Here is a 144,179-nt window from a genome sequence, read left to right as displayed (position 1 = left end):
TTGCAGTCCAATGGTGTGAAAAGCTCAAGGTTTAATGCAAGTCTGTGACTCCAGAGGTAATATATGTATATTTTACACCCACTCTGATCAGCATATTTCGTTTCTATGACTTATTTTTACTTTTGGGAAACAACTAAAAATAAAGTCTCCATGACTAACACTCTGGATCACAAACAGCTCTCACAAAACAGCTTTCCACAAACAGCAGACTCTGACATATTTAAAGATGCAATACACAGAGCAAAATCGTAAGTGTTATATAGGCTTCTATCCACACTGAGAATGCTCTTTGGTTTAATATAGTGGTCCCCAACCTTTCAGGGCTGCCAGGCACCTGGGGGTGGGGCTGCTCACGCGCTGGGCATCCGCGGGCAGTGCTGCGCATGTGCCGCACGCTCAGGGCAGGGGCGGTCCATGTGCTGTGGGCTGGGGCCGGCACCACATGAGCTGTGCGCCTGGGACCAGCACCGCGCATGTGCCACATGCCGGGGCAGGGCAGCCCATGGGCCATGTGCCCGGGGCCGGCACCACGCATGCGTCGCGCACCAGGGGCAGGGCCAGCCCAGATCATTTGGCAGGCACACATATATGCCCCGGTGGGCGCCTTGGCACCTGTGGGCACCACATTGGGGACCACTGGTTTAATATGTTCCTTCATTGGATGTTACATTCCTTGGAGGGGTGCATTTTATTAAATTATCTGCATATCTATACAATACAAACCATATAATACAACTTATAGGAATTACCATATATCTTCTGATTTATGCACCAAATATTTTAAATCAGTAAGGGTATGTCTACACAGCAAAGTTATTTCAAAATAACAGCCCTTATTTTGAAATAACTTTCCTAGAGTCTACACAGCCAAACGGCTATTTTAAAATAAATAAATAAATAAATAAATTTGAAATTGCGGAATGCTTATTTAGAATTTGGTAAACCTCATTCCATTAGGAATAACGCCAAATTCGAAATAGCTATTTCGAAATAAGTTCTGTGTAGACACATATCAAAATAGGAGGCCTCCGGCCTTCCCAGGGTGCTCTGGTTGCCACTCCAGCCTCAACCAAGAACACTCCTCTCCCTCCCTCCGCACCTGGAGCCCTTAAAGGGGTTGACTCTGGACACAGTGCCTGTGCCAGCTCCAAGCCTGCCAGCTCAGAGTCAGTAGTCACTGCCCCTGACCCAGTGGCCCCAAAACATGAGCCAGCAAGCCACTGGCAGCCAGCCCTACACCGCTCCCTAGGAGCAGTCTGCCAGCTCCCAGGAGCCTGCCAGGGCCCGGAGAAGGCGGGTGTCTTCCTGGTTCAGGGTGGAGACCATGGACCTTATTTAGGTTTGTGGGGGATGCCCCCTATGTCCATGATCTCCGCACGAGATGGAGAAATATGGCTGTCTATGGCAGGATAGCTGCCAGCCTGGCCACCAAAGGCCACATGCGAACCCAGGAGCAGGTTTGCATGACAATCAAGTTGGTCTGGTGAGACCCCCACCCCTGAGCCCTGAGCTTCCCTTCTGCCTTCTTCCCCTTGCTGCCCCCTTCCAGCTCTCTCCTCCTAGGTTTCTCCCTCCCCTCTCCCACCCTCTCTTATCCCCTCTCCTGCCTCCTTTCCCCAGTCTCACCAGAGTTTCATTCCCCCCCACAATTTTGTTAAATAAAGAGAGTTTGTGTTCATGAAAATACATGTATTTTATTTGACATCAGGAAGGGGGGCTAGGGAGGGGTACATGAAAGGACATGAGAGAGAAATGAGGCACAAGCTTCCAGTGGGGCAGACCAGAGAGACTGTTAATGCTCCTCAGGGTGGAAGCTCTCCTGCAGGGCCTCCTGGATACTGACAGTTCCCCGATGGACCTCCTGGATGGCAGCCTGCAGAAAGTGTAGCCAGGCTCGCAGCAACGCATCCAAGAGAAGCACCAAAGTGCCATGGGGCAGCTCTGGCTCCATGTTGCAGAGTGCTGTGGTGTCCCAAGTGAAGGCAACTAGAGCACGCAGAGAGAAGATGCATTGCTGTCCCTCATTGAGGTAGGCAAGCAAGCAGGGAAACCTGAGAACCGGCTGTCCAGGGGGGTCCCTTTAAGCACAGGCCTCAGATAACCTCAAATAGCAGCCACACAAAGTAACTCCTGACCTGATGCCCTGCCGGATCTGTATCCGGATGGCCTTCAATGCGATTCAGCTTCCACTCAGTGTGGATGCGCTATTTCAAAATAGCAAAATGCTATTTCGAAATATATTTTGTGTGTAGACGTGTTATTTTGAAATTAGCTATTTCGAATTAAAACTGTAGTGTAGACATACCCTAAGAGTTTTTTCTAGTAACTTTCTTCTAACGCATTTAGGAAAGTTTCAATTTCTACATCAGTGGTTCTCAAACCTTTTTTCATTTTTCTTTACATGGACCACTTGAACATTGCTCAGGGTCTCAGAGGACTACTTAATGATTTTTCCAAATGCTCTTTGTACATTAGCTAACTATTGTAAAGTGCTTTGGATAAAAGCACTATATTAAAATATTAATATTTTTGTTCTACAAATAAAAGCACAATAACTTATATTTTTATATCAGTAGTCTTACTTTTCTAATGTGATGGATGTGCTTTTTTTCATGAGCAAAGTTTAGGGAAGTTGAGTATAATGTTTGTTAGCTTTAGCCTTAGGTCAGATTCAGCATTCTGCTTCTGTATTTGGACTTGAGGGCAATAAATGATGAAAATCCTGTCTCACACAGGTACATAGTAGCATCAGAAAATGCATTTGATTTCCAAGTTACAGGTACTTTCCAGTTCTTTGAATCCAAAACTCAATTAGGAAACATTCTGACCTTAATGTTTCATTGTCAGAAAGATATAACAAGATTGATGTGCCTTATTGGACAAACCAGAGAGCAGCTCACTAATTTCAATTCTAAAAGGATTATGTATCCAGTTGTTGGCTCAGCTCTGCTGGAAAGTAATCTTCAAACTGTTGCTTAAGAGCAACAAGCTGTTTTTCAATTACGTTTTTTTCAAGAAACAGTTCATTTTCAGAACCAGCTTATTAGTAACCCTTCCAGTGTTGGAACCTTATCATGTACTAGCCATGGACACGGGAGTGGAGTTCACAGACCACAACTAGAGGAGCTCTACTCTACATCAGCAACAGTTCTTCCGCTTTTGGGGACCTCATATATCATTGCAATTAAGGCAGAATTTGGCCCTCATGTTCTGCAGTGAGAGATGAAATACACAGGATGCCTTTTAGCCTGCATTCATTTTTTTAAAGTGTTGACTTATGTTTGTTTCTTGATTCAGTCTTGCTCCATCTTTTTTCCTGAAAAAATAAACCCTTGATTCTTGTGGGACAAAAAAGCCCAGATATAACTCTCCTTTGTTCCCTGTGCTATGAATGACAAGAAATTGTTCTCACCACTGGATTATGACGCTATTAAGAAAGTCACTTTCAAATCAACAAAGAGTAAGAAACAGACAAGCTATATAGACATAGCTGAAAAAAGAAAAAAAATTACAGAAGAAAGGTGAACTTCTACAAACTTGTCTCCTAATTACCAGATACTGCATTTCTAAACATGACATCCACCTACTTTTCTTACAGCAATTAAACTTTGTAACCTTTTCTAAGTCAACCATGTTTGATTTAGAAACATTTTTCATGGATTTTGCACTCTGATGCGTGCTTATTTGGAGTGTTCCATTCTATTAGAAGTGATTATATTATACTACCCAGATGTGTTCCCCAGTCCTTTTCACAGACACCCTGGAAGGCAGTATTAGCTTCAACAAAGTGATGTTAGAAGTAGGATCTGAGCTTCAGTCTTAATTCTGCATTCCCTAGCTACCCATGTCATTCAAACAGAAGGAAAAGAGCGTGGGAGGAAACCAAACAGGAGAAGGAAATTGCAGCTTCCTGTGCTTATCTGAAGGATAAAGGCATCCCAAGGGAACCAGCACATGAAATGAAAGTGGTATAAAGAATGTGCTTAATAGGCCTAGTAAAGCTTCTAGGAAAAAAAAGGGATAATAAGTAATGAATGGTACGGACAGATGAAACTTGCTAGAAGCAGCCCTTTTTGAACTGAGTACACTGTTCACTCAGTGCTGAGACCTGCAGAACCCTATACATGTCTCAGTTTGAAGTTCAGTATAGATATTTACTCAGAGTACACCTCTCCCATTGTGCAAGCTGTGCTTGCACTGACTACCAAGGAAATAGAAAACAAAGCACAGCACACCTTTTCAGCATGCATTCTGAGACACTGCATTAGTTCAGAACAGAACCATTTTTAGTCTTTCTACCTGTATTGAATTAGAATATCTGCAGTCTGCATGTTAAAGCAAAAGTTTTTATTTTCTGTTATTTTCCTTTTCCAATTACCCAGATAAGTCTATAAAGGAGGTTGCTTTTTGTGTGTTAAAAAGAAAGAGAAACAAATCATATCAGAATACCTATACTTTATACCCAGTTTGCATGTACAGGCAGTCCCCGGGTTACGTACAAGATAGGGACTGTAGGTTTGTTCTTAAGTTGAATCTGTATGTAAGTCGGAACTGGCGTCCAGATTCAGCCACTGCTGAAACTGATCAGTTTCAACAGAGGCTGAATCTGGACGCCAGTTCTGACTTACATACAGATTCAACTTAAGAACCCCAGGCATCCCCAAGTCAGCTGCTGCTGAAACTGATCAGCGGCTGATTCCAGGAAGCCCAGGGCAGGGGCTTCCTGTAGTCAGCCACTGGTCAGTTTCAGCAGCGGCTGACTTGGGGACACCTGGGGCAGAGCAGCTGGGGTGCTGCTGGGTTGGTCCAGTAGCGCCGCCGCTCCTTGGCGCTACTGGACCAACCCAGCAGCACCCAAGCTGCTCTGCCCCAGGCGTCCTGATTCAGCCGCTGCTGAAACTGACCAGCAGTGGCTGAAACAGGACGCCTGGGGCAGAGCAGCTGGGGTGCTGCCCGGTTGGTCCAGTAGCGCCCAGAGCGGCGCTACGGGACCAACTGGCAGCGCCCCAGCTGCTGTACCACAGGTGTCCAGAGCAAAGCCGCGGAGCACGGGGGCAGCGGGACAGCCCAGACGCGCCGTGGCTGTCCTACTGCCCTCGGGCTCCGTGGCTTTGCTCTGCTTTCCTCTGCTTTGCCCCCCCGTCCCCCCGTCCCCCTGGTCTACAGACCAGGGGGACGGGGGGGCCAAAGCAGAGCCAAGCCGTGGAGCACGTGGGCAGCGGACAGCCCTGTCCGCTGCCCGCGTGTTCCGCCGCTTTGCTTCCTCTCCCTGGTCTGCTGGAGACCAGGGAGAGGAAGGGCCCCGTTCGTAACTGCGGATCCAACGTAAGTCGGATCCGCGTAACTCGGGGACTGCCTGTATACATGACTGCGGAAGATGCAAGATAGTTGAGCGTCATGCCAGAGATCAGCAAGTCAAGTCTAAAATTTCATCTTAGTTATCTGAATACAATATATATGATTGGAACAAATTGGGATGAAGGAAATTTGTTCTACATGCTGCTAATTTATAAATTGGTGATCTGATTTTGCTCAAATTACCACAACAATTGCCCCCTTTGTAGTCCCAATGGGATTTGACAAAGTTATGAAAAACATGGGGAGGAGGGGGAGTTAGAGAGTAGAAAGGAAGTTGGAGCTCAACTTAATTATAGCACGTCTTCAGTTGTGCTACTATATATATATAATGGAAATATATATATATATATATAGTGCACAGCAGTCTCATGCACACAATCTACATGCACTGGCTATATAACTCATGTCTCATATTATGCATGTATGTATGTAGACTTTAAAGGAAAGGTCTGTAGGTACTGAAGAAGTTCCTTTGATCTCTACAAAGCTTTTAAATTGTAGATGAGTGCTGTTCACTTGAATGGTACTTATGTTTTCAAATATTTTCAGGTAATCCATATTTAGTTTCAAAGATGCAAGCCTGCACAAGCAAGTGATTTGCATTTTAAGTGGCCATTTTTAATTTGTTAGTGTAATCAGATAAATCTTATAAATGACAGCAGATGGCTATTATTAGCATATTTGAGTTAGTAAAACAGTACTGGGGCCCCCAGTTCATCTGTATGAACAAAAATGTGACAAGCAATCAGGGACTTTGAGTGAAATTCACCCTAAAAGTGAGAGCCTGAACAAGGCTTTCTATACCCTCCAGTGTTTTGTTAAGGATTTAAGAAGGGTGTAAGAGGCACAGAGGTCCCTCTGCACTGGGCAAAGTGAAAGTTACCTATATATTTTCGTATGTGTAATGAAAAACCACAAATAACTGTTCTTGTAATAATTCAGTGATGGCATTTATTTTTACAGGATTTCTCAAATGGCCACAGAGATAGCTGAAATGCCTGATTAGCAAAGGAACTACCCCCAATAAATAAGAAAGAAAGAAAGAAAGAAAGAAAGAAAGAAAGAAAGAAAGAAAGAAAGAAAGAAAGAAAGAAAGAAAGAAAGAAAGAAAGAAAGAAAGAAAGAAAATAAATTAATGTTCATTACTGAATTTATATTCTATAGTGTTTTCTGATTTTATCATTTAGGTGATTTTGCTTACAATCAAAGTCTTAAACACTGATAGTATAGATTTTCCCCCCTCTAGTAATGTGCTCTGAAAGATGAATGTGCTGGTAGGCTTGATAGGCTTCTTCCATCTCTACAGTCTATGATTCTCATTTTAGATATGAATACGCTTGAAGCACAAACCCCCACCAGCTTCACTTGCAATTGCAAATCTTGGTAACAAATGATCGGCATAAACCCCCAGTAAAAGCATTAGATATATTCCTCCAATATTTCCCTCAACCTGCTGGCATAGCCTCAATCTTGTTTAGCTTGACCTTCCCCCAGTTAACTCTCCTCAGTGCTCCAACTTTGTCCAAACACTAGACTAAGCTTGCAACTCTACCTTGATTGGATGAGACAAAATTCAAGGTTATGCTGTGTGTGTTAGGACAGCTGCAGTCTATTTCCTAAGCCTCGATTCACTCTATCACTATTCTCCATTTCTAGTTTCTCAGGCTATGTCTAGACTTCAGGCTTCTTTTGGAAACTTCTTCCAAAAAAGAGCATCCACACGGCAAAAATGCATCGAAAATGCGATCTGCTTTTTCTAATGATTAGATAGCGTCCACACTGAATGACACTATCTTGCATTTCAGCTGTGATTACTGTGGATGGAGGGGCCACCAGGGCACCTGTGCTTTTTTGTCTTTCCTCTTTTTTGTCTTTCCCTCTTTCCCATCCACACATGCCTTTTCCCAAAAGAGCTCTTTGGGAAAAAGGCTTCTTCCTTGTAGAATGAGGATTACCAATGTCGGATAAACCCCTCTGTTCTTTCGATTTTCTTTCGGAAGAACGCAATTGCAGTGTGGACTGCAAAACTCTGTAGTGTAGACATACCCTCAGTTTCTCCCTATATTCTCCTCCCGTATAAGGGCTAAAGAATGGAGCTGGATAATGACCAATAAAAACCCAACACAAAGCTCTCTCCCTTATGTTTCAAAGATATTTATGTGATCTGCAAAGATCTTTGCATGTCTGCAGATCCTTATAACACCAACCACCTTGCTAACTTTTGGAAACCCCTAACTTAAGCAGGATTTTCTATAACTTATTGCTATAATTAGTTTGAACCTTTCTAGTCTGGAACTCTCTGGTCTGGCAATATCCATGGTCCAGCATGTTAGCCAGATGTCCATTTATCATGTGTGTGACCAAGTTTCCTGCAGTCCAATAAATATTGTTTACAGCCACAGGTCCTGACTTCAATGTTCTATGCTGTGATTTAGCTCTAATTTAAATGTCTAGTAAGCAGCGGAAGTGTTGGTGATGCTGCTAGACAATATTGACCTTCCATGATCTGGCAAATTCGCTGGTTCAGCATTGGTCAGATCGTGAAGGTGCCAGACTATTGAGGCTCAACCTGTATATTTACAATTTAATTTTTTTAAATAAAATCTCTCACATTTAAAGCATTTCATAAACCATTTTAAATGTTTCTACTTTCTTTGCATAATTTTGATCAATTACATAAATAAAATATTCAATAAATACAATAAATTAGTTTTTAAACTCTCACTTGTAATTATAATTAATGATTGTAGTGGAAATGCGGAAGACGATTGTGATATCAAGATTAGATGGTGTACAGCAATCATTCTTTTTATGCCTGCATACCCTTTCAGCCCTGGATGCCCTAGGCAGCCATTTGTGCTTTTTGTTTCTCATTATTTTCTTATTATTCTCAAAGAGTTTGCTGCTTGCTCAAGATGGCACAGTTTAGGAATGCACTGTTTACTTTCAACAAGTTCTGGGATGGGTCCCAAGGTTATCCACCTGGTACAGGAGTACGGGAGTGTTTGGGATTATCACATAGTTATCTACGTTGAAGGTTTGCCACTGGCCAAGCTGATTATTTGACCTGGGAAAATATGCAATGTATCAACAATCTTGTCAGGTTCTCAAAATAACAGGTGTGATTACTGCAGATTCAATAGTATATAAAGGCTGGGAATATTCCTAACATCTGAACCTTGGCGTAGACCAAAGCCATGAAAGGTGCTAGGAACTGGTCATTGGGATCCATCTGCTGTCCTTCTTCAGGGGGTTCCCAGCAGCAGAAGGGATGTAAGCGTTGTATTTTATTCTGAAATTTGCTTAATAAAGTCTTTAAGCCTTCACCCAATTGGTGTGCTTATTGCCTCCGAATCCTTTAAGGAAAGGACCATTGCCTCTTGGCAACACGATGGTCCAAATAGCTACGATATTTTTTATTTCATTTATCCTGCCTTTGCACTGCCGGGGATATTTCTGCCCAAGACCAAGCAGCAGCTTTTCTCTGGCTCCCGCACTCTGATTGCCCTGGGCCCTAAGAAGAGAAGTCTCATGTCAGAAGGACACAGATATTGGGGAAATTGGAGAAATGCTACTCTCTCTTTCTTTGCTACTATTAAGATAATACCAATTCAAAAATAAACATAAGGTTCAGTGAAAGGGGCAGGTCTGTGTCCTCAGCCCGAGTGGCTTAGCCTAGAGCTCTGTCCATATGTCCAAACTTGAAAATTATGGCAGCTCCCCCTGCAGGCACCAAAATCCCATAAATCGTGTTTAATTTGTGACACTTCACAACGCTGCCAGTGTTAAAACTGGCTTTTAAAACTCCATCTCTGAGATGATCAGGAACACAAAGAGGCTTGCCTTCAGAGCTATGGGGAATCGCTGGATTGTTAGAGCTGAATAAAAAGAGAGAATGTTACAGGGCAAAGAGAGCAATTCTGAAGTCTGAGGTGAGGTGAGGAGAGAAGGGTCTGCAAACTCCAAAAGGACTGACCAAATTCCAGAATGCTCCAGGACTGGTGAGAACACTGGAGGGAAAAGGCAAATTCCATGAGGAGAAACGGTAGTTCGGATTAGAGAGCCTCATTCGAACTACCTACTCCGTGCCGCGTGTAGCCACGGGCATGGAGTCTGCACTAACAGGGATTTAAAAATGGTGGCGCCCGGCAAGATGCAAATGAAGCCCAGGATATTTAAATACCGGGCATCATTTGCAACTTTGAATGCCTACATTAGCCACCCTAGTTCGAACTAGGGTGACAGTGTAGACATACCCGAATACACTAAGAAACTGCACCATCTGCTCAGGACAGGGCTCTAAGGGTGTGTTGATTTGTTCCTGTGTTTGTGTAGGGAGCCCTACACAAACACAGGAACAAATCAACACACCCTTAGAGCCCTGACCAGGGTTGTTCTATCTATTACCCAAGATCCACAAACCTGGAAATCTCGGACGCCCCATCATCTCGGGCATTGGCACTCTCACTGAAGGACTGTCTGGATATGTGGTCTCTCTACTCAGACACTATGCCACCAGCACTCCCAGTTACCTCTGTGACACTACTGACTTCCTGAAAAAACTACAATGCATTGGTGATCTTCCAGAAAACACCATCCTAGCCACCATGGATGTAGAGGCTCTCTACACAAACATCTCACATGCAGATGGAATATAAGCTGTCAGGAACAGTATTCCTGATGATGCCACAGCACAACTGGTGGCTGAACTCTGCGAATTTATCCTCACACACAACTATTTCAGTTTTGGTGACAATATATACCTCCAGACCAGTGACACTGCTATGGACAACCGCATGGCCCCACAATATGCCAACATTTTTATGGCTGACCTGGAACAATGCTTCCTCAGCTCTTGTCCACTTATGCCCCTTCTCTACCTACGCTACATCGATGACATCTTCATCATCGGGACCCATGGGAAGGAGACTTTGGAAGTATTTCACCACGATTTCAACAGCTTCCACCCCACCATCAACCTCAGCATGGACCAATCTACATGGGAGGTCCATTTCCTGGACACCACGGTGCAAATAAATGATGGTCATGTAAACACCACCCTATACCGAAAGCCTACCGACCTCTATGCTTACCTGCATGCCTCCAGCTTCCATCCCGGACACACCACATGATCCATTGTTTACAGCCAAGCACTGAGGTACAACCGCATATGCTCCAACCCCTCAGACAGAGACCTACATCTACAAGATTTTCAACAAGCATTCTGTAAATTACGATACCCACACGAGAAAGTGAGGAGACAGATTGACAGAGCCAGACGTGTACCCAGAAGCCTCCTGCTATGGGACAAGCCCAAGAAAGAAACCATCAGAACACCACTGGCCATCACCTACAGTCCTCAGCTAAAACCTCTCCAACGCATCATTAGTGATCTACAACCCATCCTGGACAATGATCCCTCGCTTTCACAGGCCTAGAGAGGCAGGCCAGTCCTTGCCCACAGACAACCTGCCACCCTGAAGCATACCAGCAACTATACACCGCACCATAATAACTCTAACTCAGGAACCAATCCATGCAACAAACCTCAATGCCAACTCTGCCCACATATATACACCAGCAACACCATCACAGGACCTAACCAGATCAGCCATACTGTCACTGGTTCATTCTCCTGCACATCTACTAATGTAATATATGCCATCACGTGCCAACAATGCCCTACTGCTATATACATCGGCCAAACTGGACAGTCCCTACGTAAAAGAATCAATGGACACAAATCAGATATTAGGAATGGCAACATACAAAAACCTGTAGGGGAACACTTCAACCTCCCTGGACACACAATTGCAGATCTAAAGGTAGCCATCCTGCAGCAAAAAAAAGTCAGGACCAGACTTCAAAGAGAAACTGCTGAGTTACAGTTCATCTTCAAGTTTGACACAATCAACTCAGGATTAAACAAAGACTGTGAATGGCTTGCTAACTACAAAAGCAGCTTCTCTTCTCTTGGAATTCACACCTCCAGATCAGCTACTAGAACTGAGCCTCATCCTCCCTGATTGGATCCACCTCATCATCTCCAGCCTGATTCTGACCTGCATATTTATACCTGCCTCTGGAAATTTCCACTACATGCATCTGACGAAGTGGGTCTTTGCCCACGAAAGCTTATGCTCCAACACTTCGGTTAGTCTATAAGGTGCCACAGGACTCCTCGCCACTTTTTCAGATTCAGACTAACACGGCTACCCCTCTGATACTTCACTGCCAAGGAGGAGTACTAGACAGGGATTTGTATTCTGGGAAAGAGACTAGGAGACCAGAGACAGGGCTTGGTTGCTACTCAGTGGAATTAGAAGAATGAAGATCTGGTGTTTGGATCCAAGCACAGCAACCAGGGATCATCGACCAGGACTATAACAGCATCCATGGCAGTGACCTGGTAGTCCAAAGCCAATCATGCATTTTAAAAATACTTTACATAATGATTTCTTAAGAGCATTGAAGGCTACTTTAAGTCACATGTTTTCCCTGTATGATGATTTCTTGACTACGTGTAGCAAACCCCAATTCTTTAGGGGCTGTTTCTATGGATTGAGTGAAAAGAGTTAAAAGCAGTATGAAACATTATTCATTCTAAGTATGTGAAGTTGGATCAGTTCATAGGAGTTTGCAAACGTCATTTATTTACTGAATCCTGTTCACATCAAGCACTGCTTACCACATACGTACATACAACTTTTCCCTGTTGGCTACATATTGTTCGCTTTCAGAGCTGTAGAATCATTTCAACTTTATGTATTGGATGTGAAGGAAATGCTGCAGATTGCTCTCTTTTTTCAATGTGCTGGCAAAGAACTATCACTCTGTCATGAGGAGACATTTTATTTTATTCTATTTCATTTATTCTCTAGCATGGAATGAAATATTTATATACTGTGTTTTGTTAGCATTTAGGTACAATGTTTTACAACACTTCTTTATTAGATTTTTTTTTTGGCAATTTGGGATTCTGTACCAAAATATTTTTTCCCTTGTTACTTTAGGTGGTCTGCAACGTCCTGCTTTTAATTACCTCTATTTGACAGTTCTGTTTTAAACACATGTTATTACACCAGTTAACAGTAGATGGCAGCATCCAACTACTTAGCTAGTAAGTAATCCCAAAACAGAGCTAAAGGGGAACAATAAGTCTAGACAAGATCTGCAAATCTGCAGATATACACTTTATATCCATGGCTTTCTGCATCCACAGATGTGGGTGTAGATATCTGTGGCTCATACTTGCAGATATGGATGTAGATGCAGGACTCTAAAAATAACTTAAAAGATAGCAACCAAAGTGCTGTATAAGTTAAAATCCACACCCATCTGTTTTCCAATCTAACAGCACTACAGTTGGTGGCACAGGTAATAATATTCCAGGGTGTCGCTAGAAGGATTTTTTAAATGAATCATGAAAAATAAAGATCCCTTATATAAAGGTACACTGAACAAAAACTATTACTCCAAATATCCCTGAAGTCTGGGAAATTTTCACTTCCAAACCTATCTTTTCAATTGAGGCTCATCATCTCTATAATCAGTAAGTCAGGTAGCCCATTTCCCCAGCATTTCAGAGATGTTGACTACAGTGTATATTTTCCTGGACAACTAGCATAGGTGTAGCTTGAAGCAGTTTTCATTATATATAAGTTTATAGTTTTGTTTGAGGGCTCTCAGCACCTCCAGCATAAAAATTATTCTAGCATCTTGAACAATTTCCAAATAAAATTTCAGAGACTTCCTCACTCTCTAACACTAAAAATTAGTATTTTTGGTTGCTGATATCAATGTTTCCAAGTTTGTGGCTCAGCGGTTCTAAAACAGTAATACACATATTCATGTCGGTATGCAAAGGTCTTTCAGGGGATACATCAATTCATCTAGATATTTGCCTGCTTTTACAACAAACTACATAAAAAAAGCACCAGTCAGTACAAGCTAAAGATTTATTCAATGACTTGTTTATACTGCTCTCTATACTGTATATTTCAGTGTAAGAAAAATATTTATATTCCAGTTGATTTATTTTATAATTACTAGCATTATCCATCCCATTGCGATGATAGACGTACACTCAGGTTGGCCTGGTGTGGGGGGAGGAGGGTGCAGACCTGGCTGCCATCTTGCCTGTGAAGAAGCCACAGCTGCTATGGCTGTGTCCCCGCTGCTCTGCACCCACCTCTCACTGTCCTGCGTGCCGTGCACTCATACCCACCGAAGAGCACCATGGGGACACTGGAGTTCATCATCCAGGTGCCAGAGGGCTGGATCCTGGCCAGCTGCTTGGACCCATTGGCCGAATTCCCTGCTCTCCTGGCAAGGCATGGTCTCCATTCCACACATGGCCTATGGGCCGCTAACTTATTGCCTGTTTGGAGCAGTGTCTGGCTGCCTCGTAGGAGTGATGATTACAATAAAGAAGCTTCAGGGGGTAGCCGAGTTAGTCTGTTAGGGTATGGCTACATTAGCCACTCTAGTTCGAACTAGGGTGGCTAATGTAGTCATTCGAACTTGCAAATGAAGCCCGGGATTTAAATATCCCAGGCTTCATTTGCATGTTCCCGGGCGCCGCCATTTTTAAATCCGCGGTAGCTCGAACTACCTGTCCGCTGCTACACGTGGCACGGGCTAGGTAGTTCAAATTAACACTCTTAATTCGAACTACCGTTACTCCTCCTGCAATGAGGAGTAACGGTAGTTCGAATTAAGAGTGTTAATTCAAACTACCTAGCCCGTGCCGCATGTAGCTGCGGGCAGGTAGTTCGAGCTACCGCGGATTTAAAAATGGCGGCACCTGGGAACATGCAGATGAAGCCCGGGATATTTAAATCCCGGGCTTCGTTTGCAAGTTCGAATGACTATATTAGCCACCCTAGTTCGAACTAGGGTGGCTAGTGTAGCCATACCCTAACAGAAAAAAACAACAAATGGTCTGGTAGCACTTTATAGACTAGCCCCCACGAAAGCTCATGATACCATCTATATGTTTTGTTAGTCTATAAAGTGCTAGGAGACCATTTGTTGTTTTTTCTGTTACAATAAAAAAACCTTGTTACAGACATTGGAGCTCAGGGGTCCCTGCTCTTGCAGGCAGAGCTGTGCCTCCGTGGGATCAGCCTGGGGTGGGGCTGCTCTCCTTCCCTGGTGACTGAATAAATCTGAGCCAGCTTTGTTCCAAGCTGCAGGGCCAAAGAGCTGCCCTACACAGAACGGGGCTGAGATCAGCCCGGCTTGCAGGGGGGTGCTGGGAGTTGTCTTGGCTAGAAAGCTGCCAAGAGCAAGGAGCCAGCACTGAAAACAGCAAGCTCCATGCTTCTCCTCTGCCAACCCTGTTCCCTCCACCCCAAAGAGTGGCAGCCCCTTTGTGCCAGCATTGCCCCCCATGGGGCAGGTCCACCCTGCACTCACCAGAGCTGAGGCACCTCCCACTGCACACACAGCATCTCTGCCCAGGCCCATTCACCTCAACTAGAACAAGCTTCTCACCCCTGGCAGCTCCAGCCCTGAAGAAGCTGGTACCCCACCCCCCTACCCTCAGCTGGTACCTACTCTAACCCTGGGGAAACTGAAGGCAGCTACCCAGCTGTATGTGGGATGGGACTTGACTTCATGACCCTAGGTTCTGGAGGCTGATACCTTAGCCCATAGGCCACTGGAGGCTCCACGGCAGAGGCACACTTCTCACATCTTCCAGTGTATTCTCAAGTATTCTCTGTGACAAACAGTGTGACGGACACCTCTCCTTTTATAATAGTATGTAGATATGATAAAAACAAAAAAGTAAGCAGTAATAATTTGTCAGTAATAATGTGTTGTGACACTTTGTATTTTTACATCTGATTTTGTAAGCAAGTTGTTTTTCAGTGCTGTGAAACTTGAAGATAGAGAAGACAAATCAGACTCCTAAAAAAGGATAAAAATAGTCTGAAAAGGTTGAGAGCCACTCTTATAGACCATATACATTCCAAAGGCCAAGACATGCAATTTTTCCATTCCCTCTTTGCAACTGATATAAATGTGATAGTCTTTTATTAGTTTAGATGAAATAAAATTACTAAGTAGAGGTTAAAATTTGAAGTCATTCCAGTTCCCCCTTCCTCCTGCTCTTTCAAAAGACAACAGGGCAGAAATGAAATCAACATGGGCAGTTTCAAATTTCACACAACAAATCAACACCTTTTTAATATCAATAAATCAGCTGTAATAAATAACAAGGCCAATGTTACAAAATACGAAAAAAAATGCCTCCTAGCTGTGCATAGCTTATTGGACTACATCGGGAGAAGGTAGGGGAGGAGAGCGGAAAAGGAGCTCTTCAGAGAAATGACATTTTAGGAATTTCAAGAAGCAATTTTTGATCTTCTACAGATGTCATTGTTCCTGCTAAAGTCTTTTCTGGGCATAAAAGATAGCTACATCATTTAATTTGTGGCCATATGGTATTAGGATGCTGAAAGGTGCATGTGACAAGTAGCTGTATAGCAATAAGAAATCAATGGACAAGCTCCACAGACTCTATGTCATATTGATACTGGGGCTGATTGCCTGATAGCAATGAATATGTCCAGAAACCCAGTTCAAAATAGATGGTTAGAGAACCAAGTATCTAATGTTGATAAGAGGGTTTTAAGTCTCAAAGAGCCTCTCCATTTATGTATCTCTAGTTCCCTCAGTCCACAACTTCAAGAAGTGGGTAACATTGTACCTTTTCAGTAAGCAAATGGAAACTGATTTTTTCTTCGTTAGTGCCTCCTTATTAAAGATCATAGTAGTAGGAACAATCTGTACAATGTGGCAGAGTCCAGCTGAGAATATAAAATCCCCTGATCATCAAAAGGCAAAGTGTTCTCTGTTCTGTAACTACTCGTATCAGGCCAGACTGACTATTACAGCTAAAACACTGCTTTCATAACATTTATCCAAAAGGGTCATGCCAGGTGTCTAATAAAAGCTTATGTCATATTAATATCTATAACTGTTATACAGATATACAGATGCTGTTTAAGGGTTGTGTACTGAAAATATATATTAGTCTGTTCCCAGGCTGAGTTGACAGGTTTTTCTACGAGAAAGGATGTATATTCACCTGTCTACCTAGATTCATATGTAGATTAAACATGATACGGCAACACAGTGGAAGCACATTTTGTATAAGGAGTCAATACAAGTATGTGAAGACAACTTGGAGCCAGAACACCACGAAGGAACCCAAGTGGTCATCCTGACTGTAGTTACCCATGAAGGAGCAAAAAGGGCAGTGCTTTTTTGCATTCACAAAAGGTAGATCCCAGACATGCTGGCTGGTGACACTGGGAAATTGCTTTAGGGGAGAAAGTATTTTAGACAAGGACTTTCGCCTCTTAAAATTAAATTTAGACTCTAAAAAGCATATTTCACTTTTTGCTTTTTATGTAGTCACTTCTGTTTCTATTATCATTATTCTGTGTAGTACCTCTCAACTCTCTGCCTTTCATGATAAACTTATTATCACATTGTCACCATTTCTCATTCTGTGATGTTACAAAGAGCCTGATTCTTAGTTGAATCAATTAAACTGAGTGGATAGTTTAGCCCTGGAGACACAAAACCTGGTGTTTTTTATGAGGGTATGTGTAGACTACATGGCTCTGTCAATGAAGGCATGTAGTCTAGACATACCCTGAGTGTCCAATGTCAGGGACTGGATACTGCAGTGGGATGCTTTCAAAAGAGATTCGGGGGCTGTGGTGTAGCTATTGCTACCTGCAAGACAAAGTAAGGGCTGACAAAGATTGTTTGAGTGGCTAACTGACTGATGGGGTCAGAAAGCTGACATTCAGTTAAGCACAAAAAAGTCTCTCTTTTACTGTGATGGGGTGTATCCAATGGACTCACAGTTCTGGGTACCCTAAGAAAGCATCATAACATCATGCTGCTGTAGCATGTAGATTTATGGAAGACTATACACATGATTCATAATAAAGGCCTCAGGAACAGTTTCTGACATGTAAACATATAACACGTTTGGCATGGACTTGCCACAGTAACTTAGGTGATGGGGACATGAGAGGTAGCATCATTTTCTGCTGACCAGGCACAGGCAGCAACTAGTATCATGTGTTCTTAGGCCATAGTTCTACAGTGAGCTCATATGCCTGAAACTGAGCCTCCAGGCCAGAATTACTGAATCTCTGTCACCACTATTTTCAATTGTGGTAGCTCCTGCATCTTGTGCATCCTTGATCATGGCTCTGCCCTCAGTCAGTGATGGTTACTGCTTGGCTGATATCAGGTCATCTGGCAAAAAGAGCAAGCATTTCCTGAGGCTTTCACTTACATTGCAGTTCATTGGTTTATCTAGATTCAAAAAAAGTCCATCTGTCAAGGAGCTCAGCAGACGTCAGAACCAGCTGCTTGTTCATGAAGAGCGACAGTGAACTGCAACATAAAAGTCACCAGGCATTTATTGACACAAAGAGTCAAATCTCAGTGTGCCTTAAAAATTCACTTTGTGTTGAAATGGGGAGCCAACTTGGTCAGTAATATTTTTTAAGAGTCAATTAGACAGAAAGCTGTGAAAATTCTTTGTCTTGCTAGCACAGAGGTAGTAGAGTAAAATGGTGCTTCTCAGAGAGCGTGATCCTGTGGAAAGGTTCTAGACACATCCAAGGAATGAAAATAGCAATGCAGTGAATTACAACATCTGGGTCACTCTAATGTTGTGAATGGGTTCAAACAATTAGTTTCTCCATATATCCATAATTTCATCATAATCACATGTAATGCCTACTAGTTTCTTGGATTGCATCTTAAAGTCTCCTGAATGTACTATATAGTATCTTTGAATATTCAGCGTGGATGTCAACAATTCTCTAGTCTCCTCAGTCAATATTTTCCCTCCCTCTTCCTCTTTTCCATCCTACGTCTAATTTCCATTTCTGCTTTTTTTCCTTCCTCTAAGTTTCTCGTTAACCTCCTAATAAACTTCTCATGTCTCAATATAAAAAAGAATCATTCCAAAGTGAGCTTTCCATTTAACAGTTAAAAAAAAAAAAAAAAAAAAAAGTGGTTCAGTAGGCTTTATACATTTAGATATGGCAAATAGCCAATAGCAGGAATGCCAGAATCTACCAGCTGTTGCTAAAGTATAAGCCAGATTTCTGTCTCCACAAATTATATCCCCCATTTTAAATCCCAATGGTAATGTACCTCAGGACAAAACTTTGAGTTTGTAATCTATCACTGGAGCTCAAATATAACTACTTTCAAAAACAGTCTGTTCCTTGGACATAGTAAAAAAGACATGAATTGTGTTCAGAGGCCTAGCTAGCTAACAAAAGTCTAAAAGCATTTATTAATAAAAATGGTTCCGTGTTAATTACAGGATGAGTTTGTGCAGAGCTGCTGTGTATGTGTATGACATCACACTATTTTTAAAAATACAGATTTAACTTGGGGAGATAGCCTAGGACACAAAATTGTATCACTGAAATATCATGGTCCATTCCAATCCTACATATTTATGATACTATGATTCCCCATGTTTGGCTTCATTTCTTCCAGGCCATTACAGAGTACATTTTACTTGATTTGATTAAATATTTGTAGAAGATCTAGCCTAGCCATGACTACACAACTGGGACACTATGCCCTCTGGCAGCGTATGATGGCTATGGCTCTGCATCTTTCCTGCAGATCCTCACCAAAAGCAGTTTTATATTGCAAATACAGACTGCAAAAGTCTTCTGAGGCAACTAGGTAACAAGCTACTGGCAAACTGATGATGTGATTGTTATTTAAGACAAAGCTTTGATTAAGCTATTCTGGTGAATTTAACAACGTATATGTTAGGCTGTATCTTAAGCAAAGCTTCTACACCTGTAACAAATGCCATCAGTGGAAGATTCTGGTAACATAACAAACCTCAGGGCAGCACTCATACCAGCTTCAGTAATGAATGATGTTCTGCTGAAGTCATTGTTATAACCACAGAATCATCCTGCAACCATTAATTGTGACAAGTTATTGGAAACCTAGTTTCTGTGACAAGCTTCTGGAAGTAAAACAACATTTCAGACAATAAATAATAAATAACTCACATCATACCCAGAACCACAGCTAATACTTTAAAACTGTTACACATTAACCGAAAATACTTCATTGATCTATTTAATTCTTTGCAGTAGCAAATAAAGAACCTGGGACTTTATCTGACACTTTATATTATCCTGCATTTTACATGCCTTTTGTACTTCATACTCTTTTTTATTTGTGAAACTATTTCCTGTTGAAGGCACACGACTTAAGTTTATATCATTTTCCTTTCTATTGTTTGTGACAACACCACAAGTTGCAGAATAAAACTGATCTCTCTCATTCTATACTTTTTAGGTATCTAATACTATGATGGGAAATGAAGAAAATATGTCAGGAAAACTTCCTTTTAATGCTTTTCAAACTACAGCAAGGTGTGTGAGATTTTACTCCAGTGATGATAACTCGCTCCTTCACAAAGTTCCCCCTCCTTCACCTCAAGCAATAGGAGCAGGCATAGGCACCAACTCTGTGGGTGCTATAGGATGGAGCACCCACAGAAAAACAAAATAGTGGGTGCTTACCAGCCATGCGAGCAAGTTATATGTTAAAGACTGTGTTTGGCCATCACTTTTCAGTGGGTCCCTGCCAGAAACAACTGAACAGCAGGGTTGCTTATCAGCTGGTTGGTAGCTGGGGAGGGCAGAAAGCAACAAGGAGGCAGCAGCCTCTGGAAGGGGACAGAGCAGGAGTGGGAAGCAGGGCCATCCTTAGGGGGATGCAGGGCATGGGGTAACAGCTTATCTCAAAATAGCACATCTACACTGCAGCAAAGCTTCAAAATTAATCCAAGGCAGGCTTCCCTAATGTAGATGTACTATCTCGATTTAGAGCCCCATGAGGCACTAGGGAGGAATAACTTATAATGACGCTGGTGAGAAGCTATTTCAAAATACCAACAGTGGAGGGTCTACACATGCCTTATTTCAAAATAGCTATTTCGGAATCGGCATTATTCCCCATAGAATAAGGTTGACAGATTTCGGAATAAGCCATCCATAATTTTGAAATTATTTCAAAATAATGGAATGGTTGTGTAGCCACTTGCATTGTTATTTCAAAATTATGCTAGTTATCACGAAATAACAGTGTAGTGTAGATGCACCCCAAGTGTTAGCTCCCTTGGCTTTGTTGATATCTATGACACTGTGTCTTTGTCTCTGAAAAACTCATCTGGGTTTGCCTTTAACATGTTACAGCAATGTTATACATACCATGTTGCCACCTATATTTTACTAGGACAATAATGTTCAGCAGATGGTGAATTTTCAAATGATACATTGCATATTTTGGGCAAAATTATCATAATCTTGTAAAAAGGATAAACAAGGAGTATAGACAGTCACATAAGGGTAAATGAAAGACTCTCTAGCGTATGGGATGGGCAGCCAGAAAGGACATTGGAGTGAAACAGTGGGGTAGGTATAGTCACTATTGGAGGTTGTTCAAGGTAAGGGGAAGTCTGGAATAGAAGGTGGGGAAAAGTAAACCTCCCCCATTTTGCCCTTGTTTCCCATTCACTTCCTGTATTCAGTCAAAGACCTAACCCTGTCCACATCAGCATCTAATCTTCACCTTCCCCCCCCCCCCCCCCTTCACTGTGTGGCTGCAACCAGCTGCATTGAAAAGATGCTTTCTGATGTGAAGTAGCTAGATCAGTGTTTCCCAAATGGTGTTCTGCGGAACCCTGGGGTTCCACAAAGTGAAAATAAGAGTTCTGTGAGAAAATTCCATTACAACATTTTATGAATTAAAAAAAATTAATATTTATGCATTTATGAATTTTATTGAAAACAATTTTCGTTTATGTTTGCCACGATAAGTGTCCCTGTGTAATGCCAGCTTAGCCAAAGAGTGGAGACAATGATGTCACTACTCAGCGCTGAGCGCACAATAGGTTACTGGTGTGATCGCCTGTTATATATCACCGTAAATCCCCGAATTCATTCTCCAGGAGCGTGGATCATGCATTGACTGAATACGAGTGCCATGTCAGACAAAGTCGAAGCTTCAGCTGTGATTTTTGTTTTAAAATATGTGTAATTAAACTAAAAGTTGATCTCATGACCTTGTTTAGCATTTGTTTATTATTATCCTTACTTATTTGTGGTCTACTTTTTCAGCTCCATGTACAAGATTGTTATCAGGGGTTCTGCAAAATTCTTTTGAGTTTAAAAGGGTTTTGTGGCCAAATAAAATTGGGAAAAACTGATCTAGATGGCAAAATCATCTTTTCCTTTCTCCTCTCTCCTCCCTAGCTACCCCCGCCCCACTCTTGTGAATCACTCTTCGCCAGTCTATACAAAATACAGCTACTAAAATTATTTCCCTCACATGCCAAACGAATCTGTCTTCAACTACATGCATTGGTAGTTATGCTATATTGGTGTGCTGAGAACCCAGGAGTTACAAGGCTCGATCTAGTTCTATGATAATGATTGTTTTTGGGTCACCTGTAGGTCTACACTACACCCCTCTATTGGCAGAGGGATGTAAATAAAGCACATCGAAAGTGCAAATGAAGCAGGGATTTAAATATCCTGAGCTTCATTTGCATAATCCTGTTCTGGCGCTGTTTTGAACAAGCACCATTTTGAAACTGAAACCGTAGTTTAGACGCAATTTTGCTGATAGCAGGGTGATTTTTTGACAGATCCTGTACTCCTCAAAAAACAGGGAGTACAGGATCTATCGAAAAATCACCCTTCTGTCAGCAAAACTGCGTCTAAACCGCGGTTTCATTTTCGAAATGGTACTTGTTCGAAACAGTGCCAGAACGTGATTATGCAAATGAAGTGTGAGATATTTAAATCCCCACTTCATTTGAACTTTCGATGTCCTTTATTTACATCCCTCTGCCAACAGAGGCGTGTAGTGTGGTAGTGTACTCTATCATGTTCCCTTTAACTCCTATGGGCAAGGTGTATTGTATTTATGCCTTCCATAGTGACAAGCACATTGTCTATGCTTACCACAACTACAGACTGTTTCATTGAACACTGTAGCTGCTCCAGTGAGTAACATATTATTATTGTCAGACATGACGATTGTGGGGAACAAAAGGAGATATGTGTAAATTTCAGTTTTACCACAGAGTTGTTACAAATTTCAGACATTTATGGCAACTGCAATTAGCACAAATTTACTCCAAGTTTACAGTAATTAGAAGAAAAAATTAAAATTTTATGAGGAAAATCTAGAAAGAGCACATAGAGATCCTCAGGAGGTATCTCAATGAGGTCGAATTACAAATACCATTCAGAAGAGAAACATCAAAACACTCTTTTTAGTAAATTATTAAAATAGGATAGATTTTTTACAAAACATGCAATAGCTGAAAATACGTTGCCACTCATAATGCTTGATCTCAGACTTCCTGTTGTCATATAATGAAATATGAACTTCAAGGCTTATAGAAACAAAGAAACTCAGTACCATAGTGGGTCAAATTCATACCCCGTGTAGCTCCACATGACTGTAAGTGATTAAACTAAGCCAGAATATTTTGGTTTAGAAAGTAAAAAACACCTTTAACATTCTAAAACAGTATATCTGAAAGTCACCTTCTCCTTCATTTATCATCCAAGTCCTAAATTCATCTTCTATATTTCTTTTAACAGATAATGATGGCATTATTGCCTAAGACTGTGCAGGTCGTAATACCTATTTCCATCTCTTTCTTACATACAGATTTACTCTAAAAGCACTAGTTCTAGCACAACATACTACAAAATTATACTTCTACTTGCTGTATTTTCAGTAATATAATACTGATGATTAGGATGAAAACATTTATTCAGTGTTCTTGGCTAGTTCAAATATGTCTGCATCATTGAACATGCTACACCTGGATCCCAGGCTACCTCATTGAAGTGATTTATTTTAGACCTATAGGAGATATTTAAAGTATTAACATTTAAGTTTTTTATGTCACTTTACTGATGATATCAACTGATGCACCAAACACTTTCCATTTCTCTCCTATTAGATCAAATGTATTTGTTAAGGTCTTATGTGTCAGAACTACAAAAGATTCTTCTCCTAACTCAGAAGCCGCATTTCCCAACCAATCCCACTGGACAAAAGTCTCACTCCAGTGTCCCCCGGTCTAACTCACAAACCCCACCTTTTTGTTCTAATTCCTTCTCAGAATTCCCTCAGATAAGATTCTTTCTTGTAAGATAGGATCAGGACAAACTGCAATTGCCAGCCCTTCTTACACCCGGATATGCTTCCAACCCCTCCCTATAATCACAGACCAGAATACTGGTTTGGAGACCCCCATCCAAAATCTTCCCTTGATTTTCCACTCACATCAAGTTTGTGGCTGTGACTCCCCATGCAAGGCCAGTCTTAGGATATATGGTGCCCTAGATGGTATAATTAAGCTGGTGCCCCTATGGCCAACATGCTCTTAGCCACACAGACATAAGCTTACAGTACTGGAAAACTTGCCACATTAAATAGCTCAGATCTGATAATAGTGTTATATTGCTAACAGCACATTTATGCTTAAAGCTCATCAATGACAACAACAGTTTACTGCTTTCATGCTTGGTTCATCCCTCTACTGCAGCTGGACCAGGAAGCCAGGGGATAGGTGGAAAATATACATCTTGGGTACAGAGTGACAAAAGCACCAGAAAACCCTCAGGCCAGGTCACTCCACTTGGCACTGCCGCCAGCACTACAGTGAAGTGAGGCCTCTGAGGGGTGGGGGACATACAGGGTTGTGGCTGTTCTTCCCGTTCTGTGCAATGAATGCGAAACAGGGGGACAAGTGGGGAGGCAGTAACGGATGCCACGGAAATAGGAAGACACTGAAAGGGGAAAATTGTGGAGGCAGGGATGGCACTGAGTGGGACTGATGGGAATGGGGGGAAGGGGATGCAGGAGAAGGAGCAGTGGGACTGGGGGAGGGAGGCTAAGCTAAGTTGTAAAGTACCATGCATCCACTTTGCTGACGGACTAAGAGGACATCTGTCATCCACCATAGAAGAGCAGTTTGGCAGGCAAAAGGATGTTATTCCCCTCATCATGGGGAGCCCATGGCCACTGCGTTAAGGGAATCAGCTGAGACTGAGCCCAGGTGGGCATGTGTGATAAGCCAGCAGGGGTGGATGTCACATGATCACTCTCTTTCCCCCCTCCACCCTACTCCTTCCCAGTCTAATACAGACCTATCCTGCATTCAGCTCCCCAGCTTTCTCTTACCTACTGTGCCTGTGTGCCTGCAGGGGGTGTGTGATGGCTCTAATGTTGTGGGGCTCTATGCAGCTGCACACTTTGCGTATTGGTAGGGATGGATACAGATAGACTCATACTATGGTTTGGGGACAATCCAAGTCTATCAGGCCAGATACCATCTGTCAGTCATAGCCACACACAGGCTAGTGTTCTTCATAAAATGCACTTTCAAGTTCTCCTCCTCAACTATCATCTCCAGGGAACCTTTAATATATTTCTTCACCAGCAACGAGACTAATGTTCAGGGCCACCTTTCTTATTCCTCCAGGACTGTGGAACAGAATATAGAAATTTCACCATCTACTTGAACAGCTATTCAGAGTGCTGCTTTTGATAGGAAATGTCTTCTCAAAGATTCTGTTCCAGTCTAGGATGCCTTATTTCTCCTCAGAGGTTAAAATTCTTGGCCAAATCTTAGTTCACACTCATATAGGCTATCTGTTTCAGGCACAAAGCAACTCCCCATAGACTCCTACGGCAGTTCTGTCAGAGACTGCCAAATATACCTCAATATTATAATATCAAGTTGGCTCTAACTTCCAAACTGGCCAGTATATTTAGCTTTGTGATTGACCAGAAATAGCAAACTGTTTTATGAGCTGCTCCAGCAACTGCTCAAGGGCCTCTTGTTGCACTCTCATAAATTGTTGCTACTGTTCTTGCTTAGCCAACTGTGTCACTGCTTCTGTTCTTGATTACTCTTGTTGAACTAGATATTTTAGAATCTCCTCCCCATTTTCTTTTACTTAACAAAGGTTTAAGCTAAATTGTGTTGACTGTGCCTGCTGTGGCAGACCAAACCAAACGCCCACACCTGTGGAGTTCCTTTCCAAAGCAAACAAAACACTTCCCCTATGAGGGCTTTCTTGCCCTCAGTCTTTGTGAAAGTCTTGCTCTCGGTTTTGCCTACCCTCTCTCCAGATAGGTCAGCCTCAAAGACTTTTCAAATAAAAGATCAGCATCTGCAAAATGAAAAACAAACAAAAAAAGGGTACTTACCCCCCTCTTCTTGAAGAGGCTTCTTAGCTTCTCAGCTCCTTCCATATCCCTTCCTCCTGTGAAAGACACAACCCCTTTCCTAAAAAGTCTTGACAGTACCCTGGAATGTAGTCCTAAGGGTCTTGGGAACTGAATTACCCAACTTTCCCTCCTTCATTCAGAGAGAGAGAAAGAGGCTGGCTGGAAGCTCATTTGACTCCTGGTTGTTCCAAAAAATTGAAAAATATTTTTGGTTCAACGGATTTGAAAGATGTGAAAAGATTTCATCAATATGTTTGACCCAAACTGGAAGGTTTTATCATTTTTAGAGAGCTAGATTCACAAAACAGCTAGAGGACAAGGTAGTTACCACACTTGCGTGGGCAATTTGTAAATTGCTATGGCAATTCAGAGTCATTCATAATGACAATAAATAGGCATTGGCCCAAAGTAATGGCATCAGAGCTGTTCTACAGCATGGTGGATTAGACAGTTACCTGGTGTGTAGGAGTGCCAAGTTCAAATCACCTGGTCTAATGAATATCTATTTATACAAAATGGAACAGTTTTAAGAGAAAAGATTGAAAGTCATTGACCTGTGACTATCTTATGGTGCAGTGACTGTGCTACTCTCTAGTCCTGTAGGGGAATCAAGTTCACATCTTTTCTTTGTATCCGGCAGAGGAAGGAATTTAACTATGGTCTACCACCACCCAAGTGAGGTCACTAGTGTTCACACTTCACTTTCTGTCAGTACACTTCCTGTCACTTCCTGTCACACTTCACTTCCTGTCGGCCCAAACCTGGGGAAGCTAATGATCCAACCAGTGGACCAAATTTGATGATGATGAAATTCGTCATGTGCCATCTGAGGCCAGTTGTGCATATGCTAAAAGGCTATGTTTACACAGAAGGGCTATGTCTACACTGGCCCCTTCTTCGGAAGGGGCATGCTAATTTTGAACTTGGGAATAGGGAAATCCGCGGGGGATTTAAATATCCCCCGCAGGATTTAAATAAACATGGCCGCCGCTTTTTTTCCGGCTTGGGGAAAAGCCGGAAAAAAGCGGCCGGAAAAAAGCGTCTAGACTGGCGCGATCCTCCGGAATAAAGCCCTTTTCCGGAGGATCTCTTATTCCTACTCTATTCAAAGTAGGAATAAGAGATCCTCCAGAAAAGGGCTTTATTCCGGAGGATCGGGCCAGTCTAGATGCTTTTTTCCGGCTTTTCCCCAAGCCGGAAAAAAAGCGGCGGCCATGTTTATTTAAATCCCGCGGGGGATATTTAAATCCCCCGCGGATTTCCCTATTCCCAAGTTCAAAATTAGCATGCCCCTTCCGAAGAAGGGGCCAGTGTAGACGTAGCATAGGGTTATTTTGGAATAACATCAGTTATTCCAAAATAATGTCAATTATTCCATAGATACACAACAAACTCGTTAGTTTGAAATAAATTCGAAATAACAGGTTTCTTGCTCTGACTTATGAAAACCTCATTTTATGAGGAGTACAGGAAATCAGAGGAAGAGTGCTCTATTTTGAAATAATTGCTGTGTAACCAGCACCAAAAGTGAAATACGCTATTTCGACTTAAGCTATGCAATTTGTGTAGCTCAAGTTGTGTAGCTTATTTTGAGTTTAGTTCTGCTGTGTAGAGGTGCCCAATGTTAGCTAAAAGTTACAAGGAGGTCTCCTCTTTTATTTTCTGAATAGTAGCAAAGCCCTGGAAAAGAAAAACAAAAGTGGAGAAGGAAAAAGTATTTGACAAATTTGTAAACAGTTCTGGACCCACTAAAACTGCATTATACTGTGAATAAGCTATTTTTTCAAAAAAAAAATTCACTCAGCTCTACTTTTCATAATCACAAATTAATCTTATTAACACTGTTAAGGATTTTAATATATCTTACTTGTAACCTGACTGTATTTCTTTAAATTGTAAAACAGAGTTACCACAAAAGAAAATCTTTGATCTATGAAGTAAAATAAATCAATTTTAAAAGTTGACACTTGTGAGTGACTAACTACAATCCTTAATGGCCTACAACAGCTATACCAAATTTAGCAGCTGCAAGGTTGCATTATTGACTATAATTCTTTCATCTTATAATGGTAGCATTGAACTAGGAAATCAGTAGACCATATTATGCTGACTATCTAGCTCATCTTTCTCATGACAAGCCTACAGACAATATCTGTAAAACAAAGAATCTTTTATAGTACAATGTAAATTGCCATTCATAGCTCATGGAACTAATGAAAGACTTAGAGAGAGTCCATGTTTTCTCACATATAAAATAAACCCAGTAAATAATTCTTTTGGTAGGGTACGGAATTCTGTTCTCTTTAGAGGGAAGACCAAGTGTTATTAAATACATACCAAGCAGTTAATCTACATACAACGGATGGACTAATACAATCTGACAATTGATGAGATTGCAGAAAATGAACAATTTGAAAACAGATACATAATACAAGTACCTAAATCTGTGACTCCAATCACCACTTATATTGTAAAACAAAGGTTCATACAAAAGTTTCTGCTCTTGCCAACTTTTCATTACTATATTATCCTTGGTCAAGAAATAGTGTCTGTTATAAAACAACTTGTTGGTTTCTTATATTCTGTAAATTATAATTATACTAAATTTACTAAACTATATTTCTGACAAAGTCTGTGTACCTTATTTTATTCATCTATTATACTCCTGACCAACGTGCAAGAATAAAAGAAAATGTTACATTTGTATTGCTATTCATTACCATTCTAGACGCTGATCTTTTTACCCCTCACTATTCTGTATTCAAATACAACCCGTTCATGTGAGTTTCAGATTTCTTTATTGCTGCTAATGTCTGATCATTCACAATACAAAAATCATATTTGTTTTATCTGATCAACATGTGAGTGATTCATTCTCAGCTGAGCTGGAAGAGAAGCCATTAGTGGACTCTTTAGATTTTATTGTATGTATTTATTAGAAGATTTACCTAGCATTGCATGTGTCCTTAACTCAAATAGTTTTGCTTTTCTTCATTTAAATAATTGTTCTGGGGTGGAGATGGGGAGTTCAGTATGCAGGCTGCCTCAGAGAGAGAGAGGATAACCCTAGCTTTCTCTCCCCAGAGCTGCTTGGGACTAGGTCAGAAGCATCTGTCCATGGTTGCTGCAGCTGAAGCAGGCACAGATGGGGGAGCGGTGAATTTCCCTCAACTGGGGGACAGACACATAAACAGACACCCAAATAAATAAGCTTTCTGAATGTTATAGTAAATAGCTCTCCCTTTCTCGACCCCTATTCCCTACTGACCAAAGAGGGTTATAAATGTCCTCATCCCTATCTCTAACCTCTTGCTGCCCGACTGTGGTCATTCTGTAGTATAATTGTACCCCTGCCAGACCTCTCCCTTTCCATTTTATAAGAAACAACTGAATTCCAGGCATATCCCATTGTCCTGGCACAACCAAACCCTTACTTTGCTTTAAGTTACGATAAGAGGAAGCTACATACCAAACTTGGTGGTCCTAGCTATTACCATTTAGGAGTTCTTGGACAAATGGACTCACGGTTGGACAGACAGACTGACACACATTTCTAAAATATATAGTAAGATTTATATATTTATTTTTAAGCACTGGCTGAATGCAATATTATTCTGATGTTGGCCCCTCAGACCATTACTAAGGACTGCTTTGGCACAATGTGATGATGTGAAATAGAAATGTATTAAAATATTTTCAGATCTTGCTCCTATTAGGCACCTTAGTGTACTTCTTCTTGGTGAGGCTGGTTTGCACATGGTTTCTCCCAGTGAGAACAGGAGCCATGGGCTATGAGCATATTGATTTTCATAATGGTGTATGTACTTTATGTGGAAACACTAGTAAAACTATTTTAAAACTTTTAAAATAGATCTCTTCAAAAAACAACTTTAGAACTTTCTTCTTTCAGTTTCTTCATCCTCTCTTCTTTCTAATTTCATTTGCCAGTTCCTTTTTTAACATTCCTTTTCTGAACTGGAGGCAGATGGCCTGTCCATATGACCCTCTGAACTGAAATGGTTTAGAATTGGACTCTGTCCAGCACTAGCTTGCATGGCCTTCAGCTTTTGTTTCAAGCTGCATATTGCTTCCAGGACCCTTGTCTATAAGACTTCTATTGACATCTACATTTAAAGAAGCAGGGACTGATTATTTGTTAGCTTGTGGGATTTTTTAGACATTTTTACCCATGCAGAATATAAAATGCTACTACTTCATAATGACAGATTTTACAGACATAAGGGCTGTGCCTAGACTGGCAAGTTTTTCCACAAAAACAGCTGCTTTTGCGGAAAAACTTGCCAGTTGTCTACACTGGCCGCTTGAATTTCCACAAGAACATTGATGATCTCATGTAAGATTGTCAGTGTTCTTGCAGAAATGCTATGCTGCTCCCGTTTGGGCAAAAGCCCTTTTCTGGAAATGCTTTTGTGCAAAGGGGCCAGTGTAAACAGCTGAAAACTGTTTTGTGCAAAAAATCCCCGATTGCGAAAATGGTGATCGGGGATTTCTTGCGCAAAACCGCGTGTAGATTGGCACGGATGCTTTTCCACAAAAAGTGCTTTTGCGGAATAGCATCTGTGCCAATCTAGATGCTCTTTTCCGCAAATGCTTTTAATGGAAAAACTTTTCCGTTAAAAGCATTTGCGGAAAATCTTGCCAGTCTAGACGTAGCCAAGGAGTGTAGCAAATAAAAACCAGCCCACAATGTTTTATTTCAACTTAGAACTTTTAGACCTGTGAAGGAACTTCATTTTGAGTCAATGAAAGCATCTCCAAAATATTTTACAAAATTGAAGTGGTCATGCTAAAACTTTTATAGATACTCAGGCAATTAAAGTCTCTCTTACAGTATGTGTTATAGAGTTATCATATATGCTACGAGACTAGCCCATTAAGGGTACCCAGCACAAGTATTCATATAATATCAAAGTACATAAAATAAACAGGTACAAATACAGAATTAAATGTATATGACCCCATTAATATACAAAAGTACTCAAGGATCAAACCAATGCAATAGTTGAAAAGATCTGTTTTCAGCTGAAGTAAAAATATATGTAAATATAAGAGACACATAAATACCTCATAATGAAATGCATGCTACCTGGGAAGGAGAATTGTGGAAAGAGATCTAGGGGGGCATAACAGACCACAAGCTAAATATGAGTCAACAGTGCAACACTGTTGCAAAAAAAGCAGACATCATTCTGGGATGCATTAGCAAGAGTGTTGTAAGCAAGACTCAAGAAATAATTCTTCCGCTCTTCTTCACCCTGATTAGGCCTCAGCTAGAATATTGTGTCCAATTCTGTCACATTCAGGAAAGATGCGGGCAAATTGGAGAAAGTCTAGAAAAGAGCAACAAAAATGATTAAAGGTCTAGAAAATATGACCACTTGAGGGAAGACTGAAAGAACTGAGTTTATTTAGTTTGGAAAAGAGAAGACTGAGGATGTGTCCAGACTCAAGGGTTTTTTTCTAAAAAAGTAGCCTTTTTTCTAAAAAAACTTCACCTGCGTCTAGACTACAGCCGAGTTCTTTCGAAATTAAATTGAAAGAACGCGGCTTTTCTTTCGACGGTGGAAAACCTCATTTCACGAGGAAGAACGCCTTTTTTCGAAAGTGCTCTTTCGAAAAAAGGCGTCCTTGAATGCAAACAGGGCTTTTTCGAAAGAGAGCATCCAGACTGCCTGGGTGCTTTCTTTCGAAAAAGCGGCTTGCTTTTTCGAAAGTACTGCTTGCAGTCAAGACGCTCTTTTTCAAAAGAGGCCTTTTCGAAAGTATCTTTTGAAAAAACCTCTTTCGAAAGAGGCTTGCAGTCTAGACGTAGCCTGAGTGGGAACATGATAACAGTTTTCAAGTATCTAAAAGGCTATTACAAGGAGGACAGCAAAAAAATTATTCTCCTTAATCTCTGAGTATAATATAAGAAGCAATGGTTTTAAACAGCAGCAAAGCAGTTTTAGGTTGGACATTAGGAAAAACTTCCTAACTGTGAGGGTGTGTGTCTAGACTACAGGGTTTCGTCAACAAAAATGGCCTTTTGTCGACAAAACTATACCTGCAGCATCTACACTACTGCCGCATTCTGTTGACAGTAAGTCGACAGAACATGGCAGTTTTGTCGACAGCAGTAAACCTCATTTTACAAGGCATAACGCCTTTTTTGATAGTGCTCTTTCGAAAAAAGGCGCTATTGCATGCAAACTGTGCTTTTTCGAAAGAGAGCATCTACACTCTCTTTCAAAAAAGCAGCTTCCTTTTTTGATAGAACTGGTTATAGTCTAGATGCTCTTTTTCGACAAAGACGTGCAATCTAGACGTAGCCTGGGTGGCTAAGCACTGAAATAAATTAACTAGGGAGGTTGTGAAATCTCCATCACTGGAGATTTTTAAGAGTGGGCTAGAAAAACACCTGTCAGGGATGGTCTAGATAGTTTTTCTCAAAGTGGACCATGGGCCTGGGCCACATTGCTTCCCGCAGCTCCCCGTGGCTGGAAATTGCAAACTGGAGCCAAAGTGGGCCCTCAGTTCACTTTGAGAAACACTCGTCTAGATGGTTCTTAGTCCTGCCATGAATGCAAGAGACTGGTCTTGGTGTCCTCTAGAGGTCCCTTCCAGTTCCATGATTCTATGGAGAGGGGATCATTTCAAATCTAAGTAATAAAAGAACTGTGTAAGCTCTCCAGAGATTAAAAAAGGGGAGCTAACAGAGATAAGCAGAACCAAGCAGAGGGGTACTACTGCCCCTTATCAAGGAGGTGGATAAGCTATCTGGCCCATAAAAGGATTCCTCACTGGAAATAAGGAAAGCAAATTGCATGCTTGGTCACACCTGAAAAGGAGACAGGATGCTAAGGAAGGGCAGCAGATCAGAAGTTCAAAAATCCCCTCAGAATTTCATAGCTAAAAGATAGGGGGTAGAGTAAGGACTTTGTGTAGGAAAGGCCATGTTGAGACCTCCCCACTATTATGAGCCTCATAGTGGTCATAGAGGTAAATTAATGTTTACACAGGGAAGGACTTGTGTCAATCAAACTAGCTTTTTTATGCATATACTGTCATTCTACTCTGTTATTCTACTCTGAGGTCTCCCTCCCTGCTTTCTCTTTCACTACATATGATAGTCAGTTAACAAAGAGTAACTGGAACTATCTTCTGAGTTTCCTATAATCCTGGTGAAAGGCGATAGTAAACCAAATTAACTAGTAATATCAGTGCAAACTTTAACCCTTGATCCACACTGGGATGAAACGTAAACATCTGGCAAAGTTCTCTTCCTTCTTTCCCTTCCCTCATTTCTTGTCCTGGACCTTGTACGTAGAGTTCTGTAGTTCAGAGATCCATTCAAAAGGAGGCAGGGTGTGAAAGACTTGGCATGGAACCACTGGGAATATACATTATTTCTTCTACTTCCCTCCTAAGGCTTTTTATTTGTGTCTACACCATGGGCATTCTGGAATCAGCTTCACTCACATAAGACTTTCACAGCATTGCTCCTGTTCGCTCCCACAGACATCAAAGGGACTGCTTGTTCATGTAAGCAAGGCAAGCTGGATTTGGCCTTTAGCACCCTGCCTTTAGCATCTCTATGCGTCTCTTCCAGTTCTATGGTTCTATGATTCTATGAGAGTTACCATGAGTTTGAGTAAGAAGTCCTCCAGCTCGACAGTATTTCAAAATAAAAGCTTGTATATGAACTGTTATTTCGGAATAATGATAGTTATTCTGAAATAACACTGCTGTGTAGACACACTCCCTGAGACCTGCATAAACACAAGGAGCCATGTTCTGCTATCTGTTATACCACTATAAATCATTGACTTCTGATAACTCTGGACATATATTGGTGTTACTGAGGTTGTAACATAGCACAAGCTATATTGCCCCAGTAGACTATTCCAGAACACAAACTTCTAAAATAAACAAATACTTACAAGGTCTTTGAATCAATGTGAGTCATTATGGGTTTTTACTTCCACTGCAGAAAATTTGTACTTAAATAATGAATGATATTGTGACAGCAATTCACACAAAAGTACAAAACTCCAAAGAGCTAATTCTTCTTCTTTAATTCAGATGGATGATGTGCCTTTTTTCCTTAAATGTGTGAATTAACAGTAGGGTATCAGTCAGCTTTAATGTTTAGTTTCCTCACTTTTGTCAGTTTGTCTTAAGTTTCATCCTATTTCAATATATGTATTTCTGAATTTAGTGTATCACAGCACTTAGCTGGGTTTGATGAGTCCTAAAGATGTATGTTACAGGGAAGGTGTAAGCTCAGCAGGAATCAGTAAAGACTTTGTCATTTTAAGATATCTTCTTCATTTCTGTAGCCAAACCTCGTTGGTAATTTGTTACATCCCCTGCTGGTAAAATACATCTTGTAAACTTGCATGCTCCCATGGTGAATGAAAGCTTAATTGACTCGCAGTATGCCAGCTAAAGGAGGAACAAGATGAAGGCTTTGTCTCCTATGATGAAAAAGGAACACCTTAACTTGGCATGCCAGACAAAGCTGTACAGATTAACTGAAAATGAGAGTGCAAGAAACAAGGCATCCTCCATGGTGCGATAACAGTTGTTCCAAAACTATCCCACAAAGAAATGTCATCTGATGTCATGCCACCTATGAACTGAATCAGAGAAAAGAGGAAGAATGCTTGTGTACAATAATTTCCTTAACTCTCCAGCAAAACAAAGAAAACATGAATAGGAGAAAAAAGACAAAGTATAAATTGGGTAGCTGAAGCATAACAAGGATTTATATGAGGGATCCATTTTAGATGATAAAATTCACCTTTTCTAAGTAACTAACTGATGAAGAAATCCTTCCCTTATAATTTATGTCTATGAATAAGTGTATGCTGAAGAGGAACTCTGTGCAGACATGCCAATTCCCATGAATTGATGGCAAAAGATGAGATTTCTGGGTAAAATTAAGCCTCATCTTGCAACAGAACTTCAAATGTCAGGATTTAGTTGAGGGGAAAAAACCTTGACATTTGAGAGTTCCAAAAAGTGAGGCTTAGTATACATGGAAAATCTGTCAGCCTCAATACATGGAATATCCCTGATGTTAAAACCCCATTTAACTGTGTGCTAAATCAGTCTGATATCTAATTTGTATTACTATTGCATGCAGAAACAACATGAAAATAACATTACTGGGGTTGTAAAGTCAAGCACTTGAAAGTTAGAAAATGCCAGATTTGAGGATGCCTTTCCAACCTTAATTCTGCCCCACTTGTGCAGTTGTGCTGTGCACTACATGAGACTGGTGTCTCTTGGGGAAAGGTGCATGATCACATAATTTAAGACTATTATAATGCATATGCACAAGCATAGAATTAAGATTTCAAAGGCAACTATAGATCTGGCATTTCCTAACTTTTGAGTGTTTGGCTTCACAACCTAAATAACATTTCTTCATCTTAGTTTTATATTAGTGTAATTTTAATGGGATTATTTTTTCTTCTTTTTTAAAAAAATAAAATGATAAAAAATAAGTTTATTTGTGCACAGCTTCAACAAATCACCACTCCTCCAGCATGAGCAGCACTTGAACCTTCAACACTGCAACACAGACTCTATCATTTGAGCCATAGGACTGTCTATACTAAGAGACAGCATGAGATTGGTGCTTATTCCAGAAGGAGGGGAGATGACAGGGAGTAGGAGAGAATAGGTCATTAGGATCACATGCTGGGTCTGGATAGAGGTCATGAGAAGCCCAGTTTGTCTCCCTCCTCCTTACCCTGAGAACATGTTTCTTGTCCCACATCATGCTTCCCCACTCCTGAGTTACCTGTTGTCTATTTTATAACATCTCTACACAGTATTCTTAATGTGGCTTTACAAAAGCTGTAAAAGGGTGTGTCTACACTACCCCCCTAGTTCGAACTAGGGGGGTAATGTATGCATACCGAACTTGCTAATGAAGCCCGGGATTTGAATTTCCCGGGCTTCATTAGCATAATGAAGCATACGTTCCACGAGGCGTACAGATAGTTCGGATTAGAAGTCTAATCCGAACCATCTAGTCCGTGCCGCGTGTAGCCACGCGGCACGGGGTTCGCACTAGCCGGCTTTTAAAAATGGCGGCGCCGGCTTTATGCTAATGAAGCCCGGGAAATTCAAATCCCGGGCTTCATTAGCAAGTTCGGTATGCATACATTACCCCCCTAGTTCAAACTAGGGGGGTAGTGTAGACATACCCTAAGAGAAGAATTATGATTTCCTTTATATAAATCCCCCTATATCCTATTTTATTTCTTTCAACATCATATTATGAGATTACCCTTACTTTGGCATCCATTATCATTTCAAAACCTTCTCAGCATGATTGCTATCAATTACAACAATCTTAGTTTTTATATATTTTTTCTCTAAAATAAATGAATATTTTTCTAATCTCTCTAAATCATTATGGAATGTCTTTCTCTCCACCATTGTTTATTTATTCCCTCCAATGAGGTATTGCTTGCAAATTTGATTGATGACCAATATTCAATATTCAGATAATTTATGAAGTTGAGAAATAGTAGTGATCCCATTACTGAAGCCATGGTGTTTTGATATTTCTATACTATCTGATGCTTTCCCTAGATTCTCAGTTGCTGGTCTCTCAGCCAATTTTGTACCCACACTGGAGTATTTTATTCTAATAATACTATCACAAGGTTTAAGAGCTGGTTTACACATGGTTTTTGTACCAACAGTACAAAACTATGTAGACTAGCCAGTAGCTTTGGATACATGGCTACATGCTATGTTACAATCAGAATACTAAATTAGAAAGATCATTGTTATGACTTTGTGTTTATTCCTAAGTCCCTTATTCAGTAAGGCATCCATATTCAGGTAGGTATTTAAATATATGCTTAAAGTATACATATTCCCTACTGAAATCAATGAAGATAAGCACATAGTTAAGTGTCTTCTTGAATATGAAGGGACTTAAACACATGCTTAAATGCCTTCTTGAATTGGAGACTAAATTATTCAAATCCAAATACATGACAGCCACTACTAAAATACAGATAATACATACTAAGTTCTATATGCCTGCCAATCCTTCCTCATATGAATAACCCCATATATGCAATAGCACTACTAAAGTGAATGAAGATCACTCACATAAATAGGGCTTTCAGGACTAGACTTGTCAAACTGTATTTGTAACAAAGAAAACTATGAGACTCATCTGGCATGGTCTGCTCTTTATTGAACTAGGCTGCATATTGGTCATTAAATTGTCTTTTAAGATTTTACAGATCGATTCCTTTATTATTTGCTCAAGTGTTTTACCTGGTACTAAGCTTTGACTAACTGATCACTAATTTCTTTGTTCTCCCTTTTTATTTTTCTTTCATGTTCATAAAAAGGCTTTAAATGTATTGATTACCATTATTGCAGGCATCCCACTTTTAATTAGCAAACTATTCTTAGCACCCCACTTAATGCTGGGTCAGCACATCTATTATAAAGCCTGCTTTTTCAAAGGTTTTTATTTGCCCATTAAAATTGAACGAGGTTGAATATTTTATTTACTTATCGATCTTACCTCATAGGTAAGTTTGATTTACTTACTTTAATTTTTTTTCTTTGAACATATAAAAATTGTAGGGACACAGAGGAGATAGAGATTTATATTTTATTTAAAGTATTTCTCAACTTCAGAGTTTAAAATGTATACAAATTAAAAGCTAAAGGGGCTAAGCACCCTCATCTCATACTGAGTAAAAGGGAGCAAAGGTCATTTAATACCCTCCAGGTGCCACTCAATACCTCAAGCTTTAAATGTGTAAGTGTAATGAACACCTGCATTGGTCATCAGCTGGGTATGAACCTAGGATCAACACTGTTGCAACACCAGCCTGTACCACCTGAGCCAAAAGAGTGATTCTATAAGCTCAGTGGCTCTCAACCAGGGATACACATACTATTGGGGATACACCAAGGTCTTCCAAGGGGTAATCAAATAATCTAGATATTTGCTTACTGTTTACAATGAGCTACATAAAAAAAGCACTAGTGAAGTAAATACAAACTAAAATGTGTACTTGTTTATACAATGTGGATCTCTGTTGTCCAGCACCCTTAGGTCCTGACCAGTCTTGAATGAGGAATTTTGCAAGACCAGTGGAGGTCACTTCTGGTCCCCCTGCCACCAGCCACCAGCCTTTCTACCAGCTCTGTCCTGCTGCTTGCCCCACCAGGGCCCTGCCAGGATCCCAGCCCTGCCAGCATCCTACTGGCATGCTGGCTTTTGGACCTGTCAGCCCTGCCACAGCAGCACAGGGCTCTTGCCTCCAGCCCTTCACTGGGACTCTCTGATAGATGAATATCTGTGATTCTGCCAGACTACAGATGTTACTGGACCAGAGAATCCTGGTTTAGAGAGGTTTAACCTGTACTGCTCTATATACTATGCACTGAAATGTAAGTAAAATATTTATATTCCATTTGAGTTTTTTTATAATTATATGATAAAAATGAGAAAGTAAACAATTTTTAAGCAAGTGTCCCATGACACTATGTACATTGGACAAACTTCTCAGACACTTCGCCAAAGAATCAATGCACATAAAACAGACATCAGGCTCTCTCACGGAGAGAAAGCTGTTGCTTGCCATTTCAGCCAGCCTGACCATTCTTTCAATGACCTTAAAACATGCATATTGCTTCAGAGAGATTTTAACTCCAGACTTCAAAGAGAAGCTTCAGAATTGTCATTCATGCTTAAATTTGATACTCACCCATTACAAAGATAGCTTCCCCAATTATCACCCCTAATGTCATTACCTCACAGACACTAACCTTCCCCCCTCATCTCCACTCTGTTCTAAAATTTGATTTGTCAATTTTATATGTGTTCACTTTTTTTTATTGTATCACTTTGGTATATATGGTCGTGCCAATGTTCTTCCACAAATTGATCTGAGGAAGTGGGTCTGGCCCACGAAAGCTCATGACCTAATAAACCATCTTGTTAGTCTTTAAAGTGCTACATAGTTCTGTCTTTTGTTTTACCATGACACTTTTGTATTTGTATGTCTGATTTTGCAAGCAAGTAGTTTTTAAGTGAGGTGAAATATGGGGATTTGAAAGACAAATCAGACTCCTGAAAGGGATACAATAATCTGGAAATGTTGAGAGCCACTTCATTACCTGATAGCAATAGTAGACTGTTATTCTCTATTTGGACTGGCCACTAGAAGGAAACAGCACACACTGGCTGAATTTTTGCTAGCTAAGAAAGAACTGTGTTCTTAACTCAAGTAAGCTAACTGAAAGGAAAATCCTAGGGAATATAAGGCATGAGTTAGTACACTGAACTAAGGACAGACTACTCTTTCGTTTGACCCACTAACACTTGTGACAATTACAAACTTATCTTCACCAGGATTTTATCTAAAGTAAACTAATTTGAGTTAAGCATACACTGTTTTATTCCAATGCAGAGAAAGCCATGTTGTAACTGAGTTACATAAACACTTGAGATTTAAATCAGTAAACAAATGAGTCCAATCCAGTACCCATTAAAATCAATGGCAAAACTCCCACAAATTTCAAATAATGAGGCTCACGTGTCCCATTTTTATCTCCTACAGAACCTCATGCAAGTTGTTGGAAGCCCAGGTGTGAGACATTCAAACCTAGGAACCTACAGGAAGAGTCCTACAGCAGTTCTTAGCTATCATTCTGGAGTATAGGATGAGAGGTCAGGTGATCCCCAGGTACTTATGTCCCCAAACAATACAGAGATTTAAAGACCAACCTCAAAATCTTTAATTTTCCTTGGATGAAACTTAGAGTATAATATCATTGTTTTTGTTTCTCTTTGAAGTTTCTAGTAAACTACCTATGAACCATTTGAATGTTTAATTGCCTTATGCTAATGAAGAAAACTAGTTACCAGTTAAATAGAGATTTATTTCAAAGCAATTCTTCATCTAAGGAATGCCTGCTCTGATTGCCTGCTGCCAAGAGGTTTAACAGTTGAGCTTTAACTATGTGTTTACACAGCAGTGCTTAAGTCGAATTAGGCTACACAACTTCAGCTACGTCAATTGTGTACCTTAAGTCAAAATAGCTTAATCTGGCTTTTGGCGCTGTCTACACACTCTTCCTTTGACTTCCCTTACTCCTTGGGCTCGTCTACACTGGCCCCTTTTCCGAAAGGGGCATGTTAATTTCACAGGTCGTAATAGGGAAATCCGTGGGGGATTTAAATATCCCCCGCGGCATTTAAATAAAAATGTCCGCCGCTTTTTTCCGGCTTTTAGAAAAGCTGGAAAAGAGCGTCTACACTGGCCCCGATCCTCTGGAAAAAAGCCCTTTTCCGGAGGATCTCTTATTCCTACTTCAAAAAAAAGTGGCGGACATTTTTATTTAAATGCCACGGGGGATATTTAAATCCCCCGCGGATTTCTCTATTACGACCTGTGAAATTAACATGCCCCTTTCGGAAAAGGGGCCAGTGTAGACGTAGCCCTTGTGAAATGAGGGTTACTATGAGTTGTAGTAAGAAGTCCTCTAGATCAACATTATTTTGAAATAAAGGCTTGTAGTATAGATGCACCCTGTTATTTCGGAATAATGTCCGTTATTCCAAAATAACGCTGCTATGTAGACATACCCTAAGAACTTTGGGACCCAGTTTTTATTTCAGTAGAACCTCGGTGTTATGAACACTAGAGCTGTCAACCATATATCTCATGTTGAACTAGAAGTATGCAGTCAGGGAGAAGCAGAGCTAAAAAAAAAGAGCAAATACACTAAAATACCGTTAAACATAAACTACTAAAATATAATGGGAAAGTTAAAAGCATGTTTTAAATTTAAGGATTAAGTTCTCCAGGATTTAAGGATTAAATTAGACCCTAGATTTTTCCTTGCAAAGTCTCATGGAAGAATCAACAAACTCCACACATGGATTGCCTGTTGCTGATTCAAAAAGGACTGTTCCAAATCAGCAGCCTCACCATCTTTACTATGAAACTGACCTAAGAATTTCATTCATATCTGTATGTATAATGATCTTTAACCACAGTAACTCTTTTCCTTTCTAATAAATCTTAGATATAGTTAATAAGAATTGGCTCTGAGCATTTATTTGAGTAAGATCTGAAATATTCATTCATCTGGTAAATAATGTATCCAATCTCTTGGGATTGGTAGAACTTTATATATGGTGAATAAGATTCTAAATAACCCTCACTATATCGACTTGGTGGTCTGGGTGAGAGCCAAGCGCTAGATTGCTTGAATGATAACCAGTAAGGTATTATAGAACCTGTTCTATTACTGGCATGGTAAAACTAAATATAAAACTAAATCATCATCTTCCCTATTCTTTGCAGTTTACCCTGACTGAGAATTCTTAGTATAGACCCACCAGTGACCACAATCTCAGCAATGCAAAGTCTCAACATCTCCTTTAATTACAGTTTATAATAATGAATATGAGGGGTGAGAAGATGGCTGCTGAGCAGGAGCAGCTCGAGGAGAGCTGCCAGCAACTGGCGCCCTAGGCGGAATGCACGATTGGCGCCCCCGCCTCCATAGCCCTCAATGGTGTGACATCATCATTGGGCACTGCATTAAATGTGGTGCCTTGGGCAAATGCTGAGGTTGCCTACATCCACGGGCCACCCCTGCTGCTGAGCCCCACATATAAGGGCCTTTGCCCAGAACTGTTCTCAGGAACTTCTTGGAGAAGAAAGAGTGAACCTATTCAACCACCACTCCATTTGTTATTATTTCTTTTGTTCCTCATTTGGCCCCAAGACAACAGTTCTTCCCTCTACCTTTTGTAGTGACCCTTGACATGTTTGGTGTTAGCTACGCACCTACTTTATTCCTTCTTTTTATTTGCTCTATGAAAATTAGAGGACAGAATGGGGAGAAGGCTGGGTTGGAGGATACATTTGATGATTATTCAAAAGAGTTTGATCCATGACTGGATAAAGAGTGAGAATGAAAGCTACACTGGCTTAGGGACAAATAAAAGTCCTGTTCGATTGTGCTTATATATTATTTGCTAGAGGAATGAAGTTGCTGTTGACTGGATTCACTAGCATTAAAAATCTGCGAGGCAGACATGATTAGGGATTATATCTAGCCCTGAGGCCATTCTGTGGGCAACCCAAGATTGGATTATCTAGGCCATCCCCCAGCCAGGGCAACACTGCTCGTGCAGTTTGTGGATTTTATTACCTTAGAGGAAAGATTGTTTCTTATTGCAGTTATTTTAAATTAGATCAGAAATTTAACACACCCATAGCGGCTTTCAGAGTGGTTCATTCTGGTTTGTTAGAAGGCTGGTGGAGGGGGAGAAGCATGGCACGTCTTTGATCCTGCTTCAGTGCTCTGTGGTTCATCACTTTGCATCCCAGCAACTCCTGTGCTTCCACTTGCATTTGGTGCCATCTTTTAGTGGCTTCTGTGCTGCATGCTTTGCCTCCTCAGTCTGCAGGAATGGATCTCCAGCTGTTGAAAAAAATGCTGATAGGTCTCACTAACATGTCATGAATGGCTGCATTCTGAAGCTGCAAAGTGAGATTGAGGAGCCCATGCATCGTACGTATGACAGGAAATTTCTTGTGGCGTTCATGGAGGTGATGAGCACATTGGAATGTCACTTTTGGGCTTGGAAAACAAGCACTAAGTGGAGGGGTCACATTGTTATGCAAGCTTGGGATGATAAGCAGTGGCAGCAGAACTTTCAGATGAGGAAAACCACTTCCATGGGACTGTGTGATGAGCTCGCTCTGCCCTGCAGTGCAAGGACATGAGAAAGAGTGCTACCTTAAGGTAAAGTGTATGGTGATTGCACTACCTCAGACAGCTTCCGCTTGGCTGCAAATCAATTTGGAGTGGGAAAGTCAAACCTTGGACTCATGTTGATGGAAGTGTGCAGGGCCTTCAATCACATTATTCTCTGAAAGACTGCATGCCTGAAATTGTGGTTGGCTTTGCACAGACTGTGATAGCCAGCACACATATTCCAATTCTGGTACTAAACTACCTACCCGCCAAGTATATTAACCACAAGGAGCATTTCCCCCGGTTCTAGAGGTGGATGTGGATCATTGTGGGTGTTTCATGGACATTAAAGCAGGCTGGTCTGGAAAGGCGCATAACTCATGCATCTTTTGTTCAGCAAGCAGCAAATGTGGACTTTCTTCCCAGACAGGTGGATCACTGTGGTGAAAGTGAAAATGCCCATTGTGATCCTGGAAGGCCCTGCCTACCCCAAAATGCCATGGATCATGAAGCCATGCACTGGGAGACTTGATAGTAGCAAGGGAGTGGTTCAATAACAGACTGAGCAGGTGCAGAATGATTGTGATATGTACTTTTGAAGGCCAGCTGGTGACATTTGTATGGGAAGCTGGATCTCACTGATCCCGTTTTTTACAGCTGTGTGATGTACCCTCCATAATATTTGTGAAGGGATGGATGAACGCTTCCCTCAGAGCTGGATCGCTGAGGCACAGTGCCATGAGGCCGAATATGAACATCCTGAGAACAGGGCTATTAGATGGACACAGTGCAGGGCCATAAGGCTCAAGAGTGCCCTGAGGCAGGAATTTGATGCTGAAAAGCAGCAGTATTTGTTGCCATGCACAGGAGTTCAGAGGCTGCATTGCTAGAGGATTACTCTGACTGGTCTATGTAACCATGGGTAGTGGGTATAAGAGGCAGGGGAAAGCATTACCTTCCCAAACTGCCAGGCATGACCCCACCCACACTTTACCCCTGGCTTCATCATGACTCCCGGGCTGCCCCTGGGCTTCTGCCACAGAGAGTCTAGGACCATATACTGCGTGCCCTCGCCATACTCCGGGGTTGGGGAGACTGGGACTGTGCACTGCCCCTCCTCCCAGTGCTCCAGGGCCAGTAAGGCTGGGACCATGCATCCCTTACCCTCCCCATGCTCTGGTGTCAGGGAAGCTGGGACCACGTGCCTTAACCCTTCCAATTACTCTGTGCTTGGGAGGCTGGGACTGTCTTGCCCATGCTTTGGGGTTGGGGAGGCACATGTGGACAGCTGGAGACCTGCCCTGTGGTGAGAGGGAAGGAGAGAGCTAGAGCCCTGCCCCTGAGGGAGGTCTTGGCTCCTGCAGGGGATGGGACCTTGGGTGAAAGAGGTGGGGCTGAGAAGTTGCCTCCTTCAGCCCTAGGTTTACCCACTGACCATGCATGTGATGCATTTAGTGCAAAAGTGACCATTGCTTTGCTGCAGTTTGCATGCTTGCTTACATGTCACGGAATAAAGACTGATTTGAAACACAAGAATGTAATTTATTAAAGACAACAAACAGCACACACATGAAGCATGACACACCAGCACTTGGTGGGAGTGAACAAGGGGGAGGAGAAGGCAGGAGGTAAGGCAGACCCTGAGAGTTTCATAGATTTGGATATTTCCAGGTTTCATATGCACAGGACCAGCTTTAGGAAGTGCGGGGCCCAATTTGAACAGTTTCAACAGGGCCCTGGCAGCCAGGAATTTTTGTGAACAAAACACAAAAACAAAAAAACCCCACCGCACACAAAAAAAGAGTCACAGCCCCTTTAAATCCCCAGCTACGGGCAGAGTCATGTCCCGCCTTCCCGCCCCCCCACCCAGCTCTGCCAGGCATGCAAGTGCTGCCATTTTGTCTGGGCTTTGCACAAGTCATGCAAAGGAAGGGAAGAACTCCTCCCCCATAAAGGCCAATGAGACTAAATGTCTGAGCTAATAAACGACTGCGCCCCACGCTATACAAAGCTACTGTATAAGTTTTTGTTGTATTGAGTCAATGGTTTTTTTAAGCAGATAACCTGTGCTGAAAGTTGTAGCAACTAAGCATAGCTTGTAAATGTCCTTTTGAGTTTTCGTGTAAGGCCAATCTTGTATGAATATTAGACCAGTTATTAAAACTGATAAACAAGATGCTAATGAACTTGTCACATTATAGCAAAAAATCTTACAGTAATAACAAAAGATCTTGTCGGCTGACACGGAGTATATCACCCATGGACGAGCTACAATCCTTTTGCAGTGAAACTTTGAAAAGTGTTTCCTAATCTTATTTTTAGGGATATCTTCTACAATAACAACTTTAGGCGGCCCTTGTTTTACTAAATACTCCCTGATATGCTGGCTAATGTATTCCGGCCAAGTTGCAGGATCATCAGATATTTCTATCTGGTCAGCAGAGTTGAAGTTGCCTTTCTGCTCTGGATCTAAAACACTCGCATCTTTATTATCAGAAAATCATTCTTGACCCTCAGTACCTTCAGCATCAGTTAAAACCCTTTTTGTAGTCTTCTCTTCACCTTGAATGTCTTGAGTGTCTTCTTCAGACTGATTTCGCTCTTCAAATTCTTTGTCACTGCTGTTGTTCTCTGTGTCGTATGTCCTATTGGAGAATTTTCAACCATATCTGCATCTTCACTGAGCTCTTCTGGCTCAACGGTAGAATCAGGTCTGCTAAAATACTTGTTTAAAACACTTTTTTGATTCTGTCTTTCAACTGCCTTTGCCTTGTATATGATTCTTTTCTTACTCCCACTTGGGTACTTTCTACCAATATCTCTTGATCTCTTACCCATATTGATAGAAGTCAACACATTCTAAAAGAATATTAATTATAGATTTTCACTTCATATTAGGAAAATAATTTATGTTTTGATAGCTGTACAACTGATTTTCTTCAATAATGTTTATTTTATTAAAATTTATAAAATATTTCCTTATTTTTATATTAGATGAAATTAAGACAATAGGCCTAATTAGTTTTAAGATTTATATTTGCAACAGTAATGAACTTAAGTCTTAAAGCAGCAAGTGAATAGTATAGTTAATTTATGATACCTCCATGTGCGCACCTGCCCCGGGGCCAAACCCCCACGTGTGCCTGCCCTGGGGCCAACCCGCATGTGCGCCTGCACAGGGGCCAAATCCCCCTCCTACGGCGCAGCCAAACCCCCGGGCGCACCTGCCCCAGGGCCAAACCCCCTCGCGTCCTGCCCCGGGGCCAAAAACCCCTCCCATGGCGCAGCCAAACCACCGCACATGCCTGCCCCAGGGCAAAACTCCCCTCCCGCAGCCAAACCCCCATGTGTGCCTGCCCCGGGACCAAACCCCAGGGCCAACCCCTCCCCACAGTGCAGCCAAATCCCTGCGCTCGACTCCAGGGGGGAAGCTGTTCTAGATTTGATCTTAACAAATAGGGAGGAACTGGCTGAGAATTTGAAAGAGGAAGGCAGCTTGGGTGAAAGTGATCATGAAATCATTGAGTTCACAATTCTAAGGAAGGGTAAAAGGGAGAACAGCAAAATAGAGACAATGGATTTCAGGAAGGCAGATTTTGTTAAGCTCAGAGAACTGATAGGTAAGGTCCCATGGGAATCAAGACTGAGGGGAAAAACAGCTGAGGAGAGTTGGCAGTTTTTCAAAGGGACATTGTTAAGGGCCCAAAAACAAGCTATTCTGCTGCATTGGAAAGATAGAAAATATGGAAAAAGACCGCCTTGGCTTAACCACAAGATCTTGCATGATCTAAAAATAAAAAAGGAGTCCTATAAAAAATGGAAAGTAGGAAAAATTACAAAGGATGAATATAGGTAAACAACACAGGAATGCAGGGGCAACATTAGAAAGGAAAAGGCACAAAATGAGCTCAAACTAGGTACGGGAACCAAGAGAAACAAGAAGAATTTTTATAAATACTTTAGAAGCAAGAGGAAGACCAAGGACAGGGTAGGCCCACTGGTCAGTGAGGAGGAAGAAACAGTAACAGGAAACTTGGAAATGGCAGAGATGCTTAATGACTTTTTTGTTTCGGTCTTCACCAAGAAGTCTGAAGGAATGACTAACATAGTGAATGCTAGTGGGAAGGGGGTAGATTTAGAAGATAAAATTAAAAAAGAACAAGTTAAAAATCACCTAGAAAAGTTAGATGCCTGCAAGTCACCAGGACCTGCATCCTAGAATACTCAAGGAGCTGATAGAGGAAGTATCTGAACCTCTAACTATCATCTTTGGAAAATCATGGGAGACAGGAGAGATTCCAGAAGCCTGGAAAAGGGCAAATATAGTGACCATTTATAAAAAGGGAAATAAGAACATCCTAGGAAACTACAGACCAGTTAGTTTAACTTCTGTGCCAGGGAAAATAATAGAGCAAGTAATTAAAGAAATCATCTGTAAACACTTGGAAGGTGACAAGGTGATAGGGAACAGCCAGCATGGATTTGTAAAGAAAAAATTACGTCAAACCAATCTGATAGCTTTCTTTGATAGGATAACAAGTCTTGTGGATAAGGGAAAAGCGGTGGATGTGGTATACATAGACTTTAGTAAGGCGTTTGACACGGTCTCGCATAATATTCTTATCAATAAACTAGTCAAATACAACTTAGATGGGGCTTCAATAAGGTGGGTGCATAACTGACTGGATAATGATACTCAGAGAGTAGTTATTAATGGTTCACAATCCTGCTGGAAAGGTATAACTAGTAGGGTTCCGCAGGGGTCTGTTTTGGGACCAGCTCTGTTCAATATCTTCATCAACGATTTAGATATTGGCATAGAAAGTACGCTTATTAAGTTTGCAGATGATACCAAGCTGGGAGGGGTTGTGAATGCTCTGGAGGATAGGAACATAATTCAAAATGATCTGGACAAATTGGAAAAATGGTCTGAGATAAATAAGATGAAGTTTAATAAAGACAAATGTAAAGTGTTCCGCTTAGGAAGGAACAATCAGTTTCACATCTACAGAATGGAAAGCGACTGTCTAGGAAGGAGTACGGCAGAAAGGGATCTAGGGGTTATAGTGGACCACAAGTTGAATATGAGTCAGCAGCGTGATGCTGTTGCAAAGAAAGCAAACATGATTCTGGGATCCATTAACAGGTATCTAAAAGGGTGTCATGAGGAGGAAGGAGAAAACTTGTCCATCTTGGCTTCTGAGGCTAGAACAAGAAGCAATGGGCTTAAACTGCAGCAAGGGAGGTTTAGGTTGGACATTAGGAAAAAGTTCATAACTGTCAGGGTAGTCAAACACTGGAATAAATTGCCCAGGGAGGTTGTGGAATCCCCATCTCTGGAGATATTTAAGAGTAGGTTAGATAAATGTCTATCAGAGATGGTCTAGGCAGTCTTTGGCCCTGTCATGAGGGCAGGGGACTGGACTCGATGACATCTCAAGGTCCCTTCCAGTCCTAGTATTCTAGGATTCTATGACTCACCCCTCCTGTGGCGCAGGAAAGCTGCCGTGCTCCTCCTCCAGAGCCGATGCCCCCTCCAGCAGCGTTCCCGGCATGCCACAGAGCTGTGCGAGGGGAGCAGCCAGCACAATTTTGGAACCCCCGCAAGTGGGTGCAAAGCTTCAGGCAGGACTTCTGTCCACCCCGCAGAAAGCCGGCACTACGCTGGAGGTAGGTAGTGGGGCTTCTCAGGGGTGGGGGGAAAAATAGGAGGTGGGGGAGGGGCCCGAACGCCTTGCGATTGACTGGTTGAGGCCTCATGATCGACAGTCGATCGCGATTGACTGGTTGGTGACCACGGCTTTAGGGCACGGGGCCTGATTTGGGGGAATCAGCGGAATCGGTCTAAAGCCGGCCCTGCATATGCAGCCCTCTCATCTGACATGCTGTGCAATGGGGGCTGCCGTTCATCAGAGTTAACCTGCACAGGGATGAGTGCTGAATGTACTGGGTGCCTGTGGGAGTTTGCATGGATGGAGGTGTTGGAGCACAGCAGGTGTTCTGTTGGCAGTGACAGGTGTGGGTGTATGGAAAGCAGTTTTGGGACACTGGCGGCAGTGAGGGCTGGTCACACAGCTGCTGCATCTGAAGTGCTTGCAGTGCGTGGAGAGTATCTGCTTGGCACTCCATAATGTATAGAGGACGCACCATGTACTCCTTCCTCTCCCTGTCCCTTCAGTTCTACTTCCAATTCTTTCTTTTCAGCAGCCTGATTCATGTCACCCAAAAACTTGGCCTCTTTGAGGCTGTTTCCTTGCCTGCGTAGCCTCTCAGTAGGTGAGATCAATGCTGACTGCCAAGGTTAAGTCGGTGAAGGAAAACAGCAATCCCATTGTTAACACTAGATGCAGCACTGCCCCAGCCCTATTTAAACACAAGCACTGTTCATACTGACTAGCTGCTCTTGGGTGAGCGCACATAAGATACAAGCCCCCCACAATGGTGAGTTAGCCACTGAAACAGGGGAGTTCATTAGTGCAGAGGGGCCAGGGAATTCAGTGGTGCAGAGCCACACTGTATTCTGGGCAAGTGTGATCTTAGGGAGAACACTCTAGGGAGCCCTATAGTTAATAATGGCCACTCCATTTCCACAGGCTGTGTTTATCCTGGAAGACATTTGCTGTTTAGGGTGAGCAGGGAAGCAAAGGAGAGTCTTTTAGTCAACTGTGGGTCCCATCTGGGCCCATATATGGCATGTCTTTGTGCAATGCTGCCCCCCCCCCCCCACTGACAGCACAGTGGTGAGCGAATGTTACCCTTAATGGGACATGGAACACAGCAAGCCTTGCCAGAAAATTTACGCAGCCAAATGGCTCAGCAGCTGTAAGACACTTTCAATGAGATCTGTGAGGCAGATTACCATGAAGTGAGAGATTGCACCAACTGCCTGTTCTGCATCTGAGTAGCCCTGTGTTGGTAGCAGCAAAACACAGACCCAAGCCTGCTTTCTGCAACTTTCCCACTCCTGGGAACTTGTTTGAGTGCTTCCAGAAATAAAACCCACTTAGCGGGCGCATCCTCCATAGCCTCCAACTGCTGTGACCGGTTTGCCTCCTTGGCGAGATGGGGAGTGTGGGGAACAAAACAGGTCCTGATTGCATGCACCTGTGGATGCTGAGTTGTCTTTTGGGTCTGGGTTCCCCTCCTGCTCAGCCCACTCATCCTCCTCCTGGCTTGATCCACTGTGGGATGGCGCTTGATGCCCTGAAGTATTCACAGGGGTCTTTGGAGTGGATGTGGAGTCACACCCAAGAATGTCATCCAGCTCTTTGTAGAACTGGCAGATCAAGGCTGCCACACTGGAGCAGTGGTTTGCTTCCTGTGTCTTGTGGCAGGCATTTCACAACTCCTTCACTTTGACCCTGCACTGCCGTGCATCCTGGTCATGGCCCCCTTTGGTCATGCATTTTGAGATCTGCCTGTACGTATCATAATTCCTACAGCTTCCTCTCCCCGAGTGCTGATTGGGTCCAGCACCTCAGCATGGCTCCAAGCAGGGGACCTCCTGGGGCATGGCACTGGCATGGTCAGCTGGAAAGATGTGCTGAGAACTCACCATGTGTCACCGAGCAAACAAGAAGGGAACTTTTAAATTTCCAAAGCAATGTGAAGGGCAGGTCTGATGTTTGGTCATGTGACAGCAGGCAGTAGAGTTCAAATGGATGACCAGAGGCAAGAACAGGAATTGTGGGAAGGGCACCAGAGGCCAGTGAGAATGCAATACACCACTAAGGTCTCCACACTGGCATTCCAGTGCTGTATCCAGAGCATAGCACACTCAGTACTTCTCATCAAGATGGTTTATCAAGGCCAAGTCTACACTGGCAAGTTACTGTACTGTAAATCAACTGCCAGCATTAGAACTCCCGAGGTATCCACACTGGCAAGGCATGTAGTGCACACTAACTTTACAGTTGCTGTGTTCTACGTTGGCCACCTCAAAAAGAAGTGTAAAGATTGTCATGCTCTCGATACAGTGCTGGGGGGGCCAGTGTGGACACTTCTATTGTTTGCTACATTCTGACTGGCTTGTGGAAATGGCCCATAATCCCTAAAGTCCTCTCTCTGCTCTGTTTTAAACTTGCCTGACTGCCCTGCAAGCATGCTCATATTCCCTATGAGAGTTCCCTTTCAGACAGACTGCATGGGGTACGGATTTGCTCTGAGACACAGAGCAAACTATTCTGGTAGAATACTCATGTTGTTGAGCACAGAGGCGGATGTTTGTGTTTGTGAAAGAGAGAAAGAGAGATTGCTATGCAAAGAGGTGAGGAGCAAGGCAGCGGGTGAAATGAGGGGGGTTCCCCCCTTTCCCTGCCTCAGGACAGGTTGTTTCCTGATGCTGTCTAAACTTACAAAACAGCATGCTGACATTTCCCAAAACAGTCTCTCCCCTCCCCCTATACACACACTCCCTGTCACACTCTCCCGGGTCCTCTGGACTTCTGTTGAACAGCAGCTGTTAATGTAGTAGGATAACCATGGAGCAATGGGATTGGGAAACCTGCATCATGTGATGCTGACTGCCCCATGTGGCATTGCAAATCCTTCCCAAAGCACCCTGCAGCCGGTTGCACAGTGGGATAGCTATCCCAATGCACTGCTCTTGGTGGCATTGCAAAAAGTGCTACTGAGTGATGAACCAGAGGTTCGAAAGATTGTCTAGGGGTGGCTTTTTGTAGCAAGAGACTGGGGCTGCGAAGGAGGAAAGCCCGAGACTTAAATGTACTTAACCAATTACAAACTTTATTGACTACAATCTGATTATATTAAATTACTGTCTTTGATTTGTTTAAGAAAACGTAGCATGCAAATAAAACATACATTAAAGAATATTAGTTTGTCTATTCACTTAACAACCCCTCAATTCTACTCCTAGTTCTTATTTAGACCTAGGTGTGGTACCATTATGCAATATGGTTAATACAATACAACTAACTATTGTTAATCTGATAAATAATATATTAAGCAATACTTACAAACCCAGTGATAATTACGATACACAGACAAAAAAACAACGTGTAGCATGCTCCGGATTAGTACACCCTTTCATGATTCGGTGGGTGGGAGGCAGCCTTGGGTGATCAACCCCTCAGCCAGGCTGGATGATATGTGCCTTCTATTTTGATACGGAACTTCTCTGAGCTTAGGGCTTAGGGTGCTTTATACTATAATTTTGACATCCGGTACCATATTAGGATTATTTGATATCTGGTACCATATTAGGGTTCCTTTCTCGTGACATGACGTCTGCCTCAGGGCATTGTGGTCAGTGCCTGATGCAGACATGACTGGCACACGTGAAAGCTAGCTATGTTTTTGCTTCCCTGCTCCAGGTGCTTGTTAACTGCTGTATATGACAGCTTATTTCTCATATTCCTATCTTGTCCTGTTTTTTAGTGTTCGTTAACTTAGTGTATGGGACAGCTTGTGTCCCTGCTCTTATCTTTTTGGCCCCGGTGCTTGCGAAGTTAAGTTCTGTTTACTGAGGCTTGAATGCCTCTGGCCCAGGTGCTTGCCAAATTAAGTTCCATTTACTAAGAACTGTGCTGAGCACCCGAGGGACTTCAAGCTCTGTCTCTGGATCCGACTCAGCGGCTTGTGTTTTTCTTGTGAGGGGCTTTTGTGTGGCAGTGTGGGCAATACGCGCAAGGCCGTGGTCAAAAGGACCTTCTACACGACATTGAGGATGTATTCCACCATCAGAAGGAGCACAGTGTGGACACAGAAAAGCTGTTTCCCTGTATCACTCTGTAAGTGGCACTGTATCTGCCAGCACTTTACAACTGCCAGTGTGGACACCTCCGAAGTTACAGCACTGGGAGCTGATTTACTGTGCAATAACTTACCAGTAAAGACTTGGTGTTTGTTCTTAACTAACAGCACTGTGAATTCGGTAGGATGGAATACAAATAAGAATACTTACCCATTACTGTGCATAGTGCTTTTCATATTCAAAGTGCTTTACAAACGTTTACTCTTAGTTAATCTGGGAAAAGTATGATTTAAGGGCAGCTTTGGATAGTTTGTGTGACAAAGTTAATGTAGTTTAAATTGGATCTGTTTGTATTTAATAGGATAGAACTACAGTACTTTAGTTTAAACACTATTGTTCCATTAAAAGCCAATTATAGAGATTCAGCTTTCCTTAAATTTATAGCATACAGCTTTTCATTTTAGAAAGATCCATCTAAATACTGCATCCAAATTCAGGCTTTATAATTCTGACTAATTGCAGAACATTCTTTTCAGCCTACTGCATAATGTAGCCTTCAAATTTGGAAATAAAATCTTTGCAGTGAGCTTGCATACGATATCTGTATGTTGGCAGTACTGCCTTTGTACAGCAGATAGCGCCCAAGATGTTTCCATTTATTAGAGGAAAGAGACTGTATTTATTGCCACTCTGCTAGATTACAGTATTGGACAAATGAGTCCTATCTATCTCAACAGAGAATAAGATGCTGTCTAGATGTCACTACTTTGATAGAAATGGGCACTCTCTCATTGTTAATTAATACATTAGTTGACTTAATAATTGTTTAACTTATGCATGGACAAATATAATTTCCTTTCATTGAAATTAGCATACTTAGTACCCAAATAATTATGTTTGTAGAAGGCATCATTTATTTTTAACCCAGAATGTAGAAATGACATTTAGACTCAAAATCTGATAGGTAAGTGTGACCCCCATGAGCCATTTAAATGATTATTCTCTATTTAAAAAAAAATTGCAGCACTACACAGATCTAAAATAAACATACAACTGGGGGACTTTCAAAATGTTGCTATGTTTAAATATTATATACAATATTAATAAATATTCAATTAGCTGAATATGTGCCAATTGAATTTTAATGGTCTCAGTGAGCATTTGTGTTTGCTCAGGGTATTTTTGTATCTTCTGATTGTGATGAAAATGAACTTATTTTAGAATTTGACCCGTAGAATTTTGTTTTTGCTATGGATCAAGTGTAATTTTTCAGATCCAAATGATTACCTAAGATCTGAAGCTATATCCCATGCACAGAATATGATTCCATATATGACACATACAGAAGAGGACCCTGGAAGGAAAATGAATGGATACAACTAAATTATTGCAATCATCTTGTAAAATCATGCCAGTTTTCCTGGACAGTAAAGGGATTTTTTCAACCTATTTTTAACGAGTGGTGCTTTTAGAAGTTTAAAATATAAGGGCAGTCAGAATGAAATTGGAACATCAAGTTAGTAATGAGATGAGACATGGCAAGACAAAATTAAAGGGAAACTAATCTGCAAATGACAGGCAGGATTTTGAAAAATGAAACTACTGTTGTTATCCCAATTTCAGCCTGGCAGTAGAGAGGTTGCATATCACATCATATGCAAATTACAGATTAGAAAAATGTGGCCCTGCCAAGCTTGGTACAGTAGCATCAATTAAAAATAAAAGCACTACCACTTCGCTTCCACACAAAGCAGTAGGTGTGTGTGTTCAATGCAGCTATCTGTTTTATATGCACATTGCAACTTCAGCTGAAAAATGTGTCTCATGAACACACATTTTCAAAACATTACTTCTCCTTTTTCAGCGTTTAACTAATCATCTGGCACTTGGGAGGGGGCACAGACTGAAAAGTATCAAACTTCTTGCCATTTTCTCAGAAATTGGCCCAGGTGTTTTGGTGCTGGGGTTTTGTGTATGTTTTGTAGCCACTAAAAGAAAAACTATTTAATTCTGGTTTCTTTTTCCTTAGACTCACCCCTCCTTTCCTGTTCTTTTTTTCAAACATGTGGATCAACTGAGTTGCCATGTCAGTATCTCATTACCTGTGTGCCAGATTCTACTCGCTTCTGTAACTTGAGCGGTAACACTCTTTCTCTGGAATGTGAAAACAATCTGCCCTGAGCTAAGAACTTTCTCTCCCGTTGTAGATTCTCTTCTAGCTCAGAGGGGTGAGTTAACGAATCCTGCTTTTGTGCTCTGATCCACTGGAGAAAGTTGCAAGGCTCTCCAGAGTTATGGTGGTGGGGATGGAGCCGAGCTGTGATGGAAGAATTGGTGCAACCACTTGCATTCAGGCTCCCCCCTCCGATGGAGCAATGGCCCTTGCTAAGGTATGTAGCATGGGAAAGTGCCGTGTATAAAGGCTATTCAGTCCTCCTGGCAACATTCTCCGCTCACACTGGAGGAGAGTGAAATCCCGTTGGAGTGATCTCTAAAGACCTAGTTCTAACTGCCTAACCCTTGACAAAAAGGGACCTTTTCAAGTCCTGCAGCTGGGTAGCCCGGCTTGTGCACGGTGTCATTCTCCTGCAGAGCAACGCAGCAAGCAGAAGGCGCCGCTTTCCCATGCGCGCCCGGCTCCCCAGCACTGCATCCGAGTTGCCAACAGAGATTTACAACTTGGAAAAGAGGCCGGCGCGGGATGTCCTAAAAGTCAGGACAAAATGCGCAAGGTCAGTCAACCCCTGCTCCCTTCCCTTTCGGAGGGAAAAGCGGGGAGAATCGCGGGGGGGGGGGCGGGGGGGGGGGGTTAAATAACTGCTCGTGTGTAATACTTGGCGCTCGCCACCTCCGTCCCTGTTTTAAAACGTCCCCGGGCTGAGTCCCAGTGAGCAGCGGGGCGAAGGGGTGTTTCTGGCTGAACTCGCTTTGCTCGGGCGGTCCCGATCCTGCGGCGGAGCCGAGTGGGCCAGGCGCGGCTGGGGAGGGGGGGGGGAGCAGTAAATACCAGCCCCTCCCGCAATGACCCCGTCCCTCCAGCGCAGGAGGGTTGGAGGCTGTTGGGGGGCAGGGGCAGCGCTGCCTGCCCCCCGGACACCTCCCCCTCCCCCGGCCCGCGGGACCCACTGCTCCCCGGGCACGCCCCGGCCCCCGCACTGCACTTACCTCCCCTCCCCTCGCGCACCCCGGCGGCTCCTCCCTGCCGCCCCCTGGCAGCTCCTCCCCGCCTGCCTCGCGCCGCGGGGCTGCTGCTGCTGCCGCCCCCGGGGGGAGGGGGTGGCTCGGGGAGGGTGGGGCGCCCCCCTCGGAGCTCCCGCGCGCAGGGGCTCGCTCGGGGCCAGTCCTCCAGCGGCGCGGCCGGCGCAGGTGTCCCCGCTGCCTGGGAAGCGGAGCGCTGAGGATGTGCCGGGGCGTTGATGCTTCCCCATCTGTGCTTTGCTTAAGGTGAGCGCAGTGGTATGTCCCTGTACTCAGTCCTGCCCCCCAAAGTGGAGATGTGCAAGATCCAAGTAAGGAGACTCATCTCCTAGACGCCAAGCCAGGATGAGGTACCTGCAGCCCCTGCCGCTGATGGTGGTACAGAGCTTCCTTCAGCTTGTGAGTCTGCTTTTTCTTTACTCTTTATGCTAGAAGGGACTGCAGAGCCGAGGAGCTTCGGAAAGGGGTTGACATCGCTGTGCGTGTCAAAGCAGGCAGCATTCCTTTGCAGGTTGCGAAGTAGGCTAGAAAGACCTGAACCCAGACCTTTGCAGAGGGCTTTTTCATTATCTGGCAGGAGTTAGCTTTTTGTAACCAGTCTGAGGTAGCCAAGTAAATGGAGCACATGCCCCTTGATCAAACATTTGTAGTAGATGCTGATGGTGCTACACGGTAGTGCCTTTTTGCTGGGAGCATGGCATTTAACACCCTCTTTTCTAGCTGCTTGTTTCCTGCAACTTTAAGAGCAGCTATGTAAGAGTTCTTCACACTGGATGGGTATATTCTTTCCTATTCAACCCCTGTCTTGTTACTTGGGAAAGGTAATCAATGTGGTCTCCCCGCCTACTGTTTTTTGGAGATAAAAAAGGGAAATAGACTTTAATGTAATAAAAGCACACACAACTTGCACTAAAGCAATTGACTGTTAGTCCCATAAATTAAGATTCTCTTTTAAAAGTGCCAGAGTTGTCTTTGTATTTTTTGTAATTCTATTCAGTAAGTTGAGCTGAGATTTCAAATTTCTGAGGCCTGTATTTTAAATAATACTCTAAAAATAGAAGCCTGTGGGGCATAGGTGACTGGGGACATGTTGAATATACTGAGCTACATGATGCTTCAAAGTACCACAATTCCACTTCTTAGCTTTTACTTCAGATTCACAGTTAGAATTGCTCACTACCAATTTAATCAAGTATTTTATGGAAGTAGATGAAAAACGCTGCATTGAAATTATTTGTCCTGATTTTCTGTTTTCCTCCCAGAATATTAAACAGTTATTGTAGAGTTTATAATTCTTTGTTGGACTACTCACAAGGATTTCTGTCCATTTCGATTAGATACAGGAAGATGTGCCAGTGTCATAATGTGTAATTGTAAGAATTGGAGTGAGTAAAGTAGTATGTCTAGGCAATATAAATTTAAAAAGCTGAAGCTACAAAGTATAATTAAAATTAGATACTTCATTTGAAATAGATGTGTAAATAGTATGATCTGTACCACACCCCTTCTAAAGATAAAATAAAAGTCTTTTTATTGGTATTTAAGTGAAAAATAAACTCAATTTAAGGGGGGAAAAACCCTTAAAATTAGTTTGCCAGACTTCCTCTGAAAGCAAAGGAATCACTATTGTAATTTTATTTCAAAATGCTTGTTTTCAGGATCATGCTAATTATGCGAGTAGTTATTTCTGATTTATGCTGCAAAAGTTCTGTCTCTCTTCCTAGCTGTCTTGTATCTGAAAGTTTGTCACCATAGTCAATAGGGAATGTGTAATAAACCTTGAAGGGATTAAACACCCTCCTTAAGAACTGGATTCTAATATTACAGCATGAGTTGATTGATTAGTTTTTGAGGAAGCTTATGTCAAATTCTAATCCGTTTTTGGATTGTGCTTGTCTTGTAATGTTTTTTGCTTCAGCACTTTATCATGGCAATGAAGTACGGAGCTGCAGTCTTGCGATAAGGCACACATTTCTTTCACACTGTATCCTTTTGGACAATAAAAGACTGTTTACATTCTTACAGCACAGTTTCTAACTAACCAACACACAGGGGTTAGGGATGTGAATGGAAAGCAGTAAATGGATTACAAAGTTGCTGAGGAGGAGAGAACTAAATTGAAATACTTTCTTTTTCTTTTTTTATTACCAGATATCAAAGGGACTGATTAAAACTTGTCCCAACAGGCATCAGTTGTGTTCCACTTTTTTTATGGATGATGATGTAAACTTACTTGCTGTGGACTTAAACTGTTTAGTGTGAATGCTAGTCATTTCGAAGAGTCAAAATATACTTTCTTTCATGCTACAAAGAGGCACTTTCAGTCAACACCTGTTCTCAGATGATACTGGCTGCATAATTTGCTGGGGGAGTTATTCCCCCCCCCCCTTTTTTTTAGTATTTACATCACAAATGAGTAAAGCTTTGGAGGTACTTAGTCCTGCAATACTCATCATAAATTTAATAAAAAATAATTTGAAGCAAAGCAAGAATGTCTTCAATTTTAGAGGTAGCTTAGAGGTATCTAGTAATGCTAATATTTAAAAAAAAAACATGTTTATACTTTTGTTGTATACTGGATTATATCAGGATATTTATTTAGCCTTTGCCTTCTGTTAACTACAATTAAGCAGAGAGAATACTAAACTGAATTTTTGAACACTTGGTATATAGGTTTTTCAAATGAATAATGGCTTCTCAAAATCTAACTAGTAGAATTTTAGCAAGATGGTATTAATGATATTTAAACAACAGTTCCTGTCTTATCTTTATAAACCATCAACGATCAACAAAGAAAATCTTAATATACTTCCACGGATTCCACATTTCAAGAAATGAAGAGAAAATTAAAATTTTTAGTCTTGATAGACCAAAATGCTTGTAACCCAGCAAACTTTGTATAATCAGCAAGTCTTTGCCTCAACATTTCTTACAGGATTTGGGACGATGATTTTTTAGGTTACATTTCTACTTAAGTATGTATTCTTCATATTTAATGGGAAAAGATGCTAAAGCGCAAGAAGTTCATACATCAGTGAAGGTGTAATAGTCTTAAAGCAATTTAAATAAAAGAAAAATACTGATTTTGAACACAAACTAGATGTACTTTTCAAATATAAATGGAAGTCTGTATACACATACACACCTTTTTACACTACTTTATATATTCAAGTACATTAAACAATGAGAATGCATATTAGATTACAAAGGTGTGTTAACTCACTTCTTTAGGAGTATCTTCAATTTACATCAGAATGATAATTTGCTGTGCATAGTAAATATCCAACGAGGCTGTTATTAGCCAAATGGCAACAAAACCAAATAAAAAGCTGCTACAGTCTTATGACCAATAATTACAGTTGCTTTATCCTTAGTAATAATATTAAGATGTTCAATTGTCACTTAATTACTTGGTGCTGCATTAGTAATTATATTTATGAAAAATGGAATCACACCAATTATAGAAGTAGAAAAGAACGCAAGGGTCATCTACTACAGGTTTATTTTTTAAAGTACACTTGTCAGTGTTTTGTCAGATTTGAAGAGATAGGGCTTTCTCTGCTTTCCTTGGGAGTTTTCCCCCATTCTAATAAATCTTACACATTTGGCAAGTTTTCCTGATATTTAGCTTGCTTTTTTGGTAGCTTCATTATATGTCCCCCATTTATATTTTTCTGATTAAAAATGTATTTCACAACAGCATTTTAAAATTATTTACATAGATCCCTAGTTTAAAATGTGTGGAACTATTTAATTTTTCACCTTCTTCTAAAATGTGTGGAACTATTTAATTTTTCACCTTCTTCTTAACTAATATTAATTAATGGCCATATATTGCATTTGAAACATGTAAGTAAGTCTGATTTTCCTTTATCTCTTTAAGAACATGGCATGTCAATGTTTTACATTTGTAGACAAACTAGTACACTTACCTGGCTTTGCACTGATTCTTAAGGAGCAACTCAGAGCAGGGATCTGTGAGTGTGCGGGAGTCAGGGTTGCTCTGGGCAGGGGATTGTAGGTTGGTAAGTCGGGGGGAGGCTGCTTGCTCTTCCACTTCCTGTCCCCATCAGGGGGAGAGAGCAAAGTTCACAGTTCGTCTGCCCCCTGCGCTCCTCTGCCAAAACAAGGAATGCAGCAAACCGTATACTTTCCTGTCACTCCCTGACAAAGGAGAACAGCCAACAGTGTCCCCATATAAATCAGGGAGTCAGGCGCTTCAGTACCCCCACACCCTCCCTGTAGGGCACCTGGGGGTTGGAGTCTTGGGGCTGGGGCAGTTTTGGATGAGGGGGAGACACCCCCAGCCAGCCCCTTTCACCTGCCTGGTGATTTTGACTTTTTTCTGTATGGTTTTATGGGAAGCAATTCCATTCCAGGTACATCCCATTTTCCTGGCACTACCAACCTGTTATGTTGCTTTAAATTATGATAAGAGGAAGCTGTATACCAAATGTGGTGGCCTTAGCTCTTATTGTTTAGGAAGAGTTCTTGAACAGACAGACACTCTCAAATAGAGAGTAGATGCTAGTGCAGTGCATTTTAATAGTTCTGTAACATGGTAGTTTACCTGAAAATTTTACTTCCTGAAGTTTTGTAGCATGAGATATGAAAAGAACATATGCCACACTTTCTATTGCTGGTAGTTCAAGTTAATGTCAGCATTCTCATTTCTAACATTGCCATAAACATTCTCACTTGGCAAAGTTGTCAAACATGGTGTTCATCTGCAAGCTAATTGTTTTGTAAATACTTTTTAAAAACACATGAGTTATATTCAAGTTGTTTGAGTGAGCAAACAGTGGAGAAGTTTGTTTGCTTTTACAATGGTTCTCTTAGTAAAACTGGTTAGTGTAGCTTTGATTTAAGGAAATTTAGTAAAAAAAATTAGTCCCTCTGTGTATTTTTTAAAGTAGCGACCTTTATTAAAAAATTAGATTTGGCAAACAACAATCCAAAATTCTCAGACACAATCTTTGTTAAAATAGAAGTAAGTCATTAATAAGAAAGAACAGCCTTAAGGGGGAAAGAACCTTACTGTAACTCTGTAATATTAGAAGACACACAAACATCTTAATAATTAGTACTGTATATTCAAAGTTTGCAATTAATAGATGTGTGTGTTGGAAAGTATGAAATGCAGTGTTACGGTCTCCTTAAACCTTATTATGCCTCCTTATCCTTGCTAACCTGCAGCCATTCTATGCAAAGGGTTATTGCGCCTGCAATAATTACAGCTGGTTGACATGGCAAACCCATGGATATTTTGCCATTTCAGACAGAAAACCAAGACTTTCCTTGCCTTAAATTCTATGGATGAAATCCAGTTCTTATTGAATTTAGTAGGAGATGAATTGTTGACTTTAATAGGGCCAAGATTTCACCTTGTTTGTTTTGGTGTTTCGCTTGACGTTGCAGAAACCCCCATCTATCATGGCTTAATGCAGTAGAGTATAGGTAGTTCAAGTAGGATGGAAAGAGAATGAAGTTTAAAATAAACCAATTGTGGGTAGTAGGATTAACAACACTGTGAAATTTCCATGGCATGGCATGAAGGATGTATATTAAGGAGGTGAAATGTGAATTCTATTTCAGTCGGTATTAATGAAATATAATACTGATTATAACTTGCACTTAAGTTGCCTTCCACAATAGGATCTAAACATGATTTTAAAACATGGGTTGATCTAGCCCTGTGAGGTAGGTAAATATTAGTTGTGTTTTACATATAGGAAAACTGAGATACAAAGAAGTTGAGGATCTTGTTTTTTAAAAATCACGCAGTAAGACCATGTAGAAACTAACAGCTGGGTCTCTGGATGGTGATGCTCATGCCGCCTGCACTAAATCACAACCCATTTTTCATCTTCCCCAGCAAGATGGGAATCTCAGTTTCCCCATTTGTAGAATGGGGATGATAAAGTTTGCTTCACATTCCCAGCTGAAATACACAATATGTGCAATAGTTTTTTCTTAATACTAGTTACCTAATTTAACAGACGGAAAAATGAAAATAGAGGATAATAGAGACAAGGTCCCATTTTCAGAAGCGACTAGGCGTATATCTGCAATGCAGTGAGAGACCTGTGGCTGGCTCGGGCTTGCAGGACTCGGGCTGCAGGTCTATCAAATTGCAGCATAGAAGTTTGGGCTTGGCCTGGAGCCTGAATGTCTACACTAATTTATAGCTTCTCAGCCTGAATCACCTGACCTGGGCCAGTTGTAGCTGTGCTGCAAGTCTCTTAGGGTATGTCTACACTACAAAGTTAATTCGAACTAACAGCCGTTAGTTCGAATTAACTTGGATAGATGCTACACATGCAAACCGCTGGTTTGAATTTAATTCGAACTAGCGGAGCGTTTAATTCGAACTAGGTAAACCTCATTCTACGAGGACTAACGCCTAGTTCGAATTAAGGGCTGTGTAGCCACTTAATTCGAACTAGTGGGAGGCTAGCCCTCCCCAGCTTTCCCTGGTGGCCACTCTGGGCACCACCAAGGAAACTTGTCTGCCCCCCTCCCAGCCCCGGAGCCCTTAAAGGGGCACCGTCTGGCTACGGTGCCCTTGCCAGGTGCAAGCCTGCCAGCACCCAGCCAGCAGACTCTGCACCTGGCACGGCACGAACCAGCCATCCGCTGCCACCCAGCCCTCCGCCTCTTCCTGGGACCAGGCTGGCGGCTCCCGGGAGCCTGCCCAGGTCCGCAAGAGGCAGGCACCCACCTGGTCTAGTGCGGAGATCGTGGACCTCATCCACGACCTCCGCACTAGGCACAGGAAAGTGGCCGTCTAGGGCAGGAGAGCTGCCAGCCTGGCCACCCAGGAGCAGGTCTGCATGAAAATCAGGGTGGCCAATGAGACCCCTGACCCTGAGCCCTGAGCTTAGAATGGCCGTACTGGGTCAGACCAAAGGTCCATGTAGCCCAGTAGCCTGTCTGCCGACAGCGGCCAACACTAGGGACCCTGGAGGGGATGGACCGAAGACAATGACCAAGCCATTTGTCTTGTGCCATCCATCTCCAGCCTTCCACAAACAGAGGCCAGGGACACCATTTCTACCCCCCTGACTAATACCACTCCATGGACCCAACCTTCATGACTTTATCTAACTTCTCTTTAAACTCTGTTCTAGTTCTAGCCTTCACAGCCTCCTGCAGCAAGGAGTTCCACAGGTTGACTATTTGCTTTGTGAAGAAGAACTTTCTGTTATTAGTTTGAAGCCTGCTACCCATTCATTTCATTTGGTGTCCTCTAGTCCTTCTATTATGGGAACTAATGAAGAACTTTTCTTTATGCACCCTCTCCACACCACTCGTGTTTTTATAGACCTCTATCATATCCCCCCTCAGTCTCCTCTTTTCTAAGCTGAAAAGTCCCAGTCTCTTTAGCCTCTCTTCATATGGGACCTGTTCCAAACCCCTGATCATTTTAGTTGCCCTCCCCTCTCCCACTTCCCCTCTCCCACCCTCTCTCTTCCCCTCTCCCACCTCCTTTTCCCAGTCTCCCCGAGTTTTGTTCAATAAAGAGAGTTTCTATTTTTGAACACACGTGTCCTTTATTTTGTACATCAGGAAGGGGGGGCTAGGGAGGAGTAAGTGGTAGGAGGTGAGGGAGGAATGGGATACGAGCCCCCAATGGGGAGGACTGGGGTGGCTCTGCGGGCTCCTCGGGGTGGAAGCTCTCCTGCAGCCTCCCGATTGACCCCCCCCAGATGGTAGCCTGCGGCAAGTGCAGCTGGGCTGATGACCAAGTGCTGTGATGTGCCGAGTGTGAGCACTCAGGGCACTCCAAGCCAGGACTGTTTTGCAAGCAGGGTACCCCTGAGAACTGTCTATCCGGGGTGGGGGTCGGGTCCCTTTAAGCACAGCCCTCGGCTAGCCTGAGATAGCAGCTCCACACTCTAAGTCCTACCCTGATGCCCTGCCAGCACTGCTTCCGGCCAGCCTTAACCTCAGTTCAGAGTCCACTCAATGTGGACATGCTAATTCGAATTAGCAAAATGCTAATTCGAACTAGTTTTTAGGTCTAGATGCACTAGTTCGAATTAGCTTAGTTCGAGTTAACTAATTCGAATTAAGTTAGTTCGAATTAGTGCTGTAGTGTAGACATACCCTTATTGCTGTGTAGATGTACCCTTAGGCACATAGATGCCTACGTTTTGTTGAAAAAAATCAATGAAGTCTAAGATGTAAGGCCAGCTTTTTAAATGTAGTTTGATTCCCTACAGGTGCAGACAGGTAGCCAGGGAGAATTTCAAAAGTACCTAATAGGTGCCTAACTATGGAGTTGTTTAAAGCTCTATCTGCACCTCTCTGTATCTTCAGGCACCAAATACCTTTGAAAATCTGACCTAAGCAGGTAGTTATAACTGATTTTCTCCTAAGTCACTTAAGTGCTCTTGAAAATTTTAGTCTAAATTTTTGGCAAGAGTTTGGGAGCAGTAGATGTTGTGGTCTGGTGGTTTGGATGTGGGCCTAGAACTCATGAGATTCAGGCATTATTTCTGGTAACCTTTATTCATTCATCACAATCTCTTTGGACGTAATGGGAAATTGGTGCCTACAGATTTTGAAAGTGTCTAAACAGCTATATATACTGAACATCAAGCCATAAAAGTGCCAAATAAATCAATACATCTACTAGTTGAATAACAGACTTTTAAAAAAGTTATCATTATTTTTATTAATACTGTACTACATGCTGACAAGATAAACTTTTATGGCTCCAGTTCAGCTACCATACATATTTTAAATAACTCATGTGTATGCATTTACAATATAGATCTTAATGTCTCAAGAATTACGTGGATACAGTGAGTCATTCAACTACATTTTACATTTCCTTAACTTTATTTTCATAAACAATTTTTTTTTAAAAGTAATAAATATGTATTTAAATAATAGATGGGACTATTAAAGTCTATTGTACCGATTCATTATTGGGTACTTGGGAGAAGCATTGCCCTTTTCTTTTTTGCCAAACCAAGTGGCATGATTTTAAGTAATAGTAAAACAAAAGCACTTTTACAGCACAGATATGGGGCTGTTTTTTTCAGTTTCAAAGGATTTTTACATATCTGTTTATTTCTCTCTCTCAAATTGCCACGTTGCCAAATTCTGCTACAAGGCTAAAGTGCTCACCTGAGACTTTCTAGCGGACTAACAATTGGAGACTGAAAAAAGAGGGGAAGTTATCGTTTTAACATGGCCAACATCAGTCAACCCAAGGTTTGACTCCAAAATGTCACATTTTCTTTCAACTCTTCTTCTGAGTTCAAAGCTAAAATGACCTATTTATACTTTAGAATATTTCCAAAAATTCCTAAATTTTGTCCTTAAGTTGTCTTGACATTTAATTTATACATTTTTTACTTCCAATCAAGTCTAGTAGCTTAAATTACTATAAAGCCTCTATAGAAAGTTTATAGAATCATGCATCTTAAAGAAAAAAAACCTGTTAGGTTACGTAACCTAAGCTATACCTCTGCCAGCACAGAATTGCTCCCTATCGTATTTTCTCTCATGCTGTCTTGTCTAGTTTTAAATAACTCATGCAATATCACTTCCACCTCTTTCATTAGAAAATTATCCACAATTTAGTACATTATACCATTTTCGTAATATTTAGTCTACCTTTTCCTAACTTCATCTCATTACTTTGTGCTATCCTGGATCACACAAACAATGTGTCTCACTCTTTATTCAAAGAATTATTGTCATGAGTGTTGTAATAGCACCCAAAATACACTGGCTGTGTCTAGACTCACCAGTTTTTCCGGAAAATCAGCTGCTTTTCCAGAAAAACTTGCCAGCTGTCTACACTGGCCACTTGAATTTCCGCAAAAGCACTGACTTCCTACTGTAAGAAATCAGTGCTTCTTGTGGAAATACTATTCTGCTCCCGTTCAGGGAAAAGTCCCTTTTGCGCAAAGCTTTTGCGCAAAAGGGCCAGTGTAGACAGCTCAGATTTATTTTCCGCAAAAAAGCCCCGATCGCGAAAATGGTGATCGGGGCTTTTCTTCTGAAAAGCGCGTCTAGATTGGCATGGATGCTTTTCCGCAAAAAGTGCTTTTGCGGAAAAGCGTCTGTGCCAATCTAGACGCTCTGTTCCGAAAATGCTTTTAACAGAAAACTTTTCCATTAAAAGCATTTTCGGAAAATCATGCCAGTCTAGATGCAGCCACTAGGTTCTATGCAGATATAACTCTTCTTCCAAGTAGAGTTGGCAGCAACAAGAGCCAGGATCATTACCTAGGAGTTTCTCTACACAGTGAAAAACAGACCCTGCTCAAGCCCCACCCTTGACAGGTCCTGGGTACTCTTAAAGGCAATAGTTCCCCACTCCCGAACATGGAGTCTGTGCATAAGAAAAGAAAACTTTGAACAGAGAATGGAAACCAAGTATTAATTTGTGAAAACATGGCCACGATTCAAAAGCTTATACCTACAAGCAAACACCCAACTCATAGCACAGATGGAATAATTGCCTCTAAGGTGCACATGTGAGTGGTTGCTCACGAGGGAAGGAAGGGCTGCTCACCTAATTAGTGGAGCCGTGCAGTTGTTACTCCACCAATTAGGTGCCTGGATTCTGGAGAAGATGCAGGTGTAAGGTGAAGTGGTGGCATTCAGGGAAATAGGAGCTAGATGGTAGGGATGTAAAATTCCGTTCAATTGGTGAACTGGTTAAACATGTTAAACATGGGGAGCAGTCTCTTCCTGCAGCCAGGAGGCCAGGCTGGGCCCAACATGAACAGGGACTGCTCCAGCCTGCCAGTTGGAGCAGTCCCTGCCTGCAGTGGCCCTGCAGGGCTGGAGTAGCTCCTAACCATGGTGAGCAGAGAGCTGCTCCAGCCCTTACTGGTTAACCACAGCCAGTAAGCCTCAGCCTTTAAGGTTACTGGTTAACCATTCACATCCCTGCTAGGTGGTGGTGCTGTGGAGTGAGATGAGAGTGGGGGGAACTTTGGACATGCTGGGCTGCAGTGGCTGGAGAGAGACACGACACTGCCCAGCTCTAGGGCTGCAGTTGCCAGGGAGAAACTGCCCTCCTTTCTAGCCCAAGTCTGGTGGCTACTATGGTTGAGGAGACACTTCCCTCTCCTTCCCAGATCTTTGCTATCTAATATAGTTCTATCTTTTCAGAGTACTCTCATTGACTCATAAGTAGCAAGCAACACTAGGTTTGGTGGGGTTACTAGGTATTCTGTCGGATATAGACCATATTTACAAGCTGTTTGAAGCAGAGGTCTGTCTGCAAAAGGTGCACAACAGAGTGAGCTCTAACACAATGGCAATCTTCTTTGCCTCAGTGTCCCATCTTGAAGTGCAAAAATCCAACCAATGAATGTGCCTTTGATACACCACTCCCTCCCCCCCCCCCCACTGCATTCCATAAGCAGTTGGTTGTCAGCAAAGACCAGAGCTCAGAGGTGCGCTCTCAAGCTCATCTTCCACCCCTGAAGCAGGCAGGTTTGGGGAGGCTTAGATAATGTTTTTGTTGTTGCTGAGCCATCTCTGCAACTGTCCACACACCATGCCAAAGGCTTAGCTCTTAAGCCTGCTGTCAGTGATTCAGCTCAGATAATAACTGAACAGAATCATTGGACTCTCAGCTGCGTCTAATCAGCTCTGTCATTAAACATTGGGAAGGGAAGGGTCAGATGGTGTCTAGGAATGTTTAAGCAGAGTTCAACAACTGTCTCTGCTTCCTGTTGCCTTAACTGAGAGTTGGCATCCCTACCTCTGCAAGTGAGATTTCATTTAGTCTGACACCCCCTCTGAGTCAGAACATACCAAGTACAGTCTTGCGGTCCTTTACTCATATAATAAGGATAATATTTCTGTACTCCCATATTAAATGCAAAAATTAATTGTAACCCACGCCAGCCATAACTGATCACTGAACAATCTAGGTAGAGTAGGTATGATGGAAATACTGCTCCTGAAGTCTTTTTTCCTCCACGGTTCATCAATAGATACCAGGGGAGGGCTCATTCAGACCTTGCTTACAAAGATATAGTCATGTCCTGACAAGCTTGCCATCAAAGGCTCTGATCCTGCAACGAGTTCTGAGTGGGTAAATATTCTATACCTATATAGAGTCAATTGCAATAAACACAGAACTTTGTGGAGGATTTGGGGCCTAAAAGATTTAAAAATCCAAAACAAATGAAGGGAGGGGGAGAGAACATTATGAAGTGTTGTTACTCATAGAATCATAGTTAAAAATGAATTGGAGTCTTGCACTTAAAGCAGCATTTGGGAAAGCTGATGATAGACTGTTTTGGTTTGTTTATCTAAAGCAGGGCTATTCAACATGCGGCCTGCCGGCCACATGCAGCCTGCAGCCCGTTTGAGGCCTGTGGTGCAGTTTGGGTTTATGCAGGGCTCAATGCACGGCCTGCAGGTGAGATCCTTTGAACATGGCCTCCACTGGGAACACGTTCCACAGCAGCGAGTCAATATAATAGACTTCTATTGATATGTTTCTTAGGGTATGTCTACACTGCCACCCTAGTTCGAACTAGGGTGGCTAATGTAGGCATTCGAAGTTGCAAATGAAGCTCGGGATTTAAATATCCCGGGCTTCATTTGCATCTTGCCAGATGCCGCCTTTTTTAAATCCCCGTTAGTGCGGACTCCGTGCCTGTGGCTACACGCGGCACGGAGTAGGTAGTCCGAATTAGGCTCTCTAATTCGAACTACCAGTACACCACGTGGTAGTGTAGACATACCCTTAGTAGTTAAATTTGTGGACTGTCATTACTCATTAAAAGTGCTGTCATATGGATGGAAATCAGGTAAATATTGCATTTTATGAATATCAGCAGAACTGATTTAAGTGGGGCGTGTGTGTTGTGTAGTCTTGCCTTTATCTTTGGATTCATGCCCATCAGTGTGAAAGACTCTATTTGCAATACATATGCAACCACACTTAAGTTGCAGCCCTCGGCATGTACTGTGAATATCATTGTGGCCCCCAAGGCTTCCAAAGCCCTGATCTAAAGGCTCCATAGCCAGAGAGCCTCATGCTTCCTTGCAGCTCCCCTTGGCCGGAAATGGTGAACCAGAGCCAGTAGGAGCCACAAGGCTCTGTGGCTACAAAGCCTTAAATAAACCAATCAGAGTTGCCCTTGAGCAGATTTCTCAGAGTGGGCCACACGCCCACTCACTTAATGCAGGGGGTTAAAGTACTTTTATGTACAAAGATATCTCCCATAAATCCTCCCCAGCATTACAGAATTCTTGAGCACAGAATACACGTTGAGGCCTTTTTTGACCCAAAGGGTTTTAACAACCAATCATTCATTGAAACTATAGTGGCACAAGAAGGTGGGGACTTTTTTTTCTCTAAAATCAGTTTTATTTAATCTGGGATAACACACACAAAACTGATTTATTTACATAGGTATATCACCAGAGGACAGGGTTCATGTTTCTTGGGATGCCTTAAACTCTGCATTTCCCTGCCTAGCAGATGGGTTCTGTTTAAATTTAACATTGAATTTAAATTACCCAGTGTTTTTAGGGGTTTTTGGGAGAGGATGACAACATCTCATATACATTTCCCATAAACTATTGGGAAGTTCTGTCAAATTGATCTCCATCTTAACATAGTTTTTGTTTGGAAATATAAACAAAGTGGTCCAGATAAAGGCTAGTCATTTGTTCATTTCTGTTTGTATTTTTATAATTAGTTATGTTATAAACCTTTAGTTGGAGGGAGGAATTGGGTGCACTTTGGGTTGAAGTAAAGACGAAGAATGTTGGGAAAGGATTGTGGGAATAAGAGGGAAATGAAAAGGGAGATAAGAATGGGAAAGGAAGGAGGACAAATAAGAAATGAGAAGCTGGGAGAAAGTGGGGCTGCGCAGCTGTGGGATAGGAGGGGGGCAAGACGAAGGTGGAACCAGTAGCTAGTAGCAGTACAGCAAACAACACATGCCAGATTTCTGAGCTAAGTGGATGATGGTGTCAGGAATGGAGATGACAGAGTAAGTGTGGTGTTTCTCCTCCCCCCCCCCCCCCCCATTTCTGTTTAAACAGCAAAAAAAAAAAGCCTTTTTTTTTTTTTTGTTTGAGCAATCCAGCATGGAAAATTTACATTTTTTCTTGCCTAACAACAATGAAAAGAAAAAACACAAAACCTGTGTTTTGGATTGGCCTGAAATGTTTTGAATTAAATGTTTTCTTTAGTTTTGGTTAGTTTTTACTTTGAAATCTAGCTACATTTCTTAAAACATTTTGAAACAAAATGGGAAGTTTCATTTTGAAAATGTCAAAACAAAATGTTTGACTTTTCAAATGCTTTCTCTCTGTATTTTATTTTGTCTGAAACTATTCAGTGAAATGGATGGGAACTGGTAAATAGTTTAGTCAATCCAAAACTGCATTTTTCAGTGAATGAACTGAAAAATTTCATCTGGTGCTCAACGTGACGGTCTGAAGATTCCTCTGAGTTGCTGCTGCTGCCCCCAGTGTAGATGGTAGGTTACTGAACAGCCTGGTGTCCCAGACAGATGCCTCTTTCAGTCTGGTGAAGAAAAAAAGGAGGGCTTGGTGACTTAAAAGCCATGTCTTACTGTCAGTACCCTTAGCTGTACAGCTGGTGCTTGCTGTAGGCTTCAAGCCCCAAGATTGAGATGACCTGTTCTGGATGCTGCTTTTTCTCCTTTGTGGAAGGGTTGAGAGGAGACCAGTAGGCTTGATGCTTCAGGCAGGCCCCTCTAGTTCTGATGCAGGGAAGACAGCAGGCCTAGAAAGCCCTTATTTTCTGTGCTTTGGACTGTCTGGCTACTTCAAGGAAAAAATCCCCTAAAATCTAGGGCTGTGTCTATTCCGTTTTTCCGGAAAAGGAGCGTCTACATTGGCAGGCTGCTTTTCCGGAAAAGCCCTTTTTCCGGAAAAGCGTCTGTGGCCAATGTAGACGCGCTTTTAAAGAAAAGAGCCCAGATCGTCATTTTCGTGATCGGGGCTTTTTTCCGGGAAAGACTTCTGGGCTGTCTACACTGGCCCTTTTCCGGAACAGTGTTCTGGAATAAGGACTTATGCCCGAGCGGGAGCAGCGTAGCTTTTCCGGAATAGCGGCTGATTTTGTACAGTAGAGCGTCGTTGCTTTTCCAGAAATTCAAGGGCCAGTGTAGACAGCTTGCAGCTTATTCCAGAAAAGCGGCTGATTTTCCGGAATAAGTGGCCCAGTGTAGACACAGCCTAGGGGTTTACATAGTCTGCTCCCTGCAACCTGCTCCTGATAGCTGCTGCTGTTCTCCATATGGAGAAAGGAGAGGTCAGTCCACTGGTTGCAGTCCTTCTGGGTCCTGAGAGCCAAGACTGGTTCCCTGGGTCCTTTGCTATGATTGCTACTAGAGTATAGTGAGTTATAGTCCTGCTTTGTCAGAATTTAGCAACGTAAGCAAAACTGGGCCCGCTTGAACCCAGGAAATCATTTTGCCAATCCATTAGAGGACCACCACCTGTGTCTGCAGTGATAGACACTTTGCTATTATAAAGAGACAGATGTCCATGAAAATAATACATCAAATAGACATTTTTAGTTCAAGTAGTTTTTAGTTCAAGTAGTTTTGGCCACCGCTACACCTCTGGGAGACTCCGAGAGCAAAGGGAAGCCACAGAAAAAAGAAAACACAGCTGATTTAATGTTCTGCTTCACCTCTACAAGGCCAGAGTGATGGTTCTGAGTATTCCATACAGCCATGCTGCTCCTCCCACTGACCAGTCCATTCTGTATCCGCTCTTGCAATGTAGACCCTGGATTTGTGACATGCTATGTGTAGGTGGGTGGAGCCTAAATGCCATGGAGGTGGCTGATTTCCCCACTACATCTGGATCTGTAGTGTGGGGAAGTTACCAAGGCCAGTAAATGCTGTGCCATCCCCTCTACACACATGTCCATTAACTCAATATGCTAAGCTCATGCAATCTTGATTCTGCTATGTAGTGATATCGTAAAGAGAATGCTATGAAAAAAACAGATCTTTAAATATACATTTAATTTTATCTGGGACCACAGATACTAAAATGTCATCATTACACAGTTGTATATAGCATCATGGCAGGGCAGAATTAAGGTTGTTTGAGTGTTTTAAATGTGCATTTCCATACCTCAGACAGATTTTTTTACGTGTAACCTAACTGAATATTCTGGCTTTCTATTGGTTGGTTTGGGGATAATTACAACAGTTTTGTAATTATCTTACTTTAAATTTCTGATCTTAATTTTCCCCTCCCCCTTACAATGCCCTTAGTTTAAGAAAATTGTTAAAAAATACACTAAAGCTCAAAGACAGTAGTGCTGTGTGATATTTCTGAGTTGAAGTTATCACATAGCAACCTTAAAAACCAAAAATGTTTAAGAGCTGATAGTCCAGAACATCAGAGCAGCTCAAAGTGGCTGAAATGTACTAAAGAATGTGGCCACTAGTTTGCAATTTACTTACTAGATTAAAGGGCTATGCTATGGAGACTGGCACAATAGAAATAGGATCAGTACAAAAAGCCCAGTTCATTTATTTCGGTGCTTCTAAACTTTAAAATCATCCTGCCATAGTTTCCCCAGCAATGCTCCTACAGTGCACAGTAGAACCAATGTAGCAGAGCCAGAGAGAGCATTTCAGCATGTGGTCAAACACACTTAGGTTATAGCGAGAGGCTTTTTGTCTGTGGATTCTAGGTACACTTGTATATTGCTTTCATTTGCCGAGTTTGTTAATCAGCAATAGGCAAAAAAAAAAAAAAAAACCAAACACACACACACACACACCACACTAGCTTTGTCTTCTACACAGAAGATTTTTTTTTTGTAAGAAAACACTGTGTGTCTGTCCCTTAGAGGCAAAAGTCCCATTGGAACTAAATGTGGAGGTTTGGGTTGGCTTTTGTTGTTTTTATTTTGGGGTTTTGTTAATCACTCAGCCAAGCATTACAATAACTGTGGATACCACAGAGACTGCACTATTTGTATATACACGCTATTTTTTTTCTTCTGATACCCTCTTCCTGTCAAGGTCTCCTTGCTATAGCAATGAGCTCTGGTGTGTAAAATTCACATCAAGATTGAGCAATACAGCAAGCTGTGATTCCACTGCAGTGCACACATTAGCATTTGGGGGACAGAGAAAGCTGGTTTTTCCTCCTCTAAAAATCCAGCTTTAGTTACAGCAAAAGTGGTAAAACTACTGCTAACAGATTTTTCCACTAACAGTGAAATCCATTTTCATGTAATTCTTACCCAATCTTTGTTTTTTCCCCTAGATCAACTTTGAGAACTGAATGCACAGTTGAAAGTGCACAAGTCAAAAATCAGCCAATACTACTCATACATTTTGATGTGTAAATATTTTAGCTTTCAAAAGCAAAATCTATGTCCCCCATTAAGACAGGAAAGCAAAGTCACCTATGTACATCAATCTCCCAGTCCATTCTATTTAAAATAAAACATTTTAGAAATAAAAGCCAGTAAATATATGGGGAAAAGAAAAAATGGCATGTTTCATATTCAAATCCATATTATGACACTAGTTTCTGAAATCCTTTCTACAGATTTTCCATTATCTGTGTTTGAGAGCCTGAAACTGCCTGGATTAGGGAATTTTAACCTGGTATCTTATTTAGGGATACTCTGCTGTATTGGAAGGGGAGGACTCTGTTACTATATAGTTGCTTATTTCATTCAAGACTCATTTTATTGTTTTAATCATCACCAGGGCTCGACAAATAATGCAATCTACTCCCCCATGGCAAGTAGATTGCAACCCAGAAGAGTCAGGTTCGGGCAATCTGCACATGACCAGAACGATCAGCGCATGTGCAGATTGCCGGACAGTGCGGCTGGCGAGCAGGGCTCGCCGCACTTTGGCGAGGCCTGATCATCACAATGTTCTACATTGTTAAACCATCAGAAAAAGAAAGATTGATAGAATTCTCGTTCATGATTGTGAGTTACATCTTACTGTTAAATTCAGTTTTTAATAGCATTTTCCTCCAATTCTAAATGAACGTAATAGTTTAATTTCTTGGTAGAGTGAAAAATGATTAATGTGGCAAAAGCTATAGTTGTAATAGTCACTATCTTAGTTTGATGGATTAGGTTGCTCTGTCCAGTTCAGACTCGCTACTAGATTTTTAATTGGTGTTATTAAGCTGATAATTTAGAAGACACGTTTAAAGGTATGTGAATTTTAATGATATAGACCCCAAGATACAAACCAAAACCCACTCTAACAGTATGATCTCAAACTTTCCTCTGATGCACCCAATGAAAATTAAAAAGAGTACAAGACATGGAGATAGGTCCACAACACAAACCTAGATTCAGAGAAGAACATCACCATTGTGTTGTGTGGTTATATTGAAGATTTTGGTTTATTTAATTAGAGAGAGGAGGGCCACATGCAAATGTTTAAATCTGGACCCAGACTTACCCAAGAAGTGGAATAGTCAGATCTGGGGGTTTGGTCAATGGTACCGCCACATCAACATAATATTCACTGGAAAGGGAATAGAGGAACCTCTAATCATAGCACAAACAAAATACACACATAAATGGGCAACATACCAAACAATTTACTGTTGATCTATTCAGTGATTAGTTCTTTCAGTTAAGGAAATAACATCCTTCTACCACAGGTGCACATTCGAGAATTAAATACTAAGCCCAACTTTAGGTTGTATCTTTTATGCCTTGAGCCATGAAAGCATGACTGTTTTCATGATGAGCAAAGAATGTCACGCACACATTATTGTGGCATAGAAGATGGTCTGACCAGAACGATCTCATCTGGCTCCTGCTGCTGTTAGTGATTTGGTACCCTGGACAACTGGGTATAAAGTGGTGGCCACATTGATTTATGTTGAGGACTTTTATCCCTGAATCTTGGGCAGTGTGGATGCTGACACAGTTCAGGACCTGGGCTAAGAGATTTGTCATGTGCAGGACTTGTCTCTGAAGTGTGTGGCATGTTCACTTAGGACTGATTTGAGAGAGAGTAAGTCACTTAGCACCTAAAGAAATCGATCCCTGGAACTCAGACTGGCTTTGTAGATTTCTTTGTTGAAATGGTTTGGCTGCAGCATGCATGTATGATTAAAATTGTTCTTCTAAATGAGGGCTCTGGGGCTGCTGGCAGGCAGGGAAGCTTGCCTGAGAGTGCTGCTTGCCGGGAACTGCTTAGGTAAGCACTTCCTGGCCAGAACCTGCCTCTGGCACCTCAACTCACTACTAGACCCTGCACCCCCTCTTACATCCCTTACCCAGGCCAGAATCCTATCCTGTACCCATACCACCTCCTGGACTCTGCACCTCAATCCCCTGCCCCGATCACAATCTCTTCCTTCACCCAAACTCCCTCTCAGACCCTACACTCTCTCCTGCACCCTAGTTCCTTACTCTGAGGTCTCTTCTGCACCCAAACTCTGTCCCACACCGCCTCCATAGAAAAGCATGGCCTTGATCATTTACCAAAAATTTAGAGGGCCCCCCCACATCCAAAATTGCCCATCCTGCTCTCAGTTAACTTTGTCTCAAATAGCCCAGTTCACCATACAAGGAACTGGAAGGCACACCACACCAGATACAGGATTGTTTCATAGGGCATGTGTACACAGCAGAGCTAAAGCCAAAATAAGCTATGCAATTTGAGCTACGACAATTGCATAGCTTAAGTCAAAATAGTTTATTTTGGCTTTTGGTGCAGTCTACACAGCAGGAAGTCAAAGAAAGAGTACTCTTCCTCCAATTTCCCTTATTCCTCATAAAATGAGGGTTACAGGAGTCAGAGTAGGAAGTCCTCCACCTCCACATTATTTTGAAATAATGGCTTGCTGTGTAGACTCAGACTACGTTATTTCAGAATAACAGCAGTTATTCCGAAATAACACTGCTGTGTGGATGTATCCATAGTTACCTCTAGGACATGGCTTTGCAAATTTTGAATGTACATTATATCAGAGACAGGTGAAAAGTCAATTCTGAAAAAGCAGTGAGAAAAGTCTACTTAAAAATAGATTTTATGTAGGCATTTCTTTTGCTTGCCCACACGTGTTCAGTTACCAACCCTTTGGTACATGCCTCTACAGTAAGATGTTGCAGCCAAAAACACAGCAGCCACAGACCAGAGTATTAAGTTTAGTATGAGGCCAAGCTTACCCTAAAAATTCAGTTGACCCAGCTATCATGTAATTAAGCAGACCTAACCTGTGTTAGCATGTGCTTAGCCAATGGAAGAATTTGTCTGTTAACCTACCAACTCTCAAGGAGATGAATTAACTACAGTGACTGGAGAACCCCTCCAATCTCTGCAGTGAGTAGCTACACTGAAGTGCAACAGCAGGGCTGCAGCTATGTAGCTGTAGCAGTTTAATTGTAGACATAGCCTTACAGTATACTATTCTTAAATAGAGGCTTGCATATTGCTGGGATGCTATTCCACAGCTGAATATATCTAATTGTTAGTATGTTTTCTTTAATATTATGTCTAAAATTTCCCTTTCTTAGTTTCTTCCCATTACACTTAGCTTTCTCCATTTATATCACTCTTAAGACTGTTCTGCTTTAGTCTGGGGTTAATACACTGAATTCTTAGCCTGATTATTGAAGACTTACTCCTCAAAGAGCTGGGACATGAACACCTGGAATCATGTCACACTTTCTACCTTCCTACTGATACCTGTAGTGAATACACACATTTTCAGCATGACTTACTCTTTCATTTGCTCTCCGTTGTTTTCACAGAACATCGTGATTCAAAGATATCCAAAATTCTGGCCAAATATAGTGTGATACATTGTGCCATTATAAAAGACCTCCACTGAACAGTTGGGATTGTCAGAGTATTTGACACATTGGCAAGTGAAGAGAATAGAGCCAGGTCTACACTTAAAGCTTTTGCTGGTTTGAGTCACGGACTCAGGAAGAAAGCAGTGGGAGACACTATCTTCCGTCAATACAGCCCACAATTCTGATTGCACAGAGGGCAGCTGCCAGGAGGACTTCTGCTGTCTGGATGCCATGGCTTATTGTGGGGAGAGCACTGTGTGGGAGTCACAGCTCAGTATGTCCCAACTCTTCCTACCCTACATGCAGTCCCCTGGCCGTGCAGAGAGCACAAGGTGAGGTACTGGGCAACTCTCTCCCACCCTCTAGCACATGGGTTCCCAAACTGAGGGGCATGAAGAAAGTCCGGGGGAGGGGGGGGACACGAGGTGACCCAGCCCCAAGTTTTTCTGCTTTTTTTTTTTGCTTGCTCAACAAGTTTTGCTGCTGTTTGGGGTGGGGGGGGGCATGCATGAGGGTTTCTCAATCAAAAAGAGGACATGATGCCAAAAAATTTGGGAACCACTGCTCTAGCACCTTACCTTCAGTGTGGCTCCTGTTCCCAGGCAGGTTTGCAGCACTTTAGCTCCAGCAGGCAGCACTCAGATTGTTTGAGCACCAGCTGCAGGTGAGTTTGCACAGCTACAGGTAAGGTAGGCAGGGCCCAGCAAGTCCTGGAATGGCCAGAGCCCCATATAACTGCCTGCAGGTGGTGCCCTTCTTTCAAAAATGCTGTGAGTAAGAGACATACTGATGCCAATATCTGAATCTCATTAACATTAAAGTCAATAGGATGGGATTGGTTCCAGCAACATGTTGCAATTAAACAGACATTGTTAATTTCTGGGTCTGTTAAGTGCAATCTACTATATAAGCTCTGTCTCCCCTGGGGGCAGGGGAGAGGGTTTGCTGATATAACTATACCAGCATACCTTTTGTAACAAGCTGAGCCCTAGTTACATTCAGAGGAATGAAGAAATGATGTGCTGAATGCTACCCTTTAAGTTACCACTGCTTTTGTGGTGAAACAAAACTAACATTATACCTGATAATGGTGATAGTCGATATCTTCCACTTGCTTCACCATGCCCTGTGGCCAAGTGTCTTGGCTGTCCTAGTCTCATGCACCTTCACCATTCTAATCTGTCCCTTGCTTTCTTTAGGTACAGGCAGTCCCCGGGTTACGTACAAGATAGGGACTGTAGGTTTGTTCTTAAGTTGAATCTGTTTGTAAGTCGGAACTGGCGTCAGCCGCTGCTGAAACTGATCAGTTTCAACCGCGGCTGAATCTGGATGCCAGTTCTGACTTACATACAGATTCAACTTAAGTAACCCAGGCGTCCCCAAGTCAGCTGCTGCTGAAACTGATCAGCGGCTGATTCCAGGAAGCCTGGGGCAGAGCAACTCTGCCTCGGGCTTCCTGTAGTCAGCCGCTGGTCAGTTTCAGCAGCGGCTGACTTGGGGACGCCTGGGGCAGAGCAGCTGGGGTGCTGCTGGGTTGCTCCAGTAGCGCCGAGGAGCCGCGCTACTGGAGCAACCCAGCAGCACCCCAGCTGCTCTGCCCCAGGCGTCCTGATTCAGTCGCTGCTGAAACTGACCAGCAGCGGCTGAATCAGGACGCCTGGGGCAGAGCAGCAGGGGTGCTGCCGAGTTGGTCCAGAGCGGCGCTGAAGGACCAACCCGGCAGCCCCCAGCTGCTCTACCCCAGGGGTAGGCAAGAAAAGCCTGGTCTGCTGGGGGGCACTAGCTGCCCCCCCTTCCCCCCAGCAGACCAGGGAGACGGAGAGCAAAGCCGTGGAGCACACCCGCAGCGGGACAGCCCAAGCGCGCCTGGGCTGTCCCTCTGCGGGCGTGCTCCAAGGCTTTGCTCCCCGTCTCCCTGCAGACCGGGAGAAGCTTTTTTCGCCCCGGAGGACACGGGTGGCGACCCGCCGCCCGTGAGCTCCGGGGCGAGAAAAGCCCCGTTCGTAAGTGCGGATCCGACATAAGTCGGATCCGCGTAAGTCGGGGACTGCCTGTATGTTTTCTCTATGCTCCCTATTAGTCTTAATTCACCCGTAAGCAGTGCTTCTGCCCAACAAGGCACTGTGCCACTGTTGTCTCTTATTTGTCTTCTTCAATCATGAGTCCTTCAGGGCAAAGCTGTCTTCTGCACCTGGCTCTGAGTAGGGTTGAGCACACAATCAGTGCTCGGAAGTGATTAAATACCATAATACATTAAAATTACCTATCTAAAAAACCAATAGCAGCATGGGTTATGTACAGAAACCCTAGAACAGCTTCACTCACCACTTTGCTCACATCTTCAGCCATTTCTTTATTAAGAAGTATCGCTTCAGCTTGTGGGAGCTGCATTTCATTGGAAATAATGATGCCTCCGATCACTGGCAATCCCAAGGGATGTAAAAATCAATTAAAAGTCCTTTGAAGGATATTGGCTAGTTATTACTCCAGATATCCGAGTGTTTCTCAAACTGTGGGTAGGGACCCCATTTCAGTGGGGTCACTGGGACTGGCATTAGACTATTTAGAACCTGAGACTGAAGCCGGAGCCTCAGCTCTTCTGGCAAGGGCCAAATACAAAGTCCCAGTGCCCAGGGCTAGGGCCAAAGTTGGAGCTCCACTCCAGGGCTGAAACCAAAGCCTAAAGGCGTCAGTCCAAGGTGGTGGGGGCTCAAGTTATAAGCCCCCCATTTGTGGCTGATGCCCTTGGGATTTGGCCCTCTGCCTGGGATATTGGGGCCTGGATAGGTTCAGACTTCAGTCCCTCCCCTCTGGGGTCATGCAATTATTTTGGGTGTCAGAAGGGTGTCACAGGGCAATGAAGTTTGAGAACCGCAGAGAAATTCCATTAGTGAAGGAAATAAAGTCTGTAAAATAATCCTACTAGCTGCTGCTTCAACTAGCTGCCTTACAAATCATCACCCTTAAAAAAAAAGGCAAAGTTCCTATACCGAGCTAGGATGAAACTGTTCTTCTGGTGTTGCTGGTAGTAACTAGAAATTAGAATAATAAATATGTATGAGAGAGTCATTGGTTTGGTTAGAAACATCAAATTTTATACCTGCCTGGGATATATGGATATGCACTTCAGTCTATGGGAGTGCAAATCCTTTCAAAGAAGAAAAAGCATAAAGATAAAATTACTAACCCTGGAGGAGAAAGTACAGTAGAACCAGGTAATGTGCACTTTAAGTACATGCTTTATAAAACTGACTGTTCCATCCTCTTTCCTAACAAAGATTTAATAGAAGATTCTGTAATGAGATCTAGGACTAAATTAGTTTTATAAAACATCTTTCAGTATATGACAGTTCATTTACTAACATACCACAAATTGTTACAATTAAAAACTAATCTACAATTGACGTAAATGATTAAAGTACGTTTAAGAATGCAACAATTTTTCTCCCCTTCCCCCTTTCTTTGCTCACTTTCTCACTATAACTCCAGTTCTGCAGCACCTAGAAGTGCGGATGCTTACGTCCATTCAGGGAAGTGCTACAGCCCTTGAAACCCACATAGGGCTGTGCAGACTGCACTAGTCAATCCCAGCACAGGATCACAGTCTAATTCAGGTTTCACAATGGGTGTCTCTCCATTTCCAACATGACAATGAAATTCTATGATATTTCTTCAAAAGCCACATTCTTCATGGCAAAGTATTCTTCCTTTTCCATGGGTCTTTCTATAGCTTTGAGTGTTTGCAGAGCTCCAAATATAGGCATTATGAGGTTTGCATGACAATCAGTCTTACAGAGAGGATTGATGAGGTTGTCTGGCCTGCAATGTGAAGGAGCTCAAACTAGATGATCGTGATGGTTCCTTTTGACCTTAAAGTCTATGAGAAGGGCAAACTGGGGCACGGAAAGGTTCATTGAAAACTCAGGTGCTGCAGTAAGGCCCAGATCCTCAGAGATAGGTAGGTGCCTAATTCCCATAGCAATCATGAAAGCTAGGTGGCTAAATACCTTTGTGAATTGGGGCTTAAGTCAGTAATGGAATCCATGACACTAGAGGCTTCAAATGAGTTGCACTTTCTTTTACAAGGACCAGATTCATACCAATGTTTTTATTACTTGTATCAGCAAGCTAGATGTTTGCCTCAGTATGTAACCTCAGTATTTGCCACAATGGCATGATTTATGATGGGTTAGGGAGGCAGTAGCCCCTCGCCCGAGTTTCAATCCCCTGGATTTCATACTTGAGGTCTACTTAAAGCCACATGTCTTACTGCAGAGGCAGTTCTTAAATGCAACCAAGTTTGAGCTGCTTGCAGCTTTGTCTTTGGGGCAGGGAGTTTGTTATAAAAAGAGAAAGGCAAGATGATTAAGAATAACAAAAGGCTGGGCATTCCAGTAATTGAAGGATTGTTAGATCATCATGAAAACATTGCCAAGTACTCCACTTAAAAGAGAAAGAGAAAGTAGGAATGGTGTGCTGCAGGGATCTGCATTTGGATTATGGTGTTAAAATTACAAAAGTTCTTGAAAAAAAGGCAAATGGGGACAACAAAGCTGACTGCAAAAAGGGACTTCACAAACTTGGGTGACTGGGAAACACAAAGGCAGATTGCATTCAATGTTGATAAATGCAAAGTAATGCACATGGAAAAAGATAATCCTAACTATAAATATGTGTCTCAGAGTGGGGTGCCTCTTAGGCCCCATCTGCGTTACCTCACCAAGTATTCTGGACTCTGTCTATAGCATCTATCAGCAGGGCTGTTTGGCTCAGTGGCATAGTCCATGATGCCCCCAGTCAGCAGGGCCCAGCAGCTAAGTCTATAGTATCCCCAGTGAGTGGGGCAGTAAGGCATAGTGGTCAAGTCTAGAGTAACCTCCAGTCAGCAGGCAGTAAGGCCCAGCGGCCAAGTCTAGTATTGCAATTGATGCACACTCCCTTTTGGGGGTTAATGGGGGTGTGATAAGGGGAACCAGGCCCTCCCTCTCCACTGGGCCATAGCCCCAGAGCCCTGTCAGTGATGGGGATGTCCCACCTCTAGTTCAGCAGGGAATCCGCTGCCAGATTCTTCCCCACCTGTGTCCTCTGGGCTAGTCACTCTCCCTCGCGTCCACTTGCTTCAGTAGAAGCTGCTGTGATTGCTGCTCCTGTGCTCAGGCAGAAACTCCTTCCCCTCCCATGGTCAGCTCTAAGTGAGCTGCTCCCCTGGCTTTTATACTAGGCCTGCAGTTTGAGCATGCCCAGCAGGGCCATGGAGGAGGTGCCCTCTCAGCCAAGCAGTCCTGGTTAACCTCTCCCAGGCCAGTGCAGGGTTGGTATACCCTGTCACAATATAAAATAACTGTTACCACTCAATAAAGAGATCTTGAATCATTGTGGATATTTCCCTGAAAATATCTGTTCACTGTGCTATGGCAATCTAAAAACTAAGAAGTTAACAGAATATTGGGAATCATTAGGAAAGGAATAGATAAAACAAAATACCACATTGCCTTTACATAAAATCATTGTATGCCCACATCTTGAATACTGTGTGCAGATCTGGTAAACCCAACTAAAAAAAGATATATTGAATTTGGAAAAGGTACAGAAAGAGCAACAGAAATTATTAGGGGTAAGGAACAGGTTCCATATAATGAGAGATTAACAAGACTGGAACTTTTCATCTTGGAAAAGAAATGACTAAAGGGTGGGGGATATGTTAGATGTCTAGAAAATCATGAATGATATGGAAAAATAGAATAAGGAAATGTTATTTCTTCCTTCACTAACATAACACAAGAAGCTGACCCAATTAAATGTATGGGCCGCAAATTTAAAACAAACAAAATAGATTACTTTTCACAATCAACTTGTGGAACTCTTTGCCAGGAGATGGTGGAAAAGGCCCAAACTATAACAGGGCTTCAATAACAACAACATAAGTTCAAGGAGGATAGGTCCATCAATGGCTACTAGTCAGAACAGGCAGGGGTTGTGTCCCTAGCTTCTGTTTGCCAGAAGCTGGGAATGGGCTACAGGGGATGGATCATGATGATTGCTATTCTGTTTATTCCTTCTGAAGCACCTGGCACTGGTCACTGTCAGAAGACAGGATACTGAGCTAGAAGGACCTTTGATCTGACCCAGTATGGCCATTCTGATGTTCTTATATAGAACTGAAGTGTATCTGTCCCCTTCCTGTCACCTACTAGACCCCACTCTCCTTCCAGAGCTGAGATGGGGTCTCTCTCTCTCTCTCCACAGAGTTAGTAACAACATAAGTATATACATTAACATTTTAAGGCTAACCAGTGTCCCTTATGTGACTTGCCACAAGATGTCAGAACATGTTAGTGTTAGAGCTGAATGGTCCCAATTTTTAATTATCTTTCTTTTATATAGGAATTGGATACAGTGCTCCTGTCAGCTAGCTGCTAAGTTGTCTGCCCAAAAAATAGTTTTCCAGTGCCTTAGTAGCCCCTGGATAGAGATGATATGTGCGGGGAGGGCAGATGAGGTTGGTTTCCCCTTCCCAATTTGGTGCTTGGTTTGTCCTGAGCACGTTTAGTAATACTGCTGAAGCCTCTGTCCTCAGTCTGCCTCCCCTTGCTCTACCCTCCCCACCTCCCCCATCATGGCATGTGTAAGTCAGCCTCCCCTATTGAAATCTGAAATGGCACCCCTGATTTGCCAAGCTAATTGTAAAGCCAAAATTAACCTAGCCTGCTGCATAATGAAAAGTCAGTATCTGAGATCTTGCTCTAAATGAGTTCAAAGTGCACGTTGATCCACAAAAAGTGGATCTGTAATAAGGTCTGGAGCCTTTGCTGATGCACTCTAAAAAGAGATGCTAATCTATCTCTCAGTGTTAGGTCTTAAGTTTGGTCATCTAATGTTGATGCAGAACAGTCCCAAATAGTGCTGGTGTATTTATACACTCTGCTTGGTGCCGTGAGTCAGAAGGATTGGTTATGTAGCTGGAGCACAAAGGGCATTATTCCCTGAGTAAGTGGTACTTCTGGAAGTAAGGCATGTGGTGTGGTTTGCAATACAGTGCTGGCCCTATAAGTATTGTTTCACTCTCACTTCTCTCCAACTCAGCATGTATATGTCACCAGTCACCTTTCCAGTGGGATACCAACCTGTAAGATCATCTCAGAAATTTCACAAAGTAGCATGAATATGAGTTTGTTACAAAAATGAACTAAAATATTAAAACAAAAAACAATTTTACTTATAGTCTTTATCTACAATGATTCTAGATATAGTGATGTAAACTTACTGAGTGCTTAGACCAACTATAGGAAAAATGTTTTGAAATTCTGACTATTCGGACAATGGACAGATTCATCTCAACAGTTGAAAATTGATCAAGTGTTATAATGTTTGGAGATTTGAAAGAAAACTGTGAGTAGCTATGTTTTCCTACTTAGCTTGACCCACAGTTCATTAATGTTTTTAGAAAGAGGACATCTTTCCCAAAAGATCTGGAGTTTGGATACCTGTGAGATTATGTGCATTTAAAAACAGAATGTTCTAGCAAAATGTACTGCCCTCATCTGTCCAAACTTAAACCACAAATACTTTCTAGTGGCTACTGTACCAAAAGATGCCCCTCGATCATAGTTCAGAATAAATATATAAAGTGAACATTATAAAATCAAGTAAGGCCTTATTCACCCTGCCTGTAGCGATACAAGAAGAAATTTCTACTTCTTTCTTTGACTCCAGTACTTCTTCTCTCTTTCTGTCTCCTCCAACTTAGTCCCTGATGGTCTGAATCCCTGAAGGATGAAGGATATTAGTGTTTACTGCCAATTTCTGTAAAAAAACCACTTGCCTACCCATCCATGCTGTTTAACAGAGTGCAGAGCTGATTGTCTGAGGAAGGTTTTTAATTCCATCCCTCTCAGCCCTTGTGTAGTGCCTTTCCTATAGATCCAAGCCCCAGTAGTACTGCATTAGGATTTGCTAGCCCAAATCTTTATGCCACAGTTTATGAGCGGATCTTGATTAAATACCAAGCCCATTTCTGTTACAGTTGAAGTGTATTGCAATGAAACAAATGCCTGAATCCGCAAAGGTTTCTTGTTCTAAGTTTTAAAACACTTCTTATTCAACTCCACTGTGACATATACTTATATAAGGACTATGCAAGCTAGATAAGATCTTTATTATGATGTATTACTTCTTATAGTATCATAAAACTGGAATTACCTAACTTCAAATTCTTAATTACCTAGGACAAGTGGACTGACAGTAATTGGAAAGCTTCATAGGTTATGGCTGTACAAAGTCCAGAAAATATGTATTTCTCAGCTGTGCCTGCAAACTTAATTTAAAAAAAAAATAGTAATTTTTTACATTAGGGATCAAACAACTTATTTTTCCTAATCTCAAACATCCTGAAAGTTTGACAATAGCTTTAATAATGTTGAATTTTTATTCTGGTTCAGATAGTTTAGAAAAAACAGGGAAACAATGGAATTATGGAGTAAAAGATGAGCAGAGTGTGGCAAAGTAAAAACTTAATAGAGAAACACTGGAAAAAGGAGAAAAATAGTGCAGTGAAATTCTAATGAGTACTCAGTGTGTACCAAATAATATATAGACTTTGTCCCCTTTAGTTATCTTATCCTTTGATATCAAGGAATGATTCAGATCCTGAAATACATATCACAAAATTTCTTCATGTAAAAACCAGGCTTGTTTTAATTTAAATCATGCACACGCAATCTTACCAAAAAAAGCTGCAAATTGCAATTTTGCAAACCTCAAAACAATGAGACTTGCAAAACTGGCTTTCTTCATGGTTCACTTACCACTTTTATAAAACTCTTCATCAACACTTATCTTTTATTGTACAATCTTTACTATGGTAGATAAAAGATAAAAGCCGGGATCAAAAAAGGTAAAACAACCCTACTAGATTGCTGTTTGTGTGTTATATTTTCCACATTACAGACCTCAACTTTAAATCTCCTCCTGTACCCTGTAGGACCTGAGCCTGAACTGCAGAACTGTTGTGCTAAAGCAGAGGCGGAGAACCTTTTTTGGGTTGAGGGCCACTGACCCACAGAAAAATCACTTGGGGGCCGGGAGGGCTGGACTGCCAGCACAGGCTCCCCAATGCGGAGAGAGGCCCTAAGCGTCGGGGACCAGATCCAGGCAACTCAGGGGCCATATCCGGAACTAGGTGGAGATTTCATCCCAGCTTCTAAATGCCAATGCTTATTCAGCCAGAGAAGTCACAGCCCTCTAGGGTTGTGTACAACTCCTTGATAGCTCAAATGAACCTAGGTCAAGCACCATGCACCAGTATGTAGCACTAACCTCTTTCTAGCATTAGGTCTTTCGTGAAATACATTTGTTTTCATGTCTTGCATGTTGTGCCTTTATACTCGGTGTGGTTAATTAGACGTTATTTTACCTCTATTCATATTTGTTTCAATTTTTAATCACAGATTTAAAAAAGATTCTGGCAAAGCCCCTGAATCAAATTCAGTTTTTCATGGCACTATTTATAGGGGGAGGGATAGCTTGGTGATTTGAGCATCTGCTTGCTAACTCTGGGGTTGTGAGCGCAATCCTTGAGGGGGCCATTTAGGGATCTGAGGCAAATCTGTCAGGGATGGTACTTGGTCTTACCAAGAGGGCAGCGGACTGTACTTGGTGATCTCTCAAGATCCCTTCCAGCTCCATAGGTATATCTCCATAGATTATTATTAATTTGGTTTAGGGTATGTCTACACTACAAAGAAGATCCAAGTTGCCGCTGTCGATCTTCCAGGGTTTGAATTAGCATGTCTAATGAAGACACACTAGTTTGAACTGAGAATGGCAGTCCAGTCTGGTAGTCCTGCTTCCACAAGGAATAAGGGAAGTCAAAGGGAGAGTGTTCTCTGTTTGACTTCCTACAGTGTGGACAGCACCAAAAGTTGAGTTAAGGTATTTGGACTTCAGCTACGCAGTTAACGAAGCTGAAATTGCATATCTTAATTCAATCTTAGCCCATAATGTAGACAAACCCTTAATGTGTCGTAGGGAGCAGAATGGGAGGCACATTTCAGCTCTTCTGCAACTTTTTCCTCCAGTGGCTTCATTCCTATATATGAGAAAGACAGAAAGTTACTTGACATTGAGATAAGAATTAATATTTTAGGTGATAAAAGATACTACACATGGGTGGGTTGCTTCTTGAAATCAATGAAATAAATTAGGCTCCCTGCTTAGGAGCATCTGGCACCCTTATAACCTAGTTCATGTAATTATAACTCTGTTTCTTAAAAGAATTATGTAACAATATGGTTGATTTATTCTGATGTGATTGACTTAGCAACTTAATTGGACTATGCTACATACCAGAGCAAAAATGTAATTTAATTAACTGATTCATTTGAGGATGACTGGAAGTACTACATATTATGCTTCATTTGTTTAAAGGTGTGCAATGGTTTGATCCTGCAAGGTGCTGAGCTTCCTTGACTTACAGAGAAGTGTACCCAGCATCTCACAAAGGGTGCTTAACACTATGCAGAACCAAGCTCTTGGGTTCTGATCCAAAGATCACTGAAGCTAATGAGACTCTCTTCATTGACTTCAAAGTGCATTGAATCAATCCCCAAACCAACGAAGGGTCAAAAGAAAATAGATACGTCATGGATTCTTGCAATAATGGGACAAAACATAGGGAATACTTAGACAGAAACCAAGAAAAATATTTAGGTGTTTCTCTTCTGAACTAGCAATGGTGCTCCATAATATTTCCCTCTTTCAAATATGCCTTCCCTCCCAACATGCCAGAAAAGTAGCATGTTTCATCCACAATCTAATTTGGGACAGCACTGATTTAAATGAAAGTTAGGAACCTAAATCTAAGTCCAGGCCTACGTTAAAGGGGAAGGTCAATTCAAGATATAGAACTCCAGCTACATAATTGATGTAGCTGGAGTCAACATACCTTGATTCAAGTTTTCCTGCCTTCTTCACAGTGGGTGGCTGATGGGAGCATACACTCCTGATGACTTCTTTTACTCTTCACAGAAGTAGAAGTACCAGCCACCAAAAGGGGCACCCTCTGAGTTTGATTTAGCAAATCTTATCTAGACCTAAATTGAACTCTGGAAGATAATTGCAGCAGCATTGATCTGCTGAGTGAAGATGTGGCCTAAGTATCTGTGCCTTAGTTCCTGTTGGAGAGGCACATACTGGTTCACTCTTCATTACCCTTGAACATTTACTTTCTGACTAAAAAGATGTGTAAACTCCCTCATGCCTGATCATAGTTGCTGTATTTGGCAGTGGCTTGTATGACCTTTTTGGGTCTTTTCACTTTATAGGCCAACTCAAAAGTCCTTTTATGATACAGGCAAGAGACTGTAAACTGCTGGCCATATTCTTATACCTGCATAAACAGCATAACTAATTTAATTGAAGTTGGTTGTGTACTCTGAATACATACCACTTTAAAAGAGATCAGAATCTGGCAGCTATTTCCCAAACTTTGCTGAATTACACTGGTGGTACCATCTCCACTTCTCTAATTAAATCAAAGGGAAAAACTAAATTAAAGTCACTTTCGGATCCAACTTAAATCACAAATACAAAAATAAGTCTGAAACTCCAAATTTATTATACCTAGTTATTGCAGCACATCTGGTATGAGAGATAATGTCCTGTTTTGCAGCATCAGTGACAAGGCAGAGAAAGGGAAATGAAGAACAGAGTTTCAAGTCTCAGTGTTATATTACTTTACTGCTGGGAGCAAACTCAGTCCCCATTTATCACTTTGTAGGTTTTGTGGTTTGATTTTCCTTTTTATAAGAATTATATAATAATATACAGGAGATAAAATAAGAGTGGCTGCGTAATAAATATTTTACAACTGTCAGTCTCAGCTGTGCTTCACAAACTCCTGGTATGTGTCCTCAGTGTCTGATCATAGAATCATGCAATACTAGAGCTGAAAGGAACCTTGAGAAATCATCAAGTCCAGGTCCCTGCTCTTGTGGCAGGATCAAGCACTGTTTAGATCATTCCTGATAGATGTTTATTTAATCTTGGGGTACGTCTACACTGTTTCGAGATACTTCCGGTACCCCAAAATAACTATTCCGCATCTTTGAAACAAGCCCATTATTTCAAAATATAATGGGCTCACTATTCTGATGTCCCTGTAAACCTCGTTCCACAAGGATTAATGGACATTTTGGAATATCAGTTTATTTCAAAATTAACTTGAAATAAGCTTCGCAATTTGCATAACACAAAATATGTAGCTTATTTTGAGCTAAGGGTGCAGTGTAGATGCATCCTTGCTTTTAAATATCTCCAGTGATGGAGATTCCACAACCTTCCTAGGCAACTTATTCCAGTGTTTAAACACCCTGATAGAAAGGAAGTTGCTGCAATTTAAGACCTTGCTGCAGTTTAAGCCCTTTGCTTCTTGTCCTATCATCAGAAGCCAAGGAGAACAATTTTTCTCCTTGCTCCTTGTGATACCCTTTTAGATACTTGAAAACCACTATCATGTCCCCTCTCAGTCTTCTCCTTTCCAAACTAAACAAGCCCAATTCTTTCAGTTTTCCCTCATGTTCTCTAGACCTTTAATCATTCTTGTTGCTCTTCTCTGGAAATTCTCCAATTTCTCCACATCATCCTTGAAATGTGGTGCCCAGAACTGCCTCCAATACTCCAACTGAGGCCTAATCAGCACAGAGTAGAGCAGAAGAATGAATTCTCATGTCTTGCTCACAACACTCCTGTTAATGCATCCCAGAATCAAGTTTGATTTTTTTTGCAAAAGTGTCACACTCTTGACTCATATTTAGCGTGTGGTCCACTATGACCCCTAGGTCCCAGGCTTCATTTGCATAAATTCATTTGAATTTCCCGGGCTTCATTTGCATAAAGCCGGCTGGTGCCATTTTTAAATGCCGGCTAGTTCGGACCCCGTGCCGCGGACTAGCTAGTTCGGATTAAGCTTCCTAATCTGAACTAGCTGTACACCTCGTTCCACAGAACAGTGCACGGAGCAGCAGGGACATGGCCATGGCAGCAGTGAGTCCTTAGTGGGCAAGATGGCGGCCAGGTCTGCTTCTGTGCTTGTGGTGCTCTCAGGCTTCCTGACCCAGTCATGGCTTCCCACTGCTCCATTGGCTGCTTTGTTCCTCCAGCCTGGGAGAGGGGGGAGAAGGGGAGCATGCGCACTGAGTCATTTGTGGCTCCAGCTTCTTCCCCGATCGCACAGGGGAGGCTCGGAGCTTTCTCCACCACCACCACGCCGCAGGAAGCCAGCGCTGGCTCCAATCTTGCAAGGGGCACGAGGCTGGATCACCAGCACAGGCTCTCATTTTGCAAGCCATATTTAGCTCCTAAGTGAGCCATAGGTTGCCAGCCCCTGCTCTATAAGCTCCTTAGAGCTTCAGTCCTAACCCGGGGCTCATTCTTCAATCAATCCAGTAGGACTAATCACATTATCCTGGTCCAAATAGTCTCTCATCTTGTTCTAGTCTCTCTCAAATTATCTCTCCTCTTTAAGCAGGCCTGCCCCAGTGTGGGTCTATGGCCTCTAGGCTCCTTCCCTGGAAACTCTTCACCTCTCTGGGCCTTTTTGGCCACAACTCTTCAGTGGGGCCACTGTCCCCATTCTGTCTTCATTCTAGGGTGCATCAAATCCAGGCCACTTTCCCAGTGGCTGGAGGGGAGGATCTAGGGCCATCCCTTAGTCTGGATCCCAGTCCAGCCATCCTCCATGTCCTTTTAAATAAACTGTTTTGCTGCTATAATTCCTTGGACCACTTTCCTGTGGTTCCAGCACATGCTTCCTTACCTCAAGGCTTTGTCCTGGTGGAGTCCCAGCAGGCAGTCCAGAGGACCATCCACTCTTTTGCAGCTCTCCTGATGGGCCCTGATTAGCTGCTTTTCATACAGCTATGCTAGACAGCATGGAGGATATGTATGCTTCTTTCTGGGGCAGGGCCACACAGCCTCCAGCAGTGGTCTCTGGACCTAGTATACCTCATCATACTTATCAGTTCTCCCCATGCCCACCAAATCTCTCATATGTCCTTCCTCCAAAGTAACGCCTTTCTCATTCATTCACAAGCCAGGGTTTGTTTGGGTTTTTGTTGGTTTCAAACAAACATAAACCCAAAGATATTTCATGCCACTTCCTATCTGTATTGGTGCTGAGTCTCTTGTTATAAATTCAGTCCACTCCATTGCATGTGATGCTTGTGTGATCACACCAGAAGTGTAGATAATCCCATCTGAAGAACAGTGCAGAACCTGAGGATCAAGATACAGAGCTAGACCTCCGGAAGAGCATAACAAAATTCCTATCCAGAAGTGATCCAAACATTTTATGTCAATACATATTTTCACCTATGAGCCTGAGCAGTGTGTGTATCCAAAGGAGGAAGCAGAATGTGGTAGAATGTTGAAGGCCAAGATTATAAAAGGGTTCAAAAAAGAACTAGGTAAATTCATGGAGTATAGGTCCATCAATGGAGATTAGTCAGGCTGGGCAGGGATGACTGGTGTCCTTAACCTCTTTGGCAGAAGCTGTGTGGGTGGCAGGTGATGGATCACTTTATCTGTTCTGTTAATTCCCTCTGGGGCACCTGGCATTGGTCACTGTTAGAAGACAGAACACTGGGCTTGATGTTTGTCTGACTTAGGGTGCGTCTAGACTACATGGCTCCGTCGACGAAGTAGTTTATTTAAATAATCCCCGCTTCATTAAAATAAAAATGGCCGTTGCGCTGTGCTGACAATCAGCTGATCCGGCGCAGCGCGACAGTCTAGACGTGGCACAGTCAACAAGGGAAGCCTTTGTTGACTGCTCCAGTATGCCTCGTCCTTCATGGGTGTAAGGGAAAACATGCATGAACAGACTGCACTCCTAAAACTTCTGAGATAACAAGGAAAATAAAAAGAATCAACTTTTTAATAATTATGTTTAGACCTGATTTAATATGTTTAAACTCAAAATGTTTGAATCGTTATAATAAAATATTAATTTTAAAAGAGACATTTTTTTGATACTACGATATATTGGGTATTTATATAACAGTGTTTCAAGTTCAACAATATCATATGGAAACAATTCAATGGTTCTGAATTGAAATGTTCAGAATTTTTATTGTGCTGGAAATTTCTAAAAGGTATCTTGTCCTTCTGATTTGGAGTGAAAACACATTTTGAAATATAGGACTCGCCTATGGAATAGAAATGTCATTGTCTGATCTGCTCTAATAGAAAGAGTTTCATCTCTTATGTAGGGTGCCAAGGAGGTCATCTCCACAGCTCATCAGAGAGGGGAAGAAAATCAGGGCTAGGCATTTGGCCAGTGGCCTCATAAGGGTATTTGGCGGGAGGGAGGGAGTGGGGGAGGGAGGACAAAGGAATAGGACTTAATCAAGGCCAACCCCAGACCAAATGGTGCCCCTAGTGAGGGACATCTTCGGTGCCTTCCCCTCCATGTGTTACACTTTTGAATACCTTATTTTTATTACATTTGTTTCCCATTTCACAATTTTGATGCATCATCTGCATCAAATATTTTATCCCTGTCATGTAATGTTACCTGCACAAATTTCTCTATCCCTTCCACACTGTAGGGACACACACCTTTACCCAGTTCCTAGGGCTCAAGGTGCAACCCTGTGAATTTACACACACCCTTTACCCAATTCCTAGGGCTCAGGGTGTAACAATTCGCGGGTTGGCAGGATCTTTAGACACTGAAAGAGCCTCATACAATAATGTCCTTATCCTCTAATTATTGGCAATTCCCAAACAAGCAGAATGCACATGCTAAGCACACAGTGTCATGCTCACCAATCCTGATAAAGGCAGGCAGACTTCCCCTGTTGGCCAGGAAATATCAGTCTCTCTGGTCTTAGCCTGTGTCTCAGAGGTGAGTTCTTCTTTTCCAGGTCTTCCCCCCTCCTCCTGGTCCTCTTCAGCCTTTTCTTCCTTCTGTTACTTCTGATCTTCTTTCTCTTCTCCTCCTTATATAATGAAACCTGAGTCTTGCTTAGCTATACCTTAACCAATTATTTTAGTATAATTTTACTAACCAATCATACCTCACCATCTTAATTGATTTACACCTAGCAACATTAATTATACAGCAGACAGGAACAATTACAAACCAGAGAGAGATCACACAGTCAAACAGTAGGAAAGTGTAGTGAAAATGATCATAGGATAAGGATTCCACAATATTCTCTATTGATAAGCGGTTTCTTGCCAGACAGAATGGTGTTACTTAAGTTTTCTTTACCCATCTTGAGATCTGGTGACAGTGGGGGAGCTATCAGGACAAAGTCCCCTCCTCACAGCCTGGTGTGACACTTATTAATACAATTTAGATGGAACTGTGAGTATGTGACTCCAGGCCTTACAGTAATGGCTTCTACTCTTCAGTCTGTCTAGAGAAGGTGACTTTGGTTCAGGCCTAGCATAGGCCTTCCAACATGGCTACAGAAAAGCCATATTGTTACAGTAAGACAATAAATATGCATGCTTGGATCTGTACATCTATTTGTTCATACCATGTAGGAAACTAAAAAATTGTTTCCTCTAGGCTCATAGAAATTTTAATTGTAAGATTAACTGAAATATACTAACATCAAGACATTGAACTGTGCACTGACATTGGATGATCTGGTATTAAATATTGGTACTGAAGGTGTCAGCCTTAGAATGTTAACCCTAGTTTAGAAGGTTACTTTTCTCATCTTTGCCCTTGCAAAATGAAGCCTGGTATCAGGGGTATCCAAAGACTGGCTAATGGTATTTTCAAGCAATAAAATAACAATTGATGTCAGTCTCTCATCAGCCATCATTGATAAAAGATACATTTTAATGAACCTGAGCTTCCAAAAGCTGCACTCCCCTCTTGCAGCTGAAACTAACAACACGAGCAGACTCCTCAAAGCTATCCACATATTAGGACACGTCCTTCAGCTCTACATCATGACTAAATTCGAGAACTTGGAGTGGAAAGTGCTTCCTCTGCTGTGTAACCTGACAGATGTTGTCTAATTCAACATAGAGGTCTCTATCATTGATGTTCGAATATTTCCCATGTAAAAACTTAAAACACAACAAATAGACTAGTAGCACTTTAAAGACTAACAAAATATGTAGATAGTATCATGAGCTTTTGTGGGCGCAACCCGCTTTCCCATGTGTCAGCATCCAGTGAAGTTCCATACAATTGTTCAGTATTTTCCCATCTGCCCGCTAAAAACAGAATATATCTCCTTTGCAGTGCTCTGAAGAGAGATACTGAATCTAAAGATGACACTGCATCTGACACAATCAGGCTGAGAGATTGACAACCATGAGGCATGAAGGAAGCTCTTGGATTCAGCACAAAGATTCTTTCCTGGATACCAACCACTGTTTCTTTCCCTCATGTTCAAACCATCATTGTAGCCTTGGCTATAGCAGTTCTGAAACTTTATTTTATTTCCATTCAAAGTGTTTGTGAACAATTCCATTGGGCCTTGGTCAGTAGAGTTGCCCACAGACTGGAAACAGATAAAATCTTACTTTGCTTGGATTCAGCCATCCTCGGTGCAGGAAAACTTACTGTAACTGACATCTTTTCACTAATGTGACTAATGTTGGGAGTGCAGTCCATTATTATGATAGAGTGCATTGCTTTCCCAACTTGCATCAATGTGGGATCAGGCTCTTTCCTTGCCATAGGGTCAATCAATTCATTTTGAATTGTTTGCTGCAGTCATGGCCATAACTTCTTTATGAACTACTTGATGTATTTCCCAAGAAGCTCTACCAAATCAAGGGAAGTGCTATTATGTTCAGTGAACAACTTATCCCACAAGCCCCAGAAAGCCAGAGTATTCTTTGCAATGAAGAGGGTAATTGAGATAAGACTTTCATATTCATTTCTCCAATGCTGGATTTTTACATTAACAATGCACTGGTTTTCTGTGTCCGTGCATTTATTCAGTTTGGCTATGTCTAGACTGCAAGCCTCTTTCGAAAGATACTTTCGAAAGAGCCTCTTTCGAAAGAGAGCGTCTAGACTGCATGTTGAACTTTCGAAAAAGCGGCTTGCTTTTTCAAAAGAAAGCATCCAGTGAGTCTGGATGCTCTCTTTCGAAGAAGCCCTATTTACATTGAAGAACGCCTTCTTTCGAAAGAGGAACTTTCGAAAGAAGGCGTTCTTCCTCGTGAAATGAGGTTTACCGCCATCGAAAGAAAAGCCGTGTTCTTTCGATTTAATTTCGAAAGAACGCGGCTTGAGTCTGGACGCAGGTGAGGTTTTTTCGAAAAAAGGCTACTTTTTTCGAAAAAACCCCTGAGTCTGGACACAGCCTTTGAGCCTGGACTCATCCTCCATCCATTTGGAATAGACCATGACTTTTCATGTTGCTTCAGAACATCTGTGAAGTTATGCCAGTAATTGTGAGTTCAAGCAAGATTTTAGCATTTTTGTCAACTATTTTGCAACAAAAACAGAACACTGAGTAGCTTGTTCAGTTTTTCAGCATTCTTAAGCACTCTTTCACAGTGCTACTTTGAGAAGTGTCACTTCTGTTCATATCCTCAATTTCTGTCCAACCGATTCAAAATTGCACAACCAATGTCAGAATTTAGGACCACCAGCCATAAAGTACATTCTGATTTATCTATTTGTGGTGTGCAGGTTTTGTCACTGCTGTTTCTTGTCATCATGTGAGGCTTATTCTTCATTATCAGTTCTTTCCTTTTTATGTAAACCAGATTTTTCTTCATCCTTTATGTTGCCAGGAAAACTTGATGATTCTCCATGACTTTTCTCACATTTCCATTCCTTATCTTCAGGTGAATCTAATTCCTTAGTAATGGGAGTTCCATTATGTATGCTTCACTCTTCAGTTTCTTCTGCACTGGAATAATTGCTACTGCCTAAAACCATCTTGTTCTGTTTCAGATATTTTCCCATCAAATTTGCCATTTGTTGCAAATTAGATTGCAGTAGATTGTAGCTCCTGAAAGCTTCTTTGGGGCATCTTTTATTTTCTTCAGGGGAAAACAGACAGTATTAGGGACAGCAAAAATCAATGTTCCGCAATCTTTAAAAGTCATCAAATATTACGTGTTAAGCATGGCAAAAGAAGCTTATATGCTTACATTGTTGCATTGATAGCCATGTGATAGACATCTTGGGGAATCATTAAATATATGTCCTTTATTAGTCACTGCTTACATTCTTCAAGTCTTAAAACACAAGTACACTTTCCCAATTACATAATGAAACAGGGTTCACACTATCACAGCATGGCTCTCACTTCACTTTGTTCTTATATATCACTGACAGACTGGCGATGCCCTGCCTCATATTCCTGTGAGGTGATAGTTGACAACATTCTAGGAGGTTCAAAGAAAATGTACTTCTCAGAAAATATCGAAGATTCTATGAAATTCTATAAACATCTAGAACATTCTAGGAGGTTTGTGAAAAATGAATCCACATACAGAATACCTGAAACATTGTACTTCCAACTATTTTTCCCTTTTGTCTCTAAACAATAAAAACAGCAACTTGGGTGCCCTCCCAAGCCTAGCACCACAGCAATAGCCTGCACTGCCTGCTCCCACTACAGTATTCCTCATGTCCAATGATTGTAGTAATGACCCTGCAGCACATGTGGCTTAGACCCTACCTTTGAATGGGAACTGAATATTCTTTCTCCCCTAGCTCCTTGTAGGAGCTATTTTACTTTGGTTTGGCTTATGGGCTCAGGAAAAGAAAGCACTTTCTCCACACATTGGCCTAGTGGTAGTGACTGGCATGTTCTGTAGGTGGGCCATTAAACAGTGAAATATAATCATGCCTGCAGAGATAGATTCCTCCAAAGTGGTTCAATCTGTTTTTAAAAACACAAAACTAATTACTGAATAAGTACAGTGGCTACATCTCAGATTAGCAAACTCCATGTCTGAAACATGCAGTATGTGCAAGAGAGCTCTACACAATGTTTGATAGAAAAAAAAAATCCAAAAGATTATATGAACCTCCCATCACTAGAGACATCGAACTCCTTTTGTCCTCAGAAAGCTGAACTAGAATCTGTGTTAAAGGAGGATTTAGATCATAGAATCCTAGGGCTGGAAGAGACCTCAGGAGTCATTGAGTCCAGTCCCCTGCACAAAGCAGGACCAACCCCAACTAAATCATCCTAGCCAGGGATTTGTCAAGCCAGGATTTAAAAACCTCTAAGGATGGAGGTTCCACCCCCTCCCTAAGTAACCCATTCCAGTGCTTCACCACCCTCCTAGTAAAATAGTTTTTCCTAATATTCAACATAGACCTCCCCCACTGTAATTTGAGACCTTTGCTCGTTGTTCTGACATCCATCACTACTGAGAACAACCTCTCTCCATCTTCTTTGGAACCTCCCTTCAGGAAGTTGAAGGCTGCTATCAAATTCCCCCTCACTCTTCTCTTTTGCAGACTAAATAAGCCCAAATCCCTCAGCCTCTCTTTGTAGGTCATGTGCTCCAGCCCCCTAATCATTTTGGTTTCCCTCTGCTGGACCCTCTTCAATGCGTCCACATCCTTTCTATAATATGTGGGGCCCAGAACTAGACACAATACTCCAAATGTGGCCTCACCAGAGCTGAATGAAGGGGAATAATAACTTGTCTAGAACTGTTGGAAATGCTCCTCTCAATGCACTCTAATATGCCATTAGCCTTCTTTGGCTACCAGGGAACAGTTGACTCATATCCATCTTTTCATCCACTGTAATCCCCAGGTCCTTTTCAGCTGAACTACTGCTTAGCCAGTTGGTCCCCAGCCTGTAACAATGCTTGGCATTCTTCTGTTCCAAGTGCAGGACTCTGCACTTGTCCTTGTTGAAACTCATCAGATTTCTTTTGGTCCAATTGTCTAATGTGTTTAGGTCACTCTGGACCCTATCCCTGCCCTCCAATGTATCTACCTCTCCCCCAGCTTAGTGTCATCCACAAACTTGCTAAAGGTGCAATCCATCCTCTTATCCAGGTCATTAATAAAGATGTTGAATAAAAACAGCCCTAGAACCGATCCTTGGGGCACGCCACTTGATACTGACCACCAACCAAATACTTCAGACAAGCATCTAAACTTTTGGGATGAAAACCTGACCCCAGTGAAGTCAATGACAAAACTCCCATTCACTTCACTGGAACCAGGATTTTATTCTTTATGCCTGGGGTTGGCAAACTTTTCAAACCAAAGAACCAAACTACATCAAAATTCAGAACAAAGAGCTGTATAAGAATGCCCATTTTCATGACTGAAAATATTCAACTTAATATTATTGACATAATGATTATTAATAATAATAATAATTTGTAGTGCCCTAGCAGAGGGACAGCATGCATTTTTTCCTTTTTTAGCCTTTTCTTTACTACAAAATCCCTAAAGCCTGCTTCCTATATTCTTGGCTGTGTCTAGACTACATGGCTCCATCGACGGAGCCATGTAGATTAGGGTTGTAGGCAAAGGGAAATGAAGCGGCGATTTAAATAATCGCAGCTTCATTTAAATTTAAATGGCTGCCGCGCTGAGCCGACAAACAGCTGATCAGCTGTTTGTCGGCTCAGCGCGCTAGTCTGGACGCTCCGCGGTCAACATCAAATCCCTTTGTCGACCACCCCGTTATTCCTCGTGGGATGAGGTTTACCGGGGCGGTCGACAAAGGGCTTTGATGTCAACCACGGAGTGTCCAGACTAGCGCACTGAGCCGACAAACAGCTGATAAGTGAAGCTGATCAGTGAAGCACTCAGCGCGGCAGCCATTTAAATTTAAATGAAGTGGTCATTATTTAAATCGCCGCTTCATTTCCCTTTGCCCAATAAACAAATCTATATGGCTCTGTCGACGGTGCCATGTAGTGTAGACATACCCCGTGTCCAGGATTATGCAATTTCCTACTTTAACATGAATTTTAGTTCCCTCTGGCTATGTCTACTCTGCCCCCGTTTTGTGCAAAGGTATGCAAATGAGATGAAGCTGAGGAATATCGCTGTTCCTCATTTGCATAATTAATTAGGCTCCGTTTTTGCACAAGAGGCTTTTGCGCAAAATCCCCCTCTTGTGCAAGAGCAGTTCTTCCTGAACAAAATGTGGAAGAACGACTCTTGTGCAAAAGCCTCTTGCGCAAAAACGGAGCCTCATTGATTATGCAAATGATGTGTGGCAATATTTCATGCTTCACCTCATTTGCATATTTTTTGCACAGAACGGGGGCATTGTAGACATAGGCTGTGAGTTTAAAGCAACATGAGGGAGGGTCTCTTTTCTGATGGCTGTTTCACAAACTATAAACATTGTTAATGTGGTTTTTCCACAATTTGAATGTGTTGTGCTGAATTTAGAAATAATCCAGTAAAAGCTTGTCAATAGATACAGAAATGAGTCCCAGGAAGAGATCAAATCAGTATCTGGGGAGTTAACAGTAATTCACACTAAAAATAGGAAGGAATGATAATAAACCCACTGGAGTCCCTTTTCTAGTTTGAGGCAGTTTAAGCAGAGCAACTAGATTTGAAATTATCGTCATGTAGTACAGTGCTGACAGTTTGTCTTTGAATCCACTTGCAAGTTGTAAGTTATTCAAAGTGATTGCAATTTAAGTTTGGAGTTCACCACTTTGAAAATGACTTACTTTGTAGTTTGGCAATTAGCTCTGTCTGGTAGTGGCCCTAAGCAAAAATTATCACCAATTTATGAACTTGCCTAAATTAAAGATTGGGTTTATGCACTAGTTTTCAGTGAGAGTAAGTGTTTGTAACGTTTGGGGTTCTTTTTTAAATCCAAAATCGGAGTTGTGTTTAAATTGATAAGTGGATCCAAAGATGTTTCTCTTAATTTTAGGAAACTATTCTAATTTGAAAATGCCTTAACTAGTTTATCCCTAACCCACCTTTCCAGGGCTACTGGATATAAGACTACAACATTTCAGGTTAAAGGGAAGGAAGGATGCTCCCTCCCCTTTCAGTGGTGATATGGGAGTGGGTTAACAAATTAAAGGGGACTGAAATTGGGTTTCTAAGAGGCTCTGTACTTAAGTATGTAAGGCAGTGGTCCCCAACCTTTCGGGGCTGCCGGGCGCCCGGGGGCAGAGCTGCACATGTGCTGCACGCCCGGGGCTGGCACCACATGAGTTGTGCACCTGCGACCAGCACTGGGTATGTGCCATGTGCCCAGGGGTAGGGCTGCCCATGGGCCATGCGCCCGGGGCCGGCACCATGCATGCGTTGCATGCCAGAGGTGGGGCCAGCCCAGATCATTTGGCGGGCGCACATAAATGCCCTGGCGGGTGCTGCTATGGCACTCACAGGCACCACGTTGGGGACCACAGCTGTAAGGGTATATCTACACAGCAAAGTTATTTTGAAATAACTTTGCTAGCGTCTTCACAGCCAAACTGCTATTTCGAAATTAATTTGAAATAGCATAGCTCTTATTTCAAATTTGGTAAACCTCTTTCCACGAGGAATAAGAGCAAATTCAAAATAACACTTATTTCATAATAAGGGGGCCTCCAGCCTTCCCAAGGTGCTCTGGTGGCCTCTCCAGCCTCAACCAAGAACATTTTACTCCCTTCCCCCCTCCCCAGAGCCCTTAAAGGGGTAGACTCTGGCCACAGTGCCTGTTCCAGCTCCAAGCCTTCCAGCCCAGAGCCAACAGTCACTGCCCCGACCCAGTGGCTCCAAAACATGAGCCAACAAACCACTGGCAGCCAGCCCTCCACCGCTCCCCAGGAGCAGTCTGCCAGCAACCAGGAGCCTGCCAGGTCCTGGAGAAGGTGGGTGTCTTCCTGGTCCAGAGCAGAGATCATGGACCTTATTGAGGTTTGGAGGAGATGCCCCCAACGTCCATGATCTCCACACTACACAGAGGAACGTGGCCATCTCTGGCAGGATAGTTGCCAGACTGGCCACCAAAGGTCACATGTGAACCCAGGAGCAGGTTTGCATGAAAATCAAGTTGGTCCGGCAAAACGCCCAACCCTGGGCCCTGAGCTTCCCCTCCCCTTTCCTCCCCTTGCTTCCCCCTTCCAGCTCCCTCCTCCCAGGTGTCCCCCTCCCCTCTCCCAAAATTTTTCTTTCCCTCTCCCCCCTCCTTTCCTCGGTCTCACCAGAGTTTCATTCCTCCTTCCTCCCGGTTTGTTAAATAAAGAGAGTTTGTGTTCATTAAAATACGTGTATTTTATTTGACATCAAATGGGGGCTAGGAAGGGATAAGTGGAAGGACATGAGGGAGGAATGAGGTAAAGCCCACAGTGGGGCAGACCAGGGAGGATCTTAGTGCTTCTCAGGGTAGAAGCTCTCCCACAGGGCCTCCCAGATACTGACAGCCCCCTGATAGACCTCCCGGATGGCAGGCTGCAAAAAGTGCAGCCAGGCTTGCAGCAACGCATCCAAGAAAAGAACCAGACTGCCCTTGGGCCTGTCTGGCTCCATGTTGCAGAGTGCTGTGGTGTCCCTAGTGAGAGCACCCAGAGCACGCAGAGACAAAATACTTGCTGTTCCTCATCGAGGTACACAAGCAAGCAGGGAAACCTGAGAACTGGGTGTCCAGGGGGGATCCCTTTAAGCACAGGCCTCAGATAGCCTCAGGCAGCAGCCACACAAAGTAACTCCTGACCTGATGCCCTGCTGGACCTGGTTCTGGCCGGCCTTAAATGTGATTCAGCGTCCTATCAGTGTGGACTCACTATTTCAAAATAGCAAAACGCTATTTCGAAATGCATTTTGTGTGTAGCTGCATTATTTTGAAATAACTATTTCGAAATAAGATATTTAGAAATAACACTGTAATGTAGACATACCCTAAGAGAGCTTCTCTCTCACAGGGTCACTGCAGCTCTCCATAACTCAGATGAGAAAGATCAGCACATTGAGCAGTGCACAGTAGGTGCCAATGCGACTGGCTGCTCCTAGTCACAGGGTAATAGAGTGTTGCCTTTAAAAATTAATAATACGACAGCCTCTCAATGAGTTACTTTTCTCTTTAAAAAAAAAGGAATTTTTGCATTTTGTAGGCGGCCAGTAAGACAGCAAGAAGTGTCCCAGCATGCTACTTTATGCTAGATGGCTTGAACAGAAAATGATTTAAATTTAATTTTGAAAACTGTTAATCTTTCATGCATAACATGAGAAAAATAGTACTGTCCAATCTACACTGGGGCTACGTCCAGACTGCAAGCTTCTTTCGGAAGAAGCTTTTCCAGAAGAGATCTTCCACAAAAACTTCTTCCAAAAGAGAGCGTTCACTCTGCCAAAGCGCATTGAAAAGTAATCTGCTTTATCAAAAGATAGCGTCCACATTGAATGGATGCTATCTCGCATTTAAGCTGTGATTGCTATGGATGGAGTGGCCACAAGGGCACCTGTGCTTTTTCCTCTTTCCTCTTCTTTCAAAAGAACTCTCTCCTCCCCATCCACACATGCCTTTTTCCGAAAGAGTTCTTTTGGGAAAAGGCTTCTTCCTCATAGAAAGAGGTTTACCAATGTCGGAAAATCCCCTCCGTTCTTTCTTTTTTTTCCGAAAAAACTCTGTAGTGTAGACATAGCCTGGAACAGATGAGAAAGGAGGGAAACAGAACTGTGATTCTATGTGCCTAAGGCAAAAAGAAGTGTGTATGACCATACAAATGTAGGGCTGAAAGGGACCTTGAGCTGTCAAGTCCAGCCTCCTTTGCTGACGTAGGATCACAAACTTAAACCACCCCTGACAAATGTTTGTTCAACCTGTTCATAAGAATAGGGATTCCACAACCTTTCTTTGAAGCCTACTCCAGAAGTTAATTCTTCATATAGTTATAAAGCTTTTCCTAATGTCTAATCTAAATCGCACTTGCTGCAGAGTGAGCCTATTACTTCTTGTATTACCTTCATTGGACAAGGAGAACTGTCAATCACTGTCCTTTATAACAGCCCTCAACCTATCTGAAGGTTGTTATCAAGTACACTCTCAGTCTTCTGTTCTCAAAATTAAATGTGCACTTTTTCATCCTTTCCTGTGAGGTCAGATTTTCTAAACGTTCATCATTTTAGTTGCTCTACTCTGGACACTTTCCAGTATACTCATGTCGTTCCCAAAGTGTGGTACCCAGAATTAGACATGTGACTCCAGCAGATGCCTCATGAGTGCCAAGTAGAGCAGGATAGTTGCCTCCCTGGTCTTACATAACACACTCCTGTTATTACCAGGGATGTTAAAAGGCATTTATTAAGGTAAACATAACCACTGAAAATTTCAGAGGCAGTGGAGAGGGGAGTTACTCTGATACTCAGGCAGCCCAGGTGTCTCCCCAGAAGCACCAGCTCTCCCCGTCCTCCATGCTACTACCTCTGTATCTGGGGCAGCAGCATGGGGGGGAGGGGGGAACAGGTGACTCCATGGGAGCTGGTACGCATGGGGAACCATCTTAAAAGCTGTCTTCCCACATATACCGCCTATCCCCCCATGTTGCTGCCTTAGATACGGAGGCAGCAGTGCAGGGGGAGGAGTCTGTGCTTGACCATAGGAGTTAACTGATTAGCACAGGCTCACTGGTTAACCGTGTACATGGGTACACATTCACCTCTCTAGTTAATACACCCCAGAATACACAGCTGCATCACATAGTTAAATTGATTTCAATCTGTGATCTACTTTCCCATTTTGTAGTTGAGTTGTGCACTTCATTTTTCCTTCCTAAGTATAATACTTTGTATTTGGGTTTATTGAGTTTCATCTTGTTTTGTTGTTCATCTAATTTTGTCAAAGTCATTGTGAATTTTCAGTCTTGCCTCCAAAAGATTTGCAATCCCTCTCAGCTTGGTGTCCTCAACAAATTTTATAAGCATTCAGAGAGTTGGCACTAAAGGTTGAAAAACGGGAGTAATTCAGTATTGAGTAGTCCTAGTTAACTGATCCTCAGTTGGTGTAAATTGACTTGGTCCCAGCTGCTTGGGTGACCAGTGTGGCTCCTGGATTAAATGCAGAAGATGCTAATGACAGGTCAGATCAAGATAAGCATTATGTGCTAGGTTCTGTAGTGTTCCTGGCATATCATTGCCACTTATTCCATTACCTTAAGTTAATGAACAAGAGTGATACACTGTTCTGCCATGGACACCATAGGGCTCAGCATATTCCACCTGGATTCGTTTTTCAAGCTGGATTCTAGAAATGGGAGATGAAGACACTTAGTACCTCATAGGATCAGCTCCCCAAACATTGTGTTTGATGGCTTTGAAGGTGTATCCTGTAAACATCTGCATTTTTATTTCATGAGCGTACATAATACTTATCCCCATGCTCAACAATAAAGATTATCATCTACCTAGCAAGATGCATTAATGCAACTTGAAACAAAGTGCTTTGAAGTCTATATTTCATGTCTCTCTTCTCACCATCCTGATTGGCCACTGAAGGCAAGAGAGTCTGAGATCACATGGTGCTTCATAGGAATGGGCTCTTGATTATTTTTCTCACTTCAGTAATGTGTTATAAGGCTCAGCCATCAATGAAGCAGCAAAAAAAAGTGTATGGCTTAGTTAAATAATGGTGTTTGAAGCCTATTAAAATAACTGCTTGTCTTAAAATAGAATTAATTAAAATGTACAAGAAAAATACAATTCATTTACATTTTATACATCATCCCACTGTGGACTTTTCAAAACACATTCCCAAGAAGTAATATTTTGGGCAGTGTGGTGTTCTCAATACTGACATTAAAAGCAAGGATGAATATTAAACTCTTTCAAATTTTGGCTCTGGAACTATTGTTAGATATTTCATAATCTATAACTCTGGTCATTGCTGTTTTGGAAGGTAATTGCATCAGAGATCTAACTTTTGACAGTATCCAAAGTGTCTGGAAATAGTTTGCTCCAGCACCTTTGTCTTTTAAAAACCATTTGGGGCTTGTTATTTTAATCCTTGTGCAGACTGATTTATCACTTCAAACATCTGTCAGCTGTGCTTTGTCTTGAAACTGATAGTGATAGTGCTGCTGATTTTTCAACAGCAGCTGTTAGAGGTTCATTAGTTAGACTCTCAAAGGGTACAGATAACTGTAATATTTTTCTTTGTTAATGATCTCTTACGTGTTATAATAATACAAATTCTGGAATCCACTCAAAATGTGCAGCATTTCTTTGTATTTCTAGCTTGCTAAAACTCTTAGGGCTTTTTATATTATTACAATTTTTATTTTAACTACTTCATGGGAGAAAAGAGGTGTTGTGTTGCAGCGTTAAATACGCATTCAAAGCAATATTTGCTATTATGTATTTATAGGCGAAGTGGGCCAAACCAGGGGCCAAACATTCTGATCCAAACAGGTTCCAAGTTCTAGGGGGTTAAGTTTGGAGCTATGTATATTCAAGGCCCATTTCTAGTTAAAATTTTGTAAGCCATAGAGAGTATAGGTGACTTCACTAATATCAGGAGATTTATTTCTAGTAGGTGCTACTGATTTCCTTGAAAGTATCCCATGCACCCACCCTATAAACTATTCTTAATTATTAGCTTTGCTGTTATTCTGAAAATATATTCCCTAAATCTCTTCCAAGGTTGCTTCTATTTAAGTGCTATAGTAACTCGGGCAAGAAGCTCCTGGGGACTGGAACATCTGTGAACTCTTCTGAAGTTCGGAGCATATCAGCACTACTGCTGGTGCAACCAGCAATGCTAACCAACAGATAATTACAGCTTGAAATTAGTATTTTAATGAACTGATCTTAGCAAATGTAAAGTGAAATCTCCCAGGCATTAAAGAAAGCAGCAAGAGAGAAAATTATTAACTATAAAGTTCAACAGACGGATGGCCAGCAGGTGATAGTTTGGCAAAGAGTATGAAGTGTTCCCATTTGCAATCCCTACTTTTAGGGCCTAGATCTATGAGGTGCTGAGCAGCTTCTGCCAGTGGCATTGTGACTTCAGTGTGGGATAAAGGCAACTCAGCATCTTGCAGGATTAAAAAGGGGAGTTGAAACATTTTCTAATTCAGCTAAATGCATTTAAGAAGCTGGTTTAGATCCCAAGCTTCTTCTGAAGCCATCAGTTCTGCCATCTGAACCACATGGGCAGATATGCAGAAGTCCCATGCAGAACAGGTTGCAGGATCACGACATATATATGTAACTGAGGCAGATGTTGACTCAGTAACAATATCTGAAAATCAGTTCGGCTATGTCTACACTCGTGGCTTCTTGCGCAAGTAATATGCAAATGAGGCTAAGCGTGGAATATCGCTGAGCCTCATTTGCATACCTAATGAGCCACCATTTTTTTCAGAAGAGGCTCTTGCGCAAGAAGGAGCGTCTATACTGCCCCTTCTTGTTCAAGAAAAACCCTCTTGCACAACGCTGTTCTTCCTGAAAAGTAATAGGTGTAATGGCGTTGCACAAGAGGGTTTTTCTTGCAGAAGAAGAGGCAGTGTAGATGCTCCTTCTTGCGCAAGAGCCTCTTCTGAAAAAAATGGTGCCTCATTAGGTACGCAAATGAGGCTCAACGATATTCCACGCTTAGCCTCATTTGCATATTACTTGCGCAAGAAGCCGTGAGTGTAGACATAGCCTGCCTGTTTACATGTCCTCCAAAGTTCCAGGCCTGGGGTTTTTCTTTGCATTAGCTGATGACACAACTAAAACCAAACTGTGGTAATTTGAGTCTTTGGAGAAGGAAATTTAAGACAGGAAGGTTATAGCACTTCATTATTTCCCTTTTAAAATGTATTTATGAGTAATCTTAAGCCTACATGGTTCAGGAATCCTAAAACAGGAGTTTCGTCAGGAAAGGCCCAAGTTATAGGGAGAAAATGTAAAGAGCACAGCTTTGGAACATATGTGAACATTCAAACTTCTGGGCACATACCAGCAGCCTGTTTCTAACAATTGAATCTCAACAGGAAACACTTGCTGGAACCAGGGCTGAATTGAGGCAAACCTGTACCATGGGCAGATGCTCCCTTCCTTCCACAAGAGGCAAGAGGAGTGGTGTGAAGTCTTCTTTTGACCTTGGAAGTAAGAGTAGAGGCTCCCAGCTCTTCCCTGAGCAGCCAGGGTACAATGATTGGCTGGCAAACTGAAGATTTCTCTTCTTACCACACAGTTCTCTGTTTGTATGGCCCTCCACAGTAATGGGCCCTGGAGATAGCACCCCATTGGCTTGTTTGGTGCAGTTGATAAGAGGCCAGAAGGGATTATGGTGATAATATAGTCAGACCTTCTTTATATCACAGGCCAAAACACATCCCTAACATAACTCCAAGAGCAGATCTTTTAGTAAATATCCAGTCTTAATTTGAAAATGGGCAGTGAGAGAATCCACCATGACTCTTAGTAAGTTTTCCTCATGGTTAATTATTTTCAAAATTTACACTTTATTTCCATCTGGATTTTTCTAGATTTAATTTTCAGCAATTGCATCATGTCATACCTTTCTCTCCTGCACAGAAGTGCCCATTTTTTAAACATTTGTTCCCCATGTAGGTACTTACAGAGGATAATCACATCACTCAAACCTCTCTTTAAATTTTAGAAATTTAAGAAAATGTTAAACTAAAGAAGTTGACTCTTTCTAGAACTATTGTTCCGGGCTCTCTGAAGGATCAGATGAATATTGCTGCATCTGTTACAGTCATATATTTTTAAGCTTTTCTTTGTAGTTAAGAGGGCTGGAAACTCACTTAAAAAGCAACCTGGGGCCCAAGATCTCAGCCTTTCCCTGGCCTTTGGGCAGGTTACTCCAGGACTACCTAATAGAGGATTTCTCTCTTTGAAGTAGCTGGTACTGGACTTTGCTGCAGACAGATTGCCAGAGTAGACAGATTGCTGGTCTGATCTAGTATGCTAGGTCCGATCTCAAATTGATTTTTTAAAATTATATTTCAATTGTCATTCCAGTTGATATTTAAGGTTAATTTTTTGAAAAATAAGATTTTACTGAACTAAAATTTCTATACCGGCCACTAATTGCAAGAAAGAGTATATAAAAAACAGTGATTATCCAACCAAACATTTTCATTGCATTTTTATCCAGCAAAAAAATCACAGGATATTTTATAACAATATCAACATTTCTTTCTCTATCTCTGGAAAGTAACCTAGAAGGAAACATGGGATCTGTTTTGCAGTGCACAGCAACAAAACATGAGAGTTTAGGGCAAGGATGTGAAGAGCTGTTTTCATATTGGCAAATGATTGAAGCATATTTTAAATCCAAAGAGATTAAGGAAAATAATAACAAAAGTAAAGTCTTCCTGAGTAATTACAGCATGTGTTTTCTTTGAGAACAGGTGGGAAGCAGTTCAGAAAACAAAATGGCTGTTATTTCAGGAAACAAATAGATTCATTCAAAATACAGATCATACTATAAGTGCTATGAACCCTGCAAGCATTTTATTTAACATTTAGGATACGCAAAATGAAATGACTAGAGCTGATCGGGAAACAGCATTTTTCAAAAACAAATTTGGAAAGGAATCCGTTTTTATTTTTTCACAGAAATTTTGGGATTTTTTTTAAGAAAAATGTTTGTATTTGAAAAATCCATTTTCCCATCAAAACAACAGACAATTTTAAACAAAAGTTAGCCTTTTCTGCAAAAAGAAATGTTCATTTAGAGAAAAAAGCCATATTTTACTAAAAAAGAGTTTGTTGCAAAAATGTTGGCCATCTGCAATAATTACTCAAATAGGGATCTGGGTTGAACATTATCTAGAGGTAATAGGTCCAATATTGTGAAAGCTGCCATTAAACCTTTAATGACCCCTGACACTAGGATCTTGGGTTTTCTTCACATCTAAAAGGCAGTACTTCCAACAGAAGCATCCCTTATGCAACAGTGAGTCACTAATGACCCATAAGAGGAAAGAATGCTCTATACTAAAAACCAACCCAGCTTCCTGAAGCAAACTGCACTTCATTTGAGATCTCTCATCTACGCACTGAACAGTCTCACATCTGCTTAGTTTAGACGCTATAGTGAGCTCACAGCCTAAACTGGAACATCTGCAAACACTGAGCTGGTATATTTTTAGTATTTTTTTTTTTTACCTTTTTTTAATGTTACTTTGTGCGTTCATCAAAAATGAAAAAAGCCTCTGATTCCTTAACCCTTAGCTATATATTTTATATATATCAAAACAAAGCAAAAAATGGCAACGTGTCTTTCAATAGTGCTCAGAGCTCCTGCATTACTGGCACCAACTTAAAGGAAGAATTTGCCATATTAAATATGAGGAGAAAAAAAACAATACTGAGACCAGAGATTTTCTTGTATATTTCCAATTTATATTTTCTGTGTTATCTTCTGTGCAACTTGTAAAAGGTATCTGAGAAAGGCTAAAAGTTAAATAAAGCTTCAGGCAACTGAGGAAAGTTTGCAACTGTTTTCCTGCCTTCCTTCAGATGGTTGAGTTCCTATTGGTACTTATCAGTATTAATAGCTTTTCAGACAATGATGTATTATGTCAGGAAATATTAATATCCACAATTAATATACTGATATATAGTTTGTGTCTGTCATTTCTCATTCCCTTTCTGTCACTTTCCTATTATACTGCTCTGACAATTCCCTAAAGATTCAGAAGAGAGATGGCTTTGGGGAAGTCATACCACTAATCATTAATAGCAATATGTTGTGCAGCAGAGATTGTTTTGGGGTTTGTCAGCAGGGATGATACTATCCTGTGTCTTCTCTACAGGGAAGGAAGTTCTTTGTAAGATTCATTTACAAGCAGAAAATTTAATGGGCTGCAAAGTTCGATCATGAGGGGGTTTTTCTGCTGAAGCAGCTTGTCATTTTAGTGTTAACTACGGGAGACAGGACAGACTTGTTAAAGCAATCCAATTATATAACCTATTGAACAGGGGATTTCTGGCCACCTTTCATTAGTGCAGCAAAGTTGCAATGGCTGTAGCTGCTTTTAAATTCCCCAGCTGCAAAACAACGTGCAAATCCCAAATATAGGAAAGAACTGATTTTTAGAGGTGCTGTGCACCCACAGACTTTGCATGGTATGTAGGGTGCTCATGGCTTCTGAACACTCATGGCCTTTATTGCAAGGCTTTCCTTACAAATAGATTACCTTTGCTGAAATATGCTAAAATATATTAATTCATTTTAGGATATTGTCTCTTAAAATTTGACTAATTATCAAGCAAACGAATACCATATTAGTGACTGCTACTGTTTTTTAACTAGGCAAGAGCAAATAGCTCAAAGATTCCATGATCTCTTAATGGAGGTGGAAGGGAAACCATGGGGACTGGCTGTTATTTACGACTTAAGAGGAGTGAACTGTCTGCCCTCTTTCCCATACCTTGCTTTGATTAGCATGCAAAGGTGAAAGTAAGGGGGTGTGCCCCAGTGCAAAGCTGAGCAAGAACTGGCTGAACTACAGCAAAAGCCAGCAGGGAGCTATATAAAGAACTGACAGGAACCTGGGTTGTGATAAGACAGTACCTGTAAGACAGGGCTACTCAATACGCAGCCCGTGGCCTGTTTGCAGTCCACAGTGAAGTTTGGGTTTATGGAGGGCTCAGCACATGGCCTGCAGGTGGGATCCTTTGAACATGGCCTCCACTGGGAACACACTTCGTAATGGTTAGTCAATATAATGGTCCTCTGTTGATATGTATTTTAGTAGTTAAATTCCTGAACTGTCATTGTTCATTAAAAGTGCTGTCATATGGGTGGAAATCGGGTAAATACTGAATTTTAGTAATAGCAGCAGAACTGAGGGTATGTCTACACTACAAACTTAATTCGAACTAACGTCCGTTAGTTCTAAATAACTTTGATAGGCGCTACACTAGCGCTCCGCTAGTTCGAACTTAATTCGAACTAGCGGAGAGCTTAGTTCGAACTAGGTAAACCTCATTGTATGAGGACTAAGCCTAGTTCGAACTTACCAGTTCGAATTAAGGGCTGTGTAGCCCCTTAATTCGAACTAGTGGGAGGCTAGCCCTCCCCAGCTTGCCCTGGTGGCCACTCTGGCCAACACCAGGGAAACTCTATTGCCCCCCTCCCAGCCCCGGACCCCTTAAAGGGGCACGGACTGGCTACGGTGCCTGTGCCAGGTGCAAGCCTGCCAGCACCCAGCCAACAGACCCTGCACCTGGCACGGCTCGAGCCAGCCACCTAATGCCCCCCAGCCCTCCCCCTCTTCCCGGGACCAGGCTGGCGGCTCCCGGGAGCTTGCCCAGGACTGCAAGAGGCAGGCACCCACCTGGTCCAGTGCAGACATCGTGGACCTCATCCACGACCTCCGCACTAGGCACAGGAAAGTGGCCGTCTAGAGCAGGAGAGCTGCCAGCCTGGCCACCCAGGACCAGGTGTGTATGAAAATCAAGGTGGTCCACTGAGACCCCCGACCCTGAGCCCTGAGCTTAGAATGGCCGTACTGGGTCAGACCAAAGGTCCATCTAGTCCAGTAGCCAGTCTGCCGACAGCGGCCAACCCTACGGACCCTGGAGGGGATGGACCAAAGACAGGGTATGTCTACACTACCCCGCTAGTACGAACTAGCGGGGTAATGTATGCATACCGAACGTGCAAATGAAGCCCGGGATTTGCATAAGCCATGAGGCATACAGATAGTTCGGAGTAGCTTGCTAGTCCGAACTATCTAGCCCGTGCCGCGTGTAGCCGCGCGGAACGGGGTTCGAACAAGCCGGCATTTAAAAATGGCGCCGGCCGGCTTATGCAAATAAAGCCCGGGAAATTCAAATCCCGGGCTTCATTTGCACGTTCGGTATGCATACATTACCCCGCTAGTTCGCACTAGCGGGGTAGTGTAGACATACCCCCAGTGACCAAGCCATTTGTCTCGTGCCATCCCTCTCCAGCCTTCCACAAACTTCGGGCAGGGACACCACTCCTACCCCTGGCTAATACCACTCCATGGACCCAATCTCCATGACTTTATCTCACTTCTCTTTAAACTCTGTTCTAGTTCTAGGCTTCACAGCCTCCTGCAGCAAGGAGTTCCACAGGTTGACTATTTGCTTTGTGAAGAAGAACTTTCTGTTATTAGTTTGAAGCCTGCTATCCATTCCTTTCCTTTGGTGTCCTCTAGTCCTTCTATTATGGGAACTAATGAAGAACTTTTCTGTATGCACTCTCTCTACCCCACTCGTGCTTTTATAGACCTCTATCATATCCCCCCTCCATTTCCCCTTTTCTAAGCTGAAAAGTCCCAGTCTCTTTAGCCTCTCTTCATATGGGACCTGTTCCAAACCCCTGATCATTTTAGTTGCCCTCCCCTCTCCCACCCTCTCTCTTTCCCTCTCCCACCTCCTTTTCCCAGTCTCCCCCAGTTTTGTTCAATAAAGAGAGATTCTATTTTTGAGCACAATTGTCCTTTATTTTGTACATCAGGAAGGGGGGCTAGGGAGGGGTAAGTGGAAGGGGGTGAGGGAGGAATGGGGTACGAGCCCCCGATGGGGAGGACTGGGCTGGTTCTGTGGGCTTCTGGGGGTGGAACCTCTCCTGCAGCCCCCCAATTGCCACCTCTCCCCAGATGGCAGCCTGTGGCAAGGACAGCTGAGCTGATGGCCAAGTGCTGTGATGTGCCCAGTGTGGGTACTCTGGGCAATCCATACCAGGACTGCTTTGCAAGCGGGGCACCTCTGAGAACTGTCTGTCCGGGGTGGGGGTCGGGTCCCTTTAAGCACAGCCCTCGGCTAGCCTGAGACAGCAGCTCCACGCTCTAAGTCCTCATCTGATGCCCTGCCAGCACTGCTTCTGGCCATCCTTAACCCCAGTTCAGGGTCCACTCTGTGGACATGCTAGCTCGAATTACCAAAACGCTAATTCAAACTAGTTTTTTAGTCTGGATGCGTTAGTTCAAATTAGCTTAGTTCAAATTAACTAATTCCAACTAAGTTAGTTCGAATTAGCGCTGTAGTGTAGACATACCCTGAGTTAAAAGGGGCCTGAATGTTGTGTAGTCTTGCCTTTATCTTTGTGTTCATGCCCATCAGTGTGAAAGAATCTATTTGCATATATATTTACATGTACATGCAACCATACTTAAGTTGCAGCCCTCTGCATGTGCAGCATTGTTGTGGCCCCCAGAGCTTCCAAAGTTGAGTAGTCCTACTGTAAGAAATTTAAGTTCCTTTCACCCGTTAGCATGGTTGACATTGTGGCAGCAATTTTTGTGGGATTTTTGCATTTCCACTGAGAAATAATTACTTCAAATGGACAAATGCAAAACAAAACTCAGATTGCTCTGCTAACCAAAGTAAAGAGGGAGGGTCTTTAGTACTACTTGGCTGCATCTAGACTGGCATGATTTTGCACAAATACTTTTAATGTAAAAGTTTTTCCGTTAAAAGTATTTGCGCAAGAGAGTATCTATACTGGCATGTGCCTTTGCGCAAAAGATTTGCTTTTGCGCAAAAGCATCAGTGCCAGTGTAGACGCTGTCTTGTGCAAGCAAGGTCTGATGGCCATTTTAGATATCAGGCTTTCTTGCACAAGAAATTAACTTGGCTGTCTACACTGGCCCACTTGTGTAAGAGGGCTTATCCCTGAGTGGGAGCGTCGGAGTATTTGTGCAAGAACCACTGATTTTGTACAGTACAAAGTCAGTGTTCTTGAGCAAATACTCGCGGCCAGTGTAGACAGGTGGCAAGATTTTGCCAGTCTAGATGCACCCCTTGAGTCTTTCTGTTATCCATAGTTTTAACCACAATTCTTTTCTCTTTAGTCTAATTCTAGCAAATATAGGGCCTAACCCTGACATTAAAAATTGTGTATTTGACCCCCATTTTAATGCTAACCTACATTCCCCCATTCAAAACAGATGTTTTGCTTTTTACAGTGAAAACCTTCTCTCACTATGAATGGTAAGATACTAGGAAAGGGTATGTCTACACTACAGCGCTAATTCGAACTAACTTAGTTCGAATTCGTTAATTCGAACTAAGCTAATTCAAATTAGCGCATCCAGACTTAAAAACTAGTTCGAATTAGCGTTTTGCTAATTCGAACTAGCATGTCCACACTGAGTGGACCCTGAACCGAGGTTAAGGATGGCCGGAAGCAGTGCCGGCAGGGCATCAGAGTAGGACTTAGAGTGTGGAGCTCCTGTCTCAGGCTAGCCGAGGGCTGTGCTAAAAGGGACCCGACCCCCCACCCCGGACAGACAGTTTTCACGGGTTTCCCTGCTTGCAAAGCAGTCCTGGCTTGGAGTACCCTGAATGCCCACACTCAGCACATCACAGCACTCGGCCATCAGCCCGGCTGCACTTGCCGCAGGCTGCCATCCGGGGGGGGGTGTCAATCGGGAGGCTGCAGGAGAGCTTCTACCCCGAGGAGCCCGCAGACCCACCCCAGTCCTCCCCATTGGGTGCTCGTACCCCATTCCTCCCTCACCCTCTTCCACTTACCCCTCCCTAACCCCCCTTCCTGATGTACAAAATAAAGGACACGTGTGTTCAAAAATAGAAACTCTCTTTATTGAACAAAACTCGGGGAAACTGGGAAAAGGAAGTGGGAGAGGGAAAGAGAGAGGGTGGGAGAGGGGAGGGCAGCTAAAATGATCAGGGGTTTGGAACAGGTCCCATATGAAGAGAGGCTAAAGAGACTGGGACTTTTCAGCTTAGAAAAGAGGAGACTGAGGGGAGATATGATAGAGGTCTATAAAAGCACGAGCTGTGTGGAGAGGGTGCATAAAGAAAAGTTCTTCATTAGTTCCCATAATAGAAGGACTAGAGGACACCAAAGGAAATGAATGGGTAGCAGGCTTCAAACTAATAACAGAAAGTTCTTCTTCACAAAGCAAATAGTCAACCTGTGGAACTCCTTGATGAAGGAGGCTGTGAAGGCTAGAACTAGAACAGAGTTTAAAGAGAAGTGAGATAAAGTCATGGAGGTTGGGTCCATGGAGTGGTATTAGCCAGGGGGTAGGAGTGGTGTCCCTGCCCAAAGTTTGTGGAAGGCTGGAGAGGGATGGCACGAGACAAATGGCTTGGTCACTGTCTTTGGTCCATCCCCTCCAGGGTCCCTAGGGTTGGCCGCTGTCGGCAGACTGGCTACTGGACTAGATGGACCTTTGGTCTGACCCAGTACGGCCATTCTAAGCTCAGGGCCGGGGGTCTCAGTGGACCACCCTGATTTTTATGCACACCTGGTCCTGGGTGGCCAGGCTGGCAGCTATCCTGCCCTAGATGGCCACTTTCCTGTCCCTAGTGTGGAGGTCATGGATGAGGTCCACGATGTCTGCACTAGACCAGGCGGGCGCCTGCCTCTTGTGGACCTGTGTAGGCTACCGGGAGCCGCCAGCCTGGTCCCGGGAAGAGGCGGAGGGCTGGGTGGCAGCGGGTGGCTGGCTCGTGCCGTGCCAGGTGCAGGGTCTGCTGGCTGTGTGCTGGCAGGCTTGCACCTGGCACGGGCACCGTAGCCAGCCCGTGCCCCTTTAAGGGCTCTGGGGCCGGGAGGGGGGCAGAAGAGTTTCCCTGGTGTTGGCCAGAGTGGCCACCAGGGCAAGCTGGGGAGGGCTAGCCTCCCGCTAGTTCGAATTAAGTGGCTACACAGCCCTTAATTCGAACTAGTTAATTCAAACTAGGTGTTAGTCCTCCTGGAATGAGGTTTACCTAGTTCGAATTAAGTGCACCGCTAGTTCGAATTAATTTCAAACTAGCGGTTTGCATGTGTAGCACCTATCAAAGGGTATGTCTACACTACCCCCCTAGTTCGAACTAGGGGGGGTAATGTAGTCATACAGAGTTGCAAATGAAGCCCGGGATTTGAATTTCCACGAGGCGTACAGCTAGTTCGGATAGGAAGCCTAATTCAAACTAGCTAGTTCGTGCCGCGTGTAGCTGCGCGGCACGCAGTCCGAACTAGCCGGCATTTAAAAATGGCGCCGACCAGCTTCATGCAAATGAAGCCCGGGAAAGTCAAATCCCGGGCTTCATTTGCAACTTCGTATGACTACATACCCCCCCTAGTTTGAACTAGGGGGGTAGTGTAGACATACCCAAAGTTAATTCGAACTAACGTGTGTTAGTTCGAATTAACTTTGTAGTGTAGACATACCCAAACAGAGTGGCAGAAAATAAGTGGCTGTGGCTCACATTTTTTTGGTCAGATCTAGGACAGGTCTGGCTAAATGGGGAATAATAGCTACTGAGCAGTACATCTGAGTTTGTCTAAGCAGGAGAGCCTGAAACAACTACATATGCAATTATAAAGACTGGTATAGTGCGCAAAAAAATGCTGAAAGGTGGACGCAGTGAATGAGGGTGCTCAGTGAAACTTCAGTACTTGTCCTGGCCACAGAACCAAACCTTATTCGCCATTCAGAGTACCAGGAAAGCTCCCCTCCCTCTGCCCAGACCTCCATGAGTACCCTGCCTCTCCTACCCAGACCCCAAATACCCTGCCTCCCTACCCCACTGCCCAGACCTCTACAAGTATCCTGCCCAGTGCCCCACCAGCAACCTGCCCCCTACCTCAGCCCCCACCAGCACCTTGCCCTCTGGCCAGACTCCCACCTACACCCTGCTCAAGGCCCCACTAGCAACCTGCCTTAGCCCCAGCCCCCACCTGCACCCTGCTCCTGTCCCTGGCCAGGTCCCATACTGCACCCTGCCCAGACACTTCCAGCACCCTGCCCTGGTCCCCAATAGCACCCTGCCCTTGCCCCCAATAGCACCCTGCCTCCTGCCCAAACCCCCACCAGCACCCTGCCCCCAGGCCAGACATGATACATTACCCTGCTCCTGACCAGGGCCCCACCTGCCACAGCCTCCACCTGCACCCTGCCTCCTGCCCAAACCCCCACCAGCACCCTGCTCCTTCCCAGGACCCCACCTCCTCCCTGCCCCAGCCCCCACCAGCACACTTCTTCTGCCCCCTGCCAGACCCAATCCAGCATCCTACCCAGAGACCACCAGCACCTTGCCTCTGCCTCATGGCCAGACACCCACCAGCATTCTGCCCCTGCCTCCTAGCCAGACACTCACCAGCACCCTGCTCCTGCCCTCTCCCTCCTAGCCAGACATCTACCCCCAGCTTGCTCCTGTACCCTATTTTCCACCCAGATTCTGCACTCCATCCCTATCCCACTCACTGGAACCCTCATTTTTGGCCCCACCTCAGAGTGTAGAAGGGCCCACAAATTCCACTAACCATGTAAACCCAGACAAATTAATCTGCCTGAGGCCTTTTACCTCTATCCTACCTACCTTCCCCACATGCGGCTGGGGTGCCAGGGGAGGGAGGTGTCTCAGTTGGGGCCACATCAGTGAGGCTTGGTGACGGGGGATTGGAGGGGTAGTTCTTTTGCATCTCACTTGTGTGGCCCCGACTGATTTTTCTATGGGTCAGTGACTCCTGACCCAAAACAGGCTCCCCGCCCCTCCCATAAATAAAGACGATGCTGAAACGTTTGTGTTGGACATAATATTTTATTTAAAAACTAGCTGGACTTACCCAGTGTTGCCCGGGAAACCGGAGGAATAAAATTTAGAAAAACAGAAGCTGGTCCTGACAGCCTCCAGCCACACCACAGCTGCCAGTGCCTGACATCTGGCCATTAGGGCAGACCCCCATGTTTTTCTACTACTGCATAAAGCAAAATCTCTGACTCAAAAAAGAGGCATTTCAATGTTGAGAATCAGAGCTATTAGACTTGGCAAACTTAGATACAAAAGTCACAGTAGAAACTATGCCTCTGTTTTCTTCCCATGTGATGTGTCTTGGAGCCATTAAAAGCTCCAGTGGAAGGGAGAGCCCCCAAATCACCATGGCTTGTTTCGCCACCATTGCTGGAAGCATATGGAGGCCCCTTTTCAATAGTGAAAAGTTTTGCTTCCTATCAGATGGTATTTTTGCTAAATTATCCTTGTAGAAGCTAATGGTTTTTTGGTAGGGGATAGGCATGATGGGTCTACAAATTCTCATCCAAGAGCTGAGTATAGGGATGCCTCAATCAATGGGGCTGGCCCAACTGAATCGGAGAGATTTCAAGGTGACACCTCAAACTCTTCTCCCCCCTTTTTTGATGCAACTATGAGTCAACTACCTGAGCCTGCTGGCACCTCTATAGCCCCTCCTCCAGCACCACCCCCTTGACCAGCTGCACCTCCTATGGACTGCATCTCTCCCCCCCCCCAATCATTCAGTATCAAACCCAGGACCAGTGTCCAGATTTGAGGGATCCCCCCACCCCAGCCTTGGATTAATTTCTCACCCACCCAGCATCATCCAGTGCTGCCCTTTGGGCCAGTGCCCCTCAAAGGAGACCCTCCACCCCGCCATGGGCTTCATTTCTCACTCACTCCCTGCAGGATTGTCCACAGCCCCACTTCCTTCATCCCTCTGCAATCCTGCCCTCCCCCCACTCACTCCCAATGGTCCAGCCCCCCTGGAGCAGTCCACACCCCAGTGATCCAGCCTCCCCAAATCTTTCCCTCCCCCCTACACATACCCCCCAATGGTCCAGACCCCCAATCCTGCCCTCCCCCTCTTGCTCCCAATGGTCCAGCCCCCCCGGACCAGCCTGCCCCCCAATGATCCAACCCCCCAATCCCGCACTACTCCCCACTCTCCCCCAATGGTACAGCCCCCCCCAGACCAGCCTCCAGGACCCCCCCCACGACTACAATCCTGCCCTATCCCCCCATTGGCTTCCTTCCCCCCCCCCCCCCGCTCTCACCTCCGGGTCCCCGATGCGCCTCCTTCCAGACATTTTTTTCAAAGTGGCAGCTGAGCGGTAACACCAGCCCCGCCCCCTCCACCTAGAGCGAGCCCCAGCAGCAACCCGCCTACCTGTTGGTCGGCCGCTGGGCCCTGAGCCAATCGCAGTATTGAAGAGGGGCCTCCATATGCTTCCAGCAATGGCAGGGAAGCTGCTTCTCCTCGCACTGCCAAGCTCCATGCAGACCCGGGGAGAGGAGTCGGTCTCTCATCTCTTCCCTCCCACGGTACCTTAAAACCTTCTCCTGGAGGACAGCTTATCCCATGGAAAGTTTGGTTGCAGTAGGTCTTATAATGTCCAAGTTATTAGAGCACAAACATACAAACATTCTCCTTTATATATTAGATGAAGCCTGGCCAACAAGCCCCCAATTGGGGCCAAGCCTCCAGATGGCCACCGCATCATAACACCCCTGCATCCCCACACAAACCCCAACCCTGAGTCTATCATACACTGAAACTCCGTCCTGAGCCTCTCACATCCCCAGTCTTCTGCCACGACACTACTGCACCATCCACAAACTGCAAATTTGCATCCTGAGCCCATCATACTCCCAACCCCCCTGCCCTGAGCTCCCATACACCCCAGCCTGAACTCCTGCACCCTCATATCCACAAGCTTGTGGTTTGCTAACACCCAAACACTCCACCTGACCCCAACACTCTCCAGCCTGGAACCCTCTCCCTGAGCCAGCAGCCCATTCTCCACCTGCTTCTGCACCCAAATTCCCTCCCAGAGCTTGCACCTCTCACCCCTTGCCACACCCAAATCCCTCATTCCCACCCCAGAGCCCACACATCCTGGCTCAACCCAGTGAGAGTGAGTAAGGGCTGGGGACAGCAAGTGATGGAGAGGGTAGCAACAGAGAGGGCGGGGCCTCAAGAAAGGGGTGGGATCCTGGGGAAGGGATGGGGTAGATCTTGGCTTGCCCTGACATTTAAAAAGTGATCTTGGGTGTAAAAAGGTTGGAGACCACTGCCTTTATGCATCAGTTATGCATTTTATGGGTCACATTTAGTAAAGTGCTAAATCTCTCCTTAAGTAGCATTTTTTAAACTGGACTACACAGAAGAGCTGTTATTGAGTTCACTCAGTCACTGGACATGTTCAACGGTTTAGGTCTTGATTCATAAAAGCATGTAATACATATTCACATGCTTTGCAGAGTAGGGATGGTCATGAACTTGACTTAAGTGCTTTGCTGAATCAGGGCCTTCATTCCCAGCCATTAATGCCCCTGGAATTAAATAGTCTTCATCATGATGAAAGCTTATGGGTGCACTACAAATCCTGAAAAACATTTCTATAGCTAGACAGCTTCAAATATGGCTCTTCTGTATAGTCTGGTTAAAAGAAGATGATGCTTAATTCCTAAATTCCTTACAGCATTCCTGACAGCAATCACATCTGCTACCATAAAACCCATCACAGCCTCTGCCTTTGGGAGAAACGCATGTAATTATCAGTAAAGTTCAAGCTCAGCTTGTTATGATGAATTATTAGAATCTGTCATCATTTTCCTACAGAAAAGGCTGCAATGGAATAAAATTTTATATTTTTCCATTTAATTGATGAAGGTCTGAGTTTTTATTAATCTTGCCAAGCTAAAGTGTAAGATGCTGAAAAAGCTAATATGATATCATTGTATCTAGCTAATGTGTGTGCTTTGCAAAATTGATAAGCCCTGTCAAGGCATAAATTATTTAAAATTTGATAAATGTGTTGAAATCATTGAATGTTCAAACAGATAATGCAGAGCAATTTTTCTTTTCCCCCTTTACAGACCCAGGTTTTTGTTCCACCAGTGCCAGTTTTTGCATTATTATTGCAATATATGATATAAAAGACTACAGACTTATTGAAATTAGCATGAAGAAGCTAGAGAAGTACCATAAGAAGTTATAATGTGGACATGAATATATATTTTTCCAGATAAAACCATGGTATTAGTACAGAATTTGGAACCTAAATTCATTCAGCTGGACCATGTCACTCAGGGATTGTGAAAAAAAAGTTACACCAACAAAAGCATCAGTGTGACCAGTGCTATGTTGGCAGGAGAGCATTTCCTGCCAACACAGCTACTGCCTGTTATGGGGAGGGGGGATTTAATTATGCAAGTAGGAGAGAGCTCTCCTACCAGCATAGTGCAGGTACAAAGGAGATTTTACCATGGTGCAGCTGCAGCAGGACAGCTGTGCTGCGGTAAAGTCTTTAGTATAGTCATAGCCTAAGTAGCGCCTACACATCTTCCAGAGGTGCAACCACAGTGGTGTTGCTGTAGCATTTCAAATGTATTCAAGTCCTGAGCCTGTTAGGAGCTACTTCCAGACTAGCTCCTAGGTGAGTGGAGCTGTGATAAGAGTGTATCTTCTGGAAGAGACTGAGAACTACCTATGGTCTCTAAGCACCTCCACTAGCCCAGTGATGGGCTAGAAAAATCACAGCAGCATCACTGTTGAATGGGACAAAGTTGCAGAACCATTTTCTTTTTCTCAGTATTTGCCCTTTACCCGTAGCTCATCTGCACCAATTTCTGAGAGACTTAAAATGATTCCCAGAAGGGATGAAGTTGGTACCTCTGACACTGATCATCTATAAACACAATATCACAAGGCTGACTGAGAGCTTGGAATAAAATCCCAGAAATAGCACAATTATGCCCTTACCAGGATACATATTCTTAGTATCTTCTGTTTATTTAATATAGGTTGCACCTCCATAAACTGGGACTCTCTGGTCTAGTAACATCCATGGTCTGGGCTCCAGGATCAAAGAGTCCTGATGCACTGTTGGGGGTGGGCAGTCCGGTGCATGTGACCCAGATGGGCTGCCGGGAAAGCCAGGAAATATGATGGGGCCACAGGGGGCCAAAAATGACCTCCTCTGGTCCAGGAAAACCCCTCATCTGGGACCAGTCAGGTCCCAAGAGTGCCAGACCAGGGAGGTCCAACCCGTAGGCTATTTTAAAATGTCATCCATAGCAGAAGATCTGGTGGCTGGGAGCATGTACCAAACAAATGATATACAAATATAAATAGGACCAATGTCCAAAATATGGAATCTGCTTTAAACTCACCCAAACTAAGGTATTCTTCAATACCACCTTCTTTCTCAGACAAAGCCTGGGGAGGGGGAACCATGAGTCAGGGTTGAGCTTCATGGGGAGCTGTATAAGTGAGATTAAGCACTTATATAATTAGCTCTGCTAAAGTCAGTGTCAAAACCCCCATTCACTTGAATGGTGTCAGAATTTTATCCCATGTCTCTACTCAAGTAAACTTGATTGTGATGTGTAAGGGTCTAAGGGTATGTCTACACTACATCGCTAATTCGAACTAACTTAGTTCAAATTAGTTAATTCAAACTAAGCTAATTCGAATTAGCACATCCAGACTTAAAAACTAGTTCGAATTAGCGTTTTGCTAATTCGAACTAGCATGTCCACACTGAGTGGACCCTGAACAGAGGTTAAGGATGGCCGGAAGCAGTGCTGGCAGGGCATCAGATTAGGAATTTCAGCATGGAGCTGCTGTCTCAGGCTAGCCGAGGGCTGTGCTTAAAGGGACCCGACCCCCCACCCCGGACAGACAGTTCTCAGGGGTTCCCCGCTCGCTTGTCTAACTCGATGAGGGACAGCAAAGCATTCCTGGCTTGGAGTGCCCTGAGTGCCCACACTCGGCACATCACAGCACTTGGCCATCAGCCCGGCTGCACTTGCTGCAGGCTGCCATCCTTGGGGAGTCAACCGGGGGGCTGCAGGAGAGCTTCCACCCCGAGGAGCCCGCAGAGCCACCCCAGTCCTCCCCATCGGGGGCTCGTACTCCATTCCTCCCTCACCCCTTTCCACTTACCCTTCCCTAGCCCCCCTTCCTGATGTACAAAATAAAGGACACGTGTGTTCAAAAATAGAAACTCTCTTTATTGAACAAAACTCGGGGAGACTAGGAAAAGGAGGTGGGAGAGGGAAAGAGAGAGAGTGGGAGAGAGGAGGGCAACTAAAATGATCAGGGGTTTGGAACAGGACCCATATGAAAAGAGGCTAAAGAGACTGGGACTTCTCAGCTTAGAAAAGAGGAGACCGAGGGGGGATATGATTGAGGTCTATAAAAGCATGACTGGTGTGGAGAGGGTGCATAAAGAAAAGTTCTTCATTAGTTCCCATAATAGAAGGACTAGAGGACACCAAAGGAAATGAATGGGTAGCAGGCTTCAAACTAATAACAGAAAGTTCTTCTTCACAAAGCAAATAGTCAACCTGTGGAACTCCTTGCTGCAGGAGGCTGTGAAAGCTAGAACTAGAACAGAATTTAAAGAGAAGTGAGATAAAGTCATGGAGGTGGGGTCCATAGAGTGCTATTAGCCAGGGGGTAGAAATGGTGTCCCTGGCCTCTGTTTGTGGAAAGCTGGAGATAGATGGCACGAGACAAATGGCTTGGTCATAGTTTCGGTCCATCCCCTCCAGGGTCCCTACGGATGGCCGCTGTCGGCAGACAGGCTACTGGGCTAGATGGACCTTTGGTCTGACCCAGTACGGCCATTCTTATGTTCTTATGTTCTAAGTTCATGGCTCAGGGTCGGGGGTCTCACTGGACCACCTTGCTTTTCATGCAGACCTGCTCCTGGGTGGCCAGGCTGGCAGCTATCCTGCCCTAGACGGCCACTTTCCTGTGCCTAGTGCGGAGGTTGTGGATGTTGGAGGCTTCCCCCCAAACCTGGATGAGGTCCACGATCTCCGCCTTAGACCAGGTGGGCGCCTGCCTCCTGTGGCCCCGGGCAGGCTCCTGGGAGCCGCCAGCCTGGTCCTGGGAAAAGGCGGAGGGCTGGGTGGCAGCGGGTGGCTGGCTCGTGCCGTGCCAGGTGTAGGGTCTGCTGGCTGGGTGCTGGCAGGCTTGCACCTGGCAAGGGCACAGTAGCCAGACCGTGCCCCTTTAAGGGCTCTGGGGCCAGGAGGGGGGCAGACAAGTTTCCCCGGTGGTGCCCAGAGTGGCCACCAGGGCAAGCTGGGGAGGGCTAGCCTCCCACTAGTTCGAATTAAGTGGCTACACAACCCTTAATTCGAACTAATTAAGTTCTAACTAGCGGTTTGTGTGTGTAGCGCCTATCAAAGTTAATTTGAACTAATGTCTGTTAGTTCGAATTAACTTTGTAGTGTAGACATACCCTAAGTGTGTAAGGGTGTAACATTGATAGACCATGGTTATCTGTGGGCAGACTCCAACCTGGTACCTCTGGAGCTATGTCCATGAGTATTTACCACATGCTAAAAGCCAGCTGGTTAGTAAAAAAGGCTGTAGGGCAGACTCATTCTCTCTGTAAGTGGTCTCCATGCTACTAGATGTACCAGTATACCACACCTAGAAGGCATGTGGAATATACTTTCATGGGGAGAAAATAGCACATAGAAAAGGAATCTTCAATCCAGTGTAGAAAGCCTGATATAGTGGAAATCAATGACTAGAAGTTAAAGACACACAAATTCAAATTAGAAATAAATCACATATGGAACAAACTACCAAGAAGTAGTAGTGGATTTTCCATCTCTTGATATTTTCAGATCTAGACAAGCAGCTTTTCCGGAGACAATGCTGTAGTTAAACAAACATATGGGCTTAAAAGAGAGGGAACAGTGAATTGTATGGTCTGTGTAACACAGGTCAGACTAGAATAAGCTGATTGTCCTTTCTGGCCTCAAAATCTATGACTCTGTGGCTTTAAGGGAATGAGCAAAAGCAAGTGCAACAAGAGACCTTTTGCAAAAGGAATGGAACAAGTTAACTTTTCAATAAACAAGGGTTTTCAACTATTCAAACAATGCTCTTCACTACAGGGGAAAGGGTAAGATGCTGAGGAAGTCAGTTTTCCAGCATTCTTTTAATGCCATTTTTTAATTTCCTGTAAATTGCTAACCAAAGTGAATAAACAGCTTTACAAAAGGTACTGGGCTGTGCTCACTAATAACAAAAAGCTGCCATCAAATAAGGAGTCTTTGCTATGTATAGAGGAAAATGAAGCCTTTGAGAATTCAGTTCACCTATGTTGTAAAAACCTTTTGACTTTTAAATAAAAGAATCTGCACAAATAAAATAAAGGCATAGAGGTTTCTAACAATCTCACCATATTCCTGCTCACAGGTGCCTGTGGTGTTTGCACTGTGCATTGCCCTGCTAAGTCCTAAGTCAAGTTGTTCTTTGTTAGCAACATTTTTAAATAAACATTTTCAAAACAAAGCATTTCCCGAGTAAGAGCCAGTGTAGTACTCGCCTTTCAAGCACTGCACCTTTCAACTCCCCGCTTCGCTTTCTCAATGGAATTAGTGAGACAAGCTAACAGTAGGAGTGGAGTGGAGTCCATTCTTTAGGGCTTTATTGACCACTTTCAACAATGTTTATTTCTTCCTCTTCCCCCTGAGTAAGCCATACCTGACACCAGAATATTCATTCCTATAGCTCAATGATTTGTATAATCTCCTTTTTGGATATTGTGCAAAATAGACAGAAAATTGTCAGATGTAGTCATCTCTGTCGCTTTTGCTACACGAACATCTCTGAATATCTTATGTGAATACCATCTGGGGGAGTTGATATGCTGTAGGATCTTATGTAATGTGATTTGATATTACTGATTTAACACAAGACAGTGTTATAATCCCACTACCTTGATTAGTGATCACTTACCTTCTAAAGTTCCACTGATGCCGCAAAAAAAGTTGTTTTTGTCGCTAATTTGTGACACTCATTTAACTGTCACAGCACAAACAGCTGAGTTGGGTCTATACAGCTACATTTTTCATATCACAATCATGCAATCCACACTCATCATGCTGTAGAAGTGACTCCTGCGACAATGCAGTCAGCAGCCTTATACTGTCTCATTGTGAGATAGAGCACTTTCATGAGATTTACAGAGTATCACCAGCAGTGTGTTAGACAACCCCTCTGGGCTTTCTTACTACAAAGTGAACTGGGAGAACACACAACAAAGGCACAGATAGATATTCCAAAATAAAGTAGGGAAAAAAAGTTTTGAATAAAGCAGAGAAAAACAAGCGTGTGCAAAATGCGATAAGCTTCCATATTACCCTCACTTTTTAAACATAGACACAAAACATGTTAATACCAACCACATCAATTTCTATTCTGTGCTTTCTTTCTTACTTTCCTCCATTGCTCTGACCAGTGTAGCTGCCATTAATGTTGGCAAAAGTAGGGGCATAAATGCAGACTGGCAACCAGCATTTTAACCAGGGCATCATCTAACCTTGCTCAGAGCAGGCCCAGGGAGGAGTTTCTGGAAGCTGTCCTCTTTCCAGGAAGGCAGGAAATGTGGGTTTAACAGCTAGCACCATGGTATTTCAACATTGCTACTTTAGGGCTCCAGTTAGAATGGGTAGATGCAGCAGAATAGCTATCTGCCTTCATTTTTCAGAACGGCTTCATGGCAGGTTTTGGTTTGAGGGCAGGGAGAAAATTGTGGATCCATTCCAAGCAATACAGTGTTTCAGTAATAAGGCAGCCTATAGTTATTTTCTTAGCCGTGGTTATGGCAAGCTGTGTTGGGAAAATTCTGTTCTCAAAACCATTGTGCTGCATTTGAGCCTTTTGAAACTTTGCTCGCAAGGTAAAGAGCCATACATAACCATGCCACTTCTTCACCCAGGCCCTTTCATCACATTGACACATTTCCATAATATCATTAATGCCGTCCTTTCCATGCTGCTATAGATAAGTATGTCATTGTTTCTCTTAGAATCCCCTATTTTTATGAGTTGGTAACTCAGCCATAAAAAATTAGTCCAGAGGCAGAAACTTGACATACGAGGTCTCTGCCTATGAGTAATCTTGCTTTTTTCTCCTGTCTGAGCTGGAGCCTTAAAGAAGAACGCTTATTCATTTTTTAAGTAGAGATGGGGCCTGGCTGCTGACTTTAGATCTAGATTTCAAAGATGGCAAGTTCTGAGTTCATATATTACACAGCAAGGGAGTCCACTATACATTTGATGTAGGTGCAGATTCATATCCTGAACCTACTTTAATATTCAACTGAGGGTTCTGATTGAGATCCATCTCAATCTTTACATTATAAAAAGATAAAAAGTAACTAAGTTCAGATGCTATTTTAGAGTTGTCTTAGTAGAAAACACGAGTGCTTGTAAAGAGAACATAATATAGACAAAGGCCTTTTAGTTTTTTGTGCTTTGCAAGGAGAGGGGAGAAATATTGAGGACTGTGGATTTAATTATATATTCAAGAAACTGGATCCTGATAAGTGCTAAAGACATGGCATGCTTACACAGTATCACTAAAGAATAACATTTTTGTCTATTCTAATTTATACTGAGGCCTTGCCCGATTTATACAAAAATAACAAAGATTTCTATATTCATGAATGATCTAAGCTATTCTGAGGAATCACATGTCGAGGCGGTTCCCCACTCTGGCACTTCGAGTGCAGAAGATGGAGGCCCACAAGAGACTTGAAAATACCCTGCTACTAAAGGCTTCTGCTTAAGATCTCCCCAAGGTCACAGATTTCCTGGCCTTTGATTGGTATTGCTGCTTCCACTCAAATGCAAAAACCCTTTTGAGAACCCAGGAAGACGCGCTTGGAAATTTCTTCCTGTGGGGTACTTTAATGTACCCTCTGGAGAGAGCTTGAAAACAAACTGTAATTTCTTAATAGCCGATCTCTCAGTGTCGGGCATGTGCACACAGAACCTCCTGCCTTGTAGGACACAGAAATCAGATCATTGTCTTTAAAAAAGGTGATTTTGTTTTGTTTATAAAGAAGGCATCCTTGGTAAAGCATAGTTGTTTGGTAGGTGTCACAGAGCAACTGAAAAAAGGCAGATTACAAACACAGATAATTGCTTCCCTGGGATTCAGTTTAAAAATTACAATGTATGGGGGAGGGAGGCTCAGCCCATAGGAGTTCAGCAAATGCCAAAATAAAGAAAATAACCTGATCACATCTGACTAAATATTCCCTGTTCTATTTACAAATCTGTTGTTCTAAGGTTCTTAGGCATGGATATCACTGGAAATTCCATGCCTTGCTCCTGGCTTGACTTAGATTTCCAACTCTTGCTCTGGCACACACAAAAGGTATGTCTAGACTACATCCCTCTGTGGCCAGAGGGATGTAAATTAGACACACCAAAATTGCTAATGAAACAGGGATTTAAATATCCCGTGCTCCATTAGATTAAAAATGGCCACCGCTTTTTGTCAACATGGCACTTTGCCGGCAACAAGCGGCAGTCTAGATGGGGATCGGTCGACAAGGAAAACCTTTTCCGACCGATCCTGTAAACCATGTTGCATGAGGCATAAGGGATCGATCGGAAAAGGCTTTCCTTGTTGACCGATCCCTGTCTAAACTGCCGCTTGTTGCCGGCAAAGTGCCACGTCGGCAAAAAGCGGCAGCCATTTTTATTCTAATGAAGCGTGGGATATTTAAATCCCCGTTTCATTAGCAATTTTGGTGCGTCTAATTTACATCCCTCTGGCGACAGAGGGATGTAGTCTAGACATACCCAAAGACTGCAGTAGGGAGGTCCTGCTTTTCAATTCAAATACTCACACTTATCATTGGCTCTCCTGGCTCCCTGCAAACATTTCCTGGAGACTCTCTAGGACCCACTGTCTCTGGATTTAACCTTTACAGGCAATTTAGTTAACTGAATAACTGGGATGTCCAGAAAAAGGTGTACCCCTACTATTCATCTCACACCCACACCCACCATATTTCATCCATCTCACATCAAGGAGATTCACAAAGCCTGAGTTCTTCACCTGCAATTCCTATACAGTGAACGAGAAAGAAATACCTCAGAATGAGATTCACAAAAGCCAGCACAAGGGGATCCAAACTGAGGGGTATGTCCCTGCAGGGAACTTGGTATCTAAATTCAGGATAGAGGGAGGTGCTTCCCTCTGCCTGGTGCTCTCAGCTGCAAATTGTTTCTTGGAGGTAGACCCCCAATGTCATTTTTGCAGGCAGCAGCAGTGTGGAGAACATCTCTCAGCACTTTTATCCCCAGGATTACAGTGTTCACGTAGGATGTGGGAGACTGCCCATCTATGTCACCCTCTCCGTGAGGGATTTGAACAAGGATTTACCAGCCCTCAGGCCAGAGTCCTAGCCCTTTGGGCTCTGGAACATTCTGGTAGCACTCCCCTGGGTTTGTCTACATATGTGATATTGCATTGTCTGGGGGAGTCTGATTTCTGAAGCTCACCAACGTGCCCACTAGTGATTTCCTCGTGCACTTTAATATAGCACTATTTTAAACAGCACTACCCTGAAGCACACCAGTAGGGTTTACACAGACCAAGCTATGCCCTACACATTAAGATATCATACTCCACCCCTCCATAGATACATTCCCCCACCATGCAGAAAAGCCATTAGTCTTTCCTGTTGAAGCTGTGGCACCATGGATAAATATGGAGGAAGCAATGGGCCAGAGAGAGAAAGCTTGAGCACACTCTCAAACAGACCTCAGAATGGTTCTGTAGACTGATTGCTAGAGCACATACCAGGGAGAGACAGAATCCAGCACCCATACTCCAATAATTTTTTTAATTTATCTATGTATACTGAACAGTTTCAACAGGAGAGACTGAGGAAGCCCTACATCAAAATACCCCATAGTCTATACCCTATGCAAAGATACTCAAACACATGACAATGGCCTTACTGGGTTAGACCAAAGGTTGATCTACCCAGCATCCTGTCTTCCAATAGTGACAAATGCCGGATGTCTCAGAGGGAATGAACAGGACACGTAATCATCAAGTGATCTATCTCCAGTTGCCCATTCCCAGCTTCTGTTAAAACTGAGGATAGATACACTATTATCCCTGATGAGTTTATATCATAGCCATTGCTGGACCTATCCTCTATTAATGTGCTTATGTCTTTTTTGAGCCCTAACTCTCAGATCCCTTGCTGAAATCCCTCCTCCCCCTTAAGTGAAGGGGATGTCTCCCACATCCCAGATGAGTACCATAGCCACTGGCCTAACAGTTATGGAAGATGTGGCCCTCCTCCTTCATACCCAACTGTTTTGTGTGAGCTCACTTCGATCTGGTAGGCAAGGTTTAAGTATATTTACTGGATTGAGCCCTGCTGGTAAGTTAAGCAGAGGAACACACATCTTCTGCTTTGTACATCACTTTAGGCCACAGCATCCAGAAGCCAAGAGTGAGGCAGCACCATGCATGCACAGAGGCAGAAATGTAGGTGCCTTGAGTGAGGTCAGCAGTAGCAGTGTGGGTTTTGTGAATCACTTGGCCTCATTCAGGGATTAGATAGCTAAATGGAACCTAGATACCCAAGTCTTTCGTGAATCTAGTGCTAACGTTATGTGATGTTTCGCACAAAATAAGATACTAGATCCAGAACCAACATGGAAGGCATTAACAGGTACAGCACAACTAAAAGAAAAGTTCTATATAGACATATAAACAGTCTTCAGAGAACAGGATCTGAAGGGAAAGGTGGGGAAGAGATAATAGGCACAGATTAGCTAGGAGGCTGTTCTAAGTGCAAATGGTAGCAAATTCTGCTTCACCATTTCATTCTTCCTTTAAGAAACTAATCCCTTTAGCCATAGAAACAAACAAACACATACAATAATCTTTTCCCTGTAAATTCCAGTCCTGGAAACTCTTATTCATAACAATGGTAATTAATCATGAGACTAGTCCTTTTGAATGGGACCACATGTAAAGGCTAGGACCCTAATTAATATTAAAAACCTCCCCATTATCTTCACGTTTTCATTTTCACTTTTTCTCTTTTGAAACAGATATTTTGTGACACTAAACAAATAGTCCATGCTGCAGAAGTGCTGGATTGGGAAGACAAAGATGCTGCAGAGACATTGGTCAACAATGTTGTTAATTCCAGGATCATCAATCCTTTACGACTATTTGTTAAGCCATCTACAGTGTTGAAACATGGCCAGATGTCATACTCAGACAGCATAGAAAACTTTTGGGATTGGTTAGCCAACATCACTGAAGTTCAAGAATCTCTTGCACGGACTAAGCGCAGACCGATAGTAAAAACTGGGAAATTCAAGAAAATGTTTGGGTGGGGTGACTTCCATTCCAACATCAAAACTGTAAAACTAAACCTCCTCATAACAGGGAAAATTGTTGATCATGGCAATGGAACCTTCAGTGTTTATTTCCGACATAACTCAACAGGACTGGGAAATGTTTCTGTAAGTCTGGTGCCACCTTCCAAGGTGGTGGAATTTGAATCATCTCCTCAGTCAACACTGGAGACCAAGGAATCCAAGTCCTTCAACTGCCGAATTGAGTATGAAAAAACAGATCGGGCTAAGAAAACTGCCTTGTGCAATTTTGATCCTTCAAAGATCTGCTACCAAGAGCAGACACAAAGCCATGTTTCTTGGTTGTGTTCCAAACCATTTAAAGTTATCTGCATTTACATTGCTTTTTACAGTGTAGATTACAAACTGGTGCAAAAGGTCTGCCCCGATTATAATTACCATAGTGAGACACCCTACTTGTCCTCTGGCTGATGTAATTCATATTTTGAGTAACTGTAGAAATACGGCATTGGTCATAAATATGAGTTTCCTTTAATCTTCCTCAAAAGACAGTGCTCCCCTATCAGGTTAAATATGTCTTAACAAAAATTGTAGTTGTTTGTGCTGTTTCATAGATATTCAACCTGTTTATGTAACAATCATTTTCATCTAACACAATTCTAGCTTTGTTGTTAATAATAAGGGAAATATCAGACATTAGCAACATGTGACAAGGAGGAACAAGATAATGCATGTGCTCAACACTGATCTTGAATCGAAGCAGGTTTAAGGGCTGATTAAGATAGCAGATATAAAAAGGTCTTTTAGTTGGTATGTTGCACCTTGCACGCTGTAGGTGCTAACAAAACAAACAACAAACAACAAAAGACAGACAGCTAGGCCAGGCCTGCAAGCTATCCACATACAAAACTCAATTTCAACAACTCTTCAGCTGATGTCAACAGGACTGTTGTACACATAGGATTTGATAAATTGAGTCATAATATTGAAATAAAATGCTTATGCTGTTTAAAAAAAATTAAGAATGGAATTTCTAACTCTGGGTTTTGGCAGTTACGCACAGTCACTGGAATGGAAGAGCAGTTTCTTCAAATTCTTAACCAGTGAAAATTCAATGATGTAATCAAACATTGCTCATCCTTAGTCCGTTAGATCCACTAAGTGCACAGGTTTAGTGTATATTTCTCCCTTTTGTTGTCAATGTTGTTTTGATTTATACTCAGATTTTTACATTTATAACAGTGCTAGTTTTACAGTGGCATTAGAATAGAAGTGTTCCTTGGAAAACGTGGTCCGTGTTCAATGGGTCCCAGAATAAATTTCAGAGAGTGGTTTCCATTTAAAGAAAAGCATTTACCTTAACATCTTGCTGTCCAGCACATCTTGATTTATTACCTTCCTGGAAATGGAAAAGATAAGACTAATACCCTAATAAAACATGCCTTTTCATGAATCCTAGTTAAACTAGTAGTATAGTGATGCAACTTTAAAGATATGAAGATCACAATCCCTGAAAAAGAAAAGCTCAACAAAATCTAGATATTACCCCTCATGTAAGATTACAAACTCCATCAGTACAGCACATTTCAACATATGTCTACATCCTCAGCTGGTATAAATTTACACCACCAGAGAATCTTGCACTATATGCTGATTATGTAGGAACTGATACTACTCCCCCTGCAGTCAATGGCAAAATCAACTCCAACTGCTCAGGATCAAGGAAAAATGACATAGGTTTGTTTTTTTGTTATTACTTTTAACAATGTTGCTGATTACCAAGATGTGTGCATAAAAAGAAGCCAGCTCCTGTTCCTCTTTTCTGATGTCACAGTTTAAGTGACTGATGTCACTGCTCTTTGCCAAGGTTTGAAAGGGGATTGACTGGCAAGGAGAGAGCTGTTTGTTACATACAAACTGATGAGCACTGCCAGAAAGGTACGTGAAGCTAATACATTTTGCTAAAGTGGCGGTGCTTCTTGACCAACATGTCATTAGAAAGGCTGTCACTCACTCGATTTCTCTTTTCTTACTTATTGCAAAGCCTCATGCTGAAAAATCCTTTGTTCAAGAAAATGTTTAATCTGTTTTTGTCTTAATGAGTTTCAGATGGGTTTCAGTTTTTACTTTACTGCTACTGATACCTACATAATGTTCTGTTTTGTGTTCTGTATAGGGTGTCTTAGATTTAGCTGTATATATGCTAGCATTTATTACTATATTCTATGCATTCAATATTTGGTGCTTTTGTATCTTAGTAGTAAGCCATGATTTTATTGCCATGTAGTTTTGCCCATCTCTATAAACTATCTAAACTATAAAGTATGTATTGTAGAGTATGTGGAAATCATATATGTATATATATTTAAATCCATATGTACATATACAGAATATATGTGTACATGTATTCCAATGTAAATAAAGAGAGTTTGCTAAATCTGTCATTTGTTTGTGGCATATTTAATTTTTCAAAAAAGGGTTTTTTTGCTCTTTTTACATATTTACTAGCATAACGTTTCACTTGTATGAAAGGTTTTTTCCTATTCAGTACTGATTCTAATTCCAGGTGTATGGTTGCACATCAGAATTCAGTATGCTGTATCACTCAGCAGAACAGAGCACTGTAAGATGCTATAATGTTTAAATGTATTGGACACAGATGACTGAGAAAGGAAATTTAAGTTTTGCCTGAGAGGCAACTGAATTCTTACAAAGGGCTTTGGTGACTTTGCTACTGAATAAGGATTCTAAAAAAATAGAATTTAAGGTAATTTTGAAAAGGTGTTTAAAAAGGGGGAACCAAATCCTAAAGAGATCATTCAGACCACAATCCTGGAACGAGATCCTTACAGGTAGACTTCCCTAGCATAACTCATTGAAGGATAAGGGAGGGGCCTCAGATTCGTCTTTGTGGGATGGTCCTTATTGTACTCCACTGAAGTTACATGCATGTCATGGACCCAGAGCTGGAATTTTTCAAAGTAGTAATGTCCATCATTCCATGTGTAAGCAGAATCTGAAGGAAAGCTTCCAATACAGCTGCCTGGAATGGGAGTGAAATCCTGTGTGTGTCTATGTAAATGCAGTTTTCTCCTGCTTTGCTTAGATTTGTTAGATATTTAGCAGATGGAGTGGTATTTTGCTCATTGTAGAGCAAATTCATTACCCAGCTCCAGCTATGTTTATATTAAATGCAGGGATAGCTATAATATGGTTACCAGTGTTTGTAATTTTGTGGGAATACAGAAAAGTAGGAGTGTGCTAAATTGTCCCAAATGCAAAGGCTCAGTTAGCAGAGAGAATCTTGCAAATGCAGAAGTTTGACTTTTCAGAGCTCTTTGGAGAATAAGGGATAATCTGGTCTGGAGGTTCCTCTACCTGGACTGGTTTGACATGTTTCCCCCCACCACTATCACCACTGTTCAAAGAACAGAGCTCAATAGGCATCATTAGGTACCTCTTATGTTAATTGTGTTGGAGCTGTGTTTCTTATCCTGCTTGCTAGGAGTTGAAATCACTGGGAGCTGAAATCATTTGAGCCTGATGGGCAGAAGTTACAGACAAGTGGATGGAGGCAGATGGTGACAAAGCCAGCAGGGTGGCAGCAGAGGGATGTGACATGTGGCCAGCAGAACAGCACACCAAGCGGTCGGCAGGGTGGCAGCAAAGAGGTGAGATGAATGGCCAGCAGGGCAGTAGCAGAGTCAGATGCCTCTTTTTCTTGCCCCACTCAGGATGGGAGGTGAACTCTGGGCCTGCTCTGGCCAAAGGCAGCAACTGTGAGTGGGGTGCAGAGAAGGGTTGGGCATGTGAAGGGGACACTTACACTGCTGGACTTAAGAACCTGAGAGGGAAAGGACATTGCCCAACCTACTTGGGGTGGGACTTTTACTCATGGTTTTTGTTCATGAAGTTTGTGAACTTCCTCTATACTAAGTTACTTTCCTTTCCTTTATTAAAAGTTTATTTTCTATACTCAGACTCTGTGCTTGAGAATGGGGAAGCATTGCCTCTCAGAGGTGCCTAGGTGTTTTGTGTGAATTTCCCAGGTTACTGAGTGGGAGCTCAAGCCAATTCTGTGTTGGATGGGTGGAGACAAACCCCTAGATATTGAACCTGGCCCTGGCCACTGCTGGATCCACAGGGCAGAAGGGTTACACATGCATGCACCCTTGCATTGACTTGTCATTTATTCTAAAGCAATAAATGGTGGAACGGACTGACCATGTCTTCAGGTCCTTTTCATAGCCACATGGTCCAAGTTAGAGCTTTTGCTGTCCTCTTGTTCTTGATGATGCATTTTCCAAACTTTTCAGAAAAACTATATTTTTATACATAAGATTCTTGCTGTTTTATAGAAATTTTGTTCCTAGAAAATTTGTAGGTTTAAGGGCTGGGGACACACTTCGATGGTTTATTGCTAAATAGTCCTGAATTCCACTTCTCTCCCTCCCCTCAGCACCCAGGTCAGTCTACAGTCAATATTTTGGGGGACAGGGAGTTGTAATTATTTTGTTTCTAGATGTTTTTTCTTCATTTAAGGACTTGGAATTCCTCTTCTGCACTTTCCCACCAAAAAGAGTCCCCCTCTCTCCAGCACAGAGGTCTGGGTATTGGATTATGCAAAAGAGACCAGAATTAAAAGTATGTGATTCTTGCCCTTACTTATTATTCCTCAGCAATGAGCACCAATGCTATATGTACTGTTTGGGCAAAGTCCACACCATGTCCAGGTGCTATATCTACCTCTCTTTCTTTGCTCATATACAAGAAGGCAGAGACTTCAATCTCAAGAAGCACCTCACTGAGGTTGCTTTGGGGCTGACCTCGGATCCTGGACAGGTAGGCCCTGACCCCGACCCCCAAACAGTTCAAGAGTGACCTTCCTACTGTGGAGCCAGTACTAAGACTACAGATTCTAGCACACCAGAGCCTAGCCATAGGTCACAGAAGCATGCATATAAGCATAACAGTGAGTCTTCCTCCAGGTCTAAGAAAGTCACTGTACCATCCATGAGTTCCAGCCATAGAGCAATGCTGCATCCCAAGGCCTACAAGAGACAAAAGAAGTTACATCATTCACTGAATCTGCTGGTCCCACTTCTGGACATTCATACCCCTTCTGCATTGGCACTGCTGATGTCCCAAGAACCATCAGTTCAGAAATGGATCCCCTGACCGGCCCTGGTTCTATTGACTCTGAGGAGATGTAAAAGTGCCCCTGGATCTCATGAACTGTTTGCCCAGGAAAGAATGAGGTCTCCATGTATTCCAATACTTTCGTCTACAAAGTGCCTCATTCACTGTCTTGGAAATGCCACCTTTTATCCTAGTGTCTTTCATTGCAGAGCCTTTGGCCACTATCTTTGAAAACTCGTGGAGATCGGGAGATGTCCCAGATGATTGGAAAAAGGCAAATGTAGTGCCCATCTTTGAAAAAGGGAAGATGACAATCCAGGGAACTACAGATAAGTCAGCCTTACCTCATGGAGGGGATCCTCAAAGAATCCATTCTAAAGCACTTGGAAGAGGGGAAGTGATCAGGAATAGTCAACATGAATTCACCAAGAGCAAGTCGTGCCTGACCAACCGATTAGCTTCTACAATGAAGTAACTGGCTCTGTGGACACGGGGAAGTCAGTGGATGTGGTATACCTTTAGCAAAGCTTTTGATACCATTTCCCACAATATTCTTGCCAGCAAGTTAAGGGAATACGGATTGGATAAATGGACTGTAAGATGAATGGAAAGCTGGCTAGACTGTCGGGCCCAACGGGTAGTGATCAATGGCTCAATGTCAGGTTGGTGGTCAGTTTCTAGCGGAGTGCCCCAAGAATCTTTTCTAGAACCAGTTTTTGTTCAACATCTTTATTAATGACTTGGATGAGGGGATGGATTGCACCATCAGCAAGTTTGCAGATCATACTAAGCTAGGGGGAGAGAGAGATACATTGGAGGGCAGGGATAGGGTCCAAAGTGACCTAAACACATTAGACAATTGGGGCAAAAGAAATCTGATAAGGTTCAACAAGGACAAGTGCAGAGTTCTGCACTTGGGATGGAATAATCCCAAAGCATTGTTATAGGCTGGGGACTGACTGGCTAAGTAGCAGTTCAGCAAAAAAGGACTTGGGGATTACAGTGAATGAAAAGATGGATATCAGCCAACAGTGTGCCCTTGCAGCCAAGAAGGCTAATGGCATATTAGGTTGCATTAAGAGGAGCATTGCCAGCAGATCTAGAGACGTTATTATTCCCCTTAATTCGGCACTGGTGAGGCCACATATGGAGTACTGCATCCAGTTCTGGGGCCCCCACTATAGAAAGGATGTGGACGCATTGGAGAGGGTCCAGCGGAGGGAAACCAAAATGATTAGGGAGTTGGACCACATGACCGATGAGGAGAGGCTGAGGGATTTGGGCTTATTTAGCCTGCAGAAGAGAAGAGTGAGGTTCCAAAGAGGATGGAGAGAGTAGTAACGGATGGCAAAACAAGAAACAATGGGCTCAATTTACAATGAGGGAGGTCTGGGCTGGATATTAGAAAAAAAACTATTTCACTAGGATGGTGGTGAAGTACAGGAATGTGTTACCTAGGGAGGTGGTGGAATCTCCATCTCTAGAGGTTTTTAAATCTTGGCTTGACAAAGCCCTGGCTGGGTTGATTTAGTTGGGATTTCTCCTGTTTTGGGCAGGGGCTGGACTCGATAACCTCCTGAGGTCTCTTCCAGCCCTAGGATTCTAGGATTCTATTATTCTATGATATATCCCGTTCCATCAGCAATACCACTTGGACTCCGATTCTTCTGAACCTGAGGATATGGATGGTACACTGCTTCCATTCCAAAGATATGACTATCAGGTTATGGCAGTATTGTGGAGATATTCTTACTTTACTTGACTCTTTGGGAACCAGCAATGCAACAGCAGGATCAACCAGGTTGGTCATATAATATTTAGTCTTGAGTATTTATGTAATTTTCCTATGGCTTCAAATGCAGGAATTGCAGATTTTCTCCAGGACTATCTATTGGTCCTCGTGGCCCAAATATTTGCCTTCAGAACTGTTCCACTCAATGCGAGAGAACTCCCCTGTGTCAGAACCACATCCTTTGCCTAGTAGATGTTCAGAACCATACCAAATGATGCACTTATCAGTCTGACCCCAACAGATCTAGAGAGATTATCTTCGTTGCCTTCAGATATGGCTGTATCCATGACACCTTTCTCTCCCCCAGATAGTTCATGAAAATGACAACAGTTATGAAGGGCAACATATGCTCTCCAGCATTGAACAAGGTGTAAGCACCAATTACTAGACATTTTACCTGCTGGGAGGCCTTACCAATCAACAATGCCATTCTCCAACTGGTTCACACTGTGTGGTATACACTGGCCACACAGGGGCAAAAAGAGGCAATTTGACCCCCCACAAGGGGCCTGAGTTTCTGTTTTCCTCATCCTCTGCCCAATTCCCTAGTGATCCGGGCTGCTATGGAACAGGCTAATCAAGAGCATCCACTCTCCACTCTCACTGACAAGCAGCACAAGAGATTAGACCTTATGAATCAAAAGATCTTCTCTGACAGCCTCCAGCTCTGGACTTTGAACTGCTTGGCACTTATAGAACTACTTGGCACAACTTTTTTAAGAAAGAGTTGGCAGAATTTGCAGATAAGCTGCCTTAACAATATCATGCCCGTTTCCAAGCTATTTTAGAGGAAAGTAAGTTGGTTGCTAGGTCCATACTTCAGGCAGTGTTTGATTAAGCTGTGCCCCCTGGTGACTGGAATTGTTGTAAGGAGCAAATTTTGGTTACATCCTTCATGTTTCCTTAAGGAGGCACAGACCAGCTGAGGTCTTCTCTTTAGATTAAACATACTTTTTCAGTCAGAAGATGGAGGATTCCTTGCACTCACTGCAAAACATTAGTGCCACTTTGCAATTCTTTGGCATGTATACATCAGTGTCAAAGCAAAAATGTTAATGCCCACTACCTATGCAATGCTTCAGAACTCCCTGATTCCTACAAGTGTCCACAGAAATGCCCAAAGGTCCACAGATACTGTCTGCCTGGTTCAGTGGTACAGTTCTCTGCACAACATACTGAATCTTTCCATAAGCAGTATTTCTTAGTGCAACTATACAACTAGTGACTTTGCACCCCGTGCTCTTGCCAGCCAACCTTTTTGGGGACCATCTCAAAGTCAGACCATCTGAAAGTGATAAAAGTGGTCAAGTGCATCTTGGAAAGCATTCAAAACAACTTTACCATTAAGTTTGTGATGATACCTTCTCCACATCCCCCATCCTGATCCCATCACTCTCACAACACTATCCTTATGCTAGAGGTGGATTAGCTCCTGCAGAGAGGAGCAGTGGAGCCAATCTCTACAGCAGAGGTTCTCAAACTGGGGGTCATGACCCTTCAAGGGGGGTGCAAGCTGGTTAAATAGGGTCATGAGCTGTCAACTCTGTAGGACTGACAGTCCTAAACCTTCATTACATTGTCTCCCTCCTCCCATTATTTTATAAGGGGGCATCACACAGAGGCGTGCTGTGTGAAAGTGGTCCCCACTGCAAAATACTGGAAACCACTGCCCTACAGCCTTTTAGAGCACAGGATTCTATTCTAATTATTTTATCATACCTAGAAAGAAGGGGGAGATGGAGACCAATCTTGGATCTACAACCCCTTAACCATTCTATTTGCAGGCCAAAGTTTAGCTGCAGGCATGACCAAACTATGATTCTCTCACTAAAAAAAAGGCATGTGGTTCATGGCTCTTGATATGCAAGATGCCTACTTCTATATCAACATTTATATGACCTATAGACGATTCCTGAGATCCATGATGGGTACTCAGCACTTCTAATACAGGATTCTCCTATATGGACCCATGACTGCCCTACGTGTCTTCACAAAGATTTTCTCCCTGGTTGCGAATTCATTTCCAATGACAAGGAGTCCTTGTTTTCTCTTGTTTTGGCAGTATAGTCCAAAAAGGAAATGTTAGAGTTGACATCCCAGCTCCTTCTACTCCTCCCTAAGAGCAAGTGTCAACATTGAAAAATCAACGTTGCAAATTACACAGTCCCTGGGATTCATAGAAGCTCACTTAAACACTTCCTCCATGTGCACTTAACTGCCAAAAGACAAGCTGCATAGCTTCCTGGACCCGATTGTCTTTTTGACACCTAGTCACTAAGACCCCACCAGAACTTGCATTTCCCTCCTTAATCACTTGACAGTGTGCATGTATGTCACAACCTTTGCTCATCTGCACTTTCATTGCCTGTTGCTATGGCTGCAGGGAGTCTATTTCCCTATGCGCTAAAACCCATGGACACCATTCTACCAGAACTCATCTCTTCCCTTTGATGGTGAACAGATCCACACCAAGTTTGCTCCACAATGTCCGCCCTTCGTTATCCCACAGCATGACAATCATAATGGATGTGCCAGTTGATGGCTGGGACACTCACATGGGAGATCACAGAACACAAGGTACTTGGATTGCTTGAGAAGACAGACTGCATGTCAACATCCTAGAACTTCAGGTGGTACACAAGACATGCCATACATTTTTATTAGGTATCCATTCTTACCATGTTGGATACCACCGTGCTTGTACATCTCTACAAACAGTGCAGCAAACATCTCCTTTTGTTGGCAGCCTACCCATCAGATAGGGATTTAATAGGTTTAATCAGTTAACCGGTAAGCATTCCCTTACCAGCATGCTTACTGGGGAAACTGGTTAACTGGCACCTGCCGGCCAAAGCAGCCCTCCACCACAGCATGCCACAGGCCGGGTGTTGCTCCAGCCCAGCAGGGCCATCTGTCTCCAGCTCAGTTGGGACCAGCCTGGCCAGCCCCACCATACCTAGCCACAGGCAGGGGGTAACTCCAGCCTGGCCAGGCAGGAATAGATCCTCACCCATGATATGATATGGTGGATCCTGCCCCAGCCCTGCCAGGCCCACTACCCTGCAGGGTGTGCTTCGGCCCACCTGGGCCAGAGCAGTCCCATAGCACAGTGCAGAGGACCCTGGCCAGAGCTGTTGAGGAGGCTGCTCCAGCAGGCATTTAAACAGGCTAAACGTGTAATTTATCCAGTTAATTTATACAGGTTTTTACATCCCTACTATCAGGAACCCAGAATGTGATTGCCAATGTTCTCTGCAGACATTTTGCACTCAGCCACAAATGAGAGTTGCACAACACAGTGATCAGAGTCATTTTTGGTCCCTGGTGAACTCTGATCAGTGACAACTTTGCATCTCATACCAGACTTAGCAAAGAGGCAGACCTCTCCACCCAGAGAATATCAAAATGGGCTTCAGGGTGCATTATACTCTGTCAACTATCAGGATGGTGCCCACCAGGTGGGATACAGGTCCATTCCATGATAGCACAAGCATCAGCTATAGCTGCACTCCAGGATATGCCTATTTCAGACATATGTCAGGCAGCCCTGTGGAATTAAGTACCAACCTTTTCTTTATATTATGCTCTAGTGCATGATTGTGCAACAGACAACTCATTCAGTGAAGCAATCTTCTGTTCCACAATTCCATCATCTTCCGCACGTCCCCCTCCTAGCTAGGTACTTCATGTTATTCACTATCAGTAGAATACTATAGGGACCCTCATGTGAAGGAGAGGTCACTTACCTATAACTGAAGGTTGAGATGTGTGGTCTCTATCTGTAGTTTACTCCCATCCTTCTTTCCCTCTGTTGCAGATCTAGTAGAAGGAATCAAAGACACAGTAGGTACACCCACTCTTTATAACTTAAGATGAAGTCACAAGGGAGTGCAAGGATGCATGTGAAGACCGATGGACATTACAACTTTGAAAAGTTCAAGCTCTGGGCACTTGTGCATAACTCGCAGTGGAATACAGATAGGGACCATACATATTGAACTTCCAGGTATAGAGAACTAACTTCCCTTATTCAGTTCTTTCCTAGGTATTCTCCCATTTAAACACTAATGGTTGGATCACCCTCTCACACAAACATCAAAACTGCCCTCAAATCTGTGGATTCGAAATGGCATAGAAGAAACTAGAGAAGCTGAGTTTTGCTACAGAGGCAGCTAAGAGTCTTTCAAACACTGGCTACGGGCATGTGAGGACCCACAAAGAAGGTTCCTTCCATGCAGATAATATTAGCCAGATTCTTTGGTTAAGACCTCAGTATCTGGCCCACTTTAAAAAAAAATCTCTCCCATGAATTGGACTAGATTGTGACTTTCTATATCTAGAGGATGCTTTGTATGACACAGCATATTTAGCACTGTGGAAATGCTATTACTTTCTTTCAAATGTTTAAATTATTTACTGCCAGAGACATGTTAGGTTAGCCTGCTCTGGCTTTATCTTTTTCCCTTGAGAAGCCAAGTTTTCAGCCACTGAAAATGGATTCTGCTACACAAAGAAAATAAAGTACATGTGCTTGCAAAGATAAGATTCCAAGCAGCACAGTAATGGATAACTTAGTAAGTAGAAATCCAGAAAAAGGTGTCCAACCAACATTAGCTGCACAAGAGCTTTTGCTTTTGATGATAGAGATTAACAATGATGAGAACAATAGTAAAGTATGTGTTTTGTTAACAAAACACATTCTGAAAGAATATTGGATTTTTAAAAGGTTTGTTACAACTATAAAAACAATCAACTGAAAGAAAAATTTAGCATCATTATAATCATTGCTCCCCATTACTGTGGCCTAGTGCTATTTGCCTTATTTGAGAAATCGGACGTCTGTGGGAACATTCATGGAAAGTGAGCAGGATTTGACACATGGCTTATTTTCCAATTAGTTCATTTTTATTCCTCCTTCCATTAGTGATGCATTATCATTCATAAAACATTTCTTATTTCTGTTTAAACAATCTATAAGTCAATTGCCTATGCCTTACAGGCTAGTCTACATAGGAAAATTGACTGGATTCACTATTTCAGAATAGCTCTCTGAATAGACACACTTAGTCAGGGAGCTATTCCAGAATGGCCCATAGAAGAATTCTAGTTATTTCCCTATGTAGACAAACCCTAAGGATTGCTAGAACTGAACTACAACTCCTGTTTACTAACTATATTCCAACAGCCTGTTAAGCTAAGATGCAGATTATTTTGGCATTTCTGGTATCTGCAGGACAAGCATTTGACCTGTATAGTGTGGAGCAAAAACTCTGAGCATGGCACTCGCTACCGTTTGGATCGAGACAATCCATTTGTTGAATATTAGAAACTGGACTAAACACACTGCACATCTGCATTGACAGACGAAGTCAGCTATATATGCTGCACAATTCAGAGAGATGTGTTTGGCCTGTGGTGGATTGGTTGGCCATCATGCTTTCAGATCTATTAAATTATTTTTTAATGTAAAGAAAACAAATACTTTAATCATTGTAAAAATATTTTACAATGAAATTAGAAGAAACATGTCTTACTCAAACCTAGAAATGAAGACTGACTGCTGAGCCCCTGCTGATACCTATTTACCAGGGCAGCTCAATGACAGTGTATCAAGCTTAACTCTGTATTTTCAGGCTACCAGTGTAAACAATAGGTTTTAATTCAATATAATTATGCACTGTATCTGATAATTACATAGGCTCAAATATACTGGTCACTTGCTACACTAGCAGATGTTTTTAAATTAATTTTGAGACACGTTAGGACTAATAATTGTTGCTATGTGTGAATATGAATTAGAATTATATTTAGAAATTAAAAGTAATTTACACCTTCAGTTAAAATATTAACATATAACATGTGGTAACAACAAAATAAGCAAGCAGTAAGTTGGAAATTGTTGTAGCAAACAGTTTTTACATTAAACTTTTATTTTAAAAGACTCCTAAAATATATGCTTATTTTAACCAAAAACGTTTCATTACTTTTCTAATTATAGCATTACAAGATTTTTTGGCATAATCATCTTTGTTCTTCCTTTCAAATTCATCAGTACAAATTCTACCTTTAGATACATGAAAAAAAAAAAAGATGGATCATTGAAAAAAAATCAGGAACGCAAAGTGTGCATATGAAGACTGAATTAGCTAAATCTTATTTATTTATATATAACAGAAAATCCTTTTGCTCTAAAAAGTAGTTTGTTCACTGGGTTGGCTGAGTTGTTTTTGCTTTTCCTCTGTAAGAATTGTTATAATTTGGAGCCATCAAATTCTGTTATATATTGGTAGATATAACCAGCCCAGTCCTGTGGAATGTTAATTGTTGAAAAGGGGCTCAGAAGCTGGCAGAGTCACAACCGCAATGTTGAAGATAAGAAAGAATAGCTTAATGTTGAAGGTATTAGGGTAGGACTCAGAAGGTCAAGGCTCTGCAGCAGACTTCTACTGTGACCTTGAGTAAGTTGCTTACTATCTATGCCTCAATTCCCTATTTGTAAAATTAAGGTATCAGAGTGATGAGAGAAGAGTTAGGCTGGTGGTGTACAGAGATCCGCATGTGTGTATATGAGAGAGAGAGAGAGAGAGAGAGAGAGAGAGAGAGAGAGAGAGAGAGAATGTGTGTGCTTCCACATTTGTCTATATCGCTCTGTCGTCTTCTACTTCAGTTATAAACTCCTGGAGCAAAGACAATCTTGTTCCCATGTTTGTACAACCTCTAACACAATAAGGTCCTGGTCCATACCAAGGACTCCCAAGTGCTATGATAATACAAATAATTAATAAGGTGCTTAGCGTGACAAGGGGTTCCATATGCTTTATGAAAATAGGTTTGTAAATATGGCATATCTTGAATATGCTTTGTGAAATACTTATTGTGTCATATCATTGGGAAGCTTGTCATCTATTGAATATGATTATCCTATTTATATGCCTGTATCATTCCTGTATTTATTTACTAAAGTAGTCATTCTAAGTGAGGGCAATTAGTAATATTCAAGAAACTTAATGGCCCACTACTCAGGACAATGATCTATTAATAGACTTTTGTTTTCCTCTGTAAGCCTGGGATGAGGGGCTATGATAGCTCCTGCTGAGAGATGTGGCCATGTCACCTGGAGTCCATCTTGGACATTGTATTTTTCCACAAGAGGAGAGGAAAGTTAAGACTGAACACAAAAGATTCCCACCTTATGCAAAACCTATTTAAGGATGGGGATTGAGGCAATCTAGATCATAAGTTTTCTCTG

At 42.6% G+C, this 144,179-nt stretch overlaps 1 protein-coding gene and 1 long non-coding RNA gene across 2 annotated transcripts; one reads left to right on the top strand and one right to left on the bottom strand.

Moving 5' to 3' along the window:
• The first annotated feature begins 54,444 nt into the window (after positions 1 to 54,444).
• Positions 54,445 to 132,436, top strand: NXPH2 (neurexophilin 2). The gene is made up of 3 exons (XM_006117039.5): positions 54,445 to 54,933; positions 55,646 to 55,798; positions 129,727 to 132,436. The coding sequence occupies exons 2-3, from the start codon at positions 55,745 to 55,747 to the stop codon at positions 130,468 to 130,470; spliced, it is 798 nt and encodes a 265-aa protein (XP_006117101.1). The 5' UTR covers positions 54,445 to 54,933; positions 55,646 to 55,744; the 3' UTR covers positions 130,471 to 132,436.
• Positions 69,423 to 76,893, bottom strand: LOC142830288 (uncharacterized). Its single transcript, XR_012905439.2, has 3 exons — positions 76,772 to 76,893; positions 73,840 to 73,905; positions 69,423 to 69,932 (listed from the first exon to the last, which is right to left on the bottom strand). It is a non-coding gene; the product is annotated as an uncharacterized LOC142830288 (long non-coding RNA).
• Positions 132,437 to 144,179: the final 11,743 nt, after the last annotated feature.

Source organism: Pelodiscus sinensis, chromosome 7 (assembly GCF_052426305.1).
Source record: "Pelodiscus sinensis isolate ZL-2025 chromosome 7, ASM5242630v1, whole genome shotgun sequence".
NCBI classification, from domain to species: Eukaryota; Metazoa; Chordata; order Testudines; family Trionychidae; genus Pelodiscus; species Pelodiscus sinensis.
Note: the sequence above shows the minus strand (reverse complement) of the source record. Positions and strands in the feature narration are given on the sequence as shown.

Bases quoted from the DNA above. Each gene is read 5' to 3' on its own strand.
- NXPH2 (XM_006117039.5), top strand. From the start codon at position 55,745: ATGAGGTACCTGCAGCCCCTGCCGCTGATGGTGGTACAGAGCTTCCTT. The intron at 55,799-129,726 runs GTGAGTCTGCTT...CTTTTGAAACAG, and splicing joins TACAGAGCTTCCTTCAGCTT to ATATTTTGTGACACTAAACA.